Below are 144,179 nucleotides of genomic sequence, written 5' to 3' on the forward strand. Positions count from 1 at the left end.
CACCAGGGGATCGAACCGCGGTCCATCCTACGCTAGCGCTTGCAAGGCAGACACCTTACCTCTAGCGCCACCTTCCCGGCCCCAAGACCACTCTTGAACTAAGAGATTAGATACAACCATTTCTCAGTATTAAATTATTAACCAAACTTGAGAAAATCTACTTAACTGCTTTAAAAATTGAGAAGATGAATAGGGTTGAGTATGAGTGACCTCTATAACATATTATTAAGTGGTGCATGAATATGAATAGTTACACAATTTCCTCTAAAACACACCAAAAACTAGTTAGAAGTTCCCTCAGAGGAGAGGAACTAGCAGTCAGCAGAGGGGAAAGAAAAAAAAGAAACTTGCTTTGCATTTTAATCCCTTTGCACAGTTTAAATATGCATGAGCCTATTAATCTAAACATGTATATATTGAATATATATGTATATTATATATATTTAAAAATCTCTCTGTTAGATCCTATCTTGTATAACTAAGTCCAGTGTCCTGAATATTTTTAGTCAGTCTGGTCACTGAAAATTCATTTCAAAGAATACAATTTAGGGGCAGGAGAGATAGCACAGCGGTGTTTGCCTTGTAAGCAGCCAATTCAGGATCTAAGGTGGTTGGTTCGAATCCCAGCGTTCCATATGGTCCCCCGTGCCTACCAGGAGCTATTTCTGAGCAGATAACCAGGAATAACCCCTGAGCACCGCTGAGTGTGACCCAAAAACAAACAAAAAAAAGAATACAATTTAAAAAAAATCAATAAATGCCATATCTGCTTTTAATCCTTCCATTTTCTTCTCAATAAGAATGTTTATTTCTATCCTTTTAGAAAAGAGAAAAGAATGAGTACTGATAAATAACCAATATCTGATTATGGTTCAGGATCATCTTAAAATACAAAAGCCAATGTACCCTGCTAATGATTTTCTTAGATTAATTTATTAGCAATGGAATTTATTACAAGACCCCATAGAGTTCTAAGACGTAGCTGGAGCTTAGAGTACACACACCTTACCTGGCCTTGAGCAACCTCAGAAAAAGAAGGAGAGTGATACTGAGTCAGAAGGAATGACCCTTTTCAAGTTTTCTGTTACTGATTCACAGTATCTTTGACGATAAATTATAATAAATGATATAATAGTACACTCCACAGTGAGGGTGACATGAACTTCAATACAACATGATTGGTATTTGGCTCCTGTCCTTTGTTGCCAAATCAGGTCTCATTTTGTCATCATTGTAATGACGTGACTGAGTCCTTATAGCGTATCAAATTGCACACTTCAAAGGGAAAGAAAGCTAATGAGGGAACACCGAATAATTTCGAGAGTCTGAGTGGTCATATTTGGTAAATGAGCAAAATAAATTGAGGTTTCAATTCTGGCTCATGTTCTTTGATGTTCTAATCTTTAGGTTTTTCCTTTTTTTTTTTTTTTTTCAGCAAAGTTTTCCTGTAAATTAGCAAGAAAAAAGAAACCTTATAGAAATGGACTCCAGCCCAGAGTTCCCTGATAAAGATACTCAAATTTGGTCAGGATAAGAATGGGTCCTCTCTGACCATACTTGGACTTGACGCTTTCCAGGAAAAACAAACAAACAAACAAACAAACTCAAGAAGCAATTATTTGTTTTAGCTGGAAGGGCCTGAAGACCTAGAGATTTCACTGCCTCATTCACCATGGCCTGCGGAGACTATAAACTCTCACTTTCTTCATTTATGTTCAGATATAAGAATCATTTTCCTGGGCCGGAGAGATAGCGTGGAGGTGGGTCATTTGCCTTTCATGCAGAAGGTCATTGGTTCAAATCCCGGTATCCCATATAGTCCCCTGTGCCTGCCAGGAACGATTTCTGAGTGTGGAGCCAGGAGTAACCCCTGAGCACTGCCAGGTGTGACCCAAAAACCAAAAAAAGAATCATTTTCCTGAATGTCGAGGCTACAGATCACATCCTCAACAGCTTAGGAAAGTCTAGACTAAAAATTCTTCCTTCCTACCAAGTTCAATGGCTCCAAGTATTTCCTGGAAGGGAAAGAATGTAACTTCAAACCCAAAAGCTACCACACATACTGACTGACATGATTAAAAAGCTTCACTCTCTGGGATCCCCACTAAAACAGGCCTAAAAAATGCCTTGGTGGCTCTGAGTGTTTTCCCAAAAAGGACAAGGTTGAGCTGAGGTGATCTTAATAGCACTGCTATTAATGTCCCCTAGAAAATATAGGCTCCAAAGATGGCCTTTTGACTTAGAAATCATTCATGCACACCCTGAAGACCTGGTAACAGCAAAAACTTAATTTCAAGGCAAGGCTCCCTGCATTGCCATCTAAATGGTGAGACACAGAAGACTCTCCGTGTCACCCTGACTTGGAGATAAGATCAGGTTTCAGCTTTTACTAGGACCACAGAAAAGGACTTTGGGGTTAAACAATTTAGTATGCCTGTAGTTGATCTTATGCCAGAATACTTCATGGGTATGGTCTCCCTGTTTTTAGGTCAAAGGTTTTTCCTTTCTATTTCCCCCATAATTTGCCGTGCCTATGCAAAACAAACAAACAAACAAAAACCTCCCACCATATACCTTTTTATTTTAATTAGATGTTTTAAATCTCTCGTCTTTTAAATTGAGGCTCCCACCTTTTCACAGAACCTTGGGACACGGAATACTTTATTTTACCACATATTCCTGCATTTTTCTATAAAACTAAAAAGAAAGGATCAAAAAAGGCTGGGGCCAGAGACCACGTAGTCTCAGATGCATTGGCAGGGAAATAAATACGGACAGAACTAAATATCCAAGCCAGAGTCAATGATAATAAAATCAAGGGACCTAACCTTTAACCATCCAAACTTAAAGGGACCTGTTACATGGCCAGGCCAGGGTGAAAAGGGTGGTGGTATAGAATGAACCCTGGGGCATTGGTGGAGGGAGGTTGACACTGGTGGGGGAAAGGGCCCCTCGAATTCAACTATGAAGGATTCTGTTGGTCACAATTATTTGGATAAAATAAAATTTAAAAAATAAAGAGATCATTCAGGCAGGCAGAGGTTCTAAACTTAATCCCTGGTGTTGCTGGTAGAGGTCTAGATGATTCTGAGAGTGCCAAGTTCTAGGATCCTGGTGAGGGGGGAAGAAATTTACTTCCTGACGGGCAAACTGACCTTAGTAAAGAACAATGTCCTTGCAGTTGGTTCCCTCACAGTAATCGGGGCCTCATGAGCTGATCTCTCAGGTGCAGCAACAGTTAGAGGAGAAGGAACCAGAGTTGTTAGCTCACTTGGCTTCCTGACAGGGAAAGAAGAAGTGGATCTGGAATCAGTGAATGGCACTGACTGAGAACCCTGTCAGCTTTGTCTCCGAGGGACTGCATTGGATGACACCCAAGAGTACTTCATATTTATACCTCAGGAATTGAGTTCTCTCACTATCCAGACTTTACTACTCCATTCAATTATTCGAGAGCTTCTCTCCCCACTCCCTCCTCCCTGTCTATTCTCTCTCTCTCTCTCTCTCTCTCTCTCTCTCTCTCTCTCTCTCTCTCTCTCTCTCTCTCTCTCTCTCTCTCTCTGTTTTCTCTCTCATATATTTTTACCATATCTCCAGGGTGATTAGGGGTTACTCCTGGCTCTGAAGTCAGGAATCATTTCTGGCAGTGCTTGGGGGACCATATGGGAGGCCTGGATCGAACCTGGGTGAAACATATGCAAGGCAAAGACCCTATTTGCTGTACTGTCTCACTGGCCCCTACTTAAGCACTTCTAAGATCTTGAAATCTAGACCCTGATGCAATTTACTTCAGTTTACAAAAGATCTGTTAACTTCTGTTTAACTCTCCTGGTTTTCTCAGTTATATTCAAATTTAAAAATCATTCCCCCTGTCCAGGGCCCACAGCAACTAGACCTTGCTGCCTTCAGCAGCCTAGAGAATGGCAGAAAACCTCTGAAATCAGAGAAAAATACTGAGGGCTACCCATGGTCCAGAGATGAGCAGATGTTTCAGAGACATGGGCAAGACCCTGCCTCTTGGTTGTATCAGTAACTGTCAAAAAGTGAAAGTGAGGGGCCTAAGTGGTAACACAGTTGGTAGGGCATTTGCCTTGCCAACCTGGTTTGATCCCTGGCACCCCATATGGTCCACTGAGCCTGCCAGGAGTGATATCTGAGTGCAGAGCCAGGAGTGACCCCTGAGTACCACTAGGTGTGGCCCAAAAACCAAATGGCAAAAACCAAAAAAAAAAAAAAAAACAAGAAATGGAAACGTTTTCTTGATATCACAGAGGAAGAAACAATCAACTTTTTCTTTTCACAAATTAGATATATGTGTTCAGAAAGTAGAATCTTATATCTTACAGTTAAAAGAATTAAGTGAGGGCTGGAGTGGTGGTGCAAGTGGTAGGTCATTTGCCTTGCACATGCTAACGTAGAATGGGCAACTGTTCAATCTCCTGGCGTCCAATATGGTCCCCTAACCCTGGAGCTATTTTTGAACGCATAGCTAGGAGTAACCCCTGAGTGTCACCAGGTGTGGCCCAAAAAAAGCAAATTAATAAATAAAAATAAAAAGAGGATTAAGTGAGTAGTCAGAAGTGCTTCTTCCAGGGATAAACATAGAATAATCTCATTCATTTATGGGATATAAGAAAAGTAAAAGAAAGTGTGGCAATTATATCCAGAGACAGTAGAAAAGAAAGCCAGAGGGCCAGTACATGGTAGGAAGCTTGCCACAAATAGTAAAGTCATGCAGGACCACTATGACGGTGATAATCGGAAATGATCAATCGGGACAATAACTGGGTACCGGATGGACATAAAAATTATATGCACAGTACATCTTTGTTAATAATAGTGCAAACCACAATGTCTAAAAAAGGGGGGAAGAGAAAGAGAAAGAGAGAGGAGAGAGAGCAAGAGAACAGGAGAACGAGAGAGAGAGAGAGAGAGAGAGAGAGAGAGAGAGGGAGAGAGAGGGAGAAAGAGAGGGAGAGAGGGAGAGAGAGAGAGAAGCAAAATTTGGCCCTAGAGGCAAACTGGGGGAGGAAGGGTGAGAGGAAAAATGGGGACATTGATGGTGGAAAATGTTCATGAGTGAAGAAAGGTGGGTGGGGTTCACTTTAAAACTGAAACTCAACTTTGAACAACTTTGTAATCATGGTGTTTAAATTAAAAAAAAAAGTGCCTCTTCTGCTATTGAGAAAAAAGCAATGGTACCACCATAATAAACAATACCTAAGCCCTTCATTACCACGTGATTCTGGCCCAGAAATCACGGGTCTATGACCAGTTCCTGTGCAGGGCTGGCTCAGTAAGGTTCAGGAAGGAAGGGACCTCACCTTTTCCATTTGCATTCCCAGTATCTTCTGCCAATCACAAATGAAACTTTTCTGCCAATCATAGAGCAAAAGCAACCCTGCAGAAATGGCTCTGAAACAGAGTTCCTTGGGAGGACAGGTAGCTAACCAGCATGAAGTAGGTTCAAACTCATTTGAAATGAGATGAAAAACAAAGTTGGAACCAGTCAAGGACTGGTGGGAATGAAAATCCCTCTTAAAACAAAACAAAACAAAACAAAACAAAAATACCTAAAATACCAAAAATACCTAAAAATACCTAAAAAACGCAAAGGTATGGGGTACTTTAATAGTAGTGCTGAGTAGTAGTCTTGAGTGCTAGAACTGTGTCAGTACAGTTGTGAACAATTTTTATCTGCTTAAACCCACACAGCCATGCCATTCCGCTCAGTGGTAGCAATCCCCTTTTCAGAAGCAGTGGCAGAGATATGATTTAGTTTTCTGGGCTGCAGAGATAAAACTGTACATCACTATCACTAACCCTCCCCCCCAATACAGTTTGCAAATAAAGACCCCAGTTCTGAGATACAGATTTTTGCAACAAGGCAGGCAGAGGATATGGGGCTTAGTGGGTTTAGAACAAGGGTTTGGGGGCTAGAGATCTTTTGCTGGGATGGGGAGAAAGGCACTTAGTGCTTACTCTTGGCACAGTGCTCAGGAATCACTCCTGGTTGTGCTGAGGCAGGGAGGGGTGCAATTTGGGGTGTCTGGGATTGAAAATGATCGGCTGCTGACAAGGCAAAAAACGCCCTACTCGCTGCACTAGGCTTAAGCTCCCCAACTGGGCTTGGAGATCTTAAAGATGTCCTCAACTCGCTTCCCAGGTGCTCCTAGCACAACAAGACAGAAGTTTTCTGGGAAAATGACATCTCAAAGTCCTGTCGGATGTCCCTGCTGGTCCAGCCCCGCCTAAGAGGCAGCCGGGAAGTAGAGAACAGGAACCGGCAGCTGCATATCTGAGACTTTCGGGGAGTTTCTGGAAGTTTGGAGATGCCAGATCCGAGCCGTCCCCCAGCGCTCCGACCTGACAGATCCAAGCTGTGCCCCCAAACTGCCCAGAAACGTGGTGTCCCCAAGTCGCCTCTGCCCCCGACACTCACCTGCTCCAGCCCGTCCGGGCCACATGCCAGTCACTGGACCCCGAGGCCGGGACCCTGCGGTGCCGGGACGCCCGGGCCGTGCGCTCTTCTGGTCGGTTTGCGCTCCCAGGAAAAGGCCCAGGCGCGGGCCGGGGCGGAGCGCGGGGGACCGAGACGCCTCCAGGAAGCGTTTTCTTTTACTTTCGCTCCCTGCACCCCGCCACCCTCCCCGGCCGGCCCGTTTCCTGCTTCTCGGGCCTCGGGGACCATTGGCTGGGGAGCGCCACCGCGGCCCTTTCAAACCTGCCCCAGAGACCCGCAGAGCCGGGAGCCCGGAACGCAGCAGCAGGGCGCGCGCGGCGGCTCCAGCGAGGACAAAGAAAGGAAGGGGGAGAAGGGCCCAAAGCCCACTCGCTGCAGAAAGAGCCTCTCAGCCCGACTCCCTCTAAAGTGCTCCCCTCTAAAGGAGCCCCTCACAGCTCGCCCTTCCGAGGGGTGCGACTGGGGACTCTTCTCCGCCACCCAGGGGCCGCGCGCCTCCGCAGCGCACAGACCCCCGTGCTGTTATATTCATCGCCTCTGTCAGCCTTTTTACCTTTTTTAATGAAAAATTAATTAATTAAAATTAATTTAAACCTTGTTGCTGGTCAAAGGGAAAAACAAAAGGATTGGCTGATAACAAGGAGATGAGGGAGATGAAGTTGCCATTAAATAAGACAGTCTAGGACTAGCGCTTCCTTCCCTCCAGGGGAGTTGGAAGAACCACTTTATTATAATATTAGTCCTTTCCAAAGCACTTCAGAGTCTTCAGCAAGTTCTTATTTCAAGAGTAATGAAAATTTGGCAAGGCTGGCCTTTCTGGGAAGAGCCTCCAGAACAATATTTTAGAGCATCTAAACTCAGAAGATGATGGGTGTTCGCAGGTGTCAGCCTTTTTATTTAAAAAAATTTTTAATTGAACCATTGTGATTGTGATTTACAAAGTTATTGATAGTTGGGTTTTAGACATGCAATGCATCAGCACCAATCCTGCCGGTAGTGTCAATCTCCTTCCAACCAATGTTCCCAGAATCCATCGCATGCCACCACCTCTCATCCCAGCCTGCCAGCGTAACAGACACCCTTTTAAGTTTGGTTGTTAAATTTTGGGTCTCATGATTTCATTATTGTTGACTCTGGCTTGGATAATTAGTTCTGTCCTTTCTTAACACCACCAATGCACCTGGACCCCTTAGTCCTCTCTTTCCCATCTTTTCATATGTGTCTTTCTCCTCAATTTCTTTCCTCTCCTTACCGGGGTCTATTGTATTCTAGACCCCTCTTTAAACCATTGCTTTTTCTCATGCAGTTATTCTAAATACCACACAGAGTGACATTATCTTGTATTCATCCTTCTCCTCTGGCTTACTTCATTTAACATAATATCTTACAGTTCCATCCATGTTGCAGCGAATTGCATGCTTGCATCATTCCTTATAACTAGTATTAAAAAAAAGTTAGTATTCCATCTTTTTTCGTTGTTGTTGTTTTTGGGCCACACCCGGTGATGCTCAGGGATTAATTCTAGCTATGTGCTCAGAAATCGCTCCTGGCTTGGGGGACCATCTGGGATACCAGGGATTGAACTCAGGTCCTTCCTGGGTCAGCCCCATTCAAGACAAACACCTAACCGCTCCATCTACTTTTTTTTAAATTGAATCACCACCAATTACAAAGTTATAAAGGTCCATGATTGAATTTCAGGTGTCCGGTGCTGCAATCCAATCCCTTCATCAGTGTCCACTACCCTCCACAAATATCCCCGGTTTCTCTCCCAGGCCCTTTTTCCATTGTTCAATGTTCTCATCCCTTACTTAGACCCCTACCTCCTGGCCCCCACCGAACCCCATAACCTCTTCCATTTGAAAACTGTGGAAAGCAAAGCCCTTCACCCTTAAAAGAAAAAGGAGAGCCAGAGTGATTGCACAATGGGCAAGGCATTTGCCCTGCACATAGTTGACCTGGCTTTGATTCTGGGCATCCCATATGGTCCCTTGAGCCTGTCAAGAGTGATTTCTTTTTTTTGTTTTGTTTTGTTTTTTGTTTTTTGTTTTTTGGGTCACACCCGGTAGTGCTCATGGGTTACCCCTGGCTCCACGCTCAGAAATCGCTCCTGGCAGGCACAGGGGGCCATATGGGACGCCAGGATTCAAACACTGACCTTCTGCATGAAAGGCAAACACCTTACCTCGATGCTATCTCTCCAGCCCCAAGAGTGATTTCTGAACTCAAAATCCAGAGCAATCTCTGAGCACTGCCAGGTGTGGCTCCAAAACAAATAAACAAAAATTCTATTGAAGAATATTCAAAAGTACAAGTAGATGAAAGGTTTAGGCCAGGTATCCTCAATCTTTTTAAATAGGGGGCCAGTTCACTGTCCTTTAGACCATTGGAGGGTTGGACTACAGTTTAAACAAAAAAGCAAATTATGAACATAGTTCAAAGACCCCTGCCTGAGATCGAGAGGAGTGGGAGACAGAGAGCAGGAGGGGGCAGTCAGGGAGTATGGTACATATCCCACACATGCACATTTGGGGCCAGGGATGAGTCAGCTGCTAAGCAGGACAGGCACCGGAGGCAAAAACACCAGGTAGGTTGGATAAATGTTCTCAATGGACCACATCACCCCTGGGCCATAGTTTGAGAACCTCTGATATAGACAAAGATGAGCAGAATGAAACTTAGTCATAACCTGTTCTCAAATGCTTCTGTATCCCTAGGAAGTTGGGGAAATCGCTTTCTCCAAGTTCTTACATTCTTTTTTAACTAAAACCATTTGCTGGCTTTTGGCTGGAACTTATGCTGAGTCTTTGGACTTCAGTCTTGTCCACCAAATAAAGCTAATATTTCCACAAAAAACAAACAAACAAACAAAAAACATTTGCTAAGAATACTTTTTTTTTTTTACTAAGAACACTACCAGGTCCAATAGATCAAATGTCAGTTCAGCTAGATCTAATATGAAATTACTTCATTTCCCCCTAAATTTTCATCTATGACTGAATGACCAGGTGTGTCCTTCCAGTGGTGGATCAGGGAATGATGACATAGCCTTGCATTAACAAAACAATAACATGGGCCTGTTGAAAACTGTATTATCTCCATAAAATAAAGGTATACTGTTAGAATTTACATTCTAAAACTTAAAAATGGCACTTAATCGTTCTTTTTTTGTTTGTTTATTTGTTTTGAAGTGTCCACACCTAGTTGTACTCAGGGATCACTCCTGGCTCTGTGCTCAAAGGTTACTCCATGCAGGCCTGGGGAACCACATAGGGTGCTGGAGATTAGATGTAGGTCAATCATATGTAAGGTAAGCACTCTATCAACTAATAGTTACTTACTCTTTTAGTCAGTATATTCAAATGTTGACTCACAATGATGCATTCATTGTGAAACTTATGTGATGTTGAGCACAATTTTACTTGCTCCTTTAGTTAGTATATTCAGATGTTGACTCACAATGATTCATTCATTGTGAAACTTATGTGATGTTTGTAGCATTAATTAATTAAAGATGGTGCTGGATGGAGGTGGGTGGCAATGGATGGAGGAATCTTTCTCTGCCATCCCAGGCCACGTGGCTCTGCAACCCCCATCAACTGGCAGGTCTGGGGTCCAGGAAAGCGACGGGTATAGAACTCACTCACAGGCAGGTTTCAGGGAGCATCAGTTTTATTCATCCCTATTCACCACATGTGTGGCCCATATCATAACCAATTAAGCATTCAGCCATTCTAGGCTACCCTGCATCTAAACTCCTTTCAGCCATCTCCCTTTGGCCTCCATTCTGGTCAAAGACCAAAAGAGGCAGAGACCCCAGAAGCCAGAGAGCTTAGCAGGGCCCACCCTAATCCCCTGGCTCCAGGGTTTATCTACCTATTCCAAGACAACCTCCCAGGAATGGGCGGGGTCTTGCAGGTAAGGTCACACCTAATATTCAGTTCCCAAGACCCCTCCCAGAAATGGGCGGGTCTCAGATAGGTACACCTAAATCCAGGGTGGAGTTACATTTCCCCCCTTTCTGAATTATAAAGACCCTTTTGTAATTCTGACTCCACCTTTATCCAAAGGTAGGTTAATATTTTTATGCACCAACGTAATAAAGTGAAAATTAATATACCAGCCCTTTTCAAAAACATAACATTTTTGCAAAATACACTATACACCTGTAACTTAAAATGTTCTTAATGCTTTTTACCAAGACTATTCCAGAACTTTTATGTTCCTATACTTTTAAACTATATTGGGGGAACTTTCTGTTCCTATTAACCTTCCCTACACACAAGTACTACAGCATAAATGCATAACATACATTTTAAAAACAGGCTAAGTACATTAAAATACACACAGTAAAACATTTTGCAACTGAAAATATTAACTAGAAATCAGATCTTCAAATGGGCTAAGCTATTATTACTGCCCTTTATTTTTTTTAAACCACTAACTAACTAAAACTTATCCCATCACCAACTATGAGTAAAATATATGACTACCCGCTTAGTCCCTACACCTAAAGTTCAGATGCTGGTTTGTCCCATGCTGATCTCACTACGTGGCTTCCTTCCATAGTTTCAGGCCCCGCAGATGGTTTGCTTACGCTGCTGTTGACCATGTGGTTACAGGTTCCGCTGCCAGTTCGCTCGCTGGTTCACCTTTTTGATCTGGAGGGTGGATTCCAGGCTTGCCGCTTTTCTGGAGCAGAGAAGAGCTGAGCTGAGCTGAGCTGAGCTGAGCAGAGCCGAGCCGTTGCCGCTTCTGGGCTGATTTTTTTTGCCACTTTTTAGCTGCTGGACGGGCTTCACCGCTGCCTTTCCGCTGCCTTTTCTCCCCTCCGGGCGGCAAAGATGCTGCAACACAACTTGTTTGCAGCTTCCCCCCCCCCCCCGCAGGGCATGTTTGGATGTTGAGTTCAAACTAAAAGTCCAGTCCGATTTTTGCAAAGTCAAAATCCAAATTCAATCCGAAGGTTGTTCTCAGAAAATTAGTCCACTTTAAATACAGTCTTTTTTCTCCTCCGTTTCCAATCTAGGCTTTTAATCAGTTTTTGAGGAGGCGAGGTTTTTGTTTATTGTAACAAAGTCTCAGTCCTGGGCCTGGGCCTGGGATGGAGGTGATGCAAGCTTCCATCACCTTTGTTTCAATGGCCTTTGAGCCCCCAGATGGGGTGTTGGCCATCTTTGAAAATTGTGGCATGTGGCCCAGGGATTTGGGCTCAGTGCATCCGAAAAGAGCCAAAAATGAAACTGAAAAGCAGAAATCTCACCATCATTGCTGTTTTCTTGGGCCCAGGTTTCAGGTCAGAGTTCGGAGCGCCAGTTGTAGCATTAATTAATTAAAGATGGTTCTGGGTGGAGGTGGATGGCAATGGATGGAGGAATCTTTCTCTGCCATCCCAGGCCACGTGGCTCTGCAACCCCCATCAACCGGCGGGTCTGGGGTCCAGGAAAGCGACAGGTATAGAACTCACTCACAGGCAGGTTTCAGGAAGCATCAGCTTTATTCATCCCTATTCACCACATGTGTGGCCCATATCATAACCAATTAAGCATTCAGCCATTCTAGGCTACCCTGCATCTAAACTCCTTTCAGCCATCTCTCTTTGGCCTCCATTCTAGTCAAAGACCAAAAGAGGCAGAGACCCAGAAGCCAGAGCTTAGCAGGGCCCACCCTAATCCCCTGGCTCCAGGGTTGATCTACCTATTCCAAGACCCCTCCTAGGAATGGGCGGGGTCTTGCAGGTAAGGTCACACCTAATATTCAGTTCCCAAGACCCCTCCCAGAAATGTGCGGGTCTCAGATAGGTACACCTAAATCCAGGGTGGATTCTACAATGTTGAGCTACAATTTTGCTCTAATAGAATATTTTTTAAAAGAAGATAAATTAAAATACCAAATCTTTAAAGCTCAAAACTCTGGGCCAGATAGTGTAATAGAGTAGAGGGTAAGATGCTTCCTTTGCATGAATCCTACCCAGGTTCAATCACCAGTACCTCATATGGTCCTTGGAGCTCCAAAAGTAGTGATCCCTGAATGCAGAGTCAAGAGGAAGCCATGAACACCATTGAGTGTTACTTTAAAACAAAACAAACCCCCACAAAACTGATTAGGACTGTCTTGGGAATAGTTGGCAATCCTCAACATATCCGGGTATGACATGCAGAACTCAGATGCTTGCCACACAGTGCCCAGCTGCCACAGGTGAGCTACAACTATGCAGACAGACCTTGGCAGGATTTTTGTCTTTTCTCATAGCAGAGTAGTATCTTATTATGTATATGACTCAGTAATGTAAGTCTCAAACTCACAATTCTAAAACTTAGCACAAAGGAAAACCTCTAGTGTCCAAAGAGGCATCGGGCACACAACTGCCCTGCTTGAACACTAGGCTGTTGGCCTGGTATAGCTGACCAAGGACTTCTAGGAGCATCTCCTGAAAATTCAAGCATTTTTATAAAGCAATTTATTAGTACAATGTGACAGAAAGGCTAAATTAAATAATATTTTACTGAGTCATCACTAAGTATGCTAAGTGTGAAGTAATGTGCTGCAAAACACTGTACTAGAATGATAAAGCAGGCAGACAAAGTAGTGTGGCACTAGGAGTTACATGACATGTTTACATCCCATCACCTCCAATGTTCTACATCATCTCCAAAGTGGAAATCCCTTGATAATTTTCTGTTTTGAAGAGTGTGAATAGCGGCCTTCCCAGACAGTGCCCAGGCATCTCTGGACTTCCCCTCTCAGAGATTCTTGGCCAAACAAGCCAGCTGTCTAATGTGAGGGTCTGGCGGTGTACCAAACTTGGTACCACAATGACTCTGTGGTTCATGTGCTGGAGTCCTCCAGGAGACTGCCCAGTGAGGCTCCAGGAACATGTTATGCAGGGGATCCAATAGGAGCCAGCAACATGCAAGGCCTACGTCTTCACATCTTTGTCACCTTGCTTGCCCTGCGCTTGAAAATTAGTAATTGAAAGGCTTATTTGGGCTAAAAAGACGAAGAGTTGATGTTGCCACATTGTTACACCCCACTCAGGAAGGGCACACATCAGAAGTGTTTTTTAACCTTAGGTGTAGTACACTCCTGAAAAAGAATTATCTGCCAAAAAGGCCTGCTTAGAGTAGTCAAATCAGTTGACCCTTTGCGTGGATTGTTTGGCTATAATTCTAAATGTGGCTGTAACTATCTCTCTCTTTATTTTTGACCATTATTAGAAACCAGGCCTCAGTATTTCTAACAAAGAAAATACAGTATGGAAAAAGCCCGCCAAAAGTATCCTGCTGGCTCTCTTTGTGATCCTCTCTTTTCCTTAAAGGTATCTGGTTTCTTTTTACCTGTCTCTTCACATGCTAATTCTAGCTCTGATCTCATTGGTTTATCCCCTTTTCCTTTCTCCCTGGCTACGCCCCAAATATCCGTCTATTTAAGGCCCAATAAAGCCTCTGCCTCTCTGGCCTCACCTCTTGTTTTCACCATGTAATTCTGTGTGGTCTCATTTATTTCATATTTCATAATTCATATTTCATATTCACCGCTTCGTACTTCTGCTTGATTCCCAGTGGGAAAAAGAACACACTAAGGTTTGCTTAGGGACTTTTTATCTCATTAGGATAAAAGGTCCGCAGCACCACATGATACCTTCAGCATGGTTGCTTCAGTCAACGATCTCCCCTGCACATTCAGGGGTCTAGTCCTGCAGTCCAGCACCAGCCCCTTTAAGTAAGATACCACCCTTTAAATAAGACCCTAATTGTGTTTGGCTGTTAAGTCTATAAAACCTCTCCAGGGTTGGCTGTTGGAAGAAACAGTTGGATGGTTCCAAACCCAGCTTTCTCCCTCTTTATCTCTTTCCTGTCATAGGTCCCTTGGCTTCTCTATTAAACAGGACTGAGATATTTGTCAGAGTCTTGCCTGCAAGACCCTCTAGACTGCAGCAGTGTGGGCCCATCTCTGGCAGTTCAGATCTGACATGGGTTTGTTCATTCAGTTGGATGCACCTCTGGCCTCTTCTTACAGCAATCCTTTCTTAGCTATGCCTGCATTTAGCTAATCAGTTAGGTCAGATACCCCATGATTTTCCTCTACCTTTCCAACCATATTGTTTTAGTTTCCTTAAGTGAGTGAGGAGCTACTAGATTTAAATCTAGATTGCCCTTTATTGTACAAAAAAAAACTGTATTGGTACTGTCAGAAAGTGTTGGAATTCTCCGACATATCCGGATATGATGAAAAGAACTTGGATGCTTGCCCCACAGTGTGAGCAAGCCCACTAAAAATAAATAAAGAGATACAATCTTCCCCAAAAAACAATGATTAAAACCCAACTTTGGAATATGAATTCCTATGCCTGGGACAGAAATCAAACTATCTCTAGTCTTGTTTCCAGTTGAAGACCAGGAGGTCTGGCTGTAACTTCTAAACTCTAATTTAGGTTTCTGTTCTTCAGGAGGATGGGAGAGAAGAGCCCTGAAATGAATCACCCTGGTAGTGATGCTTATCTCAATAGCCCACCTGTGACTGGTATCCGGTTCCTTAATAAGAATTCCTCTATCTTCTCCACTGAGACCCAACTCAGTCTTACTTTACCTGACTTTAAACTGTATTACAAAGCAATATTTATCAAAACAGCATTGTATTGGAATAAAGACAGATCCTCAGATCAGTGGAATAGAATTGAGTACTCAGAGAATGTTCTCCAGACATACAATCACATAATTTTTGACAAAGGAGCAAGATATCCTAAGTGGAGCAGGGAAAACCTCTTCAACAAGTGGTGTTGGCAGAACTGGTTAACCACTTGCAAAAAAGCAAACATAGATATTTAAATAAAGATATTAAAAAATAAAAAAGGGGCCGGAGAGATAGCATGGAGGTAAGGCCTTTCATGCAGGAGGTCATCGGTTCGAATCCCGGCGTTCCATATGGTCCCCCGTGCCTGCCAGGAACAATTTCTGAGCCTGGAGCCAGGAATAATCTCTGAGCACTGCCGGGTGTGACCCAAAAACCACACAAAAAAAAATAATAATAATAATAAAAATAAAATAAATTAAAAAAATCTATGTGGAAGGATTTGAAAGATCGTTTTCACTTAACTCTCTGATCAATCTATACAGCATTGGCAGGAACCACTTTATCCATTAATAAAAATATCTCTGACCTGCTGAAGCTGACCCCATGAAGGAGGTTTTGGTCAGTTTGATAACCAGCAGAAAATCATCCACAAAGCTAGAATTCTTTGTCTAGTTTATAATCTCATTGGCCACTGTTGGCATTTTCTCATTTGGACCCTGAGGGCAGCTGGTGTTACTCTGATTTTTGGTGTGAAGTTTGGGTCTTCCGTTAATCCTGTTGACATAGCAACTGCCCAGATGTCTGAGTCCCACAGGGCCCTGCCTGCATGTTCATCTGGTTTCCTCCCTACCAGTTCACATCCCAGAGAGCTTTTCTAGTTTTTTTGTTCTTTAGTTATACTTAATGTGTGTCTGCTGGCACTTCAGGCCACTTTTGTTCTCTCTCTGGATGTCTAGGGTCAACGAAGGCCACAGTGACTCACAGGATGTTCTTTTCAGGGACCCTTCTCTCCCCAGTATGACAGCTTTCATTCCTAAAGAGTCACTGAGTGGGTTTTTTTCCCCTCTCTTTTAAGAGGAAGAACAGGGAGTTGCTGAGTATGACACTAACTCAGAACTGGAAGTTCCACCTTATTTTAATAACAGAAAAAGCAAACTCAACCATTACATGAGGTTTAGTATTTTTCTGTTTCTCACTTTATTTAAAACAGTGACTGTCTGGACATAGGATGTGTATATATACACACTTATTGATGTATGTTTTGAATATTAGTTTTATAGGCATCATCATCCCCCCACAGTGATTCAGGACTTATTCCTGGTTCTGTACTCAGGGATCACTCCTGGCAGGGCTGTATTATCTCCCCAGTCCACACCCTTTTTTTAAATTAATGAATGATATAAAATAATTAAAGTAAAAACAATGTAGCCCTCATTTTTTCAAATCACAAAACCTAAACAAAAATTTGAAAACATTCTCTGACCTTTTAGAAAAATATTTAACAAGAACCCCTGCAGAGGATTATTTACCCTTGTCAAGTGCATTTCTTACTATATCTCTAATTCTGTTTATATTCACTGACTCATTCTGATTCACTGACTCAGGGCTCTACAGTTGTCATGATTCAAAACATGGCATAGAATCTTATTTTTTCTTCATACCTCCTACTAATAAAGTCTAAGATACAAAGAATTCTGGCCAGAAATTCCTCATTGTGGTTTTTTGAGATATTTCTCTTTTTTTTTATTTTTCTTTTTTTTTACTCCCACCCCCTTGAGATATTTCTTGGCAATATCTTCCTGAAGAAGAAGCAACTGCACTTCTCTTCTAGTAAAAGTAAAATAAAATTTGTTTTTATTTTGTTTCTGTTTTTTTTTTTTGGGGGGGGGGTTTATACCCAGGTGTTACTCCTGACTCTGCATTCAGAAATTGCTCTTGGAAGGCACAGGGGACTATATGGGATGCTAGGATTCGAACCACCATCGGTCCTGGGTGGGCCACTTGCAAGGCAAACGCCCTACTGCTGTGCTATCTCTCTGGCTCCTAGTAAAAATTATTTGTTACTTTAAAAAAAGAAACCAATTTTAGAATAGATTGGCCTGTGGTCCCTAAGATGTCTAGGTATACTCTTCTTTGAACTGATATGAAATTATCACTGAGCACCCAGTGGTTTGGGAGTCACCACTGAATATGCTCAGGGAACCATATGTAGTTCCTAGGATCAACCCAAAGTTGGCTGCTTACAAGGCATGCACCTTACTTCCTATTTATTCTCTCTTTCCCCTTACTTCACTTCTGAATTAGTTCTTTGCCTGCTCTTATATTTTTTCCAGGTCTTGCTGCAGTTCTAAAAATTCCATTAGTTAAATCAATTAATGAATATCAAATTTCATTTTTAAAATTTAGTTTAATTTTCAGTTTTTTAAATTAAAAAAAATTTTTTTGTGTGGTTTTTGGGTCACACCCGGCAGTGCTCAGGGTTTTTTCCTGGCTCCGTGCTCAGAAATTGCCCCTGGCAGGCACGGGGGACGATATGGGATGCTGGGATTAGAACTGATGACCTTCTGCATGAAAGGTAAACGCCTTACCTCCATGCTATCTCTCCGGTCCCAAATTAAAATTTTTTAATTACAACTTTTTAAATTTTAGTTTTAATTTTTTTCAAATTTAGTTTTGTTCGAAATAACATGGGTTTACAAAGTTTCAGTTCATTTCCTAACCTTGGTAACCTGAGTTCTGTTACCAGAATATAAAGGTTTCCTTGGACAACATCTTTTTTTTTTTTTTCCCTTGCTTTGTTCCTGTAGACATCACAGATGAGTGAGATGATTTGTATTTATCTCTTTCTTTCTGGGTTATTTTATTGTATAACCCTCTCTGACTTCATCTCTGTTATGGGTGGGGGGAGTCAAAATTGTATTTTCTTGTAGCTCTATTTACACCACATCTTTTATATCCACTCTTCTGTCTTTGGGCACCTGGGTTGTATCCAAATTTGGACTATTGTAAATAGTTATGAAATAAATATAGCTGTATATATTCCTCTTTGAGTATTTTTCATTTATGTTATAGATACCTAGGATGAACTGCTGATCATATTTTTAATTTTCTCTATGCTGTTTTCCATATGCATATAAGAGATTATTCCTGCTTCATATGAGCTTCAAGTGACAAAGGTCATTGACCCTTTTAATAGACAACTAAAATGCATGCTTAAAGATCTACTGGGGTGGGACACAAAACTTTAGGCTGAACTATATATCTCATATTAATGTATGAGATTCAGTATACAAATCCCTGAAAAGGCCAGTTCTATTTCCACCATATATGTGATCAAGTTGTTTTCCCAAATTTCTCTCTACATAATACCTTTAGTTTCTGTGAGGAATATGACAAGGTCCTTCTATTCCCTTCATGCTCTTTCTGAAAACAAAAGAATAAAATTCTCTTCATCAGCAAATGCAGGAGGGGATGGCTGGGAGGTAGATTCCTCTCTTCTTTATGTAGCCTCTGGAACTACATAAAAATTTAAGAGTTTGAATGTTTGCCTACAGGGAATTCAAAGATAATCATGTGGAAGTTTCTAATTTAATGCTTTCCTACAGTTGGCCTGGCCTACTGGCCCATCACCCTGTGGATGGATATAAATGTGTGTGTGTGTGTGTGTGTGTGTGTGTGTGTGTGTGTGTGTACACATATAAAATAGATAGATAGGTAGGTAGATAAATAGATTAGATAGATGGGTGGGTGGATAGATAGACAGATGGATGGACAGATGGATGGAAGAACAGATGGATGGACAGATAGATGGATGATTGATAGATTGATGATAGATAGATGATAGATAGATAGATAGATAGATAGATAGATAGATTGATAGATAGATAGATAGATAGATAGATAGAAAAAAAGAAAGAAAGAAATATTCAAGTATCCCAGACTCACTGCTTTGGACAGTGGGCTCTGATGCAGTAGTGTCAACTAGCTCCTCTTGACTCAGGGACAACTAGAACATCTGAGCAAAAAGTCTTGTATTCCACTCTCAGACTTATTTCTACCATAGTGAGAAGCAGACAAGAGTCTGAGAAAGGGGTTGGGGAACTAATATAGTATTGTCAAGGTGTAGGTCTTGCATCCCCAGCATTCCATATGATTCTCAGAGCAGTGCCAGGAATGACTCCTGAATGCATGGGTAAAGCTGGGATAACCGGTTTTGGGGTGTGTCCCCTCAAAAGAAAACAATATACAAACCCAAGAGTGGGAAACCAAAGTCAGCCCCTGTGGGTTGGCTCCTTTCCTGACCCCTGCTCTTGGTCTCTAGATAAGCTCAAATGTGGTTGACTGGCCACCCCTGGCAACCTTTCAGTCACAGGCAACTAGAGCCAGCATTATACCTAGAAAACAGGCTGTGGTAGACCAAGCTTATTTGGTGGGCAGAGACAGATCTAGGTTCAAATGTGGATGTCTTCCTTAGCTTCACTGAGCCTCCATCTTTGCATGTGGAAAATAAGGAGAATGGAGCGGTGTTAAATAAAACCATATATGCCGCCATAGCACATATCTTGCAGAAGATAGATAGGTGCTCCTGAAATGCTGGTCCCCACACGCACAGGCTTCCTTAAAGCAGCCCCAATTCTTAAAGATTCTTCCCTCCTGAAGGTAGAAAGCTCAATAGGACACACCAGGCCCTCACCAGAAAAGACCAGACCCATAGCAATCTAGAAATAGACCTTGAAAGAGAGCAATATGCCATACCTTAAATGTGTGATACATGATTCAAAGTTTAATTTCTTTTTACTTATCAAGATACAATGGGCGAGTGCTTACCCTGGCTCTGTGGCTAATGGACTCTCTTGACAGATCTTGTGATACCATAATCAATGCTAGAAATAGAACATTAACCTATGTACAGAATTGGAGATTTTCCCTGGAATTTATCTCCTAAGGGTCATCTGTGAATTAACTAGGATAATATTGGCACTGCTAACTGTGGAATTCTACATTCAAGGAAGCAGAAAATGTCCCACTTGGGTTTCCTGCTTTGTTCCCTGCTTGGTTTCCTGCTTTGCCCCCTGCCTGGTTCCCTGGTTCCCTGCTTTGCTCTCTGACTGGGCCAGAGAGATAGCATGGAGGTAGGGCATTTGCCTTTCATCAGAAGGATGGTGGTTTGAATCCTGGCATCCCATGTTGTCCCCTGTGCCTGCCAGGGGCGATTTCTGAGCCCAGAGCCAGGAGTAACTGCCATGCCTCCATAAATTTTTAGGGGAATTATTTTTAGGGGAATTCAGCCCACCAAATGCATCCTCAGATTTTCTTGGTAGGGCGAACTGAAATAACCCCCACGGGATTCCTCAAAAGGCCCACTGTGGACACCTTTTTTCCCCTGCGTGGATGGTTCAGGAATTTTGTTAGAGAAGCTTGGCATTGCATTTTCAGTTATTTTACTATCTCTCCTTTATAAATCTTAAGGAAAAAATGTGGTCTCTATTAAATAATTTGGCTAAAGAAATTCCAGCACCAAAGATTACAAGAGAACCTTTTTTTTTTTTTTTTTTTTGAACTTATAAGTTAAAACAATGTTTTTTTCTTTCTTATGTTCTTGCAGCTGAAGTTCTGGGACAATTTGAGGTTAATTGATAAAAACTGTTTTGAGTAACTGTACTTTGTTATGGTAATTCAGATAGGGAGTTTAGAGTAGAAATATGGAGGATGTTTGTATAACTCAAAAAAGCATAGATCGAGCTGAACAGACTACAAAGATATAAATCAAAAAACTCCAAACTGAAATAACAGGACTGAAAAACTCAGTAGATGAAATGAAAACTTCAATAGAAAGCCTCTCCAACAGAGTAACAGCAGCTGAGGACAGAACAGTGAGCTGGAAGATGAGATGCAAAACAATTCCATATAGCAGAAGAGAATGAAAAAGAACCATAAAGCAAATGATCAGACAATGGAAAAATTAGTTAAAGAATTGAACAGATGAAGAAAGAAGTCTTTCATAAACTCAACAGAAACAACATAAGAATCATTGGAGTCCCAGAGACCCAAGAAGATAATCCTTAGGAATAATCAACACTTAAGGACAACATTACAGAGAAATTACCAGAGCTAAAGACTAAATTCTGAATGTCAGAAGAATACCAGCTAAAAGAGATACAAAGAAAAGAACCCCAAGACACATCCTAGTCACAATGACAAATCCTACAGATAGGGATACAATACTGAAAGCAGCAAGATCAAAAAGCGAAATTACATTCAAAGGAGCATCCTTAAGATTTACAGCAGACCTGTCACAAGAAACTCTCAGGCCAGAAGGCAGTGATGGGATATAATGACAAAACTCAACAAAATGAATGCTTTGACTGGAATACTGAACCCAACCAGACTCACTTTCAGGTTTGAAGGAAGTATACATAGCTTCATGGATAAACAACAGCTCAGAAACTTTAAAGACTCAAATCCAGCCTTAAAAGATAAACTGAAAAAAAAAAAAGATAAACTGAAAGGTCTACTTTAAGACAAGACAGACCAAACTTCTACATAAAGATGACACTAAATCCCATGACAATTATCTCTCTTAATGTCAATGGGCTAAATGCACCTGTTAAGAAATACAGAGAGGCAAAATGGATCAAAAAAAGTTGAATCCAACATTTTTCTGCCTACAAGAAACACATCTGAATAGTCAGAACAAACATAGAATAAAAACAAAGGCTGGAAGAAAATCATTCAAGCAAACTACTCTGTTAAAAAAAGCTGGAGTGGCCATATTAATATTAGATGACACAAACTTTAAACTCAGAAAAGTTATAAGGAACAAAGATGGACCTTTTGTACTAATCAAAGAACATATATGCACCCAATGAAGGACCAGCAAATTATTTAATACAATTGTTGTCAAATCTGAAAAAAAGACATCAATAGCAACACAATAATAGAAGAAGGAGATTCTGAACACTGCCCTGTCACTTCTTGATAGGTCAACCATGGTTAAACTCAACAAGAATATACTAGCTCTGAAAAGAGAAATGAAAGAAAGTGGACTTATATATATATATATATATATATGTATATATAGTGTACTAGTGTATATATACATATATGTATAAGAGAGAGAGAGAATGAGAGAGAGCACTTCATCCCCATAAAACTGGATACACATGCTTCTCCAATGCACATGGGTCATTCTCCAGGATAGACCACATGCTGGCCCATGAAACATATCTCCATAAAATCTAGAGAATAGAAATTGTACAGACTATCTTCTCAGATCACAAGGCATTGAAATTAGAAGTGAAATACAAAGGGGCACAGAAGAAAAACTTTAACATCTGGAAGTTAAGTAGCTCACTACTGAACAACCAGTGAGTCAGAGATGAAATCAAAGAGGAAATCAAAACATTCCTAGAAACAAATGACAATGAAGACACAAATTACCAGAATTTATGGACACAGCAAATGTGGTACTAAGAGGAAATTTTACTGCTTTGCAAGCATACATCAGAAAGATAGAAGGTGCATATATAAAAAGCCTAATGACACAGCTTATGAAATTAGAAAATGATCAACAAAAGGAACCAAAAATTGGTAGGTAGAAGGAAAGAACAAAGCTTAGAGCAGAAATCAATGAAGTGGAAATCCAAAACACAATCTGAAATATCAACCAAAGGAAAAAATTGTTCTTTGAAAAAATCAGCAAGATTGATAAACCACTAGCAAAACTCACAAAGAAATGGAGAGAGAGAAACTTAATAAATCGAATTAGAAATGAAAAGGGGAGATCACTACAGATACTGCAGAGATTCAAAGGATAATCAGAGACTACTTCGAGAAACTCTGCCACAAAACATGAGAACCTTGAAGAAATAGATAAATTCTTGGACTCTTATAATCTTCCACGGTTAAAGCAGGATGATCTAGCATATCTCAACAGACCCATCTCTACTGAGGAAACTAAAATGGAATCAAAAGTCTTCTCAAAAATAAAAGCCCAGGCCCAGATGGATTCACAAAAGAATTCTTTCAAACCTTTCAAGAGGAAGTACCCCCAATCCTTTTCAGGCTCTTTCATGAAATTGAAGAATCAGGAACACTTTCAAATAATTTTTATTAAGATAACACCACGTTGCTACCAAAACCCGACAGAGATGCTGCAAAAAAAAGAAAAGTATAGACCAATAACCCTGATGAACACAGATGCAAAGATCCTCAACAAAATTCTAGAAAATAGGATCCAACGCCTCATCAAGATCATCCAGCATGACCAAGTAGGTTTTATTCCAGGAATGCAAGGATGGATTAACATACATAAATCAATCAACACATAATATCACAAACACACAATACACAATATCAACAAAAAGAAAAATGAAACCATATTATCATATCAACAGATGCAGAGAAAGCATTTGATAAGGTCCAACACGCTGGAGGCAGCTTCTGTCCTACAGCCATCAGTGGGATTTCAATGAATCCACTTTAGGGAGAATGGGTTGCACGGGTGGCAAAATATGAAATATGAAATAATGAAACCACACAAAATACATTGTATGGGGACCCTCGTCTTCAATAGACATGAGACCACTTTACTCTCCCATGTTGGTAAACATATACAAGTCTCTGGTATGAAAGGCATTTCTGTGTTGACAAAAGGCAGGTCCTAAAATATACATATCAAAGCTAGCCAATATAGGTGAAAAGAATCCCAAGCTAAAACACTAGGAAGAAACATAAGGAGAAGGGGGTGTTCTAGTTTAGAAAGGAGATTCTTAGGACAAAGAATGAGAAACTTGTTTTGCTACAACTTGGGGACTAGCCCATAGAAACTAGCAAAAAAGATAAGAATTGTTTGTTTACCAATTAGCAGGTTTGCATTTACTCTGACCACTGTGCTTTTAGAAATGCAGATATATTTGGCCTGGGGGTGAAACTAGCAGAGTTTTGGTGCTGAGAATTTCCCTGAGTCATAGACTGAGGCCTATAATTTTGGCCTGTATTTTTGCAAGGGAAGGAATGTGGCAGATAGTAAGAAAGATATTGTAATGTTGCTATCATGTCATGAATATCAGATATATTGCCAGTAACCCATGCAGGGGGTATAATTAACATCCACCAACGGACCTGCTAACTAAAATATTTCTTGGGGAAAATATCAGCTCACTGCACCAGGAAAGTCAATAGACACATCTGGTGGGCTTGCTTCCCCTATAATGGAGACATCTATGCAGCATGTCGTTGAAAAGGAAAGTCATTACCCGCCCCCACCAACCTTGGCGGATGTCCTGCCCTTAAGGAAGTCATCACTACCGCCCCCACCAATAACTCATATTACCTTGGTGGATGTCCTGCCCTTAAGGAAGTCGTCACTACCCCTTCCTTCCCCTCCCCCTTCTTATGCTATATAAGAAGGAACGTAGAATGCCACGAGGTCTTTTGCCTCTGCCCTGTTATGGGCACACATTTGACCCTGACTGGCCAGAAATAAAGGACTTACTGGAGCATTTGCTGGGGCCTCAGTCTCTTCATTTCTCTGCATCAGGCAGCTAGATTAGGACATCCGGACCTTTCATTGTGACACCAACACCAATTATTGATATAAAAAAAGACTTTCATTAAGATGGAATGGAAGGAATTTTTCTCAGTATAGTTAAGAACATCTACAACAAACCAATGGCAAATATTATTCTCATTGAGATAAACTAAAATTCTTTTCTCTAAAATCTGGTACAAGACAATGCTGCTCTCTCTTACCACTCCTATTCAATATAGTGCTAAAAGTTCTTGCCATAGCTATTAGGCAAGATAAAGATATCAAGGGCATCCAGATAAAAAGAAAGAAATCAATCTCTGTTTGCAGATGGCATGATAATACATCTAGAAAACCCTAAAGACTCTACCAAAAAGCTTCTAGAAACAATAGATTCATATAGCAATGTGGCAGACTACAAAATTAACACGCAAAATTCAATGGCCTTCTTATACATCAATAATGATAGAGAATAATGAACATAAAAAAAAACAATCCTATTCACACTAGTGCCACACAAACTCAAATATCTTGGAGTCAACTAAAGATGTGAAGGACCTATACAAAGAAAACTACAAAACACTGCTTCAAGAAATAAAAGAGAACACAAGGAAATGAAGACACATACCCTGCTCAGATTGGGAGGATTGACATTATTAAAATGGCAATACTCCCCAAAGCATTGTACAGATTTAATGCAATTCCTCTAAGGATACCCATGACACTTTTCAAAGAAGTGGCTCAAACACTGCTGAAATTCATTTTGAACAATAAATACACACCAATATCTAGAGCAACCCTTGGGAAAAGAAATATGGGAGGCATCACTTTCTCCAACTTTAAATTGTATTATGAAGCTATAATCATTTGAAACAGCATGGTATTGGAATAAAGACAGACCCTTAAATTAGTGAAATAGACTTGAGTATTCAGAGAATGTTCCCCAGACACACGATCAATTAATTTTTGATAAAGGGGCAATAAATACAAAATGGAGCAAAGAAAGCCTCTTCAACAGTGGTTTTAGCACAACTGGTTAGCCACCTGCTAAACAGCGAACTCAAACCCCCATCTAACACCGGGCACAAAGGTGAAATGCAAATGGACTAAAGACCCTAATATCAGTATATAGAACAACACGTAGGTAAAACTCCATGACATTGAGACTAAAGGCATTTTCAAGGATGAAACAGCACTCTCCAAACAAGTGGAAGCAGATATAAACAGATGGGAATATATTATGCTGAGATGCTTCTGCACCTCAAAGGAAATAGTGCCTAGTATACAAAAGTCTCTCACAGAATGGGAGAAACTATTCACCCAACACCCATCAGATAAGGGGCTAATATCAAAAACATGCAAGGTACTGACAGACCTTAACAAGGAAAAACATCTAACCTCATCAAAAAATGGGGAGAATAAATGAACAGACACTTCCTCAAAGAAGAAATACACAATGGCCAAAAAGCACATTAAAAATTGCACCACATCACTAATCATCAGGGAGATGCAAATTAAAACAACTATGAGGTACTATCTCATGCCACAGAGACTGGCACACATCACAAGGAACAAAAACAATCAGTGCTGTTGGGGATGTGGAGAGAAAGGAACTCTTGGGGCTGGGTAGGTGGCGCTGGAGGTAAGGTGTCTGCCTTGCAAGCGCTAGCCAAGGAAGGACCGAGGTTCGATCCCCTGGCGTCCCATATGGTCCCCCCAAGCCAGGGGTGATTTCTAAGCACATAGCCAGGAGTAACCCCTGAGCGTCAAACGGGTGTGGCCTAAAAACCAAAAAAAAAAAAAAAAAAAGAAAGGAACTCTTATTTACTGCTGGTGGGAATGCCATCTAGTCCAGCCTTTATGGAAAGCAATATGGATATTCCTCAAAAAACTGTAAATTGAACTTCCATATAATCCAGCTATATCATTCCTAGGAATATAACCTAGGAATACAAAAATCCAATTTAAAAAATCCCTTCCTCACACCTGTATTCACTGCAACACTATTTATAATAGCCAGACTCTGGAAACAACCATGATCCCTTTCAACAGATGAATGGCTAAAGAAACTGTGGTACATATACACAATGGAATATTGTGCAGTCACCAGGAGAGATGAAGTCATGAAATTTTCCTATATGAGGGTGTACATGAAATTTATTATGCTGAGTGAAATAAGTAAGAGGAAGTGGGATAGACACAGAATAGTCTAACTTATCTATGGGTTTTAAGAAAAATAAAAGACATTATTGTAATAATGCCCAGAGACAATAGAGATGAGGACTGGAATGGCTGGCTCAAGAGTGGTGAGTGCAATTAGAGAAATAATTACATTAACAACTATGGTGACAATGTTAATAAGTGAGAGAAGTAGAATATCTGTCTCTGTGAGAATAAAAATTTCCCTTTAGCATTCCATCTGATTATGATTTAAGAGAGTTCATTTGTTTTTAAGGAAGGAATTCCTTTTTGTTTAAGCGATTTCTTAGCAGTTAGGTTAATCATGCTTTTAGCTTCTGTTCCTGCTTGCTCATAGGAAATTGTATGATGGAAAATTACAACCCCTCCACATGCGCACAGAACAAGGCGTAGCCGCCTCATAAAGATAAGCAGACCCTTTTCACAGACCCTCTTCACGGGTCTCCTAGTTATGCCACAGCCCCATGTGTATTCCCAGCGATAAGCAAATACCTCTTTCCCGCCACGGCCCTAGCTGTCTGTAACCTCCTCCTAAGCTTGTTAAGGTTTCTCTATATAAACCCTATTGAAACCTTCAAGGGGGGTCAAACCTCCTCTGCTCATGCTTGGAGTATGAGGTTTGGCCTCAGCATGCTGATGTGTGACTTCGTGCTCTAATAAACCCTCCTGTGATTGCATCAAGTCGGTCTCCGAGTCTCCTTGGGTGTCCGTGATTCCTGAGGTTTGAGGAAGAGTCTCTCTTTGTGAGTTCCTTCATTTGGGGGCTTGTTTGGGATTGGCGCGACCACCCAGAGACCCCAGACCCACTTGGAGGTGAGCATCCGTGTTTTTTGTTTGCCCGGTTAGTCTCGTCTTGTTTGATCTCTGCTGGCGTGGTTTCGGGTTCACTTTCTGGTCTGCGCCGAGCTGACTTTTGTAACTGGTTTGCAACTACAGAAGCTGGTTGTTGATGTTGCCTGTAAGTTAAGAACTATTCTGTAAGAATTTAAAGTTGTACCTCTAAGTCATTCTTTGATTCCTCCCTTACTGCCTCCTTTGTATGTCTGTCTCCTTGACAATTCTAAGTCCAACTCACAAATAACCCCCCGGGCACAGGTACCTCAATTAAGAGCCAGAGGGCGAGGTCCAGTATCGAAAACCTTGTGAAAGGATAAGGGGGTCTCAGCCAAGCCTCTCCAGATAAAGGCTTGTCCCCCGCAGAAGAAAAAAACTGAGCATCGATTAAGAACATATTGGTTTAAGCAAAACACAAGCCCCTTATAGCTGTCGGACACTTGCTTTTTGATCTACACTTTGCCTCTTAACAAATCCGGTTTCTGGATCTTGGTAGGTTATGACTTTGTTTTCCTATGTTTTATGTGTCATCCTGGAAACCTGTTGAAATTCTGTCATCTCTTTAGCTATTCGCCTATACTTTTGATTTTCTGGGACAAGCGATCGCAGTGTTGGGTTATGGACACTAGATACTTTCGGGCTTGGTGGATAAGGACAGACGTGTCCAGGGATCCACATTGTCCGTCCACCCTGGGAGACGTCCCGGGGGACAGGAGGGAGGACCAGGGATGCCTGGTGGACCCTCATTCGAAAAGCCGTGAGGAGATTCTTCTCCTCATCGGCCAAAGCCGCCGACAAAAGGGTCAGCCATCTGATTCACTTCGGTGCCTCTGGGCAACGCATGAACGGCGCCTTTTCTGGTTTATTCTCCTTCTGATTATTGTATCTGTGTCAGTTTTTCTTGAGATCAGGTCCAAAATGGGACAGACTGTGACGACTCCCCTGACTTTGACTTTAACCCACTGGACTGATGTTAGGACTAGGGCCCGCAATTTGTCTGTTGAAATACGGAAGGGGCCTTGGCAGACTTTCTGCTCATCTGAATGGCCCACCTTTGGGGTCGGCTGGCCCCCGGAAGGTGTTTTTAACCTGCCCCTTATTTCTGCAGTTAAGAAGGTTGTTTTCCAGACTGAAGGAGGACACCCGGACCAAGTCCCCTATGTCCTCGTCTGGCTGGACCTCGTCCTAAACCCACCACCATGGGTCAAGCCTTGGGTTCTCGAACCCCCTGAGGCAGCCCCACAACAGTGGCGGTCGTCTCAGACCCAAAACCAGAGGCTACTACCCCTCCACGGCCCTCAGCTCCCCCACCTCTTTATCCTGAGATAGACAGCAACCTCCTTCTTGATCTCCCTCTCCCTCCCCCTTATGCCCAGCCCTGGCTTCCTCCCCAGCCAGCCCAGCCAGCACTGCCAGGAGAGCATTTCGACATGAGACAGTCCTCTGTTGCAGGTTCATCAGCACCAGGACCGACAGGGGGAACTCGAAGCTGAAAAGGCCGTAGCCCAGAAGCTGAAACTATCACCCTCCCCCTCCAGACAATCGGCCTCCCACCAGAGGAAGACCGGCTCCCTCCTCTACAATATTGGCCCTTTTCCTCAGCCAATCTCTATAATTGGAAAACTAACCATCCTTCCTTTTCAGACAATCCCTCAGCCCTCACAGGACTTCTAGAATCCCTAATGTTTTCTCACCAACCCACCTGGGATGATTGTCAGCAGTTCTTCCAAGTCCTCTTTACAACAGAAGAAAGAGAGAGAATCCTTTTGGAAGCCCGAAAAAATGTCCCTGGTGCTGACGGGACACCAACTAACCTCCCCAATCTTATAGATGAAGGGTTTCCCCTGACCAGACCTGACTGGGACTTCAACACCGTGGAAGGTAGGGAGCGTCTCACAGTCTACCGCCGGGCTCTGATAGCAGGTCTCAGAGGAGTCGCAAGACAGCCCACCAATCTGGCTAAAGTAAGGGAGGTTCTTCAGGGTCCTACTGAGCAGCCCTCCGTCTTTCTGGAGCGTTTAATGGAGGCCTATAGATGGTATACCCATTTCGATCCGACTTCACTAAGGCAGCAGGCAGCAGTAGCAATGGCTTTTATCGGGCAATCTGCCCCAGACATAAAACGAAAGTTACAGAGGCTAGACGGACTTCAGGATTACTCCCTACCTGATCTAGTGAAGGAGGCTGAGAAAGTGTTTCACAAGAGGGAGACAGAGGAAGAAAAGAGAGAAAAAGAGAGGAGAGAGGTAGAAGAAAGGGAGAATCGGCGAGACCGCCGACAGGAAAGAAACTTGACTAGGATATTGGCCGCAGTAATAGGAGACAGTAAAATTAACAGAGAGAGGAAAGGACAGGCAGGGTACCTGGGCGACAGGACAAAAAGACCCCCAAGGAAGCAAGGACCACCGCTGGATAAGGATCAGTGTGCCCACTACAAAGAAAGGGGACATTGGGCAAGAGAAAGCCCCAAGAAACTCTCAAAAAGACCTAAAGTTCTGGCTTTGGATGAGGACTAGGGGAGACGGGGCTCGGGCTCCCTTCCCGAGCCTAGGGTAACGCTCTTAGTAGAGGGGACTCCTGTTAATTTCCTAGTGGACACCGGTGCTGAGCACTCAGTACTCACCAGGTCCTTGGGCCAGCTAGGACAGAAAAGAACTATGGTGATAGGAGCTACCGGCAGCAAATTATACCCCTGGACAACTAGAAGAAAATTAGACATTGGAAGAGGCCAAGTGACCCACTCCTTCCTGGTCATTCCCGAGTGCCCTGAACCCCTCTTAGGAAGAGACTTGTTAACCAAACTTAAGGCTCAGGTCCAGTTCACCCCTAGTGGGCCAGAAATTACTTGGGGAGAAACTCCTGTAACTTGTTTAACAGTCCAGTTGGAAGAAGAATATCGCCTCCACAAGCCTAAGCTCAGTCAAACAGTCGCCCCAGAATGGCTCGACAAATACCCTAAGGTATGGGCCGAACAGACTGGAGTAGGCATGGCAAAAAGAGTGCCTCCAGTAGTGGTGGAGCTCAAGGGGGGCGCCTCGCCCATCTCAGTTAGGCAATACCCCATGAGCAGGGAAGCGAAGGAAGGAATTCGACCCCACATTAAGAAACTTTTGCAGCAAGGCATCTTGGTGCCCTGCCAGTCTCCTTGGAACACCCCTCTCCTACCAGTACGGAAACCCGGCACCAGTGATTATCACCCAATGCAGGACTTGAGGGAAGTCAACCGGAGGGTCCAGGACTTACACCCTACTGTACCAAATCCTTACAACTTGCTCAGCTCCCTCCCACCAGATTGGGTGTGGTATACCGTGCTAGACTTGAAAGATGCCTTCTTCTGTCTCCGGCTCCACCCTAACAGTCAATTGCTGTTTGCCTTTGAATGGAGAGACCCGGAAGGGGGACATACAGGCCAGCTGACATGGATCAGACTGCCTCAGGGATTTAAAAACTCCCCAACGCTATTTGACGATGCGCTCCACAGGGACTTGGCCACCTTCAGGGCTCAAAATCCTCAAGTCTCGCTCTTGCAGTACGTGGACGACTTGCTCTTAGCTGCAGCCACTAAGGAGGTATGTGAGCAGGGAACCGGTAGGCTCCTCAAGGGACTGGGTGAGTTGGGATACCGGGTATCAGCAAAAAAAGGGCAGCTGTGTCGCACTGAAGTGACCTATCTAGGATATATACTGAAAGACGGAAAGAGGTGGCTAACGAAGGCAAGAAAAAGGACAGTGATCACTATCCCAGTGCCTACAACTCCACGGCAGGTACGAGAATTCCTGGGGACGGCAGGTTTCTGTAGGCTCTGGATACCTGGTTTAGCGACCTTGGCCGCCCCCCTGTACCCACTCACTCGAGATCAAGCCACTTTTGTCTGGACTCCAGAGCACCAGAGAGCTTTTGAAGGGATAAAAACTGCCCTGCTCACAGCCCCGGCCCTAGCTCTCCCAGACTTGACAAAACCATTCACTTTATATGTAGATGAATGAGCGGGTGTGGCTCAGGGAGTATTGACGCAAACCCTAAGGCCATGGAAAAGACCCATAGCCTACCTCTCAAAGAAATTGGACCCTGTGGCGAGCGGATGGCCGTTGTGCCTAAAGGCTATAGCTGCAGTTGCTCTCCTGGTGAAAGATGCCAACAAGCTCACTTTGGGACAACATGTAACTATTATTGCCCCTCATGCCTTGGAAAGCATCATCAGGCAGCCCCCCGATCGATGGATGACCAATGCCCGGATGACGCATTACCAGAGCCTCCTGTTAAACGACCGCATCGCCTTCGCTCCTCCCGCCACTCTCAACCCGGCAACCCTTCTCCCCAAAACTAATGAATCTTCCCCAGTACACTCGTGTGTCGACCTGCTGGCCGAAGAAATCGGAATTCGGAAGGACCTGACAGACTTGCCCTGGCCAGGAACACCGACTTGGTACACAGATGGGAGCTGTTTTATGGTTAATGGAAAGAGAAGGGCCGGCGCGGCTGTGGTAGACGGGAAAAAAGTAATCTGGGCCAGCAGTCTGCCAGAGGGAACTTCGGCACAGAAGGCAGAGCTCCAAGCCTTAACAAAGGCTCTCAAGCTGGCAGAGGGAAAAGCCATAAACATCTACACTGACAGTAGGTACGCATTCGCCACCGCCCACTTTCATGGGGCTATCTATAAACAAAGGGGGCTCCTGACGTCTGCTGGTAAAGAAGTTAAGAATAAAAAAGAAATTCTGGCTCTCTTAGAAGCTGTGCGTTTTCCCAAAAAGGTAGCTATTATCCACTGCCCCGGGCATCAAAAAGGAAAAGACTCAGTAGCAGTGGGAAACAGAATGGCTGACCAGACCGCAAAGTTGGCGCACAAGGGGCAGTCTCCCTTACTCTGAACGTACCACAAGGAGAAAAAGAAGAAGGCCCCCCAGAGGATGACACCCCTGGCTTAAAGTACACTTTAGAGGATTGGAATGAAATCAAAAGCTTAACGGAAAAAGGAATTACTGATGGCCTGTGCAGCCATGGAACTATCATCACCAAGGAAGGGAAAATAATCTTACCCCATCAAGAGGGAGAGGCCTACGTAAGAGCTATCCACCGTATGACTCATTTAGGGGCAAGAAAACTGTGCGACTTAATTAAAACCTCAAGCTATCATGTCCTCAAATTACAGTCTATAACTGAACAAATAACCAAGTCCTGCAGAGCTTGCACCCTAACAAATGCTAGCCGCTCATCTTTTGAATCAGGGAAGCGACTACGGGGAGACAGACCTGGAGTCTATTGGGAGGTAGACTTCACAGAAGTCGTTCCTGGCAGATATGGTAACAAATACCTCTTAGTTTTCATAGATACTTTTTCAGGCTGGGTTGAAGCCTTTCCTACTAAGAGCGAAACCACCCAAATAGTGACGAAAAAAATCTTAGAAGAAATCCTGCCCCGGTTCGGAATTCCAAAGGTAATTGGTTCAGACAATGGGCCTGCATTCGTAGCCCAGGTAAGTCAGGGATTGGCCAAGCAATTGGGGACTGATTGGAAATTACATTGTACATATAGACCCCAAAGCTCAGGACAGGTAGAAAGAATGAATAGAACTCTAAAAGAGACCCTCACGAAATTGGCTGTAGAGACCAGTGGGAAAGACTGGGTGACCCTCCTTTCCTTTGCACTCCTCAGGGTTCGAAACACCCCGGGCGTTTTGGACTTTCCCCTTTTGAAATCCTCTATGTGGAACCGCCCCCTTTAGCCGGGCCAGGCGGAGTATTGGACCCCGCCCTGGATCCTCATTCACCTTCTGCTCTGTTTGTTCATCTCAAGGCTCTGGAAGCTGTCCGCACCCAGATCTGGAGCCGGATCAAAAAGGCCTATGCACCTGGAACTCCTGTAATACCCCATGGGATTCAAATAGGTGATCTAATCTTGATCAGGAGACATCGGGCGAGTAACCTCGAACCCAGGTGGAAGGGACCCTATCTGGTACTGTTGACCACCCCGACGGCTGTCAAGGTGGATGGAATTGCAGTCTGGATTCACGCTTCTCACGTGAAGAAAATCCCCGTTGAACAGAGTGATGAGTGGAGAGTGGAAAAGACCGATAACCCTCTTAAGCTTCGTTTGCACCGCCTTACTTGCTCGGAGCAGTAATCCACACGCTCCTATGACTCTGACTTGGGAAGTTTTATCTCAGACCGCAGAAGTTATATGGAGTACTTCAGAGGTGAGGCCCCCGTTCACTTGGTGGCCCCCCTTGCTCCCGGACATTTGTGCTTTAATCGCAGGGGTAGAGGCCTGGGATATCCCTGACAAGTCACCTGAGACAGTCCCTCACAGTAAAGTGGTCTATCAGAAGCGAGCCTTAATACAAGGAGTGAGCTCACAAGGACAACATGTAGCAGACCTACCGGGATGCAGTAGCCTGGCTAAACAGAGGAAGCTAGGTCAAGAACCCTTTTATGTGTGTCCCAGAAAAAAACAAAAGAAAGGCTGTGGAGGAATAGAAAGCTTCTTCTGTAAAGCATGGGGGTGCGAAACTACTGGCACCACCTATTGGAAACCCACCTCCAGTTAGGGTGTCTAAAAGTAGCAAAGGCTTTAACGTCCTAAACATCACGTTTACAGAACCAGGAAAACGGGAGAAGGAAGGGTGGTTAAAAGGAAAACAGTGGGGCCTTCGATACTACGTGGGTGGAAGGGACCCTGGGTTCTCGTTCTGGCTCAGGTTAAAGGTGCAAAGCCCTCCCACCAGGTCAGTCGGACCAAACTTCGTTCTGGCCGGCTCCCAACTGTTATGGCCCAGAACCCCTACTCCTAGACCTAACTTAAGGAGAGATTCCACTCAGCCCCCCCCAACCGAAAGTATAACTTTAGCCAACGGGGTGGCAACTATAGCCCCCCCCCCCCCCAGAATGGAGGAACGTCTTTTAGGCCTAATTGAGGGACCCTTCCTAGTACTCAACCGAACCAACCCAACCATTACTCAATCGTGCTGGCTGTGCTATGCTGTGTCCCCCCCTTATTATGAGGGAATTGCTCCGAATAGAACTTACAATACAACCCGAAGTCCTACAAGTGCCCTTGGGCAGAAAACAAAAAGCTGACTCTAGAGGCCGTTTCGGGGAAGGGTCTGTGTCTGGGCCGGGTCCCCCTTAACAAACAACACCTCTGTAACCACACTCTCAGACCCAAGTCCAACAATGAGGGCCAGTATCTTGTCCCTCTGCCAGACACTGTGTGGGCTTGCAACACTGGGCTTACTCCCTGCATATCCACCGCTGTTTTTAACACGTCTGCAGATTTTTGTGTTTTAGTCCAGTTAGTTCCCTGGCTTTTGTACCATGATCGTGATTCTTTTTTTAATGAGTTTGAAGGAAAATACCGCCGGAAAAGAGAGCCAGTAACTATTACTCTGGCAGTCCTTCTAGGGTTAGGAGTAGCAGCTGGTATTGGAACAGGAACCACTGCCCTCATACAGATACCCCATTTTTATGATGAGCTATGAGCTGCCATGGACACAGATTTGGGTATAATAGAACAATCCATTACCAAACTCGAAGAGTCTCTCACTTCCTTGTTAGAAGTAGTCCTACAAAACAGGAGCAGATTAGACATTTTGTTCCTAAAAGAAGGAGGGTTGTGTGCTGCCCTAAAAGAAGAATGTTGTTTTTATGCCGACCATTCCGGAGTAGTAAAAGACTATGGCAAAGCTAAGAGAAAGGTTAGACATGCGCCAGAAAGAAAGAGACTCTCGTCAAGGGTGGTTCGAAGGATGGTTTAATCAGTCCCCTTGGTTAACTGCCTTAATTTCTACCCTAGCTGGTGTTGTGTATGTAAATACATTGGGGGATTACTATGTTGCTCACCCTAATCTGTGCCCTACCCTAGGGTGTGACCTGGCATTCTGCCCCCACCCTAGGGTAGGACCTGATTCTGCTTTCACCATTGGTTGGTATCTGATCCCACCATTGGGTGGGACCTGACTCTGGAGTATAAGAGCAAGGGTCTGTGGAAGGCGGGGGCTTTTTGCTGGCTGGAACTGAATCTGAGTCTTTGGACTTCAGTTTTGTCCATCCGAATAAAGCAAATATTTCCACGAGCCTGATTGTCTGCAAGCTGTTTACCCGCAGTTTCACCTCAGAACCATGGGCTAGACAGGGTGGCAGACGCGTGCTCCGAGCTGGAAGAAAAGGGCCTCATTCTCCATCCCACCATCAGTCAACCTCTTCAGGGGCTGACCTGCTACATAATGGCGCCTGGACAGGGACCTGAACCCTGGACCCTCAGAACTGTAAGTGAAATACTTCATTGGAAATTTCCTATGCTGACCATCAAATGGTTTCTGTGGTTAGTCATGTGGATTTTACCACCCTTAGTCTTACGCATTGGTGCTCTAGTATACAAGTGGATCATTCCATTTTGTTTAAAACTAATTGGTTTTGATCTAAGGACAATCACTGCAGTTGAATGGTTGTGGTCTATATTTCAAATGAAAAGTGTAGTGTCTCTAGCCATCATAGTTTGTGGAATTTCTGTGTTGACTAACGTTATTATTATGAGCATAGTTATTTGCTGTTATTTCTATTTAGGAAATAGAAAGTGTAGAAATGGTGAGGCTAAAACCAGTATAGATAATAAGGAAATTTATCTGACGAAAACTCAGACCAAAGTGCAGGCTGACGAATCCAGCCCCACCATCAACAATATAGAAATTTTTGCTGGAAGAAAAACAACTCAGAATGTTAAGCCTGATTCTAGTGAATTGCTTGACAGTAGTGACTCAGATAATGATCTACCTCCAGTGCTAACTCCACGAGGGATGCCTCCTTCTAGTCACAAAATTGAATCGCAGAGCAGAGCAGATTCAAACGATGAACCACATGCTCGGTCTCAGAGCTCTATTCAGAGTAATTTTGCTAATCAGGCCTTATCCCCTATAGACGGGGTAAATGTTTCTAACTATGTACCCTATCAGATGGAAGAATTAGATCGGTTTAAAAGAGCATGCAAAGAAAATGGGCCAAAATCGCCATACAGTGTGGAGTTATTAAGACTTTGGAGTCATAACTCATCTTGGACTTTGTATGATTTTAAAAGAATTGCTGAAATATGCCTGTCGTCTAAACAGCAAACTGAATGGGAAATGTACTATTCAGAAGGCGTAAAAGCTAAATTATATAGTCCGGATGGTATGAAAAAGCAAGTGGCAGGTGTTACTCTATCGTATAAATTATTGATGGCAGAAAATCAATTTGCAAATATTCAGACACAAGCAGCTTTACCTAAGGAAATCTTAAATTTAATCAGGGAGATTGCATTGTCATCATGGGAAAAAATTGATTCTAACAGCATTGGTAGAGGAAACTTTTTAAAAATTACCCAAGGCCCTTATGAGTCATTTGCAGAGTTTGTAGGTAAGATTAAAGATGCTCTGAAGTTACAGGTGGAAGATGAGATTAGAAACTTCCTAGTAAAATCTTTGGCCTATCATAATGCAAATTCAGCCTGTAGATTAGTATTGAATACATTAAATGAAAAGTCAGATCTGAATGATTACCTTTATGCCTGCCGGAATGTCTATGTGGAACCCCAACCCCCACCCCATTTAGACTCAGTACAAACCTTCCCAGTTACCAAGGGAACAATGCCTTACTCCCCTCGGGGACAGAACACTTTCCGGAAACCAGGTCTTTGCCCAAAATGCAAAAGGGGTCGCCACTGGGCGAAAGATTGCAGATCCAGAAACCTCATTAATAATAACCTAAGTAGAGGTTTCAACACAGTCCCCAGGAGGCAAATCGCCTGCTACCATTGTGGAAAACAGGGACATATCAAAAGAAATTGTTGTCTCCTTATAAATTCAGCTCCCCAAGAACACACATACAAGATGCAGGGAAACGCCCACAGGGCCTCCCCCCAGGCCCTTCCAAATCAGGGGCAAAGTTCACAGACAATAATCCTTCCAAGCCCAGCCCAAGAAAATTCATCACGATAAGGGAATTAATCCACTCCACTTCAGGGAGTGCCGGATTAGACATATTATGCCCAGAGGACATTACAATTTACCCAGGAGCATGCCCTTACATGTTAGAAACTGGCATTGTAGGCCCGCCACCCCCAGATAGTATGGGTTTGATTCTTGGCAGAAGTTCCCTCAACATAAAGGGTATATCAGTAATCACTGGTGTCATTGACTCAGATTCCATGGGAGAAATCATTGTAGTTATTACTGTACCAGTTACATGGACCTTTAAAAAAGGAGAAGCGATTGCCCAGATAGTAATAGTGCCTTATGTCAAATTTGGGACTTCAGATAAGACTAGAATTGGAGGTTTTGGAAGCACAGATCCGGGTGCTGCTCAAAACCCAATCGTGGCTCTGGTTACTAAATGTAAAGATGAACACCCAATGATCAAACTTCACTTGGAAGGCAAACCCTTTGATGGAATGATAGATACGGGTGCTCAGGTTACCGTAATTTCTGATAAAGAATGGCCAGAAAATTGGCCTCTTCAGGAAATCCCGTATTCCCTAGAAGGAATAGGAGGCCTGAGTTCCTGTCTGTTGAGTACGAGGACTATGCTATTTTACGGCCCAGAAAATCAAAAAGCAATAATCAGACCTCACGTGGGCCCATTTTCACCATCCCTGTGGGGCCGTGACCTACACAAACAGTGGAAAGCACAATTCCACATCCCATTAGCTCCAGAAGAGCCCGAACCTTCTTTTGATTTAAAAACCAAAAATTTTTAGTGGGGGCCACTACCGTAAAAACACCAGCACCAATAAAAATAAAATGGAAATCTGATGAACCAATTTGGACAGGTCAGTGGCCCCTTAAAACTGATAAATTAAAGGTGCTGACAGAATTAGTGGAGGAACAGCTAAGTTTAGGACATATTGAACCATCTTTTTCTCAATGGAATTCACCTATATTCACTATAAAAAAGAAATCCGGTAAATGGAGACTTTTGATGGATCTTAGAGCTATAAATTTATCCATGATACCTATGGGCAAATTGCAGACTGGTTTACCATCACCTGTAGTTATTCCAAAGGAATGGCCACTAATTATAATTGATCTGAAAGACTGCTTCTACCATATTCCTATCCACCCAGATGATAAAAAACGTTTTGCATTCTCAGTTCCTTCTCTCAATAATACCCATCCCTGCAGACGTTTCCAATGGACTGTTCTCCCCCAAGGCATGCTGAATTCCCCAACCATGTGTCAGTTTTTTGTAGATAAGGTTTTGAGCCCTGCTCGTGAAAAATTCCTCAAGCCATGATATTTCATTATACAGATGATATCTTGCTCACAATGAACAACGAAACAGATTTACAGGAATTATACTCTTATGTTACTGACTGTTTACAAACATCAGGACTAAAAATAGCTTTAGAAAAAATACAGATAATGCCACCGTATCAATATTTGGGTTTTATTTTGGACCGGACGTCTATACGTCCACAAAAATTTTCTATCAAAAAAGAAAACCTCAGAACGCTTAATGATTTTCAGAGACTTTTAGGTGACATAAATTGGCTCCGCCCTGCACTAGGAATCCGAAATGCAGAGTTATCTAATCTGTTTAAAACGTTGGAGGGTGACCCTGCTTTAGATAGCCCGAGAAATTTAACAACAGCTGCCAAAAATGAATTGGACATCTTCTTGAGCAGATTACAAAAATCGTTTCTCTCAAAATTCATCCCAGGAGAAAAGGTATTACTGTTAATCTTCCCTACTATAGAAACCCCCACAAGGGCCTTGATGCAACAGTCAGGACATTTGGAATGGGTGTATTTACATAACAAACAACCTCGCTCAGTAGTCCCCTACTTGCAACTGATTTCAGAGATTATTATCAAGGCAAGACTCAGATCTATATCTTTACTAGGTTTTGACCCAGATATAATAGTTTTGCCAGTACCAAAAAAGGAAATTGAGTCAATATTGCCAATTAATGAATCTCTACAAAGGGCCCCCTCAGATTTCACAGGAGAAATATCCTCCCATTATCCAGCAGGAAAAATTTGAGACTTTTAAAAGAAAACTCAGTTTGTTATTTCTTCAATTGTTCGGGATTCCCCTATTCCCAATGCCAAGGTTTTTTACATTGATGGATCCCAAAATGGAAAAGGAGGAATAACTGGAGACAACATTAATATGACCATAGATACCAAATATAAATCTGCACAGAAAGTTGAATTAGCAACGTTAATTTACCTATTAGAAAATGTATCTGAAGCCATGAATATAGTTTCTGATTCTTCTTTGTATGTGGTAAATTTATGTCATGTGATAGCCACTGCATCCCTTAATGCTAATAACCCGATCATACAGGACTTACTTAAACAATTACAGCAGCTTCTTCAAAAACAAACTGAGCCCATCTTCATCACGCATATTAGAGCCCACTCAGGTCTTCCAGGACCTATGGCTCAAGGAAATAAAACTGCTGACTTGCTAGCAATGCCTATATTTAAATCACCTGTAGAGGAACATTCAGCCCTACACACAAATGCTCGCCGTTTACATGTGAATTACCAAATTCCATGGAGGCAAGCTAGAGAAATCGTAGAAAACTGCAACGTATGTGCACCGTTAACAAAAAAGACTCACATAGCAGGAGCAAACCCAAGAGGCTTACAGTCTAACGAACTTTGGCAAATGGATATAACTCAAACAGATTTATTTCCAAGGAAACCTTATCTTCATGTTGTGGTGGACACTTATTCTCGGTTTATGTGGGCAATTCCCATGTCTTCTCAAAAATCTAAGGCTGCTTGTAGTTTTCTTTTACAATGTTTCTCTGTGATGGGTATTCCATATTCTATAAAAACTGATAATGGGCCAGCCTATGTTAGCAAAACTTTTGAATTTTTTTGTAAGGAATGGCAGATAAGACATCTCAGAGGAATTCCTTACAATTGTAGGGGACAGGCCATTGTAGAAAGGACTCACAGAACCTTAAAAACTCAATTGCAAAAAAATAGAAAAAGAGGTTTACCACCAACGGATTTGCTATCTTTGACTCTTATCACACTAAATTACTTTAACTTACCCCAAGGGGAAAGCTACACTGCAGCGGAAAGACATTTTAAAGAAGATATTCAGAGACAAGAAGCAACCCATAAACCTATTTGGATCAAGGAGGATGAAAAATGGATAGCTGGCTATCTTCTCCTAAGAGGAAGGGGTTATGTCTATGTTTCTATAAATGATGACCCTCCCAAGAAATTTTGGGTTCCATTATGTCTTGTTAGAAATCAGGCTAGCACAAATGATCAGGTTCAGACTACAAACTCCCCTTCAGAGAAAAAACAGAATACTTCAGACACTAACAACAGTAATATTACTAAGGTCTCTGGGGCAGGGAACGATTTAGCTGTCACACACCATACAATGAGTGAGACTGATGGTAGTGATAAACCCTTACACACAGAGATGCAAAAGGAAAGACAGGAACCTGTCTTAACTGGGCTCCAAAATATAGGACACTCTTGCTACATGAACTCAATATTGCAATGCTTGTATAATATTTCAGACTTAACTCAGTATTTTTATAAAGATCATTATAAAAAGGATATTAACAAGAAAAGTCCGATGGGGCATGAAGGTAAATTAGCCGAAGAATTTGGTCGGCTCATCAAAACCATGGGAAATGGATTTCATAGATATATTAACCCTGAAAGCTTCAAAGTAACAATTGGTTTACTTAATGACCAGTTTGCTGGACACAATCAGCAGGATCCTCACGAACTACTGATGTTCCTAATAGAGGGATTACATCAGGACTTGCTTACTGTAAATCTAATGACAGACAAAACTACACATCTCATGGGAAATGAAAATTATGAACAATTTAGTCCAGAACACCAAAAGGCTCATAAATCTATTATTTATGATCTCTTTCAAGGACAATTCAAATTTATACTCCAGTGTCTCACTTGCCACCAAAAGTCTGAGGTTTATGAGACATTTGTTCATTTGTCTTTGGCTGTTACATCTACAGATAAATGTACATTACAGGAATGCCTCTCTGAATTTTTTAAAGAAGAAGAATTAAGAAATGACAACAAAGTTCTGTGCAACAGTTGCAAAAATAGAAGGGATTTTTCAAAGAAAACGTATTTATGGAAACTGCCACCAGTACTTATAATACACTTGAAACGTTTTGCTTTTGATGGCAAACAAATAAAAAAATTGCATACTTATGTAGATTTTCCTTTAGAACACCTCAATTTAGAGGAATTCACTTCAGAGAATAAAAGCAAGATTAAGAAATACAACTTATCATCGGTGTCAAACCATTATGGTAAAGTTCACTATGGACACTGTACTTCATACTGTAAAATTGCTGCAAAACAACACTGGATCAATTTTGATGACAAGAAGATCAAAAAAGTCCCTAATACATTGGTGAAATCCACAGCAGCATACATCCTGTTTTATACTTCTTAGAGATCTACAATGAACACCAGATAATCATTTTACTTCCTTATCAGTTGCTATTAATGCTCTAAGATTCTTTCCACAGGCATGATCAATGAATATAGATTGAAAATCATGAATCCCCAATGTGTTTCCTTGTAGGATGGATTTATGTCTTAATTTCATTATTGCTCTAGGTCTCAGTTAATCATGAAATTTTACAAATTAATTTAGTCAAGGTTCACCTGAAAGAGAAATTTCTCATCATATTAATGTTGTTTTTCTTTCTAGGTATACTCATTTAACGACTTTCACTCTTTTTATTTTAACATCATTGCTTTATTTCCCTCAATTTAGGTTTTAAGACGCTTACATAATGATAATTTTAGGTGGACTTTCTTCACAGTGCTTCTTGCCTATGATTGATTATCATAAAGTTACTGTTATACAATAACTTTGTATATATACTGATATACACGTATAGTAGAATTGTCCATGTTTGTATTACGCATGAAATTCTCTTTCAGATCTGCTAGGCAAAACCATAAAAAAAATTTTTTTTTGTGAATTTGAAATGATTTATCTAAACAATTGCCGGCTATTACATTTTAAGGAGCTTTTAGTTGATTCAGCTGAATTCTCTTTTCTTTTGCTCTATTTTGGATCCTTTCCAACAAATATTTTTTAGTATGAGTGAGTGTTATGGCCATATTTTTTGTGAAGTCTGTGTATGTATGTCTTGTTTAGTGTCTGTCTGTTCTGCATATTTTGTATATAGTTTCCTTTTTCCTAACTTTATCTTCCCCAAATTAGTCTTCCTTATCCTTCCTTCTCTCTTCCTAGTCCTTAACATTTTAATTTTCAGGATTTCACATGTGCAACCCATCTCCTTCACCCACAACTACAAGCTTCCTGATCTCGGCGGGAAGAAGAAATCCATGACTGTTGGAGTTTTACACCATATATGCTGCAAACTTGTTGGAAATGAAGCCACCTGGGATTTGTGTCACAATGTAACACCAGAGAAAAGATCCATGGACAAGACCCACAGTCTCTGGATCCCAGTTAAACTGTGCTATCTGAATTTCTGGTTTTCCATCCACATACACAATGCTATTGTTGACCGTTTCTACAATGGCTACCCCAAGATTGCACCGATCCCAAAGGAAATACAGAAGCCCAACCAACTTATGATGTAATGATGTAACGCTTGGGGATGCCCCAACACATGGATGACTGTACTGGCCTTCCTTCTTCATTCAGCTTGATGTTATCTCCTGTACAAGGCTTCAACCTGCTTTTCCAGACCCATCAAGTGTCTTCTGCCAGTCTTTTTGGAGTTCCAGACCCCTCATATTTACAGATTGGTATTGAACTCTGTAGAAATTACATCTGTTGTTTTTCCTATAACTGTAATCCTTTGAAGTTATATTTGGTACTACACTTCTTTTGACTATCGTAATTAATGTTTTTCTATTTTAGTTTTTAATATTAGGAATCGATGTTGTATTACATTAAGGTTTTGCTTTCTTGACTTTAGGTTTGTGAGTTAGATATTATTGTCTATAATTTCCCAAATGATATTTTTGTCTGTTCTCAGGGTTTTTTGCGTGGGCGCATCATAGGCAAAATACTAGGTTTATAGAAGGTTCCATCCATTTTGGATGGGCCCTCAAGTTCTTTATTTACACAGGGAGGGTCTCTGCCTTAAACATTTTGTTTTGGTTTGTGACTTAAGCTCCCATCTATAAATAGTCGACATCAATTTCAGACATCTTATGGACTTCAGACCGGATTAAGAACTTGGACTAAGTTCAGATACCTATTGATCATCATTGCAGTGGCTCCCCACTGTGCAGAGGGTGTATGTGCCTCTTCTTCCGAAATAAAGGCCTAGTTCAATGCCCTCAAAGATGGGCTTTCTGGTCTACCTGAACTTGAATGAAAATGGAGCTGGAGAGATAGCATGGAGGTGAGGCGTTGGCCTTTCATGCAGAAGGTCATTGGTTCAAATGCCGGTATCTGCCAGGAGCGATTTCTGAACGTGGAGTCAGGAGTAACTCCTGAGCACTGCCAGGTGTGACCCAAAAACGACCACCACCACCAACAACAACAACAATAAATAAAGAAAAGGTGCTTCTTCTTGCCTGCTACACAACCTTTCTGGTGTCTCTTCGAAAGATCTATGTACGTCTTAGATTTATCTTCTCAGGAGCTTGTAGTTGATTCCTTGATACATGTTTCTGGTTTTAGACATCCTGTGCTTAGGTTAGAAGTTTTTCTTTACATTTTTCTGTGATGCGCTTATGCAAACAGCCGCTCTTTTATTATTGACTAATTTTTCTTTTAATAATTGTAGACAATATTGTTCGTTTACTAAAAACAAAAGGGGGAATTGTTGTGTATGTAAATATTTTGGGGGATTACTATGTTGCTCACCCTAATCTGTGCCCTACCCTAGGGTGTGACCTGGCATTCTGCCCCCACCCTAGGGTAGGACCTGATTCTGCTTTCACCATTGGTTGGTATCTGATCCCACCATTGGGTGGGACCTGACTCTGGAGTATAAGAGCAAGGGTCTGTGGAAGGCGGGGGCTTTTTGCTGGCTGGAACTGAATCTGAGTCTTTGGACTTCAGTTTTGTCCATCCGAATAAAGCAAATATTTCCACGAGCCTGATTGTCTGCGAGCTGTTTACCCGCCGTTTCACCTCAGAACCATGGGCTAGACAGGGTGGCAGACGCGTGCTCCGAGCTGGAAGAAAAGGGCCTCATTCTCCATCCCACCATCGTCAACCTCTTCAGGGGCTGACCTGCTACAGCTGGTCCCTTAGTAATCCTGTTCCTTCTACTTACTTTTGGCCCTTGCATCTTTTTTTTTTTTTTTTTTTTTTGTGGTTTTTGGGTCACACCCGGCAGTGCTCAGGGGTTTTTCCTGGCTCCGTGCTCAGAAATTGCTCCTGGCAGGCACGGGGGACCATATGGGATGCCGGGATTTGAACCGATGACCTCCTGCATGAAAGGTAAACGCCTTACCTCCATGCTATCTCTCCGGCCCCGGCCCTTGCATCTTAAATAGGTTTGTTGCCTTTGTAAAAGATAGAATAAACACAACCCAGGTGATAATTCTTAAACAACAGTATCAGAACTTACAAATGGAAGAAGGGTCACTCTAAGATTAGAGCTATTTACAAAAAAAAAAGTGGGGAATGTGAGAATAAAAATTTCCCTTTAGCATTCCATCTGATTATGATTTGAGAGTTCATTTGTTCTTAAGGAAGGAATTCCTTTTTGTTTAAGTGATTTCTTAGCAGTTAGGTTAATCATGCTTTTAGCTTCTGTTCCTGCTTGCTCATAGGAAATTGTATGATGGAAAATTACAACCCCTCCACATGCGCACAGAACAAGGCGTAACCGCCTCATAAAGATAAGCAGACCCTCTTCACAGACCCTCTTCACGGGTCTCCTAGGTATGTCACAGCCCCATGTGTGTTCCCAGCGATAAGCAAATACCTCTTTCCCGCCACGGCCCTAGCTGTCTGTAACCTCCTCCTAAGCTTGTTAAGGTTTCTCTATATAAACCCTGTTGAAACCTTCAAGGGGGGTCAAACCTCCTCTGCTCATGCTTGGAGTATGAGGTTTGGCCTCAGCATGCTGATGTGTGACTTCGTGCTCTAATAAACCCTCCTGTGATTGCATCAAGTCGGTCTCCGAGTCTCCTTAGGTGTCCACGATTCCTGAGGTTTGAGGAAGGGTCTCTCTTTGTGAGTTCCTTCATCTCCAATACAGGCAGGGTGGGGGAGGAGTGTGATTTGGGACATTGGTGATGGGAATGTTGCACTGATGAAGGGTTGTGTTCATTTTGTGACTGAAACCCAACTACAACCATGTTTGTAATCAAGGTGCTTAAGTAAAGATAATTTTAAAAAAAGATACAATGTGCATCTTTTTAAGATCTCTACAGCAGACCTAATTGATTATCCTTGCATAGTTTTTAAATATATATTTATTGATTCCTCTACTTAAAAAATGTGGGTAGGGGCCAAAGAGATAGTATAGTGAACAAAGTTGTTTGCCTTTGGGTCGACCTAGATTTTATCCCTGGCATCCTATTAGTCCCCTGAGCACAGCCAGGAGTGATTCCTTACCACAGAGTGAGGAGTGATACCTAAAAATTTCTAGGAATGGCCAAAAAAACACAAACAAACAAACAAACAAAAAGAACAGAAGAAACTTTGGATAGTAGTACTCGGGGCTGTTGTATACTTGGGTAGTAGTGAACCAGTGTATATATGAACCATATTCTTTATTCTTTATTAATTTTTTAATTTTATTAGTCTCCCTCTGAAACTGGAGAAGTTTCTCAATCATTATTTCTTCTGCTCGTTGTTCTCTTTTATTCATTTTCCTCTCTATCTGATATTCCTATATTTCAGAAATTATTCCTCTTGCTACTATCCTTCATGAATCTTCTTTCTTAAATATTGTAGGCTATATCCAGTGATGCTCAGGGGTAACTTCTGATTCTGCACTCAAAAATTACTCTGGTAGTGCTCAGGGGACCATCTAGGATTCTGGGGATTAAACCCAGGTTGGCTCCAAGCAACCCACTTATCTATTGTTCTGGCCCCAAGAAACTCCTTTTATTTAATTAGTTGTTTTTATTTGGGGGCCACATGTGACAGTGCTCAGAGGATACTCCCAGCTGTCTCAGGGGACCATTGAATCTGGGTCTGGTACCATATAGAATGCTGGAGATTGAACCTCAGTCAGCTGAGTGTAAAGCAAACACCCTATACCTGTGCTATCTTCTTTATTTTTATGGAAAAGTTAAAAATATATATTACTGAAAGATATAAAACTTTACAAAGAGCAATAGCAAACAACCCAATCTAGAAATTCAAATAAAACTAACAATATGGGGCCGGAGCGGTGGCGCTACAGATAAGGTGTCTGCCTCACAAGTCTTAGCCTAGGATGCGGTTCAATCCCCTGGCATCCCATATGGTCCCCCAAAGCCAAGAGTAACCCCTGAACATCACCAGATGTGGCCCAAAAACCAAACCAACAAACAAAAACTAACAATATATATGTATATATGAAGCTAAAGTCATTGCCTTTTATAATTTAACACTGCATACAATATTTTACATAGGATATTCATTCTTTTTTTTTTTTTTTTTGGTTTTTGGGTCCCGGCAGCGCTCAGGCGTTACTCCTGGCTCTATGATCAGAAATCGCTCCTGGCAGGCTCAGGGGACCACAATGGATGCAAGGCAAACACATTACCTCCATGTTATCTCTCCGGCCCCAGGATATTCATTTTTTTGCAAGGTGGGGAGGTAACACCCGGCAGCGCTCAGGGGTTACTCCTGGCTCTACGCTCAGAAATCACTCCTGGCAGGCTCAGGGGACCATATGGGATGCCCGAGTTTGAACCACTGTCCTTCTGTATGCAAGGCAAACACCTTACCTCTATGCTATCTCTCCGGGCCCCAGGATATTCATTCTTTTTTTTTTTTTTTGTCTTTAGGGTTTTCTAAGTAGAGTATCATGTCGTCTGCAAACCATGAGAGCTTGACTTCTTCCTTTCCTATCTGAATTCCCTTTTTTTTTTAAATTTTAATTTAGGATATTCTTTCTTCAGGCAGAAAAATTGAATTCACATGAATGACTTGGCTCTTACATTCAAGGGTTAATTGGCAGTAAGACTTGAGCAGACAGATTCCTTGCTAATGAGGTACAGTGATCTGTGGTGACAATTTTGTTTTTTGAGTTTATTATATAATATTATATATATTATATATATACACTTGAGAAACAGAAAAAATATGTATTTTTGAAACTGAAATATGATTTTTAACAGAGGTCACTAAGATAAGGCTTTCTGGGGGCCAGAGAGATAGTACAGGGGTAGAGTGTTTGCCTTGCATGTGGCCAACCTGGAACAGTCCTAGGTTTGATTCCCAGCATCCCATATGGTCCCCTAAGCCTGCCAGGAGCAACTTCTGAGTGCAGAGCCAGGAGTAATCCCTGAGCACCATTAGGTGTGGCCCAAAAACAAAAACAAACAAAAAAGATAAGGCTTTCTTTTTTATTTATTTTTTTTATTTTGATCATATTGGCTTACATATCTTCAACAGTAGTATTTTAGGTACATATTAACATTGAATCAGGGGAATACCTATCACCAAATTTGTCCTTCCCCATCCCTGTTCCCTTCCTGCAACCCATATCCCTCACCATCACCCCCCGGGCTGCTAGAGTAGGTGATCACCTCTTTGTTTAGCTTACTATTAGTGATCATATATCTGTTTGGGCCTGGTATCCTCCCTTGTTTCCCCCTCTATTTGAGAGGTGGAGCTCAATAATTCAAGTTATGTGGTTTTGTTTGAAGCAAAGAAAAGCAATAGAATGGGGTAAAAAATTTTTTTTAAAAATTAAAAAAATCAGGGGCCGGAGAGATAGCATGGAGGTAAGGCATTTGCCTTTCATGCAGGAGGTCATCGGTTCGAATCCCGGTGCCCCATATGGTCCCCTGTGCCTGCCAGGAGCAATTTCTGAGCCTGGAGCCAGAAATAACCCCTGAGCACTACCGGGTGTGACCCAAAAACCACACAAAAAAAAAATTTAAAAAATCAAATAAACTGAAAATGGGTGGAGTCTTTCAACCTCAGTATGAGAGAGACATGAAAATGGTAATTGAAACACCACAACAATACAGAAATAAACATCAAATTAAATATCCAGGGGCCAGCAAGGTGGCGCTAGAGGTAAGGTGTCTGCCTTGCAAGTGCTAGCCAAGGAAAGGACCACGGTTCGATCCCCCGGCGTCCCATATGGTCCCCCCAAGCCAGGGGCAATTTCTGAGCGCGTAGCCAGGAGTAACCCCTGAGCATCTAACGGGTGTGGCCCGAAAAAAAAAATTAAATATCCAGTGAGCACTAGAGCAATAAAGACAAGCACCACACAATAGTCTCAGTTCTGAAATCAAACCATGCCAGAGTGCAAAAAGGAAGATAAACTAAACTAAACTAAAATACATAAAATAAAATTGGAGACATCAACTTCAATATCTACACAAAAATAAAGAAGTCAAAAAAATTGATCAATCAATAAATATATATCTCCCACCCTGAACATATGTCATGTGGAACCAAGTTAGACCCCAGGGAATTAGGCACCGATCATCCAGCCTTGACTACTGGATCCCAGACACAGAAATGACAGAGTTCTCCACAACAGCTCCAGGAATCAAATCCCCTCTAGGGCATAATGCTGCTCTGACACCAACATGCGCCAGTTCTAAATTGATAACCTGACAACGAGGAAATGGGAACAACTTGATCTAAGAGCAAGCTGTCCTTCCTCACCAGCCAACGATAAGACCAAATCAGAAGACATGTCACCCTTTGATCTGTGCAAAAGCCAAGATCGCTATATACAGACGACTGGTTGTTACAACCAGGACTGGACAGTACACATCCCGGGACCAACAACAACGACAACAAAAAGCTCTGGCCTAACTTTTGGTCTACTATCTGTTCAACAAACAATATCTCCAATTCCAGAGGTCTGACTGAGACAATCGCAACTGTACAGGTCTTCCGGAAACACAATGAAAGACTATCCCAGGCTCCATCCTAGGAGCAGCATAATGACCAAGTCCACCAACTACAGAAGATGGATTAAAATGACACTGAAGAAGCAGAACTGCTAGAACCACAAAAAAAAGCCTTTATCATAAGCTCCATTCCTTAAGCTGCACAGTCACCAAGATCTCTAGATACAGAGGTCTGATTTTACCAGACATGACGAAGCAGAAGCCTTCCATACATCACAAAAGCACTGAGGGGAGAGTAAATGATCATGCAAGGAGTCTATAGTTAATCCCATGACAGTATACTTCAGGGGTGGAGAAACCCTGTATCTCCTAAGCCAAGGGAATTTCCACTATAATATCCCCAATAGTTACTGTGCTTATGCAGGGGGAAAAAGAAAAAAGAAAAAAAAAAAAGCTTTCTTTTATGAGTTGAACCTCACTCCCATAACAAACCACCAAACTTCAACATACTCTTTCTGATATGCTACATAAACTGTTTCAAATATCAAATAATTATCTTTTTGGAATGTGTTAATTAGAGATTCTGGTTTTTGCCATCTAGTAAAAAGGTTAATAAATTGTCAAAAGCACTTGAATGTCAACTCAGACGGCAATGAGAGCTGCTATGTAGGATATTCCTTTACCACAAACCGAATGTGGTGCAAAGAGGATATCAACAGGTACTCAACCAAATAAATTAATAAATAAATAAAGCCCCAACAATATACAAAAACCCTTGTCAGTTACTAGCATGAATCTCTTAAACTTCAACAAATACAATGTGTTAATTACAGACTCCAGAGATATCAAAGCTGGACTGACACTGGACTAGACCACCCTGCGTGGCTGGGCAGATAACTTGCAGGAAAGCAATCATTCCCTCTAACCTTCGGAGGAATTTGCTACTCAGAAGTATCAGAAGAGGAGCTTGCAGGGATCTGGTCACCTCTCAGGCTAATCCAGGTTCCACACACTCAGGGCTATGTGTACATGCTTTCCTCTCTACATCCTGGTTCCAAAATATTAATGAAACTAAATAGACCTAAAAGGCCACTCTTCAGCAGGTAGTGGTGAATATAACAGTGCTAAGTACCTTTGTGTGTGCCTATTACTTATGCCCTAGCCCTGGCAGTTGTCAGAGTGCATAAAGATATAATTTGCCTACTTCCTGAAGACATGAATATTTTCTTTTTTCACTCAGGCAGGAATCCATACAAGATTTGTAAGCAGCAATACTAAATACTGTAAACATAATTTAAATGGAGTTTGTATAAACCAGAAGTAAATCCAAATTTACAAGTGGGTTAAAAAAACAAACAAAAACCAGGGCAGCTTTATACAAAATTTTCCCTCCTGCACTAAGTGATTTTTTTTAAATTACAAATATAATTCTGAGTTGAAAAACTGGGATTGGGGGGGGTTTCAGGTTTTTGTTTTTTTGGTTTTTGTTTTTTTGTTTTTTTTTGGTTTTTGGGCCACACCCATTTGACACTCAGGGGTTACTCCTAGCTATGTGCTCAGAAATTGCTCCTGGCTTGGGGGGACCATATGGGACGCCGGGGGATCGAACTGCGGTCCGTCCTACACTAGTGCTTGCAAGGCAGACACCCTACCTCTAGCGCCACCTTCCCGGTCCCACGGGGTTGCAGTTTTTATGCATCAAATGATCAGCATTGCCTTTGTATTTTTTTTCCCAGTTCTGTCATTTTTTTATTCATCATCTTCAAGGAAGTCAGTGTTCCCTAAAACAACAGCTTCTTTACATTTAAATGTTTCTCCAAGTTCTAAAGCATTAGCTAGGGGGAAATTTAGAATATTCCAGAAAAGGGGTAAGGATGTCCACCCTATGCAAATTCTCTGCCATAAGCTTCAATTCCTGGATGAAAAACTCCAATTCCAATCCATCAAGTGTATTCGTCATTTCAGTACTCTTGAATTGTCTTTTTTTTTTCTTTTTTTCCTTTTTTCTTTTGGTTTTTGGGTCACACCCGGCGGTGCTCAGGGGTTACTCCTGGCTGTCTACTCAGAAATAGCTCCTGGCAGGCACAGGGGACCATATGGGACACCGGGATTCGAACCAACCACCTTTGGTCCTGGATCGGCTGCTTGCAAGGCAAACGCCGCTGTGCTATCTCTCTGGGCCCTCTTGAATTGTCTTTAAATTTTTAAGATTGATTCAATTTTTTTTTCTTTTTTTTTGGGGGGGGGGGTGTCACACACGGCGGTGCTCGGGGGTTACTCCTGGCTCTGCACTCAGGAATTGCTCCTGGCAGGCTCGGGAGATCGTATGGGATGCCAGGAATCCATATCACCATCCATCCTGGGTCGGCCGCATGCAAGACAAACTCTGCTGCTGTGCTACCTCTCCGGCTCCTGATTCAATTCTTTTTCTTTTTCCAATTTGAAAGCAGTTGTTTATTAATTGACCAGCTTACAAAATATGGTAGGTACTGTTTCAATTTTTAATCTGTTCCAGACCCCTAGCCCGTCCCTTCCAATTCTGAGAATACGCAAACCCTCATATATTGCAAGAGGAAGAATCTGGGTAACTCGTCCTGCCTCCTCCAGCCGCTCCATCTCTCGCAGGCAGGACTGGAGCATCTGGGAACCGAACCACTCTGGGGAGCCGCCGATAGGACCTCAGAGCCTACGGGGCAACCCTGTGAATAGTTGCTCGATCCTGCTCTGGTGCCTGCCCAACTAAATCTTCTTTCTTTTAATGACTTTTCCTTAGCAGGTTTTGCTTTCTAGGTTTTGAGGTTACACCCTGTTGTGCTAACGACTTACTCCTGGCTCAATTTCAGGGTCACTCCTGAAAACTATCTAGTTCAGGAAACCCCAGTTAGCTGCATGCAAGACAAACACCTTATGTCCTGTCCTATTGCTCCAGCCTCCTTATAATCAAGAACTTCACATTCTCTTCTGTTCATTTACTTCTTTGTTCTTTTGCCATTTAATTATTGCTGGTGTCTAGTAATTTGTCTCCAATGTTGCTGATTGGGTTCTCTGTATGCTGAACTCTGATTTTTGTTTTTGTTATTTTTACTTGCAATTGTGCTCTTCAACTTCCTCAATTCCATCTGAAAGAACGCTTCCATACTCTTGGAATTTCTCTTCCACAGATTGCTTCATTTGTATTGCCATTGCATGTTAAGTTGATTTGAAGTCCTTGTTACAAATTTGGAGACTTTCATTGAGTTTGAGGGTTTGCTGGACTCCTGTTCCTGGTAGCTAGTGCAGATGGATTCCTTTGTTTTCTCATTGTCCTTAGTTTTATGGATGCTGAACTGTAGATTCCTGGTTATCTGAATGCTGACCTGATTCATTATTTTACACTGTGAAGTCAGTGCTGATGGTCAGTTATTTTAACTATCTTCTTAAGTGATATTTTAAATATCTATCCTTCAGTGGGCAGGCAAATATAGGTCTAGTTTCTGAATACTCCTATTCAGAAACCAGGGTTATTATACAAGTATCTCTGGTCTTTTGTTTTCTTTTTTTATTCTAAACACTTTTTAAAATCTTATTTCCCAGATTAAGGCTGGGGAATGTTGGTCTATGTGTGCATGGTCTGAAGCAGGTAAACATTTTTGTTGTTGTTTTCAGTGTTGCCCACAAATACTCAAAAATTACTCCAGGCATGCTCAAGGACTATGTGGGATGTCAGGGATCGAACCCAGGTCAAACGTGTGCAAGTCAAGTTCTCTATCTTCTGTACTATCGCTCTGGCTCCTGAGGTGTATAAACTTTATTTGCTTGCAGGTGAGAGCCAATTGTACTATTTTTATTACTCAAGGGACACCACTCCCAAAAATGTAATCACTATGTCTGCACCAAGCCAGCTCCATAGACTCACTCTGTTCTTGACAGAGGTGTAATCCAAGCTGTGAAAAATTCTGAGTACACTAGCCATGCAGCTAAAATAGCAATCTCAGAAGATAAGTCAGGCCAAGTCCCCACCCTGCAGAAGCCACGCCTGCTGCACCCATCACCCACAATCACTTCTTGGCCAATATCCCAACTTTATCCCTTTATGACTCTTTGCAGAGACACCTAATATTTAGGCTGATAGCACCATCAGAACTTTTTTAGAGTGAGTTCAGGCATTCTCCCACACACACCCCCACCCGTACTTCTGGAAGACCTGGCAGTTGAAAACATGCCCCACAAAATCACAGTATCGGCAATAGTGCTTGGAATTCATGGACAGCTCCATGAAAAATAATGTATTCCCCATAGGAACACACCAATTTAGATGCTAATGTATATCTGAAGCTACCTAATATCCAGAAACAAAAGGAATAACAGAATGGTCAACTTGCAATAGAGTTTATTAAATCTTCTGATGACATAATGACTTCAATGCAACAAGCAATGATTCTTACAAATCTTCTTGCTGCTATACTTGCTGGGGGATCGAACTACAGTTTGTCCTAGGCTAGTGCAGGCAAAGCAGACGCCTTACTGCTTGCACCACTGCTCCAGTCCTCCATTTTTTTAAATTTTTAAATAATTTCATTCCCACTTACCTAGAAACAAATGTTTTATGATCAACTATGTCAACTATGTGATACATGTTCTTTAAATTAATATATATACATATATATATAGAGAGAGAGAAAGAGAGAGAGAGAAAGAGAGAGAGAGAAAGAGAGAGAGAGATCAAGACCTTCCTAGGCTCAGTCCTTGCCAGAGTGGTAGTTAAGTTGGAATGGGTAAGGCATTTGCCTTGTGTGCTGCCAATCCCTGGCATCTCATATGATCCCCTAGCACTGCCAAGAGTGATCCTTGAGACAGACACCTGGTTTCAATTGCCTTGTGTAGAAAAAGAAAAGAAAACATCTACTGGACCTTTGCTCGCCTCTACACTCTCCAGATCAGATGAAATCTTCAGAATCCACACTTGACCGCTCTATCTCTGAAATACTCATCACCCAAGTTCCTGCCACTCACAGTTCTACTTCTTATCAGTGGGTGTGAATATGTGCAGGGAAGGACAGGAACAATTTCCAGGCTATTCCTCACAGTCCCGAGAGACTTTGGTGACTCACTTTACAGTAACTCATAGTGTAGTTGTCTGAACTAGTCTTAGATTTATCTGAATTCTTGGCTCTGGCACCTATAATCTATATGGGTCAAGCTCGCTCTGTTATGCTTGCTAGTTTTGTTGCTGTTGTTGTTTGTTTGTTTTAATCTAATTTTCAGTAGGAGATTCAATTTTCTGGGAACGAAACTAAAATAAACTCAGTGGTCCAAAAATCACTTAGGGTGTGGAACACAGAGCAGCCTCACTTCCAGGGGCAGGCTCTGTAGCCTGGAGGTTTGATCTCTGGAACACAGCAAGCAGCGTCTTTCAGTATAAACTGTCTCCTCTAGTAAGATGGGAGCAGTGGATTAGTGGCTGTCAGGTCATACCTGTGTCTTTTTGATCTAGTGAACCTGAATTAACTTCTGTCTGCCCCCACCCTTACCCCTGATGATAAGGCCTGATAAGATAGTACCACCTGAGGTCAGAGCAATGGTACAGTGGGTATAACTTGCTTTGTGCACAGTGGACCCTTGTTTGATCCCTGGCATCCCATATGGTCCACAGAGCACCGCCAGACATAGCACCGCCAAGTGCCAAGAATGCACCCCCAAAAAACAACAGACATAATACCACCTGCTTGTAGTGACCATGATTCTATCTTTGATATCACATAGGGAGCTCTTAGTCCTACCAGAATTCCCTGTGTGAGCATAGACCAGAGCTTTGAGCATCACTGGGTATGCCCTGATCCCCCTCCTAAAATTATAAAAAATATTATAGATGAAAGCAGAGGCATGAAGGAAAATGCTAATGAAAGAGAGTTTTGGTCACTGAGTTATAAGGTGAGAGTTAGTGGGGTGAGAGCTAACTGTGGGTGCCAAAAACTGCCACCTGCCAGAAGCTGAAGAGAACCAGGGAAAGGATTCAATCAGATAGAGGACTAGGGAAAAGGGATAGACAGAACAGTTCAGTAAAAGTTTTTCCAGTGAAGCTAGGAAATGCAGCCAGCATCTGGGAGAAACAGCAGCAGCTCTAGTACCAGGAGCACCAACAACCCACCAGCCAACACCCACAGTCAGTGTCAGTTATTGGGAGCCAGTTATTTACAGCCAGTTATTTACCCCTGTTGAACTGTCACTAAATAATAGGGGACCATCTTAAAGGGACAGATCCCTTATATGGCCATTATAAAAGTGTCACCTAACAGTGGGGAGGAATACTAATGAGGAGTACAAACATGATTTATAGTCTAATGCTAAAGATAAGCATCACATACAGGTTTGCTCGGGTGTTCTATATATCATTAGTGTCCGATTATGCTGTGAAGGGGCAAGCATGTTAACATGCATTTGGGGTTTGAGGAATGTAGAATCAGATCTAGAGTCTGTCCTCTGAATGTGTCCTGGTAATAGGCTGGGACTGATTTTCCAAAATCATCTCTTTAATCACAAAGGGGCATCACAGTCCCTTTAATTTTTTTTTTTCATAAATATGACTTCTAGTTTTCCACAAGATCTCTCCAGAAATATGGAATGATGAGATCAGCACCATGGAATGATGAGATCAGCACCAAGTTTCCCCAGGAAATGAAGAAATGCCAGCTCCAAGGTGCAATTCACAGAAAGTGAGTCACTGCCTCTTATCTCTGCCAGGCCAAGATCAACTTTCCTACAACAGAAATAATGTCACCCAAAACGCAGGGATGAGGCTGTAAACACTTAATTTGCCCCAACCAAGAAAGCAAGACCATACAGCACATCTCCTTGGCTGAACACTCAGCAAACAGCAGAAGCCTACCTGCTGGGCAAGTTACACTTACCAGCACCAACTTGCAGAAATTTCATCAGAAAGACAGAACTGGTCGAGAGAAATATAAGGCTCTTGGCAAAGAGTGCTGGACTTGCAAGGGTATAGCCACAAGATCAAATGTCTGGTTCCCACATGCACAGAGCACACATCTGGGCAGCCCTGCTCTCCCTGACACCTCAAACAATGTCAAGGATTTGTAAGCACCACAAAAATGGGAATTTCACAGCAAAAAGGCTGTATGCTTGTATGTGATGCCAGTTATGGCAACTACAACATTCATGACAGTGATAAGGATAATGGTAGTGGGAGCAGAATGATTAGAAATACAACAATGGGCCCAGAGAGATAGCACAGCGGCGTTTGCCTTGCAAGCAGCCGATCCAGGACCTAAGGTGGTTGGTTCGAATCCCGGTGTCCCATATGGTCCCCCGTGCCTGCCAGGAGCTATTTCTGAGCAGACAGCCAGGAGTAACCCCTGAGCACCGCCGGGTGTGGCCCAAAAACAAAAACAAAACAAAACAAAAAAAAGGAAATACAACAATGATTTTTTCCTATCCAGAAAAAGAATGAAGTAAAGCCACAGATCAGGCACCCTGATAAAGAAGTAAAACATGAGCCAGAGGGATAACACAGTGGGTAGAGCATTTGCTTTGCATGCAGTCAACCCAGGTTTGATCCCTAGCATCCCATATGGTTTTCTGAATCTGACAGAGGTGACTTCTGAGAGCAAAGCCAGGAATAACCCCAGAGTTCTGCCAGGAGTACCCTTCCCCCTCAAAAGAAGTAAAACATGACCTGCATGTTAGAACATGTACTCAAAAGTATTGTATCTGATTATATAAACCAGAAGGTTTGGAAATAAGCTTATTCACAGCCCATTAGTTTACTGTTAATTCCTTAAAGTGCAGCTACTAATTGGAATTACTTCTGCCAGAAGACTACCAAAAAAAAAAAAAAATCCCTCGCTGTCCGGCTCAGTGTTATGGTGTAAGAATGGTAAATCTCAATTTTTCTGATCCTTCAATGAGATCATGCAGCATTATTTCAGTTCTGGTCTGCCCCCTATGTAGCAGCCTCTTCTCTTTCTCCAAACCACAGGAACCCCAGCCCAAAAAACCAGAATCCTTCTATGCTTATCTTAGTATTTCTCCAGCAAAAATCTGCATCCAAAACAACAAAGAGGGCTGAGTGTGTCATTTAAACAATGGTATAGATTTATACATATTATCATATTTGTGTATATTATTTTATTGGCTCCAATTGAGTTTCTCTCAATTAGGCTTTGGAGGGGGGCACACCTAATGGTACTCTGGGATTACTCCTGGTTCTGTGTTCAGAAATTACTCCTGGAAGACTCAGAGAACCATCTGGGATGCCAGGGATCGAACCCAGGTTGGCCGCATGTAGGCAAAAGCCCTATCTGGTGTGCTATCATTCTGGTCTCTTAAGTAGATTTTTAATTTTATTTACCTTCTTAATTTTTTTTATTTTATTACTTTCTTCTTTTCTAACTTTTGTTGTTCTTATTGTTGGCTGACCAGAGGCCAAATACTTTGGTTGTGGTGCTCCAATGCTGGGTTGAGGTGGGCCATGTGATGCTGAGGATCCCAACAGATGATGTCGGGCACAAGTAGAGTGGTATCTAGAATCAAACTCACAGCCTCATGTTTATTAAAGTTCAGAGCTCCAGTACGCAGTACTTAATGAAGCATATCTGATTGTTTCTGGCATTAAACAATGTCAATTTCAAATGGTTCTACCACACACTACAAGTGTCTTCAGATCTCTATTTGGTAGTATTGTTTGATGTAATTAACTACCTATGGAGAGATTTTTTTTAAGTTTTTCGATTGCTTTCATTTCCATTATATTTTGCTTCTGTCACAAGCAATGCTACTTTGACAAGTCTCCTCAGTGTTTTCCCATACATATACAAGAAATACTAAACCTGTGCACAACCTCAAAATTAATAGAAGCTTCAACATTCTTTTCTGAAGGGACACAACAATTTACCTTTCTCTAAAAACATAATTGACTTCTCTCCACATTTGCTCCAGTTTTCTTAAACTTTTAAATACTTTCAATCTGGCAGATGTTCACTAGCGTTTCTTCTTTTGTTTGGGGCCACATCCAGCAGTGATCAGACTTATTCTTGATTCTGTGCTCAGGGATCACTTCATAGTGGGGCTTTAGGGATCATATGTGATGCCAAGGATAAAACCTGGATCTGTCATGTGCAAGACAAGCTCCATATTTGCTGCTCCAGCTCCTAAATTAGTATTTTGTTCTGGCTTTATTTATTTTTTATTACAAAGATCAGTTTATCCAATTTTATTGCTCATTTCTTTCTATTATTGGCTGATCAATGTCCCCATCTAATTGGGTTGTTTAATTATTTTGTGACAGTGTCAATGTTCCTCCACCTGCATTTCGAAGTTCCCTCCTGCCTCCCACTTGACATGAACTTGACAAGATAATTTTTATCTAATGTTCATTATAAGACCATGATTTACCAAGTTGTTTATCATATACAGTCATTTCTGACATTGAATATTCAAATACCAACCCCACTACCAATATGACTTCCCTTCACCAGTGTCCCCAAACTCCAACCCACCACCATGGCCTGCCTCCATGCAGGCACAAAATTACTTCATATAATTTGTTACAAAGGTAAATGGAATTATTGAAACTTAGATCAACACAGATCAATTTGAAATTATTGTTATATCTTGCCACGTTTTTACTAAAGTCAGTGTCTAAGGTTTTACTGGGTTGTGGTTGGTTTAGTTGAGCGTTCTGTGTTACTTTTTAGGCTCACTGAGTTTGACAGATTACTATGTAACTTTCCCATCAGATTTCCTGTGCGACTAGTGGGCTGACACTGCTATAACTATAATATGTTGTGGCGTCATGCAGTCCCACAGTTCAGGATTTATAGATCTAAAATTTGGTGGCTTGGAAGTTTGATAAGGTTAAGTTGCTGAGCTGAGTCATTTTTATCTGAAAGTATAGGGAGTGATGTTGGGATGCTGTAGTTTATGCAAAAAGGGGAATTGGGGAATTACTCCTTCCCATTTATGAGGATGCCATGGAGGTATCAGGCAGGACTGGACTACCCAGGAAATATTGGCAGCCTTTATTTTATTTTTGGCAATGGGAATATTTTATTTTATTGTATTGTATTTTGGTTTTGGGGTCACTCCTGGCTGCACTCAGGGGTTACTCCTGGCTCTGCACTCAGAAGTTGTTCCTGGCAGACTCGTGGGGGACCATATGGGATGCTGGGATTCAAACCGGGGTCTGTCCTGTGTTGGCTGCTTACAAGGAAACACCTTACCACTGTGCTATGGCTCCAGCCCCTGGCAATGGAAACATTTTATAATTTAATTGTTGTAGCTTGTCTGGGTTGCTGTTGGGTTGTTGATTCTGGTTTAATACTAATGTGCTAATTAGTACATATTACTAATGTACACATGACCTTTTGACTCCTGCTTCCCTGCTACTTTCATGCTTGATCTTCTTACTCTTTCACCTAAATTTCTTCTTTTTTCCCCTGTGTCCCTTTTCTTTCTACAGTCTGAGTCCGTGCTTTTTAGATAATTCCTCACATTTCAATCCCAAGAGAAAAGGGGGATTGAACACTTGGAGATTGATAGAACATGAATCTGGGGATCTATTCACCACATGAGGAAAGAGAGGTTTGCCTCAACTCCAGTTTTTATTGGGGAGATAGGACCACCCCAATGGGTGGAGAATAGGTTGGGGTAGAGTAACTATCCTGAAATTCTCTTACAGGTGGATTTTTGATATGTAAAAGGGAAACCATAGCGATTATGGGAAATGAAGTATGACAAGATATATGAATTAAAGACTGATCATATTCCAACAATGGATGGTCTAGGTGTATCTCTATTACTACTTTTCATTCCTTCATCTAGTTTCTCTATATACCACAGGTAAGTGAGACATTCTGCATTTGTCCTTCTGACTTTTTCCACTCAGCATAATATTTTTCAGTTCCAATTATGCAATTGTATAATTTCATCATTCCTTGAAGCTACATAGTAGTCTTCATAATCCATTCATCTGTTATTGGACACCTAGAATGATCCTGTGGGACTGGAGTGATAGCATAGCGGTAGGGTATTTGCCTTGCATGCAGATGATCCAGGATGGAGCTGGGTTCAATCCCCAGCATCCCATCTGGTCCCCTAAGCCTGCCAAGGGCAATTTCTGAGTGCAAACCAGTAGTAACCCCTGTGTGCTGCTGGATGTGGCCCCAAAACCAAAATAAATAAATAAATAATTTTTAAAAAGGAATGACTCTGTGTCTTAGCTCTCATACCAAGCTCTATAATGAGTAATGATGTGAAGATGTCATTTTGACTGAATATGTTTGTATCCTTGGGGTAGATATTCCTAAGTGAAATTGCTGGGTAGTATGTTAACTCAGTTCTTAGTTAACTGAAAAATTTCAACATGGTTTTACACAAGGTTGAAGTAGACATTTCCCCAGCACAAGTTTCTTTTCCACTGCAGCACCACCAACAGATTGTTCCCACTATTTTTGATAGATGCCATTCTCAGAGATTATATCTCTTTTGTTATCTTAGTCTGAATTTCCCTAATGTATTGATGAACCTTTTTTCATGTCCCTATTGGTGATTCATTTATCTTTTTTTCCTTTTTTTTGGGGGGGGTGAGGGACACTCGTTGATGCTCAGGGGTTACCCCTGGCTATGCGCTCAGAAATCGCTCCTGGCTTGGGGGTCCATATGGGACTCTGGGGGATCTAACCGCCGTTCGTCCTAGGCTAGCAAGGGCAAGGCAGACGTCATATCCCTTTACGCCACAGCTCTGGCCCCTCATTTGTCTTTCTCAGATACATGCTTGTTTATTTCCTCTATCCATTTTATAGGGTTTTAAATATTTTTGTTGATAATTGTGAGTTCTTTATATTTCCTGAATATCAATTCTTTATCTGATGTATTGAATGCAAATAATTTTTCCCATTTAGTTAGTTGTCTCAACATTTTAGTCAATGTTTCTCTTGCTGTGCAGAAACTCTTGAACTTGATGGTTTTTTTTTTTTTTTATCCTGTTGCCTTTGTCAATCATTAACTACCCCCTTGCGATACAAATCTTGGAAAACTCTTCTATATTTGCCTTAATATACTTTATAGTTTCTAGTAAGGGCTCAAGTTCTTTGACCCACTTTAACTTGACTTTGTGTAAGTTATGAGTATGCCTCCATATTTAATTTTTTTACAGGTGAATATTCAGTTTTCCAAACTGTTCTCTGCTCCTTTATCAAAAGTTAGTTGTCCATAGATATGGGAATTTGTCCTTGAGTATTTGATTTTGACCCTTTGGTGAGAGAGCCTATCTTTATTCCAGAAACATGCTATTTTGATTACTATAATTTTTTATTACAGTTTCAACTTAGAAACAGATAATGAGATACCGCCTAGTTTCTTTATTTTTTAGCTTTCCTTTGGTTGATATGTTATTTTACATTCATTAATTTGTGTATTAAATCATTCTTTTATCCCAGGATAAATCCTACATTGTCATAGTGAAATTTTTATTATTTTTATTATTTTAATTATTATTTTATTTTATTTTTTTATTATTATTGGATTCAATAGATATTATATTTTAAATTACTTGAAACACTGTGGTTACAAGGTTGTTTATAATACAGTTGGTTTTTTTTTCCGTTACAAAGTTTATAATTGAGTTTCAATTTTACAATGCACAACACCCTTCACCAGTGAACATTTCCTGCCACCAATTTCCCCAGTTTCTCTCTGACCCTCCACTCTGCCTATCTCTGGGGCTGCTTCTTCCATCATTATCTTAGAAAGTATGACTTTTAAACTATGAATTTTATAACTTAATTATTTATAATACTGCTAACAGACTTTCAGGCATCCAGTGTTCACCTCTGATCTTACTACCCACACCAAGTTCCCTCACCATATGAGCTAATGCTCCCTCCATCCTTTACCTCCTTATCAATTTCATTTTTTATTGATCTGTTGCTCCTGTTAGGGCCCTGGAGAGTTTGGAAGAGCTGGGAAGGAGCAAGAAAGCACTGACTTAGGGCTACAGCAGACACTTGCACGTGGAAGCTGTCAGTTCCAACCTGGTTTTTCAGATTGTGGCAAAGAGTTGTTAGGAATATTTGTCTATGTGCCTTCCAAGATGGCTTTCATTTTCTGGTTTCACTGTTTCCTAAGATGCTGCAAAATCTGGGACAGGCCTCAGGAGAGGTGGCAAGAAGGAGGATGTGAGGTGACAGGGGTCTAAGAGAGATGGAGTGGGGGATAGCCAAGGGGCAGAGTTATGCCTAAAAGGCATGAATTTTCCATACCAGATCCCCAAAGGGGGAGTGAGGAAGGAGGCTGACTGTACTCCATGATTTCCACAACCTTTCATACCCTCCCCAGTCTCCATTAATGTCCTTCCCTTCCATCTCCTAGCTTGGCAGCTTGTGGAGGATTTTGTTTCAAAATCAGACCTCTTTGTGAGCGAGCTATTTTAGGAGCCATCCTCTCATTTCAGGCAGTTCCTAGACATGTGTTTCCCACTGGGCAGTGCTTAGACAAGGATGGAGGCCCAGCTTTCTTGTGTCTCTCTGGTTAAGAGGAATTGAGGCACGATCCTTTTAGCGCCAGAGCACTTGGGCCAGGAGGGGCAGAGATAATGGGTAAGCCTCAGCTCCACTTTCCTCTCCCTTTTTTCATCCAGTCCCATTTCCCTACAGGTTTATCAAGATAGAATTTCCTAAGCAAGTCACTCACCCAAGATTCTGCCTCTTTGGGTCCGCTTCTGAGCAGCCAATAGAAAAGCAGGCTTTGGGAGAGTGAGTTCTCTGCGGTGCTGTTGATTGTTTCCAAGAAAGGGTAAATGGTAGCATTTGGGGATCTTGTGCGGGAGCTGGGAGGGAAGAGGAAGTTAGAGGGTGACTGTGCGGAGAGAAGGCTGCGGAGGCGGTGGTCTTGCCTTCTCAGCTGGGGATGATGCAAGAGGAAAACTTGTTGACTATGAGGAATGGCACGAAAGCTCAGCTCTGTGTCTGTGTGTGTGTGTGGGGGCAACAAGCAGTTCTGAGGAATGGCAAGAAAGCTCAGCCGTGTGTGTGTGTGTGTGTGTGTGTGTGTGTGTGTGTGTGTGTGTGTGTGTGTGTGTGTGTGTGTGTGTGTGTGTGTGTGTGTGTGTGGTGGGGCAACAAGCAGTTCAAATGCCCCTGGAACATTTTTTCAAGTGCCTTTTGGCCATTTTTATTTCCTCTTTGAGGAAGTTTCTATTAATCTTTTTCCCCATTTTTTGATAGCTAACTGTGCCTACAAGGAAAGAGAGAGAAGTGGCTGCCGTAAAGGCAAGCTGTGGGGGAGGTGAGAGTAAGGGGAACTGGGAACTCTGGTGGCCGGAAATGTGCACGGGTGAAGGGAAGGGTGTTAAACACCATATAATCGAAATTCAAGCATCAGCAACTTTTTAACTCCGTATTTCACAGCTATTCAATTAAAGAATTTTTGAGGAATTGTAAAACTAAAAACCATAGGCTAAGTAGGTTTAGGGGTGGAAGGTCCCTTTAGAAGAGACAGTGACATCATCAAATAAAGGAGATTATAGACATGTGAGGAAAGAAAATACACAATTATCTAAGAGAGCAAAAGGTGAAATAGGGGAAATGGTACCATCAAGTCCCGTTTCTGGTATTGGTTTTCAATAAGACCATTTTGCACCATTGTATATTTTCATACCTGTCACATTTGGGAATTCTGGTGCCATATGGAGTAAAGTAAAGGCCCTATGGCATGAACTAGAATTTGGGTTTTGCTGAATGGTGATATTGAGGGAATAAGTGACCCATGAGCACAGTCAGGTATGGACCCAAATCAAGTAAGTCAAATAAAGGGTATGGGAAACTCAGGAACTAACACAGAGTAAAAGAATGGGAAATTTTTGTCAGAATAAAGCAACAAATATGTTAATTCTCTTCTTTGTACATTGCACTTCCCAGATTTTCTTTAATAAATATACATAAATCATAATAGAAAAATAATTATTAGGTAAAATAAAACATTTCTTTCAAAGGAGAAATGGAAAATATCTCTTTATTATTTAAAAAGTTACTACAAATATCCACTCCACAAAAGTCTTAAAATTATTCCTATTCTAGTTTTATATTCGGCATCTTACAAAACCATTAATGATGAGACTTTATGAGGGTCAAGGAGGTGTTTCCAAGATCTAGAACACATGCTTTGGATGTTGGAGTTTCTGGCTTTGTTCCTGAAACCTCAAGGTACCCAAACACCATCGGAAGCAACCCCACCATCAATACAAAACTGGAAGTTGGCCCTACCTCCAGCACTGTTGGGCATGACATGAAAACAAGAAAAATGAAACTTAGGTATATAAATTCTGAAAGAGGAAATTTAGGTTTTCCTTTGTCACCTGTCAGGGAAAAACTTCATCTTTGTTTCCACCATCTTCAATTCCAGTTCATGCTGTCGTTTCTAAAGGCTTCTTCTTGGGCTGATGCAGTAACTTTCTTAAGTTCTCCTCACCCCAGGAAGTAACTGATTTTCAAGGCCTACTTGGTGAATTTATTCTAAGATAAATGGCTGAATTATGCCTTGGGTCCAACCTCAAGATAACAATATGCTGTAATGCCAGGTGTCAATGGTAACCAGACAGAAAACCTTATATCTAGCAGCACATCTGTAAACAGTTGGTTAGTTTTTTTTTATTAGAAGGACAAATGTCCAATTCCTATACACCTCTTACTTTGGGCATAATAGCATTTTCTTTCTGCTTACTGCTTTTGCCATGGAGCTGTTTTCCTTCTGTTCTAGTTTTGCTAAACTCTGCATTCAAAATGCTCACCCAGGTATTTGATTCCATCATAGAGGCATTTGCTGCATGTAGTTTGTGTCAAGAAATAACTTTTTATAGTTTGTTTGAGAGTCTTTTAAATACTTGTATTGGTTATGTTTAAATTAACCTTTAAAAATCCTAAAGTTATCTATGGAAGAAGAATTGGGAAGTCAGGAAAACAGCAAACAGGATTAGGAGCAAGACCTGAAAATGATCTTTTGCACTTATCTAGAACAAATGTTTTATGATTAACTTTCAATTACGTGATGCATTTTCTTTTAAAAAATAAAATAAATTTAAAAAGATCATTTTGTTTTAATCTTATCTTTGAATAATGTAAAGATGTTCACAAATCAACATTACATTACCTTAAATACTAAAATTAATATAATTTAAAAATAAAATCTCACTCTTAAAAGCCCATATATGTAAACATTTGGACTTAGTTGCATTGCCAAATGAGCTTTTTTGTTTGTTTATAAGACACTGTGCTGTAGCTCCAGCCTACAGTAAAATGTCATTCTCTTAAGAATTTATTTCACTTTCAACATTTTTTATGAAAGTTGCACTTTAAAAAGATAGAACTTTTATCAAGTTAAAGGTTAAAAGGTACAAAAGAGGAGCCGGCAAGGTGGCGCTAGAGGTAAGGTGTCTGCCTTGCAAGCACTAGCCAAGGAAGAACTGCGGTTTGATCCTCTGGCTTCCCATATGGTCCCCCCAAGCTAGGGGCGATTTCTAAGCGCTTAGCCAGGAGTAACCCCTGAGCATCAAATGGGTGTGGCCCAAAATACCAAAAAAACAAAACAAAACAAAACAAAACAAAAGGTACAAAAGAAAACATATGCTTGTTTTGAGACCAGGCAAAAAAAGTACATAACTTATAGCATATAAAATATACTCAAGGGCATAATTGTGTATATTTGGTCTGGTAGGAGAATCCAGAAGGTGAACCAGTTGTTTTAAATAAGTGTTATAGAAGAAGGTTCAAGTGCAACAAGAGATAAACAATGAAACTCTCTGAGGATGGCCTTTCCTCACCAACAGTGGAAAAATTTCTCCAAGTCCTTTAACACACTGCAGACTATACCATGATCACTGGAGTCCTCTTCAACAACTGAATAGAATTTTCTATGACAATTATTTCCTCTTCCCACCAGAGAAATTAAGTCAAGGAGAGATGTGGTGGAGTCTCTTGTTGGATGAGGCAGTAGGCTGGAGTAAATGTCAAGTAGATTAACCATTTGATTGACGATATATCTAAGACTCTAACCACAAAATCTCATGTATGTAACATGTCAAGTTCTGTGTAAAGTTGATTACATTTGATAAGCACCTGGGAGTTGTGTGGCAGTGGTAGAATATTAAGTGGTCAAACAGAAGAACCAAGATGCACTCTTGATTTAATAAGGCTTGCTATCAGAAAGGAATGACATTTATACATGAATGAAGAAGTCACATAGTCTCAGAGACTCTCCAAATACCATCAATTTCCACACAAGAACAGCTTAAATACACAAGAATATGGCTTCAAAGAGAAATAAATTCTGAACTTGATTCACCCAATGAAGAATGCATTGTTGATAAAAGACATTGATGAATTCCACAGCATTCACCATTATGTATGTCAGTGTTTTGCTGGTCAAAATCCATAATGTACTAGTTGTTTATCTATTGAAATTCCCTGAGTATTAGAATAAATAGAATCTGTTGATAAAGAAAATTCACATGATATCAGCCCTGCCTACCTCCACATTGAATTTCTAAAACATAATGCTGAGATGATAGGTCATCAATTGTATTAAATAAAAATAATTGACATCTGTGTGACACATCACCAATGTCTTTATGCTTTTATTTATTAGAAACTATATTTTAAATAATTTAAATTTCATTTAAACACAAAGTTGTTTATACCTGAGTTTCAATCATAGATTGTATACCAACCTTCACCAGTGAACTTTTCCCACCACTAATAGTCCCTGCCTCCCTCCCACCCACCCTCACATTTCTCCACTTGTCTCTGGGATAGGCATTTTGCTTCTCTCTGTGTCTATCTCTTCTTTTTTGACACTGTGGTTCACATGTTGTTAATGAAAGAGTACATTGCATGTCACTTTATGGCTTTTCAGCACCTACTTTTTGTCTAGAGTAATCAGTTCCAAATATCACTGTCATAGTAGATCCTTCTCTACTCTAACAGTTCTTTGTGGTAAGTAGAAGCTAACTTGGTTGTATGTGTGTGTGTGTGTATGTGTGTGTGTGTGTGTGTGTGTTGTGTGTGTGTTTTGCTTTTGGGCCACATCCAGCAGTGTTCAGGACTTACTACTGACTCTGCTCAGGAATCACTCCTGGTGTGATCAGGGGACCATACGGGATGCCAAGGATCAAACCTGGGTTGGCTGCATGCAAGGCAAATGCCCACTACTGTGCTCTGGCCCCAGAAGCTAAATTTTTGATGAGAGAAAAGAAAGAAAGAAAGTAACTAAAACTCTTGTAGTTGGGCAAAACTTGACAAAATACATAGAAAATTCAACCTGTCTTTCCCTGATATTTATATTTAGATAATTACTGGAGCTACTGCCAAATTCTAAGACCAAGTCATTTCCTGCCATTTCTAGATTCTATCGTAAGTATAGCTGTTTCACTCTGTCACTATCTTTCTGTCTCTCTCTCTCTCACACACACACATACACATAACACAAACACACTTATCATAATCTTCCCTAAAAATGAAAATGTTTTACTAGTTTACAGAAGATGCTCCATGTCACTCTGACTTCGACATAGGATCTGTACAAAAACCAGGATCTCTAACTACAAAAACCTGATCATGACAACTGTGATTGTGAAGATCTTTTATTGGGGCCACAGAGAAAGACTTTGGGTTTAGACAACTTAGTATGCATAGAGCTTATATTTGGTCTTATGTCAGGATGCTTCAAGGGTAGGGTCTCCCTGTTTTTAGACCGAAGGTTTTTTCTTTATATTTTTTCTTCATATTTTGCAAAAAAACGGACACACACCTTTTTACTGTATTTTTATCTCTTAAATTGGGGCTCTCACCTTTTTCATAGAACCTTGGGACATGGATTACTTATTTTACCACATATTCCAGCATTTTATTTTTATAAAACTAAGAGGAAATGACAAAAAAGACTGGGAGTCAAGTAGTCTTAGATGCATTGGCAGAGAAATAAATAAGGACAGAACTAAATATCCAAGTTAGCATCACACAAACTCCAATACCTTGGAGTGAACTTAACCAAAGAGGTAAAGGACCTATGCAAAGAAAACTACAAAACACACTGTTTTGCCAGCATGGTGGTGCTAGAGGTAAAATGTCTGCCTTGCCAGTGCTAGCCTAGGACAGACCACGGTTCATCCCCCCAGCGTCCCATATGGTCCCCCAAGCCAGTAGTGACTTCTGAGTTCATAGCCAAGAGTAACCCCTGAGCATTAATGGGTGTGACCCAAAAACCAAAAACCAAAAAAAAAAAAAAAAACAAAAAAAACTGTTTCAAGAAATAAAAGAGGACACAGGATATAGAGACACACACCCTGCTCATGGATTGGGAGAATTAACATCATTAAAATGGCAACACTCCCCAAAGCATTGTACAGATTTAATGCAATCCCTCTAAGGAAACCCATGACATTCTTCAAAGAAGTGGATCAAACACTCTACAATTCATTTGGAACAATAAATACCCACGAATAGCTAGAGCAACCCTTAGAAAAAGGTATATGGGAGGCATCACTTTACCCAACTTCAAATTGCACTACAAAGCAACACTCATTAAAACAGCATGATCTTGGAACAAAGACAGATCAGTGGAATAGACTTGAGTATTCAGAGAATGTTCCCCAGACATAAAATCAATTAATCTTTGATAAAGGAGCAATAAATGCAAATTTTGCAAGGAAAGCCTCTTCAACAAGTGGTGTTGGAACAACTGGTGAGCCACATGCAAAAATAGCCAACTCGGACCTCCATTTAATACCATGCATAAAGGTCAAATTCAAATGGATTAGATACCTTGGTATCAAAACCTAAAACCATAAGGTATATAGAACAACACATAGGTAAAACACTCCATGACATTGAGACCAAAGGCATACCCAAGGAGGAAACACCTCTATCCAAGCAAGTGGAAGCAGAGATAAACAGATGGAACTATATTAAACTGAAAAGCTTCTGCATCTCAAAGGAAATAGTGACTAAAATACAAAGGCCACTCAGGATGGAAGAGACTATTCCCCCTATACCCTTCAGATAAGAGACTAATATTAAGATATACAAGGTACTGACAGAACTTAACAAGAAAAAAAAATCTAACCCCATCAAAAATAGGGAGAAGAAATAAAGAGTCACTCAAAGAAAAAATACAAATGGCAAGAGGCACATGAAAAAGTGCTACACACCACTAATCATCAGGGAGATAGATGCAAATCAAAATGACAATGAGGTACCATCTCATGCCACAGAGACTTGCATACATCACCAAGAACAATCAGTTCTGGTGGGGTTGTGGGAAGAAAAAAACTCTAATTTACTGCTGGTGGGAATGCCATCTAGTCCAGCCTTTATAGAAAACAATATGGAGATGCCTCAAAAAACTGGAAATTGATCTCCCATATGATCCTGCTATACCACTCCTAGCAATTCACACTCTTAGGGATATACTCCTAGGAACACAAAAACACAATAAAAATGCCTTCTGCACATCAATATTCATTGCAGCTCTATTTACAATAGCCAGAATCTGGAATCATCCAAGATGCCCTTCAATGAATAAATGGCTGAAGAAACTGTGATACATACACAATGGAATATTGTGCTGCCATCAGGAGAGATGAAGTCATGAAATTTTCCTATCCAATGGTGGACATGGAAACTATAATGCTGAATGAAATAAGTCAGAGGGAAAGAGATAGAATAGTATTTCTATAGTATTTCTCTATTCTATCTAGATAGAGACACAGACTAGTCTCACTCATCCATTGGTTTTAATAATAATAAAAGAAACATTTCTAATAATATCCAGAGACAATAGAGATAGGGCTGGAAGGACCGCCTCATGATATGAAGCTCACCACAAGAGTAATAAGTGCATTTCAAGAAATAACTATACTAATAACTGTCACGACAATGTTAATAAGTGAGAGAAGTAGAATGCCTGCTTGAATATAGACAGGGGGTGGGGGAGCAGGGAGATGGGGGCATTGGTGTTGGGAATGTTGCACTGTGAAGGGGCGGGGGGTGAACCGACTGAACCGAACGCAAACATGCTTGTAATCATGGTGCTTAAATAAAGATATTTTTTTAAAAAAGAATTTCTTCCAAGAAAAAATAAAAATAAAAACCTTGACCACAATCCAAGAAAATGATAATGAAGGTGAGATAGAGTTGGAGAGTTAGTACAATAGGCCAAAGAATAGGCTTTGCATGGCACTATGCAAGCCTGGTACTATGTGCTCCCCTGAGCACTTAAGTTGTTCAAGTTGTTGCCAGAAACAACTTCCAAGCACTAAGCTGTAGTTCATGAGCACTCCCAGGTGTGACCAATAAAAAAAGAAAAATGTTTACGACATTTACATTCCTCCAAAAAATTATAACACATTACTTAGGGACTAGAGCTAGATATTGTGAATAGGCTAGTTGCCTTGCAAGTGCTCATCCAGAGTTTAATTTCTGGCATCCTATATGGTTCCCCGAACCTACATAGAGTAATTTCTGAATGCAGAGTTAGGAGAAACCCCTCAGACCCACCAGGTGTGGCACCCCCTCAAAAAGCTACACATCATTTGGTATATCATAAAATAGGACATTTACTACTATCAAAAAAACAGAGACCCACTACATATCACTGGTTCATATGCCGAATAGGAGATTGGAGGATGACTTTGAAGTTGGAGAGTTTATGGAAACTCTCTAGTCTGAGGCACCATTTTCTTTGACACTGGAAATGTTACCGCTTTACATAGTGTGGAAGAAATCAGAGGCATTTGTTTCAAAGTTCCTGTTTTGTCCGTTTTTGAACCCACATCCTTGTTGACAGCAGTAAGGATCGTTAAGATATCGGCTCTAGAAGCAGGGAAAAAAAAAACATTTTCAATCAAGAAACAGAAATCATCTGAAAATGGTTCCATCCTATTCCTGCATACCAAGACTCTAGTTGTACTAAAGCAAACTATAGAGAAATAGTCCTGATATTTTTAAATACTGTTACATAAAAATATTTAATTTTACATTCAGTATTTAAGAATATTATGATAAACATGCCTGCATTTGGTGCACAAAGAAATTTTTCATTTAATATTTTTATAATTGTTCATATAGCTAGTGGATAGGTAAATGACAGACCATTAGATAAATACATACATGTGTTTATTTACTGACTAAAGAGAGAGATAGGAGGTGATAGGAAGGGAATGCAGAGGGATAGAATTTACAATGAATTGTGAATAAGATGCAAAGATCAATTGGAAATGATTTGTGCCAATGAAGCTTATTTACAAGATTTACAAAGCGAAAAAGGTTGTGATAAATATCATATGAAAAGTAGGTCAGATCTATGTGCAGAGAAGACAGCATGTTTAACTGGGAATGAGGAGAGGAGACGCTAGAGAGGAGGTAGCATTTTGAATCTAGATTTTTCAGGAAAGGAAGGATTTACCAAAATGTTCAAAGGATGGACCGAGGATATCATTAGAACTAAAGTATAAACTCTAGAGATAAAAATCAAGTTTGAAACGGTGATAAATGACTCACTTTATGTGGTCTTAAACTGGTTACTAACTTCTTTATTACTTCTACTAGAGCAACATCAGGTTTTTTTCTTAAGGGGGAAGTTAGGCCTTCCCGGTACTGAGTCCTGGCATTTTGTTTTACATTAACTGTTCTCCTAGTCTTCAGAGATTCCTGAGGCAGATTCCACATCACTTTCACTCAAAATTCCACTTTTTTTTTTTTTTTTTTTTTTTGGTTTTTGTTTTTTGGGTCATGCCCGGCAGTGCTCAGGGGTTACTCCTGTCTCTATGCTCCTGACAGGCTCAGGGAACCGTACGGGACGCTGGGATTCGAACCACCGACCTTCGCATGCAAGGCAAACGCCTTACCTCCATGCTGTTCTCTCCAGCCCCCAAAATGCCACTTCTAACAAGCAACCTTGTCATGTAGCTGCCTGATCTATCTTCTGCTTGCTCCATAGCCTGTGCTACTTGCTGAAATTAACTCACCAATTTAAATATTTATTTATACATTTACTTATAATCTGCCTTCCACTCACTGTGCCATAAGCTCCATGGAGAAGCCTACTTGATCCTAGCTAACTCTCCCCACTAATGATACCTAGTGATACTAATGATATCTAATGATACTAATGATACTCGGTGAAATTTGACATATTAATGAAGCCATCAAACATTGGTCTCAGGTGACTCTGGTGGAGATGACTCTGGGTTAGTAGAAAGGGAAAAGGAAGATGACTCAAGACTCCAATTCTGAAATCCCTTATTAGCACAATTACCATTCCTGGAAGTAGGAATTCAGGATGAAGAGAGTTGAGAAGATTATGCCTATTGAACAGAAGAACCCAAGGACAGCTGGCAAAGCTGGCAATGATGGGAAATTAAACTGAAGGAAGAGATTTAACTAAATGAAGAGATCAACTCAATCAGTCATTGATCCAGCAAATTGTTATCCAGTTCCACAATCTATCTGAAATGATGTCAGGTGCTGGGAATAAAAACTTTAATGCAACCATTCTGTTATCAGAAACCCAGAGGTGAGTGGATTCAAGATGTCAAATTTAGGGGGCTATTTCATGGAGGTATCAGTGGTCTCCTGACATAGCTAAAGCTTTTAAGAGAACCAATAAGGGGCAAAAGTACAGAGAGGAGTACAGAACAGAATATCTGTGAAGGTTCGTTTCCAGGATACCCAGTAAGAAGTATATGTCAGTGATATGTAAGTAAAAAAAGGAAGCTTTTAGGTCAATACATATCACTCAGAAAATGATAATATCAAAGGAATCACTTAATAAAATGAGTGATTAATATACAAATAATAAAGAAAATAATGCAAGGCCTCCCTGTCTTTATTCATGCTCAGAGAGATCTGCCCAGGTGGAGTTTCATTTTGGTCAATTATCTTATATCTGTTTGTCAGTCCCAGAACCTTCCCTTGACTCTGAATTTGGGTGAAATCCAATGTGTTCCCATAACATATATGCTTTACAACCTATTTCCCACAAGGGAATAGTATTCTCCCATCCAATGCCTTTATATCTCCAGACTGGGACTACCTTTAAGATAGTGTCTTGAAGATTGTATCTTTTTTTATTCTTTATCTGGCATTTTGGGTTACTTACTGATGCACAGTACAAGTTTATCAATGAATGAACTAGGTAAACAATCAGATAGATAGTTGAATGAGTGAATGGTTGGGTGTATGCAGCAATACTTCCATGTGCCATGTGAGTGAAGAGATGAATGAACAAGTAGGTGAATAAAAATTTCAAGTCTTACCCTGAAACCATCTTCTTTAGATTTTTACACAGTGATTGAATGAACCAGCTGCCTTTCTCTTTATTCCGAAAGGATCCATAACCAGGAACAGTTGACAAGCTAAGAAGGAAATGTGCCCAATCAGGAACAGTCTCCTCAGACGGTGGGAGGATGGGATCAGTTTTACCATCAGTTTTAATGGATATGGAAGGTTGTATTTTAGATCCTTGACAGGCCTGGATGAAAAAGAGTTTGGGTTTTTGAGCCAGAGCAGTGCATTTCTGAGCTGTGAAGTGGGATAAGATCTTCTTAATGGAAAAGGCTTTATCATCTGAAGTGATGATACTTCCAAAGTCCCCATGGGACAGGATACAGAACACAAAGCAGTCGGCAGCCTTATGGCCTGGATTCTTCTGGTACTCTTTCAGAATCACCTCCAGTCCTTTTTTTGTCACATTCGTATGTATATAAGTAGTGAAATCAAGCCACTCAAACACACTCTTCAAGGTTTCTAAAAAATAAACCAATAGAGGGGAAGTAATAAAACAATGCTGATTAAAATCAAAGAAAGAGAGTCATAGGAATAGCTATTAAAGTTGTACAAAAAGTGGCCTGAAACTTGAATATCAGGCTTTTATCATGATCACTTTGACATAAATACCATTTTACAATGAACATGCCTTCTTTTAGAATACACAGGGCTACCTTTATGATCCTGGAGCACATCATCTCCTTTAGCCTACCTGGTGTTAGAGCCAAAGCTCAAAGTCTGGTTATCTTGGGCAGTTCCACTATGTGTCCTCCAAGCAATAGAGTTGTGAATGGTCTGGAAATCTTATTATTCTTGAAGCCAATTGATGATACAGCAGTGAATGCTTGTAACTTCTGAATTTCCAATGTTGTATTACTAACTTTCAAGTTGAGAGCATCAAAGTTGAGAGCATCAAAGAAGCAGATCCTCTGCGGTGATAAGGTCATGAGGGTGACATCATCATGAGTGGCATTAATGCTCTTATCATTAAAGCTCTAGAGAGCTTTCTCTTGTCCCTCTTTCTAGTAACTGAAATGATGTGGGGGGGAAAGGACTCCTCCAAGAGCCTTGAACTTGTACTTCCCTGCTTCCAGAATGATGAGACATGAAAGTCTGCAGCTTGTAGTCTAGCCAGTTGATAGTATTTGTTGTTCTTGTTACTGTTATGTTTGTTTTGTTTGGTTTTGGTTTGGTTTGGTTGTGGGGGTCACACCTGGAGGCACTCAAGGGTTACTACTGTCTCTGGGCTCTGAAATTGATGCTGGCAGGCTTGGATCATATGGATGCCATATGGACCATATAGACCATATGAATGCCGGAAATTGAACTGGGGTTCATTCGGGGTTGAACACATGCAAGGCAAATGCCCTACAGCTGTGCTATTGCTCTGGACCCTAGTTGATGGAATTATTTAACAAGCCAAATGGACTAAGACTTGAAAACTATACAAGAGGCTTAGAAACATAGTGATAATTTTATTACATTTATTTTAATAATATTTTTATTTAAGAACCATGATTACAAAGATTTTTGTAGTTAGATTTCAGTCATAAAAAGTGCACCCCATTACACCAGTGCAAAGTTCTCACCATCAATGGACCCTATTTCTCCTCCCCTCTTCCCCTGCCTTTCTTTGAGACAGGCATTCTATTTCTCTCACTAATTACCATTGTCATGACAGCTCCTATTGTATAACTTCTCTACTTGCACTCACTATTATTTGTAGTAAGATTCATATAGTGGGTTAGCTTTTCTAGCTCTCATTTCTATTGCTCAGGGTATTATTACAATAATGCATTTTTTGTATTATATACCACAGATGAGTGAGACTATTCTATGTCTATCTCTCTCCCTCTGACTTATTTCACTCAGCATAATAGTTTCCATGTCCATCATTGTATAGGAAAATTTCATGACTTCATTTTTCTGATGGCTACATAATATTCCATTGTGTATATGTATCACAGTTTCTTTAGTGATTTGTCTGTTGAAGGGCATCTTGGTTGTTTCAAGATGCTAGCTACTGTAAATAGAGCTGCAATGAACATAGGTGTGCAGAAGGCATTTTTTTTATTATGTTTTGTGTTCCTAGGGCATGTCCCTAGGAGTGGTATAGCTGGATCATATGGGAGCTCGATTTCCAGTTTATTGAGGAATTTCCGTATTGTTTTTTATAAAGGCTAGATTAGATGGCATTTCCACCAGCAGTGAATGAGAGTTCTGTTCTCCCCACAATCCCACCAGAACTGATTGTTCTTGTTCTTGGTGATGTATGCCTGTCTCTGTGGCATGAGATGGTACCTCAATGTCATTTTGATTTGCATGTCTCTGATGATTAGTGATGTTTAGCACTTTATCATGTGCCTCTGGCCATTTATATTTCTTCTTAGACTAAGTGTGTTCTTTTCTTCTCCCCATATTTTGAAGGGATTAGATGTTTTTTCTTGTTAAGTTCTGTCAGTACCTTGTGTGTCTTAGATATTAACCTCTTATCTAATGGGTATTGGGTGAAGAGTTTTTCCATTCTGTGGGTGGCCTTTGTTTTTTAATTATTAATTTCTTTGAGATGCAGAAGCTTCTCAGTTTAATATAGTTCCATCTGCTTCCACTTGTTTGGATAGAGGTGTTTCCTCCTTGAGCATGCCTTTGGTCTCAATGTCATGGATTTGACTTTTATTAATGGTATTAGATGGAGGTCTGAGTTGACTTTTTTGCACGTGGCTCACCAGTTGTTCCAACACCACTTCTTGAAGAGGCTTTTCTTGCAAAAAATTTGCATTTATTGTTCCTTTATCAAAGATTGATTTTATGTCTGGGGAACATTCTCTGAGTACTTAAGTCTATTCCACTGATCTTTCTTTATTCCAAGATCATGCTGTTTTAATGATTATTGCTTTGTAGTACAATTTAAAGTTGGGTAAAGTAATGCCTCCCATATTTCTTTTCCTAAGAGTTGCTCTAGCCATTCGTGGGTGTTTATTGTTCCAAATGAATTGTAGAGTAATTATGTTAATCCTTCTAATCCATGAGCAGGGTATGTGTCTCCATTTCCTTGTGTCCTCTTTTATTTATTTCCTTTTTTTTTTTTTTTTCATTTTTGGGCCATGCCCAGTGACAGTCAGGGGTTACTCCTGGCTATGCACTCAGAAATCGCTCCCTATTTGGGGAACCATATGGGACGCCGGGGAATCAAACCAGGGGATCAAACCTTCTTAGGCTAGTGTGTGCAAGGCAGATGCCTTATGCCCTGCACCGCTGCTCCAACCCTCTCTTTTATATCTTGAAACAGTGTTTTGTAGTTTTCTTTGCATAGGTTCTTTACCTCTTTAGTTAAGTTGACTCTAAGGTATTGGAGTTTGTGTGACACTAATGGGAATGGGATTGTTTTTAATGTCCATATCTTCTCTATCGTTATTTGTGTATAAGATGGCCATTGATTTTGTATGTAAATTTTGTAGCCTGCCACTTTTCTATATGAACCTAGTGTTCCTAGTAGTTTTTGATAGAGTCTTTAGGATTTTCTACATATAGTACCATGTCATCTGCAAACAGTAAGAACTTGATTTCTTCCTTTCTTATATGGACAACTTGATATCTTTTTCTTCCTAACTTCTATTGCAAGTACTTCCAGTAGTATACTGAATAGGAGTGGTGAAAGGGGACAGCCTTGCCTTGTGCCAGATTCTAAAGAAAGGCTTTCAGTTTTTGCCCATTGAGTATAATATTTGCCATTGGCTTGTGGCAAATGCTTTCACTATTCTGAGAAAGTTCTTTAGATTCCCATCTTGTTGACAGTTCTTTTTTTTTTTTTATCAAGAATGGGTGTTGGACCTTATCATATATTTTCTCTGTATCTATTGATACGATCATATGGTTTTTATTTTTTCTTTTGTTTATGGGGCATAGTATGTTGATTGATTTGTGGATGTTAAAACCATCCTTGCATCTCTGGAATGATCATGAGGTATAACCTTCTTGGTGAGGTATTGGATTCTATTTGCTAGGATTTTGTTGAGGGTCTCTGCATCTGTGTTTATCAAGGATATTGGTCTGTAGTTTACTTTTTTGCTTTTTTGTTTGTTTTGTTTTCATTTTTTGGGGTTACACCTGGCAGCACTCAGGGGTTACTCCTGGTTCTATGCTCAGAGATTGCTCCTGGCAGGCTTGGGGAACAATATCTGATACTGGGATTTGAACCACCATCCTTCTACATGCAAGGCAAATGCCTTACTTCCATACTATCTCTCTGTCCCTGTAGTTTACTTTTTGCAGCATCTCTGTCTAGTTTTGGTATCAGGATAATATTAGCTTTTAAAAACTATTTGGGAATGTTTCTGTTTCTTCAATTTTATAAAGAAATGGAAAAGTATTTGTAGTGGGTCCTCTTGAATGGTTTGAAAGAATTCGTTTGTGAATCCATCTGGGCCTGGGCTTTTGTTTTGGGAAAGACTTTTGATCACCATTTTAATTTCCTCAATAGTGATGGGTCTCTTTAGATATGCCAAATCATCCTGGTTCAACTATGGGAATATGAGTACAAGAATTTATCCATTTCTTCCAGGTTCTCTTGTTTTGTGGCATAGTTTCTCAAAGTGGTCTCTGATCACCCTTTGAATCTTTGAAGTATCTTAGTGATCTACCCCTTTTCATTTCTAATTATCTTTATTAATTATCTCTCTCCTTTTCTTTGTGAGTTTTGCTAGTGGTTAATCAATCTTGTTGCATTTTCCAAAGAACCAACTTTTGCTTTTGTTGATCTTTTGGATTGTTTTTTGTATTTTCACCTCATTGATTTTTGTTCTAAGATTTGTTGTTTCCTTCTGCCTACCTATTTTTGGTTCCTTTTGTTGATCATTTTCTAAAATTTTAAGTTGTGTCATTAAGTTATTTATGCAGGCCCCCTTCTTCCTTCCTGATATGTGCTTATAATGCAGTAAATTTTCCTCTTAGTACTGCTTTTGCTGTGTCCCATAAATTCTAGTAATTGTGTCATCATTGTCATCTATTTCAGGAATGTTTTGTTTTCCTCTTTGATTTCATCTCTGGCCCACTGATTGTTCAGTAGTTTAATTTCAGCTGTTTAATTTCCAGGTGTTAAAGTTTTTCTTCTATGTCTGTATGCAGTTTACTTCTAATTTCAGTGCATTATGATCTGAGAAGGTAGTTAGTATGATTTCTATCCTCTTGATTTTATGGAGATATGTTTTATATGGGTCAGTATGTGATCTATCCTAAAGAATGAGCCATGTGCACTGGATAAGAAGTGTATCCAGTATTCTGGGGTTGTATTTATATACTAATCCACTGTCTTCCATTTCTTGTTTCAGAGCTAGTATAGTCTTATTAGGTTTTACTTTGTTTGCTCTTTCAAAGGGTGACAGGGTAGTATTGAGGTCTTCCACTATTATTTTGTTGCTATTGATGTCTTTGTTCAGAATTGTCAACATTTGTATTAAATATTTTGCTGTTCCCTCATTGGGTGTATATATGTTTAGGAATGGGATTTTTCCCTTTTGTTCTTATCCCTTGATTATTACAAAATGTTCATTTGTCCCTTATAACTTTTCTGAGTCTAAAGTTTGTGTCATCTAATATTAATATGGCCACTCCAGTGCCTTTTTTTTTTTTTTTTGATTTTTGGTTTTTGGGCCTCACCCTGTGATGCTCAGGGGTTACTGTTGGAGGCTGTTAGAGCTAGAAAGCAAAATGGAGTCTCTGATGCCTGAAACCTAAGGCCTGTGTACCTGACAGGTGGCCACTGTGGCATTTACCCCCTGGACCTAAAAGAAATGTTAACCAAACAAGTCAGATGTCCCAGTAAACCGCCTGAGTTGCTAAGATAAGATCACATCCTGTTAAGCTACCATTGTGAAAAAATGTCTGTGCGATATAAGTCTATGCGATATAAGGGTATATTGTAAAACTGGAAAGTCCATCCTTTACGACCCCCTCTACTTTTCTATACCATGGAAAAGTACTGAAAGCTACTTCCTTATGCTGTAGAACTATATAAGCTTGTCTTGCCTTAATAAATTCAGCTCTTGATCAGCCAGCTTGACTTGAGCTCATTTCTTTCTCAGCTTCTTTCCTCCTTTTAGGTCAGATCCCGCTCATGACCCACGAATTACTACGTGATCCTCAGTCCACCCTGCGGGCAGGGTCCTAGGGGGTCGCAGGTTACCCCTGTCAATGTGCTCAGAAATTGCTCCTGGCTTGGGGGACTATATGGGACCACATTCCATCCTAGGTCAGACATGTACAAGGCAATTGCCTTTCCACTGTGCTGCCACTCCAGCCTCAACACTCCAGCTTTTTTAAATATAATTTTTATTTTAATCATAGTGGCTTACATATCTTTTACAGTAATATTTTAGGTACATATTAACATTGAATCAAGGGAATTCCCATCACCGAATTGTCCTCCCTCCATCCCCATTCCAGTTCTGCCTCCCATATTCCCCACCCTCACCCCCCCGGGCTGCTAGAATGAGTGATCCCCTCTGTGTCTAGTTACTACTTAGTGATCATACAGCAGTTTGGTCTTGGAACCCTCCATTATTTCCCCCTCTATTTGGGAGTCGGGACTAGATAATTCAAGTTATGTGGTTTTGTTTGAAGAAGAGATAAGCAATAAAATGGAGTAAAAATCAAATATGCCGAAAATGTGTGAAGTCCTTCTAGAGGCTCTCATCCTCGGTTTGAGAGACAAAAGAGAAAAAGAAAGTGAAATACCACAACAATACAAAAAGAAATACCAAATAAAATATCCAGTGGGCACTGCAGCAATAAAGATAAGCACCACATAACAGCCATGGTCTTGAAATAAAAAACACGACAGAGCGCAAAAAGGAAGAAGAAAAGAAAAGAAGAAAGAAAAAATAAAAAATGAAGACGACAACTTCAATATCCACACCAAAACAAAGAATTCAACAAAAAAAATAGATAAATAAATAAAAAAATTATTTTGTGCTCTTTTCTCCCCTCCTGCATAGGCACAGTAAATATTGGGGTCATTACAAAAGGAATTACCTTGGCCTCAGAGATATATGGTTTCTCCACTCTTGAAGTATACTGTCATTGGATTAACTATAGACTCCTTTCATGTTTATTTACTCTCCCCTTGGTGCTTTTGTGGTGTATGGAAGACTTCTGTTCCATCCTAAGTGATAAAATCAGACCTCTGTATCTAGAGATCTCGGTATCTACACAGATCAGGGAGTGGAACTTATGATGAAGTCTTTCTTTGTGGTTCTAAAAGTTCTGTTCCCTCAGTGTCATTTTAGTACATCTTCTGTAGTTGGTGGTGTTGGTCATTGCACTGATCCTAGGATGAAGCCTGGGATAGTCTTTTGTTATGTTTCCAGAAGCCCCGTTCAGTTGTAATTGTCTCAGTCAGACCTCTGGAATTAGAGATTATGGTTGTTGTCTAGGTCATAGATCAAACCCTAGACTAGGGCTTTTTTATTGGTCCCAGGATACATACTGCCCGGTCATGGTTGTATCAGCCAGTCATCTGTAGATTGCGATCTTGGCTTTTGCATAGACCAAAGGGTGACAAGTCTTCTGATTTTGTCTTATCATTAGCTGGTGAGGTAGGACAACCTGCTCTTAGATCAAATTGTTCCCATTTTCTCATTGTCAGGATATCATATTAGAGCTGGCACATGTTGGTGGCCGAGCAGTATTAAGGATGCCCCAGATGGGATTTGGTTCCTGTAGCTGTTGTGAAGAACTGTGTCATTTCTATGTCTGGGATCCAGGGTTTAAGGCTGGATGGTCGGTGTCTAATCACCTAGGGTCTAAGTTGGGTCCACATGACATATTTTCAAGATACTCCAGCTTTTTTAAGGGAGTTGTTTGTTTGCATGATTGTCCTCCAACCTGCAATGATGTCCTTAACTGTTGATTCTTCCTGGAGATTTTCTTCCTGGGTCTCCAATGATTCTTATGTTGTTTCTGTTGAGTTTATCAAAGACTTCTATTTTCATCTGTTCACATTATTTTAGGATTCTTTTCCATTTCCAAATTGATTTAAGACTTTTACAATCTCTTCTGTTGTGTTGGGTTATGCATCTCATCTTTCAGATTACTGATTCTATCCTCAGCTGCTGTCATTCTGTTAAAGAATCTTTCCAGTGAGGTTTTCATTTTGCCTACCAAGTTTTTCAGTCCTGTTATTTCAGTTTCGAGTTTTCTGATTTCTATTTTCATATCCTCTTGATTCTTATATATAGTTAATTTAGCTCAATGCATGCTTTCTTTGAGTTCTATGAACATCATCCGTATTTCTTTTTTGTTTTAAAAATACTTTTTGTTTTTCTTTTGTTTGCTTTTTTTTTGTTTTTGTTTTTGGGCCATACCTGTTTACACTCAGGGGTTACTCCTGGCTATGCACTCAGAAATCGCGCCTGGCTATGGGGGATCATATGGGACGCTGGGAGATTGAACCATGGTCCATCCTAGGCTAGCGCTTGAAAGGCAGATGCCTTACCACTAGCACCACCGCTCCGATCCCTTCTTTAAACTTCTTATCTGAGAGGCTGACTAGGTTGTTGGCACTTTTCAGGTCATCAGAGCTGCCACCTTCAATCTCTATGCATTGTGTTGGCCTGTGTTGTTTTGCCTGTGTTGTGATGTTTTCTGTGATGTATTGTGCTAGAGTTCATTTCACTAGGAGATGTGTGAGGCTGCATAGTGAAGTAGATCTGCCAGGCTTCTTGGCTCCTCCCTCTTTGTTGGGGCCGGCTCACCTCCAATCACATGGCTTCTACAGACACTTCTGGGCGAGTTGGCTCCAAATCCTGCTAAGTGTATGAGCAGCCTGCACATTGAAAGGCATGTAGCTGCGATCAACCTTTCTTACATTTTATTAGGAAATAAAAGTGTGGAAATACAAATGATTTTAAGATTCCCAACTTGCACTTGACATAATGTTCTAAACTTCCTTACCAGCATCTTTTGTACTTCCTTCTCTCTTTTCCTGTTTGCCGAATTCCACATTGTTGACAATGACACAGAGGCCTCGATTTTCTCCATTCATTTTATAACAGTCTAGAGTCTTGAAAGAAGAAACAGACTCACTATTAGGGAATTTTCATTTTAGCAATTTCATATTTCTTGCCTATCATCCTATTTAATAACCCCAGAAAGTTTCCAACATGCTGGCTTTGGTTGATAACTACTTAGTTTCAAAATGTAATGCCAGAGGCTGGTGTGAAAATACAGCTGGTAGGTCGCTTGCCTTGCATGTGACCAACCCAGGTTCAATACTCCACTCCCATATGCCCCAAAATCCTACTAGTAATGATGTCTCAGCACAGAGTCGAGTAAATCCTGAGGGCAGCCAGGTATAAACCCCATACAAAATAAAATAATTAAAAATTAAAAGACCTGGGGCTGGAGAGATAGCATGGAGGTAGGGCATTTGCCTTGCATGCAGAAGGATGGTGATTTGAATCCTGGCATCTCATGGTCCCCTGAGCCTGCCAGGAGCGAATTCTGAGCATAGAGGCAGGAGTAACCCCTGGGCGTTGCCAGGTGTGACCCAAAAGCCAAAAAAAAAAATTAAAAAATTAAAAGACCTGTGAGGCAGGTTAAATGATTTAACATGGTCTTTCATTCAGGCAGCTCAAATTCAATCTTCTAGCACCACATATTCCCGCAGAAAACAACCCCAAGCGCAGAGCAGAGAGTAGTGCTTGAGCACTGCCAGGGGTGGCTCAAAGAAAAAGCTAACCAAAACATCTCTTCTGATTATTATAGAAATAGGTGAGAAGGATCTAGAAAATCACACAGAGGGCATAAGACTGAACATAAGGTTAACACTCCGGAATTTCCAACATCATTAAGGACCATCTCCTAGTTAATGGGAAGCTGAAGAATCAATCCAAACCGTTTTGCTGGGATTAGCCATTGCTTCCAATGGATTCGAGGGAGGCAGATTTGCTGGGTCACCTAGAAAGAGAAGGGCTCAGTTATTCAAATAGATTTTTCTTCAAAAGACTTCCTTCTAGTATTCCACCAGGGTTGGGTGCACATGAACCTACATATGTGCCCCTGGTTAAAGCTTACACTGATTAAGAAAACAGTTATCTGACATTCGATAGAAAGAGTCACAGTGGCTACCAAAGAAAAGAAAGGCCCCGTTTGAGCAGGAAAAAAAAATTTGGCTCAAAGCCTTTAATATTCGCTGAGCAGAGCATACTCTGGTGTATTCTCAGATTTCCTTGTTCCTCTGAGGATAAACCCAGCAGAGAGCAGAAGTTGTTGGGAAGGTGGTTTGTAGAACTAGTCAGTGCTCTCTGAGTTGCTGATTAACTATAGAGAACGGGTAAGGCCAGGTCATTAACTCAGGCTGCACAAAGTGAGCGTTGCCAAACTTACAGGGACCCAGGTAGAGTCCAACTGAGCAGTTCTCCTCCTCACCCTAGAATGGAGAACCAGGAGAAACTCAGGAGCAGCAGAAATAGAAAACTTAGAGGAATCCCCATCACTCTTCAATGAGAGAATCTTATGCCTGATGATCTATGGAGTTACAGTGGTAGGGTGAGGCATCAGAGATTGAGAGCTGCATTCAGCCCCAGACTTGAATTCAATCCCACAGCCTTTGTACCTTCAGCAAAGAAGGTACTAGAACTTGGGGGGGTCTTGGTTTCCTCATTGAGAGGATTCAGTAAGACAAGGCATAGCCCTGGAAAGCACTTAGAACCTGGTACACAATAGTGGTCAGTAATAGTAACTTTTATTACCAGCAAGTGATTCAGCTTCCTGGTTAGGCAGTAAGACAAAGATCCCTAAGAATGTGGGGTCTGTTGGACCATGAAATTCCAATTTGTGGGGTGATCTGTTGTACATGTCAAAGAGCTCTCCAAAATTCTGTGTTTTGTAAGCAGTGAAGTCCAAGAGAAGTCCAGAAATATTTTCCTATAATCACTTCTAGACAATAAGCACTGCCAAGCTCCTCACTCTGGCCCTTTAGAATCTCAGAAATGGGGACAACATCTGATGCACACCGCTCAGTAGAAGATGATAGAATATTTTCCTGTGGTCACTTCTGAGCAGAGACCTAGGGAACTAAGCACTTCCAAGTCCCTCCCTTTGGCATTTCCCAGACTCAGAAATGGAAGCAGTATTTGGAACCCACCACTCAATAGAAGATTATCCCTGCCTTTTCACTCTTTGTTCCATTTTGTCACTGTTTCCTTGGGACCCACAGTTCCATAGAGGGTGAATCAAACACTGAGCGCAGAGCAAAAGCAGCTGCCTGCCTTGCTCCTAGCTGTTTGCTAAGAGTAAAAACTGCTCCATTAGCTTCACTGCCACACCACCTCCCAAACTCTATTACCCCTACATTCAGTGCTTTTCCCACACTAAAGAGAAGAAATAAACTAACAATTTACCAATATCCTAAATCACCTTGAATTATTTGACATATAGCAAAATTGTCTACTACCACTACCTAGATCCAAAGTTTATTCAAAGCACCTACCATTATTGTTCACATGCTCATCATTACTGGAATATATCTGCAGAGAAAACATAAATGCATGAAATGTAAGAATGCACAGAGAAGATGAGGTTGCTATATATAAACTTGTTAAGAAAGGCAGACAAGTGGCTGGAGAAATAGAACAGTGATCGGGTGTTTGCCTTACGTGCAGCAGACCCAGGAGGGACCTAGATCGATTTCTGGCATCTCTTATGGTTCCCCCAGCTGGCCAGGAGCAATTTCTGAGTGTAGAGTTGAGTAACCCCTGATCGCCACTGGGTGTGGTGCCAAAACCAATCAATCAAAAAAGAAGAAGAAGAAGAAGAAGAAGAAGAAGAAGAAGAAGAAGAAGAAGAAGAAGAAGAAGAAGAAGAAGAAGAAGAAGAAGAAGAAGAAGAAGAAGAAGAAGAAGGGCAGACAAACATGTTACAATCAACTCATCCTAATAAACTCACTCTTGGGGCTGGAGAGATAGTATGGAGGTAAGGCATTTGCCTTTCATGCAGAAGGATGGTGGTTCGAATCCAGGCATCCCATATAGTCCCCTGTGCCTGCCAGGGGCGATTTCTGAGCATAGAGCCAGGAGTAACCCCTGAGCACTGCTGGATGTGACCCAAAAAAAAAATAAACTCACTCTATCAAAAGAGATATAAACCAAGCCATGAAAATAATCATGGTGACACCAGCCACACAGCTGAAAGCTGGAAATCTTAGGAGGAAAGGGCGGGCCAAGTCCCCATCATGCCAAAGCCATGCCTGCTGCATTAAATCATAATTGCTGTACTATCTATAGCCCTGCCTCACCATTCCTCTACAATTCTCTGCATAGAATCCTATCTGACTAAATTTCAGGGTATGCAGGTATTTGTGCTGATGTCACCAGGGCTTTTTTGAAGTAAGTATAGGCACCATTCCCCCCAACTCATTTTCTTACTTTTGGATGACCTGGCAGCTAAGAAAACACCCCACAAAAGCTGCAGTATCAATAATAGTGCTTTTAATTCCTGGACAGCTTCATTTGTTTAATGCTGTCATCCCCATAGGAGCACAGCAATGTAGATACCAATGTGTAGCTGTGCTCATTTAATATTTAGAAACAAATGAAATAACAGTATGGTGAATTTAAAATTAGAGTCTTTTACCAATGTCTTATTAACCTTATTGGAGTGGCCTGAAAGATAGCCTGAAGCTAGGGTGTTTGTCTTGCATGCAGAAGAATGGTTCGAATCCCGGCATCCGATATGGTCCCCCAAGCCTGTCAGGAGTGATTTCTGAGCATAGAGTCAGGAGTAACCCCTGAGCGCTGCTGGGTGTGACCCCAAAACCAAAAATAAATAAATAAATAAATAAATAAATAAATAAATAATAACCTCATTGGAGATACAATAATTTTCACAAATTTGTTTGACACTCTACTTATTTGTTTTTAATTTTCTTTCTTTTTTCATTTCTATTTTTTAAAATAACTTTGCTCTCACTTATCTGAAAAAAATATATTATACTTAACTATGTCAACTATGTGGTGTATGCTTTAAATTTATTTATTTTGTTTTATGAGCCACACCTGGAAGCACTCAGTGGTAACTCCTGGTTCTGCATTCAGAAATTACTCCTGGCAGACACAGAGGACAATATGGGGTACTGGGGATAGAAACCTGATCAGCCGTATGAAAGGCAAACACTATCTCCACTGTACTATTGCTCATGCTATCACACATCAGCTCTAATGCATAGTCATTAAATAAAGTAAAAAAATATAAAAAGGGCAGCACTCAATCGTCAGTCATAAAAATGGATTCTTGTCAAAAATTATAAGAGAACCAACTTCCTCCACTCCAAAGGGAAAACTCTTCGAGACACACACACACACACACACACACACACACACACACACACACACACACGTAATCAGGGTATTTTTTTTTTATCACATTCATTATCTGAGTAACTAACATTGGGAAACACCTTAATGTCCACCAATAGCACATTTTTGAGAAAAATAATAGTTTATCCAGAGTGACATACAGCACAGAACACAATCTCTGTGCAAGACATAGTCATGTGAAAGCAACAAAACTAAAATTTTCATTAAATATTGACCCCCTTTTATACTAAAAGGGGGAAGATAGGTGGAATTTTTCTTAAACACAATAAGAAAAATGTGAAAAGTATGATGAAAATGTTGGCCTGTAAACAACAGAGGAGGGACAGGGAAGCAAAGCAGCAGTCCTGGCAAATATTCACAGTTTTTACTCTGGGCTTCATTCGTGTCTCATAGAACTGAATTCAAAACAAGAACAGAGTCTTGGGCTCTGGTTTGGGGGTCATTGACCTCTTCATTCACTCCTCACAACCTTTAGCCCCACTGGGGGCGATCGTTCTTGGGGAGAGACTGATAATGTCAACAGTTCTGGGGTGGGAAGAGGCACAGGGAGCTCAGGAGTTTTCTGGAGAAGAAAGCAGATTCCCCTGCTCCAGACCCAGCATCCCTGCCTGACTCCCAGACTGCACAACACTGGAAACCCCTGCTTGCTAGAGATTTAGTTTCCAAAAATTCTCCTTTTCCTTTTCCTCTTTGTTTCTAAATTTTCTTTTGGGTCACACCCACCTATTTCCAGGGCTTACTCCTTACTCTGTGCTCAGAAACCAGTCCTGACAATGTTTAGGTGGTGCCAGGGGTATACAATTGGGGTCACCTACATGCCAGGCAAGTGGCTGACTCGCTGTATTATCTCTCCAGCCTGACTCACCTTTTCTTTTCAAAAGCCACATTTCCCTTTCTTCAGAATCATAGAAGTATTTTCTGTCAGCATGGGCCAAGCAATCTGGAGTTTGTGTCCTTGGTTTTGACAGTAATGGAGTAGGTTTTCTGAGGTTAAAGGACATCACAGAGATATGTGGTCAAGGCCTCATACTGTGTTGTTTTGTCTCCTTCCTTTTGCTATAAAGCTACAAAGTCAGTCAGAACATGGTGTAAGAATAAACCTTAAGGTCTGGATGGCTCTCTCTCATACATATATACAATATATATACATTTTCTGTTGACACCTCCAAATTTTTGGGTTTTGTTTGTTTTTTGAGGGGAACACACCTGGTGATGCTCAGAGGCTATTCCTGGATATGCCCTCAGAAATCCTGGCTTGGGGGCCATATGGGACACTGGAGGTTCGAACAGAGGATCCGTCCTAGGTTAGCACATGCAAGGCAAACACCCTACTGCTTGGGCCACCACTCTGCCCCCTTCACCTCCAAAGTTTTGAAAGGAAGAAATGAATGAATGCATGATTGAACAACTGGCTTCCTGGTCATGTTCAGTATTTCATTCAACTGTTTTCTAAAGGGAATCCCATGAGACTCTTACAAACCTGCTGTTACATTTCTTCAATAAAGAGGCAAGCCTTTGTTTCCGAAAAAAACTAAACAGTACTAAAAAACACTGATTTAATTTGTCAAATAAATTAGGGGCTGTTACATCCAGTTTATTTTCAAGAAATTCAAACTCTGAGATGCATTTGAAATAGATCATCTGCTCGTTTTTCTTTAATTTTCAGGAGAGCAGAGTTGTCTAGATAACTTTAAAGACAATGTGCAGTGCTAAGTTTCAGAGGATGGGTCCCCAAGTTACTCTCCTTCCAGAAAGACCAGGCAACTACCAATTTTCACCTGGTCATGCCACAGTTGAACCATGTAAGCTTTCTCCAAGCCCTTCCACATACTACCACATCACCAGACCTACCGGTAAGGCATCATTGACAGCACTCATGCTTAAGGAAGGTGATTCTCCCATTTGCTGCACTGGCTCATTTTCAGGAGGCGCTTCTGCCTGAGCATCTGGAAATGGATCCACAGAGAAGTGAATTACGAATCTTTCACAGTAATATTTAAGGTACACAGAAACAATGAATCAGGGGCATTCCCACCACCAGTGTTGTCCTCCCTCCACCCTTGTTCCCAGCATGCAGCCCATATCCTCCTTTGTCCCCCAGACTGCTAGTGTAACTGATCCCTTCTGTGTATAGCTTGTTGTAGATTGTGTATCCATTCTGTTGTCGTTGACTTTGGGGTTAGTGTTTAAGCCTGATCATTTTTTATTGAATATGAACTCAATGTTCATACTACTATTTGGTCCTGGAACCATCCCCCCACCATCAATTTATGAGGCAGAAAAGATGATCCAGGTTATGTGGTTCTGTTTGAAAAAAGAAAAAGAAAAAAACTGAGAGAAGTCCATCTAGAGGTTTAAAATACCAATTTAAAAGAAGAAAGGTAAAAAAGATGGAAAAATGTAACAAAAAAAAAAGCCCAAACCAGCAACTACAAAAAGCACAAAAACAACAACAAAAACAACAGCAAAACAACCAAATAATAACCAGGAAAATGGAAAGAAAAAAAAGGAAGGAGGGGTGATGTGGCAGGCACAGTAAATATTGGGGAAATTAGAAAGGGAATTCCCAAGGAACCTGTATGTTCACAGAGGCCTCCACACATACCCCACACACAGGAGGACCTGACCAACACCACATTACCAGCTTGAGCATAGAGCCATCAGACTCTTTGCCCACATGAGTGTTCATGGAGTGGACCTAGGGCCACAGAACACACTGGGGAGGCCCTTGTTTAAAAGAAGGAAGAAGAAAGGAGAGGAGAGGAGACAGGACAAGATGAGACAGATGAGAGGAGAAGGGGATAACAGAAAAGAGAGGAGGAGAAGAGAGGAGAGGAGAGAAAAGAGAAAAGGAGGGGGTAGGTAGGGAAAAGCAGAAGAGATCTCTGCCTACTCTGTTGAGTACTTACAAGAAATTTGCATTTGAGATTGACTTACTAAATTAAAACAGGTATTTGGATCAAATAACTGACACTACTACCCACCCCCAGAAATAAAACCCCATATGATTAGGACTATAATTTAATGGTAGAGCACTTGTCTTGCCTGGGTTAACTCCTGGCACCACCAAAAATAATCATGAGAAATAAAACAGGCACGTGGTAAGCCTCCCAAATGTATTCATACATAGAAGGAAATGGCAGCATAAGTCCCATGTCTCACACTTGAACCCCTTGACAGAGTAACTAAGGATCACCAGTAGGAGTGTGAGTGTCCTGCACACTGATGGAGGTTGCGTCCCTCCCACCAAATCAACACAAATATTGGACATTTGGCACATAGTGAAGCCACAGTTTTTATTCCTGCCCCATCCTGCTAGCTCTATACAATACCACAAAAATACTACCTGTGAAAGACAGAAGAAAAGTAAAAGCTGTTTTCTTTAAAACCAATATTTTTGTGAGTGCACACCCAGAGGTCTTTTGGGTTTAATCCTGGCTCTGTGCTCAGGGCATTCTATATATGTTGCTGCTATCAGTTGCATGCAACGCAAGTTCCTAATGGGATCAGCCTCATACAAGACAAGTTCCTTAACTCCTGTACTATATCTCAGCTCTAGAAATGCTTTTTAAACATTTTTGGCGGGTTTTTTTTTTGGGGGGGGTCACGCCTGGTGATGCTCAGGGTTACTCCTGGCAATGCACTCAGAAATCGCTCCTGGCTTGGGGGACCCTATGGGATGCCGGGGGATCAAACTGCAGTCTCTCCTAGGTTAGCACTTGCAAGGCAGATGCCCTACCGCTAGTGCCACTACTTTGGCTCTGTTTATTTTAAACATTTTAATAATGTTTCTTTTAAAACTCAAAAATCTACAAGTGGTATTGGAAAACTGGTCAGCCACATGCAAAAAGGGGAACTTGGACCTCCATCTAACACCATGCACAAAGGTAAAATCAAAATAGATTACATACCTTAATATCAAACCCAAAACCATAAGGTATATAGAAGAAAACGTAGGTAAAACACTCCATGACATTGACACAAAGGACATCTACAAGAAGGAAACACAACTGTCCAAACAAGTGGAAGCAGAGATAAATACATGGGACTACAAAAAACTGAGAAGCTTCTGTACCTCAAAGGAAACAGTGACAAGGAAGGACATTAAGGTCACCCACAGAATGGGAAAAACTACTCACCCAATAATACTCATCAGATAAGAGGCTAATATTTAAGATATACAAGGTCCTACAGAACTTAAAAAGAAAAAAATCTAACATCATCAAAAAATGGGGAGAAGAAATGAACAGACACTTCCTCAAAGAAGAAATACAAATGGCCAAAAGGCACATGAAAAAATGCCCCACATCACTAATCATCAGGGAGATGCAGATCAAAATAACAATTAGGTACCATCTTACTCCACAGAGACTGGCACACATCACAAAGAACGAGAACAATCAGTGCTGGCACGAATGTTGGTAATAAAGAACTCTTATTCACTGCTGGTGGAAATGCTGTCTAATCTAGCCTTTCTGGAAAACAATAAGGATTAACCTCAAAAATATGGAAATTGGGGGTCGGCGAGGTGGCGCTAGAGGTAAGGTGTCTGCTTTGCAAGCACTAGCCAAGGAAGGACCGCAGTTCGATCCCCCGGGGTCCCATATGGTCCCCCCAAACAATTTCTGAGCGCTGAGCCAGGAGTAACCCCTGAGCATCAAATGGGTGTGGCCCAAAAAACAAAAAAAATATGGAAATTGAGCTTCCCTATATGATCCATCAATATCATTCCTAGGGATATACCGTAGTAATACAAAAACACAATACAGAAATGCCGTCTGCATACCTATGTTCATTGCAGCACTATTTACAATAACCAGAATCTGGAAACAACCCAGATGCCTGACAACAGATGAGTCACTAAAGAAACTGTGATAAATGTACAAAATAGAATATTATGCAGCCATCAGGAGAGATGAAGTTATAAAATTTTCCTATACATGAATGTACATGGAATTTATTATGCTGAGTAAAATAAGTCAGAGGAATAGAGATAGACACAGAATAGTCTCACTCATCTGTAGGATTTAAGAAAAATAGGAACTGGAGAGATAGCATGGAGGTAAGGCTTTTGCCTTTTATGCAGAAGGACGGTGGTTCAAATCCCGGCATCTCATATGGTCCCCTGTGCCTGCCAGAGGCAAATTTCTGAGCCTAGAGCCAGGACTGATCCCTGAGCACTGCCAGGTGTGACCCAAAAACCAAAAAAGAAAGGAAGGAAGGAAGGAAGGAAGGAAGGAAGGAAGGAAGGAAGGAAGGAAGGAAGGAAGGAAGGAAGGAAGGAAGGAAGGAAGGAAGAAGGAAAGAAAGAAGAAAGAAAGAAAGAAAGAAAGAAAGAAAGAAAGAAAGAAAGAAAGAAAGAAAGAAAGAAAGAAAGAAAGAAAGAAAGAAAGAAAGAAAGAAAGAAAACAGACAGAATAATAATAAGAAGAAGAATATCCAGACAATAGAGATGAGGACCAGAAAGACAGGCCTAGGACATGAAGCTTAACACAAAGAGAGTAGTGAGCACAGTTAGAGAAATAACTACATTAACAACTATCATGACAATGGCAGTGAGTGTGAGAAATAGAATACCTGTCTACAAGCCAGGCACGGGATTGGGGAGGAAGAATATGGGGGAGGGGGCTTTGGTGGCAGAAAGATTGTACTGGTAAAGGGGGGGTGTATATTTTATAACTAGAACCCAACTACAAACATGTTTGTATCATGGTGCTTAAATAAAGATATTGCTAGGAAAAAAATCTAGGGCTGGAGAAATTGAACAGTGGGTAGGGCATTTGCCTAGCATGTGACTGACCCAGGTTAGATCCCAGCACCTCATATGGTCCCTTTCATATGGTCATTCCCTCCAGGAATGACCCTTGAGCACAGAGCCAAAAGTAACTACTGAGGTCACCAAGAACAGCTCAAATTCAAAAATAAAATAAATACAAATATTTCGATCTTTTTGATGGTAATTTTTAAGATGGTAAAAATTTTCATGAACTGCCTCCCTCTGACATTCATGTTTTTATTCAGTTTCAGGCATGCGTTTTATAAGGGTTTCCTCATTTAATCCTAAAAACAAACAAAATACTCGAAGTATGATTATTTCCCTCAGATAAGAGATATAGCAATGGTATATATATATATGCTATATATATATGTATATATATATATATATATATATATATATATATATATATATATATATATAGCATGGAGTCCTGACAGCCTGGGCCATCTAACACTGCCCAATGTCAGGAACCAACCCAACTCCTTCTCAACGTTATTCTATTCAAACTCATTTCCTGTACTCTCCACCCCAGCTCAGAACCAGAAGACATGTGTGAGAGTGTAGTTTCCCCAATACGAGTGAAGTCTGGCATCTGCCTCAAAAAGTACATTCAATACCAAGAGAGAAATAATAAGTCTGAGAGGCAAAACAAAGAATAAATTTTATAGATTATCAAGTGGTCTAAACGTTCATGTTCGGATATAAGAAAGAATGAAGGATTTACTTCTCTCTTTTTTGTAATCATTAATATATGCCAAAAGGCTCCGTTTGGTTAGTTCAAAGATTTCCTCCAGGTATTCCAGGCTTGTTTCACTTATTTTATCTTCTTCCTCCAGACGTGTCAGCCAATCCAAAGGGCTCTGTAAGAGACTCAGTGATGTTACATTAACCTGAGTACTGGTGATTCATTCATTCATTACATATTACTTACATGACCACTGTATGAGGGCTTGCAGTTAGGGCTACAGTATAGCTCTTACACATAAGAAGTGAATATGGGAATGAAGGCTGTAGAAGTTAATCTCTATTTAATTTATTCTCATATTATATCACAAATTATATACAATTATCTCTATTATAGGCAGTTTCTGCTATATGCAATTTCTAAAACAATACATTAGATAAATACTTTTATAATTCCCCATTTAAAAGATGAAATAACAAAAAATAAGACGAAATAACTGAGGCACAGAGAGGATCTATAACTTATCAAAACTAGAATATAATGTTATTTGAACTCAGACTGTCGTTATTAACCATTAGATGGTAATGATTTTAACATAGAGCTGTAAGTGAATATGAGCAGAAACAAAGCAAGATACTAAAGAAATGTTGGATAAGTGTTTTTGAAAGAAGGGGCAAGAGCCAAAATACAGCAGATAGGGTGCTTGCCTTGCATACAACCAACATAGGTTTGATCCCTGGCATCCCATATGGTTCCCCAGGCCCAACAGTATTGATTCTTGAGTGGAGTTCCAGTAGTAACTCCCGAACACCACTTGGTTTGGCCCCTTCCAAAAAAGTTATTTTATCTTACTCTATTTTTAGTTGTTAGGGCTATCCCCAGTAGTTCTCAGTCACTCCTGATAGCTCTTCAGGGACTCTCTACAGTCCTGGATGTTAGTTGACATCCAGCTACTACCCAAGACAAAGGTGTTTCCCCAAATTCCTCATTCCTTTTCACCTAGCCTTTTGATACGTAAAAGTTCACCTGTATCTCACTCTACCCTCAGCCACCTGGTTGGATTTATACTTGGAAAATAAGGAAAAGAAAATCTGGCTTAACATGCAGAGAGATCATGAAGCAAGAAGACACCGACTCGATGGCTCTCTCCTAACTGGCTTGGTCTATTAATTCTTCACGGCTACCCTTCTTCAGACTCATCTGCATGTTGAAATGACTCACAACTGACACCTGAACTCCTACCACTGGTGCCCAAATAGTGACCATGATGACCTCTTTGAATTGGACTGAGTATGCAGGCCCCTTCAGTGAAACATTGATGCATATGGCCCCTGTTCTGAACATGGCAGAGGACCCCTAAGTCAAGATAAAAATAGGTAGTGAAGGCAAAGAGTTGAAGCCTCTGAACAGAGTTCCAGAGGCTGATGACCACTGCCTTTCTTCTACCAAAGGTTTTTTGTGCATTAATCTTGTACCCCAAACCTGCAACAGCTTATTGAGGTCACTGATGTGGTAGATGCCAAAGAAAAAACCCCATTGGAGGGGGACCAAGAGCAGGGAGATATGAGAGTCTGCCCATCCAGATTCTGGCCCAAGTACTAAAAGACTTCCCATCCTAGGAAAGCTCAACAGCCTACCACAGAAGGTGGAGATGGAGAAGAGTAGAATCTAAACCCAGCCAAAGCCCAACTGAGGAGAAGCAACTTTCAAAACTTTCTGCATCTTTTTTTCTAGGTTGATCTCTCCATCCTATTTGTATCAGTCACTACATTGCTAGTTAAACTGTGTGCCTACCTGTATAGATATTAATAGCTACTCTTGTTCTATGCCCCACTGCAAACAGAAATTTTGTGTCTAACTCTAGTGGTTTAATATTAGTTTCCACAGTTCTGGGGAAATGCATAGGGGCCAGAGAGATAGCACGGAGGTAAGGTGTTTGCCTTTCATGCAGAAGGTCGGTGGTTTGAATACTGGCAGGCTCGAAGGACCACATGGATGCATTTTATTTTCAAATTATGTCTGCAAAAATGTTCTAATGTCTTTGTCCAGAGAAGTTGATGGAAAATAAACTTGGATACTATAGAGTATAGACTTTTATTATAGTGCTCATTGTAAAAATGTTTTATCAAACTTATTTTTAAACTATATATATATGTAGAATTTTTATGATTTTGTTTAGAGAAGTTTATTAAAAGGAACTTGGATGTTCTAGAGTCTGAAGAAGCAGAAATGGCATAATTTAAACTTGTATGGCCAATAATTCAATGGACTAAAAAGGCCACCAAATAGACTTAGATCTAAGTCTGTTTGTTTGTTTGTTTGTTTGTTTGTTTGTTTTGAGCCACACCTGGTGACGCTCAGGAATTACTCCTGGATATGCACTCAGAAATCGCTCCTGGCTTGGGGAACCATATGTAACACTGGGGGATTGAACCGTCCTAGGTCAGCATGTAGCAAGGCAAACATCCTACAGCTCGCACCACTGCTCTGGCCCAAGATCTACGTCTTTAAAATATATGAATCTTTTTTTTTATAGCCAGTCACTTTCAGAAATAACCAAAAAGAAAAAAATAAAATAAACCCTAATCATGATCTAAAAAACACCAAAGATGTATATTACAGCTTATTAATATTATAATAATTAAGTAGGTTATCATAGCCTTTATATCTATATTATCCAGGAACCAAAACATCAATAAATATTTAATCCACTGTGGAATCAGGGCCTTAATACAAGATGGAGAAATTGAATCAATACTACCACTCAGTGAGGTTCTTCAAGAGCGTTGGCTGACTTCTCTGGAGAACTTTCCTCACACTATGCAGCAGGAATAAATTGGAACATTTTTAGAAGATCACCTTTTGTAATGTCTTCTATTATTCACATCTCTTCTATTCAAGATGTTCCTGTGTTTTATATTGATGACTCGTCTTCAGGGAAAGATGGGATTATTGGCCCATCCCTGACCACAACAGTGTGCACCAATTACAACTCTGCACAACAAGTAGAATTTGCCACCTTAATTTACCTGCTATCACATGTGTCAAGTCCTTGTAATATAGTAAGTCATTCAGCATGAGTAGTTAGCCTCTTTCCAGGAATTGTTACTGCATTCATAAATGTTCACAACCTTGTGGTATAACATCTACTTCAACAACTGCAAGCCATGTTACAAAAGCATTCAGAACCTATTTAAATCATGCACATAAGATCTCATTCTGGTCTCCCTGGTTCAATGACTCTAGAAAATGAATTAGCTGATCATTTGGCAATGCCAATATTTACATCACCAGTGGATGAACATAATGCTCTAGACACAAATGCCAATTGCCTTCACGTACAATACTGCATTCTGCTAAGATAAGCCAGACATATTCTTTGAAGTTTCTCATTTTGTGCTCCCCTGCACTGCAAAAGTCATGTGGCAGGAGCGAACCTTCCTGGTCTGATGACAAATGAACTATGGCAAATGGATGTGATCCATGTTCATTTCTTCTCAAATAAACCCACATTTACATGTGGTTATTGACACTTATTCTCACTTCATAAGGGCAGTCTCTACATCATCAGAGAGAGGTAAAGCAGTCTGCTCCTTTTTATTATAATGCATTTAAGTTATGGGAATTCCTAACTCAATCAAGAGAGATAATGAAACAGCATACATTATCAAAACTTTTCAAGCCTTTGAACAAATGGCAGACAAAGTACCTAACAGGAATAGCAAACAATCTGAAAGGACAGTATATAGTTGAAAGAGGACACTTTAAGGACATTTAGAACACAATTAATGAAAAGTAAAAAAATGGAATGTCTCCAATTGACTTTCTATCAATATCATTATTTTCTCTAAAATTTCTAAGTCTACCACAAGGAGAACCATACATAGCTACTAAAAACCATTTCATGATGATCGAAGAACCCAAAGGACAATAAACTCACCTATTTGGGTGAAAACTGACAAAGAGTGAGTTGCACGCGATATCTGATCAGCAGAGAAAGAGGATATACATACGGAGAATGCTCCCAAGAAGAAACTATGGATTTCACTGCAGCCTTATACAACCTTGTTAACTTTAAATCCCAGGAAGACTTTTGGATTTTCATCATTTTAAAAGACTATGAAAAAAACTATCTTTTTTCCAAGCGGTTTAGCTGCATTTACACATTCATTTAAATTTATTTAGGAATTTAAATAATCAGTTGTTTTATTTTATTTACTTTCTTGAACAAATAAAATCCCAGCTATATGTTATTTATATTATTTAGTGATAAAGTAGAAAAACTGACATTACAATGCCATCAGCATGAAGTAGCAAAAGAAAAAGATCACATCATCCCTAATCCCTGACAATAGAGCACTGCTGGGTGTGTTATCAAAAACAATTTTAAAAAAGCAAAAAATGTTATATTTCTTTACATATTAACATCTTCATGAATTAGTTCTTCCTGTTCAACCCCCACTGTTAAACTGTATATTTGGGGAGGGATTAGAGCATTTTTACGTAAGAAAAAAGGAGATTATGTCATTCAATGTATACTTTCCTTTGAAGCACGTTCTTGTAAAAGATTCAGCAAGATTCAAAAGGCTATAATGATGTGTAATACTGAATTCCAGGAGCCAGAGCAATAGCACAGTAGTGCACATGGCCAACCACAGTTTGATCCATGACATTCCATATGATCCCCTGAGCCTGCAAGGAGTGATTCCTGAGTGAAGAGCCAGAAGTGATCCCTAAACACCATGGGATGTTACTCAAACCCCCCCCAAAATTCCACCCCCAAAGAACATGCATCCAACCTTTAAGAGAAAGAGAACTAAAGAGATAAATGATCAGGATAAATAAAGATACAGTGTGGGCCAAGGAAATAGTACAGCAGGGAAGGGATTTACTTTGCACTAGCCTAACCTAGTTTGATCCCCAAGGCATATTGAGATCTGAACACAGAGCCAGGGGTAAACCCTCAAAACTACTAAATTTTTGGTTTCCAAAATTTAAACAAAAATAAAGAATATGATATATGTATGTGCACAATGAATTACCTCTAAGATATATATTTATTTTTTGTAGGTGATTGGTCACACTTGGTTGTGCTCAGGGCTTACTCCTGGCTCTGTACTCAGGTGACCACATAGGATGCTAGGGATTGAGCCCCTGACCAGCCCTGTGCAAGGTGAGCTCCTTACTTGCTTACTATCTTGCTAACTCTCATCTATTAATGATGATGATAATGAAAAGGAGGAGGAGAAGGAGGAGGTTGCTAAATCTTGCCATTTATGACAATATATATAAAAAGGGATGGGGACTCATTCTCAATGAAAAATAGGTTGGAAGGAAAAGACAATTTAAAGTCAGATGGGGGATAGAAAATAATAAAGCAAAGAAACAAATTAACAAAACAAAAACACCATCTTAGAATTTGACAGAAGAAGTGTGGTTACCAGGAGGTCATCCTCAGTTCAACCCCCAGATTATCCTCACATAAGTCTCACAAGCCCGACAAAAAGTAACCCCTGATCACAAAAACAGGAGTAAGCCCTTAGCCAGGAGTAACCCCTGAGCATCAAACGGGTGTGGAAAAAAAAAAAAAAAGAATGATTCTGATGCACATAATTCTAACACACACCTATCAACAATATATCTCCTCTGTCTTTTCAGGACCCCAAGACCTCTCCCCCCAAGACTCCCCAACTCAATTGTGTGGACTTGTTGCTGCCTAGTTGTATATTTTTCAATTCTACATATGAGAGATTATTCTGTATCTGTCCCTTCCCTCTGACAGACTTGGCTCTGCATAAAACCCTCTAGTTCCATCCATGTTGCTGCAAACTGCATGATGTTCTTTCTTAGAGATGCAAAGTATTCTATTGTGTATATGTTCCACAACTTCAGTTTCTATTTGTGTTTAGGTGTTTGTGTTATTTGCTTTTCTTGGCTAATGTATTAAGTGTGAGGATGAATATATGTGTACATAGCACCTTTTGAATTGATGTTCTGTTTTTATTTGATTTGGGGGCCACACCCGGTGATGCTCAGGGGTTACTCCTGGCTATGCGCTCCAAAATTGCCCCTGGCTTTGAGGGACCATATGGGAACCAGGGATCAAACCGAGGTCCATCCTAGGTCAGCCATGCAAGGCAAACACACGACAGCTGCGCTACCAATCCGGCCCAAATTGATATTTTTATACTTTGGAGATAGGCGCTATAAATGGTATCACTAGATTATATTGTTCTTCCATTCCCATTTTTTTTGATGGATCTCTATATGGCTTTTCATAAAGGTTAGACCAGAGAATATTCCTACCAACAATGAATGGGAGTTCCTTTTTCTTTTTCTTTAATTTTTTAAAAACTTTCTAGGATGCCTGGTAGGCTCGGCAGGAGGGAGTCCCTTTCTTACCACAACACTACTAACACTAACTGTTTCCAGACTTTTGGTAATGTGCCATGCTCATTGGCATGTTCCTTGTTGCTTTTATTTGCATTTCCTGATCATGAAATGCTGATGAGCACCTTTTCATATGCCTTTTGGCTATCCATACGTTTTCTTTGGGGAAGAGTTTATTCATGGAAATGGTTATTTTTAATCATCAATGGGTATGTGCAAAGGCCCAAGGCTGCAGAGCTGCAGGACTTCAGGCTGCAGAGGCCCAAGGCTGCCAGCACCCAATGTTGCAAGGCTTGAAGGGGCCTGTGGAGCCCAGCTGCTGGTTGAGGTCAAGAGCCCACTCAAGCATGCCAAAATGTAGTGACTTCCTGCTCAGTACTGAGAGAGAAAAGAGAGAAATTGAAACCAAGTACACTTTGATGAAAATTCACCAGCAGAGATGGCCAGGGAAGGCCCTGCTACAAAGAAAAAAATATATAAAATAGGCAGCATTTCTCTGATGCATTATCTCTGCCCGCCCCCCACACTACAAAAATCAAATCAAAATGGATAAAAGGTTTGAAGTCAGGAGTTATATTGAGGAAAACATAGTCAGAACAATTCATAACATTGAAGCTGGAGTTTCTTCAAGTATTCAACATCATTAGCAAAGCAAACAGAAGCAACACTTTGTTTAAATGGATTATACCAAATTATAAATCAACAAATGGAATCACACAAAATATAAAGTTTCTTCACTTCAAAAAATAAAAAAAATTCTAGAGTCTAGGAGAATATATTTTCCCACCACTCATCTGATAATGAATTCATATCAGAGATATAGAAAGCACTACTAGAACTTTACAAGGTGAAAGAATCCAATCCCATCACCCCCCTCCAAATGGGGTAGAAAGATGAATAGAAACATCCTCAAAGATCACATACAAATATCTAAAAGGTAGTGAAAATGTGCTACACACTTTATGACCAGGGAAATGCAAATCAAAAGAATACCCAGTGAAACTAGCACAGATCAGATAAAACTAAAATAATCAGTGCTGACATGGATGTGAACACAATGGGACCCTCATTTATTGCTAGTGGGAAAGCTGACTGGCCCAGTTCTTCTGAAAATAGTATGGACACTTGTCAAAAAACTTAGAATCAAGCCTAAACATGACCTAGCAAATCCATTTCTTGTTATCTACTCCCAAAGTTCTCATAAACTCTATTCAAAAAAAGACAGTTACACTCTTATATTCATTGCAGCTCTATACAAGGTAGACAAAAATCTATACATGGTAGACAAAATTTTCCCAAAAACATATGGCTTCATAGAGAAACTCTGGTACATATATACCATGGAATACTATGATATTTTAAGAAAAAATAAAATAATGCAATTTTCTTTTTCATGAGTGGATTTAAAATGTATGTAGAGTGACATTCATCAGAAGGAGAGGGACAGACACAAATGACCTCTCTCAAAAGTGGGATAATAAAGAAACTGTAGGAAATAGCAAATATCCATAACACAGAACTGAAAAATGGTCTTTACTATAAAACTAACCATAGGGGAGGGAAGAGAAGGGAAATAGGGGAAGGGGACAGTGATAGAGGGACATGAACACTTTCCTGAAGGGTTTGGTGTGGGAATATGTTATGCATGAAACCCTCATCAGTAACAGTAAACAGAGTGCCTTAAACATATATATTTATATATAAATATATATTATCAAAGATTATATTTATATATAATTATATATAATACTCATATAATTTTATATTTATCAAATATTATATTATCAAAAATATTTAGCAAAGATTAGCTCCCAATATACCAGAGAAGTTATTTATATATTCTTAATTTTATTATATATATTTATATCTAGATATATATATTTTAATTATGAGCTGTGGGCTGGAGAGATAGTACAGTCAATCAATTCAGTTGATCTCAAGAAAGTACGGCATAGAAAGCTGTACTACAGGCTTGAATGTATTGAGGAAATGAGCTGTTTGTTCAGTTCTACAATTCATCATTTCCATATAATTTTTGTTTTTGTTTTTGTTTTTAGCAATGCTGAGGGTTTATTCCTAACTCTGCACCCAGGGATTATTATGGTGGTGCTCTCAGGACTGTGCAGGCTACTGGTGTTGAACTCAGGTTGGCCCATACAAGGCAAGGGCCCTGTTCACTTTACTACCTCTCTCTCACCCACTTCCATCCATGTGAGTTTTTTTTTTCTATGTATCTGAAACCCTCAGAGGAATGAAACAAGAATAGTGGTATAAGATAATCACTGGTGGGCTGGAGCGATAACACAGTGGAAGGGTGTTTGCCTTACTTGTGGCTAACTGGGTTCAATCCCCAGCATCCAAAAGGATCCTCAGAGCCTGCCAGGAGTAATTTCTGAGTATAGAGCCAGGAGTAACTCTGAGCACAGCCTTTCACATCTGAAAGGGGAAATGCTCCTTAGCACCCTCTTGCCATACTAAGACCAACATAGTGACTATATTAGCTGACCATAAGGATACTCAACTGACACTCCCTTTCCAGAGCACAACTTTAACATTTATCACATTTGATATTCTCAGAAATCCTACCTGGAAGATACTGCATCATTGACTGAAAGGGGCACACAGCTGCCTCAGAAACCCTATTGTGTGTTGGCACTGAAGGACTGGTTTTCAGTAGCTACCTCGTTCCTTCCCTGGCTACATCCCACACACATCTATATACTAAAGCACTAGGGGACCTCAGCAGTTAGTCAGTCCTGCCTCGTTTCCAGGCTCCAAACGTAGACCCACGTTGGTGAATACATTCGTACATGATTTCCCCCAGTGCACGCAACAGTTCTGGATGGAAGTGGTATAATGGTACCCAGAAAATAGCACAAATGAGAACAGGAAGACTCAGAAAGTTTTCACCATTTGCTCTACTCTAGGATTTAGTGACAGAATCAAGATGAGCATCCAAATTCGTCAGCCACCAAGGTCCATGTTTCCTTTTTTTTGTTTGTTTGGTTTTTGTTTGTTTGGTTTTGGGTCACACCCGGCAGCGTTCAGGGGTTACTTCTGGCTATAAACTCAGAAATCTTTCTGGCAGGCTCGGGGGACCATATGGGATGTTGGGATTCAAACCACCATCCTTCCACATGGAAGGCAAACGCCCTACCTCCATGTTATCTCTTTGGGCCAAGGTCCCTGTTTCTAATCAAGGTCAGATATTCTCTTTTGGGTGCTAGAGTGATAGCATAGCAGGGAGGGCATTTGCCATGCACACGGCTTACCAGGGTACTATACCTGGCATCCCATATGGTCCCCAAGCCTGTCAAGACTGATTCCTGAGCACAGAGCAGGACGTAACCCCAGATTACAACTGGGTATGCCCCCCAAATAAAAGGTATTTTCTCCTGCAAAAATATAAGTTATCTTGAAAAATCCTTTTTAACATCTTCCTAAGCACCAATAAAGTCAACCATCTTTTCTCTGTCACCCACTTACCTCCCATGTTCCAGAGATGTCATTTTTCACAAGGAAGCCCATCGGTTTTAAGTCCTCTTGGGTAATATTTGTTGACAGTTTGTAGAGCAATTGTCTAAAACAGAACAAAAATTACAATCGCAGTGTATGCAAAACATCAGAATAGGGGCCGGCGAGGTGGCGCTAGAGGTAAGGAGTCTGCCTTGCAAGCACTAGCCAAGGAAGGACAGCAGTTCAATCCTCCAGTGTCCCATGTGGTCCCCCCAAGCCAGGGGCAATTTCTGAGTGCTTAGCCAGGAGTAACCCCTGAGCATCAAACGGGTTTGGCCCGAAAAACAAAAACAAAAACAAAAAAAAAAACAAAACATCAGAATAAATCAAGTGGTTCTACAAACATTACCTCCATTGAAAGATAATGATAAATAATCACAATTCCTTTTTTTTTTTTTTTTTTTGCCTATTATGAGGGTGAGGTTTGGGGAGTGAGCCTTAAACTTTTTATGTGTGCTAGGTGGGTCCTGGGATCTCCTCCTTGTGTTCAAAAGTTCAATTTGATCCCTGAAGTTGTGCAGTGTTGGGGGCCACTAGGGTGATCCTGATGGTGTTTAGTAACTGCCATAGCCAAATCAGACAGTGTAGACAGTGTAGAGGCCCCAAGTTCCGTGATTTTGGGGAGTGGCATGTGGTACCAGGGTCTTTGCTTGTGCCCCTAATACTTATGCTATTTCCTGGCTCTAAGCAATGAGGTGTGTGTGTGTGTGTGTGTGGAGAGAGAGAGAGAGAGAGAGAGAGAGAGAGAGAGAGAGAGAGAGAGAGAGAATATATTGGGGACAGAGTCTCTCAAGCTTCTCAAGCAGTACTCAGGAAGCCAAGGGACTCTCCCAGCAATACTCAGTAAACTGGGTCTGTGATTACATGCAAGAGCCAAGGATGCATTTCTGGGTAATACCAGACCACATAGCTATGCTTGGATGTCTCAAAGGTCCTACCTCGTGGTGCTAGGGGCCGTGTAATTCCTGATATTGAATTTGCCTGAGTGTTATGAGCTGATACCATGCACTGTCTCCCTGAAACTCTGAATCAGAAGACAATAATTTTTTTGATTTTTAGTCCACACTCGACAGTGTCAGGGGTTACTTCTGGCTCTGCCTGCAGAAATTATTTCTGGCAGATTCAGGATGCTATGGATCAAACCATTTAGGTCATGTGCAAGGCCAATGTTCTGCCCACTATGCTTAAGACTCAGGAGACAACTTTTATTTCCACTTTATAAATTCAAAAACAAAATTTCTAGTCCTTGCTTCGGCAGCACATATACTAAAATTGGAATGGTACAGAGAAGATTAGCATGGCCCCTGTGCAACGATGACACGCAAATTTAAAAACTAAATTTCTGAGCTTCAAAGAGACCTAGTCCATCATGATATCTAGTAAACCATGTGAGTGGGTCTTCTGATCCAGTGTTCTTGCTTACAACTAAAAGACAGGATGCTGTTTTGGCAAGCCCCCAAGATCCTGATTCACCCCAGATCTTTGTGTTTCCTTCCAAGTCACTGATAGGCTATAAAATAACATCTCTCTGGGAGCTAAAGACATAGTAAAATAGATAGAATGTTTTGCGCATGGCCAAACCAGATTTGATCTTTGGTACCCTTTATGGTCCCCTAAGCACCACCAGGAGAGGCTGTTGAATGTAGAAATAGGAGTAATCTATAAAAAACAGTCAGATGTGCCTCTCCACTACCAAATAAAATAATGTCTCAAACACTGTTTCTTGTGTAGTTGATTGAGGTTAGTGATTTACCAGTGAAATTTCAGAAGCTGAACTGTCTTGATCTTGAACAATGGTAAGTCCATTATCTATGTATTTCCTTCTCTATTTTACCTCTGTATGTATTCGATCCCACAACTGAATGTGGCATAAATTACATGCCCCTATTGCAGGTCACATCTTTCTTATCCTATTTGTCCTATGAATGCTCATTTTTTTCTCTTTTCAAATCCTGCATAAGAATGAACACACCAGCTACTCATTCCCAAGTCAAGAGGGTAGGTGAGCTCAGTCCAAGGCCTGGAGCACAGGCTGGCCTCTGGGAGTCAGGCTCCTTAGTAAGATGGGGGGACACCCCATTATGCCCTGCCTGCAACTTTCTACACTGCCAGGTCAACGCTAAGCTTTCACCACCACATTTGTCATTCTACTTTTTATGTCCTTAGCTCTTGAAGCTCATCATCTCATACTATAGAAATGATCCCTGAAAGTATAGTCTTAGAAGCTCATCATCTCAAAGATAAGATCAACTGCCATCCTGTCTCAATAAAAGACCTCTTCACCTGAACAATGAGATCTTCCCTTGTCTCTCCACATCTTCTATCTTGTAGCTGAGTGTCTGCAGGAGTGACTTCTTGACCATGGTGAGAAGTTCTACCAGTACAATATGGTCTTTCTCAGTCATTTCCTTCTCTGTCAGCAGCAGATGGAAAACATCCAAGGCTCTTGTGCATCTCTTCAGCTTTCCATGACTCACCAAATCTCGACATAGAAATTTCAGAGCTGCCACATTGTCATCGCCCAGTTGGGAATCAATATTCACAAGGGTTTTTAGGAAGTTGTATTTCTCTCTGAGAAGTGCAAAGGAAGAGCAGCACGTTAGCAAGGAGTGCAAGTAGCAAGTAGTGGAAGTGCACTGACTCCCACACAGCCTCTGGATCCGGCCTTCTCAGTCACTGAATTGCAGGGAAATAACTCTTGGGTCTGAGCGTTCACTCAGCTCAACTGAGCACATGATCTCCATGAAGAGGCCAGTTAGACCTCCAGCATCACAGGGTCTCCTGGGCATGAGCAGGAGTGACCCCTGAGGGCCTAGCCCAGAGTAGCCCTTAGGCAGCCTTAGGTGTGCCCTCCCAGAAACCAAAACCAAAACCAAAGACAAGTAGCTGTTGCAGACCCGGAGTAAGATTTTGCAGCTTTCCTCACCTCCCTATCTCTCATTTCCTGATTTCCTGAAGTTTACCATCTCTTGGTTAGAATTGCTGGACCACCCTATGATTATAAGGTTGTTCATAATACAGTTTGGCTTAGTTTTTTTTTCACAGTTACAAAGTTGTTTATGATTGAGTTTCAGTCTTATAATTTCCAACACCCATAACTATTGCACATTTCCTGCCACCAATGTCCCCAGTTTCCTTCCAGCCCTCCTTCCTTGCTTGCCTCTGTGGTAGACCTTTCTCTTTCTCTTTCTCTCTCTCTCTCCTTCTCTCCCTCTTCCTTTTTTAATTTTAGACACTTTATTTTGTACTATTTTTATGGAAAGGGTATCATGCCTATCACCTTATCTCTTTTCAGCACACAGTTCTTGTCTCAAGGGAATATTTCCCATTTTAATCGTCATTACTGTCCATTCTCTGCCCCAGCTGAACTCCTTAACTATCTTTTAAATAGCTTTATTAAAGCACAATGATTACAAACATGTTTGTAGATGGGTTTTAGTTATAAAAAAAAAAAGAACACACACACACACACACACACCCTTCAACTCCCTCCACCCCCACTCCTTACCTGTATTTAAGACAGGCATTCTATTTCTCTCACTCACTACCATTGTCATGGTAGTTGTCAGTGTAGATATTTCTCTAATTGGACTCACCACTCTTCGCAGTAAGCTTCATAGTGTGAGCCTGTCCTTCCAGCCCTCATCTCTATTGTCTTTGTGCATTATTACAATAGTGTCTTATTTTTCTTAAATCCCACAGATGAGTGAGACTATTCTATGTCTATCTCCCTCTGATTTATTTCACTCAGCATTATAGTTTCCATGTCCATTCATGTTTAAGAAAAATTCATGATTTCATTTTTTCTGATGCTGCATAGTATTCCGTTATGTACATGTACCAGTTTCTTTAGCCACTCATCTGTCGTTGGGCATCTGGATTGTTTCCAGATTCTGGTTATTGTAAATAGTGTCCCCCACTATTTGTGACAAGCTTCCTACCATGAACTGGTCCTCCTGGTCCTTGTCTATATTGTCTAGACCATCCTATGTTGATCACAGATTTATCCTCACCTGAACACCAAGATGTTCTTTCTGGAAGACAAATACTCCTCAGATAGGTTTTGGAAGTCTTTCAAGTGCTCTAACAGTGGCTTCTTGATCACATAGAGGATTTCTCCTAGGAGAATGGTGTTGTCCTTACTCAAATGACCATATTGCTGGAAAAGAACAAAAATTTCCAAGGCACTTTTGCATTCTTCCATTTTTCTCTGAGTCACTAATTCTAGGTGGGTAACTAGAAACTTTATACACTCCACATCCTCAGACCCCAGTTGAGAATCAATATACAAAAGCTTTCTTCGAAAATGATTGTCTAAGTTTTGATCTTCTGAGGCCATGATTATCTGAAAATGGCAGAGAAAACGAGCATATTAGAGACCAAAAATGTGCAGCGAGCAACCTCTCACACCAGCATACAGATCAAATCATTACCCTTCCTGCTAGAAGTTCTAGATATTCCAAAAAATAAACTATTGTCCAAGAGACAACCTAACAGGCATAGAGAGCATGCTTTGCACACAGGTGGTCAATTTTGATCCCATGTACTCCACAGTCCCCTGGAATCTCTGGGAGTGATGCTTTTGGCATTGAGCTGGAGTTAGCACTTGTGCAGTGCCAGGAGAGAGACAAAGACCATCTCACTGGAAATAACTCCTGAGTACCATTAAGTAGGACCAAAAAAGCAAAAACTAGACATAAGGAAAGTTCAAATAATAAGAATGTGATTCAAAATAGTCCAGAAAGGTTGGCTTTTGTTTTCTTTCCTTTGGGTGCTTAAGGAGGGAGGCAGGATGAAGGAAATGGCCTCCCAAGAGCTTCGCAGTCTGAGCTATACCTAGTACTCCAGTCTCTACCCAGGAAGCCTGACTCTGAACCTGCATGTGGACTCTAGCAGAGATGTATTGAAATTAGTTTATTCTGATTCTTCCAAATCAAAAGTGGGAGCTCATGAAACAGAAGTTCTGATGGCTATGCTATGTTCATCTCCATCTATGGCAGAAATAATACTTTAATTTATGTCATTTGTTGCTTTGATATTGCTGCACCAAGAAATATTCCTGAAACTGTGCTGAGGAATTACTCCTGGTGGTGCTCAGGGAACTATATGAGATGCTGGAATTGAACCTGGTCATCTGAGCATAAGGCAAGCACACCTTACCCACTGAACTATCACTGCAGCCCACAATTTAGGCTTTATATTTTACTAATAAATTCGCCCGCTAGTTTTATGTTGCCACAGAACAACCAGGTACTATGAGGTTACACTGCAAACCACGGTGCCAGGCCCTTCTCTCACAAATAGACTCTCTGGTTGGTGCCTGAGTCAAAGTAGGGTGGGTAGGGAATGTTTGTCTTGCATATGGCCTACCCAGGTTCAATCCTCCACATTCCATATGGTCTATGAGTCCACAACAACTGATTCCTAAGCAAAAGTCCAGGAGTGAGCCCTGAGTACTGCCAGGCATGGCCCAAAACAAGAAAGAGAGAAAAAAGAAGGAAAGAAAAAAAAGAAGAAAGAAAGAACAAAAGAAAGGAAAAAAGGAAATAGAGAAAGAAAGAGAGAGAGAAATAAAGGAAGGAAGAAGAGAGAGACAGAAAGGAAGGAAGGAAAGAAGGAAGGAAGGAAAGAAAACAGAGAAAGAAAGACCGAAAGGAAGGAAGGAAAGAAGGAAGGAAGGAAAGAGAGAGGAAAGAAAAAGAAAGGAAGGAAGGAAGGAAAGAAAACATAAAGAAAGATTGAAAGGAAGGAAGAAAAGAGGAAAGAAAGAAAGAAAGAAAGAAAGAAAGAAAGAAAGAAAGAAAGAAAGAAACAAAAAGAAAGAAAGAAAGAAAGAGAGAGAGAGAGAGAAACGAAGAAATAAAGAGAGAAAAAGAAAGAAAGAAACAGAAATAGAAAGAAAGAAAGAAAGAAAAAAGAAAGAAAGAAGGAAGAAGGAAAGAAAGAAAGAAAGAAGAAAGAAAGAAAGAAAGAAAGAAGAGAGAAAGAAAGAAGAAAGAAAGAAAGAAAGATAAGAAAGAAAGAAAGAAAGAAAGAAAGAAAGAGAAAGAAAGAAAGAAGAAAGAAAGAAAGAAAGGAAGGAGGAAGGAAAGAAGGAGGAAGGAGGAAGAAGAAGAAAAGAAAGAAAGAAAGAAAGAAAGAAAAAGAAAGAAAGAAAGAAAGAAAGAAAGAAAGAAAGAAGAAAAGAAAGAAAGAAAGAAAGAAAGAAAGAAGAAGAAGGAAGAAAGAAGGAAGGAAGGAGGAAGAAGGAAAGAAGAAGAAAGAAAGAAAGAAAGAAAGAAAGAAGAAGAAAGAAAGAAAGAAAGAAGAAAGAAAGAAAAGAAAGAAAGAAGAAAGAAAGAAAGAAAGAAAGAAAGAAAGAAGAAAGAAGAAAGGAAGGAAGGAAGAAGGAAGGAAGGAAGGAAAGAAAGAAAGAAAAAGAAAAGAAAGAAAAGAAAGAAAGAAAGAAAGAAAGAAAGAAAGAAAAGAAAGAAAGAAAGAAGGAAGGAAGGAAGGAAGGAAGGAAGGAAGAAAGAAAGAAAAAGAAAGAAAGAAAGAAAGAAAGAAAGAAAGAAAGAAAGAAAGAAAGAAAGAAAGAAAGAAAGAAAAGAAAGAAAGAAAGAAAGAAAGAAATGAAAGAAAGAAAGAAAGAAAGAAGAAGAAAGGAAGGGAAGAAGGAAGGAAGGAAGAAGAAAGAAAGAAAGAAAGAAAGAAAGAAAGAAAGAAAGAAAGAAAGAAAGAAAGAAAGAAAGAAAGAAAGAGAAAGAAAACCACAGTACCCAGAAAGAAAAAGTGATGTTTGATAGGAGTTTCTCAATAATGTAGAAAATCACAAATTGCCTTATCAGAATTACACCCAACTTAGATCATGAATGATGCTCTTTCTTCAGTAAATTCAGTCCTTTTAATAAATTATTTTTTTATTTTCTTCTTATTTTTATTAATATCTTTATTTAAACACCTTGATTACAAATATGATTGTTGTTGGGTTTCAGTCATGTAAAGAACAATCCTCTTCATTAGTGCACCATTCCTATCACTGATGTCCCAAATCTCCCTCCTCCCCACCTCCTCCCCACCTGTACTCTAGACAGGCTTTCCACCTCCCTCATTCATTCATAATGTCATGATAGTTCTCAGTGTAGTTATTTCTCTAACTGCACTCAACACTTTAAGTGTTGAGCTTCATGTCCTGAGCTGGATCTTCCATCCCTCCCCTTTGTCTTTGAGGATTATTGCAAAAATGTCTTTTGTTTTTCTTTTTTTTTTTAATTTTTTTCTCTTTATTTGAATATCTTGATTACATAAATGATTGTGATAAGGTTTCAGTCATATAAAGATCACCCCTCTTCACCAGTGCAACATTCCCGCCACCAAAGTCCCAAATCTCCCTCCATCCCACCCCACCCCCACCTGTACTCCAGACAGGCTTTCCAGTTCCCTCATTCATTCACTTGATTATGGTAGTTCTCAGTGTAGTTATTTCTATAACTGTGCTCACCACTCTTGTGGTGAGCTTCATGGAGTGAGCTGGTGTTCCAGCTCTCCTCTAATTGTCTCTGAGGATTGTTACAAAAATGACTTTTATTTTTCTTAAAACCCATAGATGAGTGAGACTATTCTACGTCTCTCTCTCTCCCTCTGACTTATTTCACTGAGCATGATAGATTCCATGTACATCCATGTATAGGAAAATTTCATGACTTCATCTCTCCTGACGGCTGCATAATATTCCATTGTGTATATGTACCACAGTTTCTTTAGCCATTCGTCTGTTGAAGGGCATCTTGGTTGTTTCCAGAGCCTGGCTATTGTGAATAGTGCTGCAATAAATATAGGTGTGAGGAAGGGGTTTTTGTATTGTATTCTTGTGCTCCTAGGGTATATCCCTAGGAGTGGAATAGCTGGATCGAATGGGAGCTCAATTTCCAGTTTTTGAAGAAACCTCCATATCGCTTTCCATAGAGGCTGTACTAGACGGCATTCCCACCAGCAGTGGATAAGAGTTCCTTTCTCTCCACATCCCCGCCAGCACTGATTGTTCTCATTCTTTGTGATGTGCGCCAATCTCTGTGGTGTGAGGTGGTATCTCATCGTTGTTTTGATTTGCATCTCTCTGATGATTAGTGACGAGGAGCATTTTTTCATGTGTCTTTTGGCCATTTGTATTTCTTTTTTATCAAAGTGTCTGTTCATTTCTTCTCCCCATTTTTTGATGGGATTAGATTTTTTTTTTGTAAAGTTCTGTCAGTGCCCTGTATATTTTGGATATTAGCACCTTATCTGAAGGATGTTGGGTGAATAGTTTCTCCCTCTCAGTGGGTGACTCTTGTATCCTGGGCACTATTTCTTTTGAGGTGCAGAAGCTTCTCAGTTTGATGTATTCCCATCTGTTAATCTCTGCTTCCACTTGTTTGGAAAGTGCAGTTTCCTCCTTGAAGATACCTTTAGTCTCAATGTCATGGAGTGTTCTACCGACGTGTTGTTCTATATACCTTATGGTATCTGGTCTGATATCAAGGTCTTTAATCCATTTGGATTTTACCTTCGTACATGATGTTAACTGGGGGTCTATGTTCGCTTTTTTGCAAGTCACTAACCAGTTCTGCCAGCAGAACTTGTTGAAGAGATTTTTCTTGCTCCACTTAGGATTTCTTGCTCCTTTGTCAAAAATTAGGTAATTGTATGCCTGGGGAATGTTCTCTGAGAACTCAAGCCTATTCCACTGATCTGAGGGTCTGTCTTTATTCCAATACCATGCTGTTTTAATAACTATTGCTTTGTAGTACAGTTTAAAGTTGGGGAAAGTAATGCCTCCCATTTTCCTTTTCCCTAGGAGTGCTTTAGCTATTCGAGGATGTTGATTGTTCCAGATGAACTTCATAAGTGTTTGATCCACTTCTTTGAAGAATGTCATGGGTATTTTTAAGGGGATCGCATTAAATTTGTATAATGCTTTGGGGAGTATTGCCATTTTAATGATATTAATCCTGCCAATCCATGAGCAGGGTGTTTCCATTTCCGTGTGTCCTCTCTTATTTCTTGGAGCAGGGCTTTATAGTTTTCTTTGTATAGGTCCTTCACGTCTTTGGTCAAGTTGACTCCAAGATATTTGAGTTTGTGTGGCACTATTGTGAATGGGATTGCCTTCCTGACTTCCATCTCTTCACTATTATTATTGGTGTATAAAAAGGCCATTGATTTCTGTAGGTTGATTTTGTAGCCTGCCACCTTGCTATATGAATCTATTGTTTCTAGAAGCTTTTTGGTAGAGTCTTTAGGGTTTTCTAAGTAGAGTATCATGTCATCTGCAAACAATGAGAGCTTGACTTCTTCCTTTCCTATCTGAATTCCCTTGATATCTTTTTCTTGCCTGATCGCTATAGCAAGAACTTCCAGTACTATGTTGAAGAGGAGTGGTGAGAGCGGACAGCCTTGTCTTGTACCCGAATTTAGAGGAAAGGCTTTTAGTTTTTCTTCATTGAGGATAATATTTGCCATTGGCTTGTGGTAGATGGCTTCAACTAGATTGAGAAAGGTTCCTTCCATTCCCATCTTGCTGAGAGTTTTGATCAAGAATGGGTGTTGGACCTTATCAAATGCTTTCTCTGCATCTATTGATATGATCATGTGATTTTTATTTTTCTTGTTGTTGATATTGTGTATGATGTTAATAGATTTACGGATGTTAAACCATCCTTGCATTCCTGGAATGAAGCCTACTTGGTCGTAGTGTATGATCTTCTTGATGATGCATTGGATCCTATTTGCCAGGATTTTGTTGAAGATCTTTGCATCAGCATTCATCAGGGATATTGGTCTGTAATTTTCTTTTTTGGCAGCGTCTCTGTCTGGTTTTGGTATCAAGGTAATGTTGGCTTCATAAAAGCTGTTTGGGAGAGTTCCCTTTTTTCCATTTCATGGAAGAGTCTGGCTAGGATTGGTAGTAGCTCCTCTTGAAATATTTGAAAATATTCTTTAGGAAAACCATCTGGGCCTGGGCTTTTCTTTTTTGGTAGATGTTTGATTACAGCTTCAATTTCCTCAGTAGTGATGGGGGTGTTTAGATATGCTACATCCTCCTTACTTAAATGTGGAAGGTTATAAGTGTCCAAGAATTTTTCCATTTCTTCTAGGTTCTCATGTTTTGTAGCATAAAGTTTCTCAAAGTAGCCTCTGATTATCCTTTGGATCTCTGCAATTTCTGTTGTGATCTCCCCCTTTTCATTTCTAATACGGGTTATCAGATTTCTCTTTCTCTCTTTCTTAGTGAGTTTTGCCAATGGTCTATCAATCTTGTTTATTTTTTCAAAGAACCAGCTTCTGCTTTCGTTGATCTTTCGGATTGCTTTTTGGTTTTCCACTTCATTGAGTTCCGCTTTCAGCTTTATTATTTCCTTTTGTCTCCCTATTTTTGGTTCCTTTTGTTGGTCATTTTCTAATTGTTTAAGCTGCGCCATTAAGTTATTCAGGTATGCTCCTTCTTCCTTCCTGATGTGTGCTTGTAGAGCTATAAATTTTCCTCTCAGGACTGCTTTTGCTGTGTCCCATAGATTCTGGCAGTTTGTGTCTTCATTATCATTTGTTTCCAGGAAAGTTTTGATTTCCTTTTAGATTTCATCTCGGACCCACTGGTTGTTCAGTAGCAGGGTGTTTAGTTTCCAATTATTAAAGTTTTTCTTCTGTGTGGCTTTGTAGTTCACATCTAATTTCAGAGCCTTGTGGTTAGCAAAGGTAGCCTGCAAGATTTCTATCCTCTTGATTTTATGGAGGTATGTTTTATGTGTCAGCATGTAGTCTATTCTGGAGAATAACCCATGTACATTGGAAAAGAATGTGTATCCAGGTTTTTTGGGATGGAGTGTCCTGTATATATCTACTAGTCCTCTTTCTTCCATAACTCTTTTCAGGGCTGTATGTTTTTGTTGGGTTTCAGTCTGGTTGACCTATCAAGTGTTGATAGGGCTGTGTTGAAGTCTCCCACAATGATTGTGTTATTATTGATTTCTTCTTTCAGATTTGTCAGTAATTGTATTAGATAATTTGCTGATCTCTCATTGGGTGCATATATGTTTAATAGTCTGATTTCTTCCTGTTGCACATATCCCTTGATTAGTACATAGTGTCCATCTTTGTCCCTTACCACTTTTCTGAGTATAAAGTTGGTGTCATCTGATATTAATATGGCCACCCCAGCTTTTTTCAGGGTGTTGTTTGCTTGGATAATTTTCTTCCAACCTTTGATTTTGAGTCTATGTTTGTTCTGACTATTCAGATGTGTTTCTTGTAGGCAGCAGAAGGTTGGATTCATCTTTTTGACCCATTTTGCCACTCTGTGTCTTTTAATTGGTGAATTTAGTCCATTGACATTGAGGGAGATGATTGTCATAGGATTTAATGTCATCTTTGTAGATAAGTTTGCTGTGTTTGTTGGTCTCTCTTGTCTTAGAGTAGACCTGTCAGTTTTTCCTTTAAGGCTGGTTTATCATCTGTGAAGTTTCTGAGCTGTTGTTTATCCGTGAAGCTGTGTATTCTTCCTCCAAACCTGAATGTGAGTCGGGCTGGGTGCAGTATTCTTGGGGAGGCACTCATTTCATTCAATCTTGTCACAATATCCAACCACTGTCTTCTGGCCTTGAGAGTTTCTTGTGACATGTCCGCTGTAAGTCTTAGGGATGCTCCTTTGAATGTAATTTCCCTTTTCGATCTTGCTGCTTTCAGTATTCTATCCCTATCTATGGGATTTGTCATTGTAACGAGGATATGTCTTGGGGTGTTTTTCTTTGGGTCTTTTTTAGCTGGTATTCTTCGGGCATGCAGTATTTGATTGCATGTAGTCTTTAACTCTGGGAGTATCTCTTTGATGATGTCTTTGACAGTTGATTCTTCTTGGAGATCTCCTTCCTGGGTTTCTGGGACTCCCATGATTCTTATGTTGTTTCTGTTGAGTTTATCAAAGACTTCTATTTTCATCTGTTCGCATGCCTTGAGTACATTTTCCATTGCCTGTTCGTTTGTCTTAAGGTTCTTTTCCAATTTCTTCTGTTGTGTTGAGCTTTTCTGCATCTCATCTTCCAGTACTCCGATTCTCTCCTCAGCTGCTGATATCCTGTTGGCGAGGCTATCCATTGTGGTTTTCAGTTGAGTAACCGTATTTTTCAGATCTGTTATTTCAGTTTGGAGTTTTCTGATTTCTGTTTTTGTGTTCTCTTCAGATCAATTTATGCTCTTTTTGAGTTCTGCAAACATATTCCGTATTTCTATTCTAAACTCCTTATCTGAAAGGTTAATCAGGTGGTTGTAATTTATTAGATCAACCGAGCTTTCATCTTCATTCTCTATGGATGGTGTTTGCCTGCGAGTTTTCCCCATTGTCACGCTTGTAGTGTGGTTTTTCCTGCGTGTTGTGGTGGGGTTCATTGATTAGGAAGAGTTCTAGGCTGCAAAGGGATGCGAAGCGGCTGAGCGCTTCTGCTGCCTCTAGTTGAAAGTCCTCAGAGTGAACAAAGGCAGGGCAGGGCAGAGCGATCCCGCAGTCCCAGAATGCAGGCACTCACCAGCTTCAAAATGCAGATTTTTGGGGGTGTGCTCCCTAGGTCCCTGAGGAAACCTTCGGAAGTTCAGAAGCACAGTTTCAGGCAGACAGAGATAGGAGTTTCCTGAAGTCCTCAGAGTGAACAAAGGCAGGGCAGGGCAAAGCTATCCCGCAGCCCCAGAATGCAGGCACTCACCAGCTTCAAAATGCAGTTTTTCTGGGGGTGCGCTCCCTAGGTCCCTGAGGAAACCTTCGGAAGTTCAGAAGCACAGTTTCAGGCAGACAGAGATAGGAGTTTCCCTGAAGTCCTCAGAGTGAACAAAGGCAGGGCAGGGCAGAGCGATCCCGTAGCCCCAGAATGCAGGCACTCACCAGCTTCAAAATGCAGTTTTTTTGGGGGTGCGCTCCCTAGGTCCCTGAGGAAACCTTCGGAAGTTCAGAAGCACAGTTTCAGGCAGACAGAGATAGGAGTTTCCTGAAGTCCTCAGAGTGAACAAAGGCAGGGCAGGGCAGAGCGATCCCGCAGCCCCAGAATGCAGGCACTCACCAGCTTCAAAATGCAGTTTTTTGGGGGTGCACTCCCTAGGCCCCTGAGGATACCTTCAGAAGTTCAGAAGTACAGTTTCAGGCAGACAGAGATAGGAGTTTTCCCCGAAGTCCTCAGAGTGAACAAAGGCAAGGCAGGGCAGAGCGATCCCGCAGCCCCAGAATGCAGGCACTCACCAGCTTCAAAATGCAGATTTTTGGGGGTGCGCTCCCTAGACTCCTTAGGAAACCTTCGGAAGTTCAGAAGCACAGTTTCAGGCAGACAGAGATAGGAGTTTCCTGAAGTCCTCTCTTTTGTTTTTCTTAAAACCCATAGATGAGTGAGACTATTCTGCGTCTATCTCTCTCCCTCTGACTTATTTCACTCAGTATAATGAATTCCATGTACATCCATGTATAGGAAATTTTCATGACTTCATCTCTCTTGACAGCTGCATAATATTCCATTGTGTATATGTACCACAGTTTCTTTAGCCATTCATCTGTTATAGGACATCTTGGTTGTTTCCAGAGTCTGGCTATTGCAAATAGTGCTGCAAGGAATATAAGTGTAAGGAAGGGATTTTTGTATTGTGTTTTTGTGTTCCTAGGGTATATTCCTAGGAGTGGTATAGCTGGATCGTATGGGAGCTCAATTTCCAGGTTTTGGAGGAATCTCCATATCGCTTTCCATAAAGGTTGGACTAGATGGCTTTCCTAACAGCAGTGGATAAGAGTTTCTTTCACTCCATATCCCCACCAGCTTTTCATTCTTTGTGATGTGCGCCAATCTCTGTAACGTGAGATGGTATACCTCATAGTTGTTTTAATTTGCATCTCCCTGATAATTAGTTATGTGGAGCATTTTTTCATTTGTTGTATGGCCATTTGTATTTCTTCTTTATCAATGTGTCTGTTCATTTTTTCTCCCCATTTTTGATGGGATTATATGTTTTTATCTTGTAAATTTTTGTCAGTGCCTTGTATATATTGAATATTAGCCCCTTATCTGATGGGTAATGGGTGAATAGTTTCTCCCACTCAATAGCTGGCTCTTGTATTCGGGCACTATTTCCTTTGAGGTGCAGAAGCTTCTCAACTTAATATAGTCCCATCTGTTTATCTCTGCTTCCACTTGTTTGGAGAGTGCTGTTTTCTTCTGCCTTTAGTCTCAATATCATGGAATGTTTTACCTACGTGTTGTTCTATATACCTTATGGTTTCAGGTCTGATATCAAGGTCTTTAATCCATTTGGATTTTACTTTCGTACATGGTGTTAGCTGGGGTCTAATTCTCTTTTTTGCAGTGGCTTGCCAGTTGTGCCAACACCACCTGTTAAAGAAGCTATCCTTGCTCCATTTATGATTTCTTGCTCCTTTATAAAAAAAAAAGTAGGTGATTGTATGTCTGGGGAACATTCTCTGAGTACTCAAGCCTATTCCACTAATCTGAGGGTCTGTCTTTATTCCAATACCATGCTGCTTTGATAACTATTGTTTTGTAATACAGTTTAAAGTTGGGGAAAGTAATGCCTCCCATATTTATTTGCCCAAGGAGCACTTTAGCTATTCGAGGGTGTTTACTGTTCCAAATGAATTTCAGAAGTTTTTGATGCACTTCTTTGAAGAATATCATGGGTATATTTAGAGGAATCATATTAAATCTGTACAATGCTTTGGGGAGAATTGCCATTTTAATTATGTTAATTCTTCCAATCTATGAGCAGGATATGTGTTTCCATTTCCTGGTGTCCACTTTTATTTCTTGACGCAGGGTTTTATAGTTTTCATTGTATAAGTCCTTCACGTCTTTAGTCAAGTTGACTTTAAGATATTTGAATTTGTATGGCACTACTGTGAATGGGGTTGTTTTCTTTTTTTCTCTTTTTTTTTTTTTTTTGGTTTTTGGGTCACACCCAACAGGTCTCAGAGGTTTTGCCTGGCTCTATGCTCAGAAATCATTCTTGCAGTCTTGGGGGACCATATGAGATGCCAGGATTCAAACCACCAACCTTCTGCATGCAAGGCAAATGCCTTACTTCCATGCTATCTCTCCGGTCCCAGGGGGTTGTTTTCTTAATGTCCATTTCTTCCCTATCAATATTTGTGTATAATAAGGCCATTGATTTTTGTGTGTTAATTTTGTAGCCAGCCACATTGCTAAATAAGTATTGTTTCTAGCTTTTTCCTTGTCTTTAGGGTTTTCTAAGTAGAGTATCATGTCATCTGCAAACAGTGAGAGCTTGACAGACAAACATACACGCAAAACTTATACACAAAAATGACAATAAATCCCATGACAATCATCTTCCTCAATGTCAATGGACTAAATGAACCAATTAAGAGACACAGAGTGGCGAAATGGATCAAAAAGATGAATCCAACCTTCTTCTGCCTACAAGAAACACACCTGAATACTCAGAACAACCATAGACTCAAAATCAAAGGCTGGAGGAAAATCATCCAAGCAAACAACACCCTTAAAACAGCAAGGTTGGTCATATTAATATGACAACACAAACTTTAGACTCAGAAAAGTTGTAAGGGACAAAGATGGACAATTCGTACTAATCAAGGGATATGTGCAACAGAAGAAATCACCCTACTAAACATATATGCACCTAATGAGAGACCAGCAAATTATCTAATATAATTATTGACAAATTTAAAAGAAGACATCAATAATAACACAGTAGTTGTGTGAGACCTCAATACAGCCCTGTCAACACTTGAGAGGTCAACCAGACTGAAACCCAACAAAAATATACTAACCCTGAAAAGAGAAATGATAGAAAGAGTACTAGTAGACATATATAGGACTCTGCATCCACAGAAACCTGGATATACATTCTTCTCCAATATACATGGGTCATTCTTCAGGATAGACCACATGCTGGCACATAAAACATACCTCCATAAAATCATGAGGATAGAAATTTTTTAGGCTACCTTCACTGACCACAAGGCTCTTAAATTAGATGTGAACTACAAAGGGACACAGAAGAAGAATGTGTTAATAACTGCAAATTATACAGCCTGCTACTGAACAACCAGTGGATCCATGATAAAATCAAAGAGGAAATCTAAACTTTCCTGGAAACAAATGACAATGAAAACACAAACTATCAGAACCTATGGGACACAGCAAAAGTGGTATTGAGAGGAAAATTTATAGCTTTGCAAGCACACATCAGGAAGGAAGAAGGGGCATACCTCAATAGCCTAATGACACAGCTCATAAAATTAGAAAATGATCAACAAAAGGATACAGAGGAAATAATAAAGCTGAGAGCAGATATCAATGAAGTGGAAACCCAAAAATCAATCCAAAAGATCAACAAAAGCAGATGTTGGTTCTTCAAAAAAAAATAAACAAGATTGATAAACTATTGCCAAAACTCACAAAGAAAGAGAGAAACTTGATAACTCATATTATAAATGAAAATGGGGAGATCACTACAGATATTGCAGAAATTAAAAGAATACTCAGAGACTACTTTGAGAAACTCAATGCCACCAAATATGAGAATCTGGAAGAAATGGATGCATTCTTGGACTCATAACTTTCCATGGTTGAATAAGGAAGATGTAGCATATCTAAACACCCCCATCACCATTAAGGAAATTAAAATGGTAATCAAATGTCTGCAAAAACAAAAGCCCAGGCCCAGATGGATTAACTAATGAATTCTTTCAATCCTTTCAAGAGGAACTACTACCAATCCTGGCCAGGCTCTTTCATGAAATTGAAAAAAAAAACGGGAACACTTCCAAATAGCTTTTATGAAGCCAACATCACCTTGATATCAAAACCAGCATTTCATAAGGCTCAACACCCATTCTTGATAAAAAAAAAACTCTCAGCAAGATGGGAATGAAAGGAATCTTTCTCAATCTAGTTAAGGCCATATACCACAAGCCAATGGCAAATATCCTCAATGGAGGAAGACTAAAAGCCTTTCCTCTAAATTCTGGAACAAGACAGGGCTGTCCTCTTTCACCACTGCTAATCCACATAGTACTGGAAGTACTTGCTATAGCAATTAAGCAAGAAAAAGATATCAAGGGAATCCAGATAGGAAAGGAAGAGATCTTGTTACTTTTTGTTGAGTGTTCAAGTCTAACACTGAAACTCTGGCCACTGTTAACAAGAGTCAACAAGAAATGAATGAACATTCTCTGCCCTGGCCTTCCTCAACTGCATCACTGCCTGGCAGCTGGACTCCCAGAGTCTCTTTGTGTGGGACTTAGTATAGGAGACCTCCTGTGACTGGGATAGCAAACACTGCACCATCTATTGTCTTTCCATGTCTCTAAAATGTTTCTCAACTGGTTTGCCTACATGGCTCAGTGCACTTCCCTCTTTTACTCCCCAGGTTTCCACTTGACTATGGAGGCATAATAACATCTTCTTCCAATGCCTTTTTTTTTTTTTACATTTCTAGTCTTTGATGATTTTGATCATCATGTAGAGAGCTGCTGGCTCTCTAGAGAGAGCCCACAGTTTACTGTGTCAATCTGGCTCACTATCTCCTAGGACCTTCTGTTTTGCTGTCATGTTTACCCAGAATTCTAGGGGAGGAATATATGTTTTTGGTTATTAATAATTCCCACTTCTATCACTTCTCGGCATTTTGGCTAAGATCAAGCGTAATAATTCCCACTTCTAAAACATCCTGTAAATTTTCAAGCAAGACAACATAGCTGAACTTTCCACTGGATGGGTGTCTTTTGAGAGATGCCATATCCAGGAATGCTCAGGGGGCACTCCTGATCTGCAGTCAGGATTAACTCCTGGCATTGCTCTGAGACAATTTTGTATGCTGGAGATCTAACTTGAGTTTGCTACATGCAAGGCAAATGCCCTGCCTGCTGTGCTGTCACTCCAGCCCCTGAGGGACATTTTTATTTACTTTTAATTTTTTATTAATATATTTAATTAAGCACCATGATTACAACCATGTTTGTAATTGAGTTTCGGTCATAAAAAACATGCCCCACCTCACCAGTGCAACTTTCTCACAACCAATGCCCCCCAGCTCCCTCCTCCCCCACCCCTACCTGTCTTCAAGACAGGCATTCTATTTCTCTCACTCACTACCATTATCATGATAGTTGTTGGTGTAATTATTTCTCAAACAGCACTTGCCAATATTTGTGGTAAGTTTCATATCATGGACTGGTCCTTTCAAACCTCATCTCTATTGTCTCTGGGTATTATTACCATACTATCTTTTATTCTTCTCAAATCCCACAGATGAATGAGACAATTATGTGTCTACCTCTCTCCCTCTGACTGAAGGACATTTTAAGGCTAGCAGTAGAAGCAACCCCTTAGATTTGTAACTACTGAATCTAACACATTCCTCATTGAATTAAATTCTAATCAGTGGGAAACAAATGTGATATCACCAGTCTAGAGGAATTGAAATATGTATTCACTGTACCAGAGTTGGATACTTAGGAGCAAGAAACCATTTTCTCAAGAACAACAAATGTTAAAATGATAATAATCATGGTTATAATCAGTAGAATTATAGTCAATATATACTTCTCCTGGACTTATTTCTGAAATTCTCAAATTTTGTAAGAACAATAAACATTATTTTTCATTGCTACTTGAGAAAGAAAACAATGATCTTGGAGAGAATTCTGTGGGCTGCAGTACACACTCTGCCCCTGAAAACCTACCTCCACCATGGCACCTCAAAGTCCAAGAACCTAGCTGGAGTAGCCCCTGAGCACTGCCAGGAGTGGTCTCCAAAATGGGGGAAATCATTTGACTATAACCATCATGGTTCCTCTTCAAGTGGCCCTGTGATATCAGAAACCAAATGACTCATTTTCCTGTTTCATTTTGTTGAGTTCTTTAAAGGGGGGAAGTGTGTGAAAAAGGTTGTGAGACCTTTCACTTGGCTATAGATCACTGAAATGACCTGAAACTTCAGTGTTCTAGGGAACGGTGGTGCCCAGGATCACCCAGGACATCCTTGAGCTGCTCAGGACCATTCAGGGCCACAACTACAGTGCTCAGGGTCCCAGTATTACACTGAATGACCAGGAAGTACTGGGGACCCAAATGAGTCAGCTGTATGTAGCGAAGCCCTGAACCTGCCAGCCCAAACATGACAAGCTAAACAGCGTTCATTTACTTTGCAGACTTTGCTCAATTTATAAACCCATAAATCATATCCACTGAAAAATTATACAGGGACCCTTTACCTACCAACTCTCCCTCTATTTCTTCTTTCTTTCCCTCTCTACTCTACCCTCTCTCCTCTCTCTCACACTCTCTCCCCATTTCTCACTCACCTCTTCCTTTTTCTCCCTTCTCTTTCTTCTGTTCAGTCTCCCTCTCTCCTCTCTCCCTCTCCCTGCCTTTCCCACCCTCTTCCTCTCTTCACCGTCCTCTCTCTACCTTTTTTTCCTCTCTCCCTCTCACCATGTCTTTCTTTCTTTCTTTCTTTCTTTCTTTCTTTCTTTTTCTTTCTTTCTTTTTTTTTCTTTCTTTCTTTCTTTCTTTCTTTCTTTCTTTTTCTTTTCTTTCTTCTTCTTTCTTTCTTTCTTTCCTCTTCCTCTTCCTCTTTCCTCTCTTTCTTTCCTCTTCCTCTCTTCACCGTCCTCTCTCTACCTTTTTTTCCTCTCTCCCTCTCACCATGTCTCTTTCTTCTTTCTTTCTTTCTTTCTTTCTTTCTTTCTTTCTTTCTTTCTTTCTTTCTTTCTTTCTTTCTTTCTTTCTTTCTTTCTTTCTTTCTTTCTTTCTTTCTTTCTTTCTTTCTTCATTCTTTCTTTCTTTCTTTCTTTCCTCTTCCTCTTCCTCTTTCCTCTCTTTCTACCTCTCTCCTTCCTGTCCCCCATTCTCTCCTCCTCCCTAACTCTCCTCTCTCTAACCTTCTCTCTTCCCTCTTTCTCTCTTTGTCTCTCTCCCTCGTTCTCCTAAAAAAAGTTATATAGTGGCCTGGAGATAATACAGCTGTCTCCTATGCACCCTTCACGGCTCAATCCTGACCCTCCATGGTCCATCCACTGAGTATAGCATGATGCTTCCTTGGAGGTCACTTAACTATGAAGAATTATATCAATCACAGTACCTTAATATATTTTAAAATGTTATGCAAAGAATTTAAAATGAAGTGTTACATACCTGCAGATTATAATCCACTGATCCTCCAGAAATAAAAGTTCCTCTAGGAAACTTGCTGAAATCAATGCTTTAAAGAAAGGAGCCTCCTTGGTGCGGTCTAAGTTCCAAACGAGACTTGTCTGATCTGAACGCAGGACCCGTGGCCTATGCAAAATAAAGTAAAAGTGCTACTCCCACAAACTATATATGGACATGACATGACATCAGCAGCAAGGGGTTCTGTCGCCCCTCCTCTGGGTATATGAAATTCCTGGCCAACAGTGCCACCTTAAGGCAGGTTCAGAAGTTTCACCCTCAAGTTAGAAACTTTTCTATTTGTTATTTTTTTTATATAATATCTTTAGTTAAACACCTTGATTACAAACATGATTGTAGTTGGGTTTCAGTCATGTAAATAACATCCCCCTTCACCAGTGCTATTTGTTAAATATTAGTTAATATGATGAATATGAAAGTTCATTAAAATTTGGAACTGGAGGGCCAGAGCAGTGGCAGAAGCGGTAGGGAGTTTGCCTTGCATGAGGCTGACCTAGAATGTGGCAAAAAGAAAAAAAGAAAAAGAAAATGAAACCATTTTCTTTTTTTTTCTTTTTTTGGTTTTTGGGCCACACCCGGCAGTGCTCAGGGGTTACTCCTGACTGTCTACTCAGAAATAGTTCCTGGCAGGCACGGGGGACCATATGGGACACCGGGATTCGAACCAACCACCTTTGGTCCTGGATCGGCTGCTTGCAAGGCAAACACCGCTGTGCTATCTCTCCGGGCCCGAAACCATTTTCTTTTCTTCAATACTATTAAATATATATTCTAATGTATAACGAATTGAATTAGGGACACAATTGGAAAGCCAAAAGAAATAAAAGTGTTTCCCTTTCCCTGGCATAATAATTAGGAGCACTGCCTGCTCGCTTTCTTTTCTTTCTTTCTTTGTTTCTTTGTTTCTTTCTTCTTTCTTTCTTTGTTTCTTTCTTTCTTTCTTCTTTCTTTCCTTCTTTTTCTTTTTCTTTTTTCTTTCTTTCTTCTTTCTTTCTTTCTTTCTTTTCTTTCTTCTTCCTTTCTCTCTCTTCTCTTTCTGTTTTTGTTTATATTTTGCTTTCTTTCTCTCTCTCTTACCTTCTCTCTTTCTTTCTTCTCTTCTTTTTCTTTTAGCTTTACAAAGTATTTATGTCACTGCATAAAACTTTTAGAAAGTGAAGCCAATGGGACCTAAGCCATAGCACAGAGGGTAAGGTATTTGCCTTGCACATGGCTGACCTGTGTTCATTCCCAAGTCAATATCAGGTTCAATCTTCCAGCATCTATCTGATCCCTGATCCAACCTGGAGTGGAAAACCAGGAGTAACTCCTGAGCATGAGCGAGTCTGACCCAAAAATCAAAAAAAGAAAAAAGAAAGAGAAGCCAATATAGTTTGTAAACTACTAGCCTATCCTGAGGACTTCAGACTCTCTTGGATTCCAGATACCGCTTTTCTTGGCCCAACTCAGAACATCTTCCTCTCACGTCTCCTGAGCCAGATGAGTGTAATAAAATTTGCACAGGACTAGTGTAATAAAATATGCAATAAAACAGAGATATGATGATCAAGGTAATATGGTATTATCATAATAGACATATTTATTTGGACCTGGACATGCCCTTGGGATATGCCCCCTTAATGGACATCAGTCTGGCTATCAAAAGAAAAGTTTGGCGTTGAGCAGGGGCCCAGAGTAGAGTCTGGTGCAGAGCCCATCGACCCAGAGATAATGCATAGATGAAATGCTGCCTGCTTTGCAGATAATAGCAGCTTTGTAACAAATTGCAAATATTTACAGATTAACCCTGAACAGGGGAACACAATTGAACCCTGGAATCTGCAAGAAGTTCAAGAAGAAAAGATATAAACAAAAAGGTGAATGAAAAATAAGATAAAAATGAAGGAGTAAGAAATGTAGAAATGAAAGAGAGGAAAATGAGTGAGAAAGAAATGAATAAAAGAGAAATTGAGCAAAAGAGATTTGGAGAGAGAAAATAAGCAAAAGTACAGTTTAAAGTTAGGGAAAGTAATGCCTCCCATTTTCCTTTTCCCTAGGAGTGCTTTAGCTATTCGAGGGTGTTTATTGTTCCAGATGAACTTCATAAGTGTTTGATCCACTTCTTTGAAGAATGTCATGGGTATTTTTAAGGGGATCGCATTAAATCTGTATAATGCTTTGGGGAGTATTGCCATTTTAATGATATTAATCCTGCCAATCCATGAGCAGGGTATGTGTTTCCATTTCCGTGTGTCCTCTCTTATTTCTTGGATAAGGGCTTAATAGTTTCTTTGTATAGGTCCTTCACATCTTTGGTCAAATTGACTCTAAGATATTTCAATTTGTGTGGCACTATAGTGAATGGAATTGCCTTCCATCTCTTCCCTATCATTATTGGTGTATAAAAAGGCCATTGATTTCTGTAGGTTGATTTTGTAGCCTGCCACCTTGCTATATGAATATATTGTTTCCAGAAGCTTTTTGGTAGCGTCTTTAGGGTTTTCTAAGTAGAGTATCATGTCGTCTACAAACAATGAGAGCTTGACTTCTTCCTTTCCTATCTGGATTCCCTTGATATCTTTTTCTTGCCTGATCACTATAGCAAAAACTTCCAGTACTATGTTGAAGAGGAGTGGTGAGAGCGGACAGCCTTGTCTTGTACCAGATTTAGAGGAAAGGCTTTTAGTTTTTCTCCATTGAGGATAATATTTGCCATTGGCTTGTGATAGATAGCTTCAACTAGATTGAGAAAGGTTTCTTCCATTCCCATCTTGCTGAGAGTTTTTTATCAAGAATGGGTGTTGGACCTTATCAAATGCTTTCTCTTCAACTATTGATATGATCATTGCAGACCCTCAGATCAGTGGAATGGCTTGAGTTCTCAGAGAACGTTCCCCAGACATACAATTACCTAATTTTTGACAAAGGAGCAAGAAATCCTAAGTGGAGCAAGAAAAATCTCTTCAACAAGTGGTGCAGGCAGAACTGGTTAGCCACTTGCAAAAAAGCGAACATAGACCCCCCCAGTTAACATCATGTACGAAGGTAAAATCCAAATGGATTAAAGACCTTGATATCAGACCGAATACCATAAGGTATATAGAACAACACATCAGTAGAACACTCCATGACATTGAGACTAAAGGCATCTTCAAGGAGGAACCTGCACTTTCCAAACAAGTGGAAGCAGAGATCAACAGATGGGAATACATTAAACTGAGAAGCTTCTGCGCCTCAAAAGAAATAGTGCCCAGGATACAAGAGTCACCCACTGAGTGGGAGAAACTATTCACCCAACAGCCTTCAGATAAGGGGCTAATATCCAAAATATACAGGGCACTGACAGAACTTTACCAGAAAAAAAAACATCTAATCCCATCAAAAAATGGGGAGAAAAAAATGAACAGACACTTTGATAAAAAAGAAATAGAAATGGCCAAAAGGCACATGAAAAAATGCTCCTCATCACTAATCATCAGGGAGATGCAAATCAAAACAACGATGAGATACCACCTCACACCGCAGAGATTGGTGCACATCACAAAGAATGAGAACAATCAGTGCTGGCAGGGATGTGGAGAGAAAGGAACTCTTATCCACTGCTGGTGGGAATGTCGCCTAGTACAGCCTCTATGGAAAGCGATATGGAGATTCCTTCAAAATCTGGAAATTGAGCTCCCATTCGACCCAACTATTCCACTCCTAGGGATATACTCTAAGAACACAAGAATACAATGCAAAAACCCTATATTTATTGCAGCACTATTCACAATAGCCAGGCTCTGGAAACAACCAAGATGCCCTTCAACAGACAAATGGCTAAAGAAACTGTGGTTCATATACACAATGGAATATTATGCAGCCATCAGGAGAAATGAAGTCATGAAATTTTCCTATACATGGATGTACATGGAATCTATCATGCTGAGTGAAATAAGTCACAGGGAGAGAGAGAAAGATGCAGAATAGTCTCACTCATCTATGGGTTTTAAGAAAAATAAAAGCCATTTTTGTAACAATCATCAGAGACAATGAGAGGAGGGCTGGAACACCAGCTCACACCATGAAGCTCACCACAAAGAGTGGTGAGTACAGCTATAGAAATAACTACACAGAGAACTACCATAATCAAGTGAATGAATGAGGGAACTGGAAAGCCTGTCTGAAGCACAGGTGGGGGTGGAGTGGGATGGAGGGAGATTGGGGACATTGGTGGTGGGAATGTTGCACTGGTGAAGGGGGTGTTCTTTACATGACTGAAACCTGATCACAATCATTTATGTAATCAAGATATTCAAATAAAGAAGGAAAAAAAGAAAAGAAGCAAAAGAAATTTAAAGAGAAAATGAATAAAAAGAGAAAGAGAAAATAAGCAAAAGATTTTTATATAGAGAAAATATGAAAAAAACAAAGTGAGCAAAAAAAGAGAAAATGAGCAAAAGAATATTTTTTTAAAATACAGAATATTTGCTCCTTAGATAGATAGAAAATAGAAGGTGAAAATTTTTGCTAGCCTCATATTGTCCCTTATCAGCATGAAGCAACTAGAAAGAATTTGTCACCCCATTAGCCAAAAGGATCAGAGTTTTTCACTTTCTTAGGCTAGGCCTAGGTTTCATAGAAATTTACTGTTCATGACCGTAAAATATTGTTATATTATTTCCCTCTTATACGTTTTTCTATCTAGGCTTTGTTGTTTTTAAATCAACTTTTTTTTAATATAAATCTTTATTTAAGCACCATGATTACAAGCATGTTTGTAGTTTGCGTTTCATTTATAAACAGAACACCCCCATCACCAGTGCAACATTCCCACCACCATTGCCCCCCTCCTCGCCCACCCTTGCCTGTATTTGCAACAGGCATTCTACTTCTCTCATTCTTTAACATTATCATGTTAGTTGTTAGTGTAGTTATTTCCCTAACAGAGTTCACCACTCGTTGTGGTGAGCTTCAAATTGTGAGCTGGTCCTTCTGGTCATTCCAGCCCTTATCTCAATTGTTTCTGGGCCTTATTACAGTAATGTATTTAATTTTTCCTAAAACCCATGGATGAGTGAGACTATTCTGTGTCTATCGCTCTCCCTCTGACATACTTCACTTAACATACCATATTTTCTGGTGTATGAGATGAATTTTGAAATGAAAAAATGTCAACGGAAAATTGGGGGTCGTCTTATATGCTGAGTATATCCTGAAAATGTTTTGATATGCCACTAAATAAAAATCTTATAGATATTGCCACGAAACGAATTTTCCAACTCAATCTTGCACCAATCACTGTAAGGCTGCTTGGACCGCCTCTCTAACTCAGCCAATCCAAGCAGGCTTTTTATGCATACAAATTATACAATGTTTTGTACCCGAATCTACACTGTAAAAAGCCTGCTCAGATTGGCCAGAGTCAGAGAGGAATTCAATAACAGTATAACCTTTGAACTTCTGCTTGTTGTGATTGGCTCACTGTGGTCCATACAGTTCCAGCACAGGAACTTTCTGTCTTATACAGCAAATATAGGCCTAAACCTATATATATTCTTTTTTATTTAAACACCATGATTACATACATGATTGTGTTTGGGTTTCAGTCATGTAAAGAACACCACCCATCACCAGTGCAACATTCCCATCACCAATGTCCCAAGTCTCCCTCATCCCCACCCGACCCCTGCCTGTACTCTGAACAGGCTCTCTATTTCCCTCATACATTCTCATTATTAGGACAGTTCAAAATGTAGTTATTTCTCTAACTAAACTCATCACTCTTTGTGGTGAGCTTCCTGAGGTGAGCTGGAACTTCCAGCTCTTTTCTCTTTTGTGTCTGAAAATTATTATTGCAAGAATGTCTTTCATTTTCTTAAAACCCATAGATGAGTGAGACCATTTTGCGTTTTTCTCTCTCTCTCTCTCTCTGACTTATTTCACTCAGCATAATAGATTCCGTGTGCATCCATGTATAGGAAAATTACATGACTTCATCTCTCCTGACAGCTGCATAATATTCCATTGTGTATATGTACCACAGTTTCTTTAGCCATTCGTCTATTGAAGGGCATCTTGGTTGTTTCCAGAGTCTTGCTATGGTAAATAGTGCTGCAATGAATATAGGTGTAAGGAAGGGGTTTTTGTATTGTATTTTTGTGTTCCTAGGGTATATTCCTAGGAGTGGTATAGCTGGATCGTATGGGAGCTCGATTTCCAGTTTTTGGAGGAATCTCCATATCGCTTTCCATAAAGGTTGAACTAGACGGCATTCCCACCAGCAGTGGATAAGAGTTCCTTTCTCTCCACATCCCCGCCAACACTGTTTATTTTCATTCTTTGTGATGTGTGCCATTCTCTGGAGTGTGAGGTGGTATCTCATCATTGTTTTGATTTGCATCTCCCTGATGATTAGTGATGTGGAGCACTTTTTCATGTGTCTTTTGACCATTTGTATTTCTTCTTTGTCAAAGTGTCTGTTTATTTCTTCTCCCCATTTTTTGATGGGATGAGATGTTTTTTTCTTGTAAAGTTCTGTCAGTGCCTTGTATATTTTGGAGATTAGCCCCTTATCTGATGGGTATTGGGTGAATAGTTTCTCCCACTCAGTGGGTGGCTCTTGTATCCTGGGCACTATTTCTTTTCAGGTGCAGAAGCTTCTCAGCTTAATATATTCCCATCTGTTAATCTCTGCTTTCACTTGCTTGGAGAGTGCAGTTTCCTCCTTGAAGATGCCTGTAATGTCCTGGAGTGTTTTGCCTATGTGCTGTTCTATATATCTTATGGTTTTGGGGCTGATATCGAGGTCTTTAATCCATTTGGATTTTACCTTCGTACATGATGTTAGCTGGGGGTCTAAGTTCAATTTTTTGCAAGTGGCTATCCAATTGTGCCAACACCACTTGTTGAAGAGGCTTTTCCTGCTCCATTTAGGATTTCCTGCTCCTTTATCAAAAATTAGGTGATTGCATGTCTGGAGAACATTTTCTGAGTATTCAAGCCTATTCCACTGATCTGAGGGCCTGTCCTTATTCCAATACCATGCTGTTTTGATAACTATTGCTTTGTAGTACAGTTTAAAGTTGGGGAAAGTAATTCCTCCCATATTCTTTTTCCCAATGATTGCTTTAGCTATTCGAGGGTGTTTATTGTTCCAAATGAATTTCAAAAGTACCTGATCCACTTCTTTGAAGAATGTCATGGGTATCTTTAGAGGGATAGCATTAAATCTGTATAATGCCTTGGGGAGTATTGCCATTTTGATGATGTTAATCCTGCCAATCCATGAGCAGGGTATTCGTTTCCATTTCCGTGTGTCCTCTCTTATTTCTTGGAGCAGAGTTTTATAGTTTTCTTTGTATAGGTCCTTCACATTTTTAGTCAAGTTGATTCCAAGATATTTGAGTTTGTGTGGCACTATTGTGAATGGGGTTGTTTTCTTAATGTCCATTTCATCCTTATTACTATTGGTGTATAGAAAGGCCATTGATTTTTGTGTGTTAATTTTGTAGCCTGCCACCTTGCTCTATGAGTCTATTGTTTCTAGAAGCTTTTTGGTAAAGTCTTTAGGGTTTTCTAAGTAGAGTATCATGTCATCTGCAAACAGTGAGAGCTTGACTTCTTCCTTTCCTATCTGGATTCCCTTGATATCTTTTTCTTGCCTAATCGCTATAGCAAGTACTTCCAGTGCTATATTGAATAGGAGTGGTGAGAGAGGACAGCCTTGTCTTGTGCCAGAATTTAGAGGGAAGGCTTTTAGTTTTTCTCCATTGAGTATAATATTTGCCACTGGCTTGTGGTAGATGGCCTTAACTATATTGAGAAAGGTTTCTTCCATTCCCATCTTGCTGAGAGTTTTGATCAAGAATGGGTGTTGGACCTTATCAAATGCTTTCTCTACATCTATTGATATGATCATGTGGTTTTTATTTTTCTTGTTGTTGATGTTGTGTATTATGTTGATAGATTTACGGATGTTAAACCAGCCTTGCATTCCTGGGATGAAACCTACTTGATTGTAGTGGATGATCTTCTTAATGAGGCATTGAATCCTATTTTCCAGGATTTTGTTGAGGATCTTTGCATCTGCATTCATCAGCGATATTGGTCTGTAATTTTCTTTTTTTGTAGCGTCTTTGTCTGGTTTAGGTATCAAGGTGATGTTGACTTCATAAAAGCTATTTGGAAGTGTTTCCGTTTGTTCAATTTTATGAAAGAGTCTTGCCAGGATTGGTAGTAGTTCCTCTTGGAAAGTTTGAAAGAATTCATTAGTGAATCCATCTGGGCCTGGGCTTTTGTTTTTCGGCAGACATTTAATTACCATTTTAATTTCATCAATGGTGATAGGGGTGCTTAGATATGCTACATCCTCTTCCTACAACCGTGGAAGATTATAAGAGTCCAAGAATTTATCCATTTCTTCCAGGTTCTCATTTTTAGTGGCGTAGAGTTTCTCAAAGTAGTTTCTGATTACCCTTTGAATCTCTCTCATATCAGTAGTGATCTCTCCTTTTTCATTCCTAGTACGAGTTATCAAGTCTCTCTCTCTCTCTCTCTCTCTCTTTCTCTGTTAAGTTTGCCAGTGGTCTATCAATCTTGTTTATTTTTTCAAAGAACCAACTTCTGCTTTCATTGATCTTTCGGATTTTTTTGGGTTTTCACTTCATTGATTTCTGCTCTCAGCTTTGTTATTTCCTTCTGTCTTCCTATTTTTGGGTCCTTTTGTTGAGCACTTTCTAGTTCTATTAGCTGTGTCATTAAGCTACTCAGGTAAGCTCCTTCTTCCTTCCTGATGTGTGCTTGCAAAGCTATAAATTTTCCTCTCACTACTGCTTTTGTTGTGTCCCATAAGTTCTGATAGTTTGTGTCTTTATTGTTATTTGTTTACAGGAACCTTTTGATTTCCTCCTTGATTTCATCTCGGACCCACTGGTTATTGAGTATGAGGCTGTTTAACTTCCAGGTGTTAAAGTTTTTCTTCTGAGTCCCTTTGGAATTCACAAGTAATTTCAGAGCCTTGTGGTCAGCGAAGGTAGTCTGCAAAATTTCTATCCTCTTGATATTATGGAGGTATGTTTTATGTGTCAGCATGTAGTCTATCCTGGAGAATGTCCCATGTACATTGGAGAAGAATGTGTATCCAGGTTTCTGGGGATGGAGTGTCCTATATATCTCTACTAGGCCTCTTTCTTCCATTTCTCTCCTTAGGTCTAGTATATTCTTTTGTGTGTGTGTGTGTGTGTGTGTGTGTGTGTGTGTGTGTGTGTGTGGTTTTTGGGTCACACCCGGCAGTGCTCAGAGGTTATTCCTGGCTTCACACTCAGAAATTGCTCCTGGCAGGCACGGGTGACCAGATGGGATGCCGGGATTCGAACTGATGACCACCTGCATGAAAGGCAAACACCTTACCTCCATGCTATGTCTCCGGCCCCTGGTCTAGTATATTCTTGTTGGGTTTCATTCTGGTTGACCTATCCAGTGTTGACAAAGCCGTGTTAAGGTCCCCCACAATTATTGTGTTGTTATTGATATTATTTTTCAGATTTGTCAACAGTTGTATTAAATATTTTGCTGGCCCCTCATTCAGTGCATGTATGTTTAGGAGAGTTATTTCTTCCTGCTCTACATACCCCTTGACTAATATAAAATGTCCATCTTTGTCCCTTACAACCTTCCTGAGTATAAAGTTTGCATTATCTGATATTAGTATAGCCACTCCAGCTTTTTTATGGGTGTTGTTTGCTTGGATAATTTTTCTCCAGCATTTTATTTTGAGTCTATGTTTGTTCTGACTATTCAGGTGCGTTTCTTGTAGGCAGCAGAAGGTTGGATTGAGTTTTTTGATCCATTTAGCCACTCTGTGTCTCTTGACTGGTGCATTTAGTCCATTGACGTTGAAAGAAAGAATTGTCCTGGGATTTAATGCCATCTTTATCGAAATTTGGTGTGTCTTTTGGTTAGTCTTGTCTTAAATTAGGTCTTTCAGTTTTTCTCTTAAGGCTGGTTTTGTGTCTGTAAAGTTTCTGAGCTGTTTTTTGTCTGTGAAACCATGTATTCTTCCGTCAAACCAGAAAGTGAGTTTTGCTGGGTATAGTATTCTGGGTGAAGCATTCCTTTCATTCAGTCTTGTCACAATATCCCACCACTGCTTTCTGGCATTGAGTGTTTCTGGTGACAGGTCTGCTGTAAATCTCAAGGATGCTTTCTTGAACGTAATTTCCCCTTTTGATCTTGCTGTTTTCAGAATTCTGTCTCTATCTGTGGGATTTGTCATTGTGACTAGGATGTGTCTTGGGGTGGTTTTTCTGGGGTCTCTTTTGGTTGGTACTCTTCGAGCATGCATGATTTGATCACATATATTCTTTAGCTCTGGGAGTTTCTCTTTAATGATGTTCTTGACCATTGATTCTTCCTGGAAATTTTCTTCCTGGGTCTCTGGGACTCCAATGATTCTTAAGTTGTTTCTGTTGAGCTTATCATAGACTTCTATTTTCATCTGTTCCCATTCTTTGACTAATTTTTCCATTGTCTGCTCATTTGCTTTAAGTTTTTTTTCCAATCTCTCCTGCTGTATGGAATTGTTATGTATCTCATTTTCCACAGCACCAAGTCTATTCTCAGCTTCTGATACCCTGTCCCAGAGCTTATCCATTTTGTCATTCACTTCGTTTACTGAGTTTTTCAGGCCTGTTAGTTGACATGTTATTTCAGTTTGGAGTTTTGTGATTTCTGTCTTCATATTTTCTTGGTTCTTATTAGTGTTCTGTTCAACTCTATCCATGGTTTCTTTGAGTCCGTTGAGCATCTTCCATATTGCTAGTCTAAAGTCCTTATCTGAGAGGTTGATTAGTTGGTTGGTCATTATCTGGCCATCAGAATTGTGATCTTCATTCTCTATGTCTGATGCTGGCCTGCGTTGTTTCCCCATTGTCACACTTGTATTGTGGGTTTTTCTACGTGTTGTGGTGGTATTCATTGTCTATATGATGCAGGCAGCACACTCCTATTGCTCCGCCCTTTCTGGATGGGCTGACTTGCCTCTAAGGGAGGGGAGTCCTCTGTGGATGAAGCCTCTCACTGGATCAAATCTTAGGCCCGAGCATGCAACAGAGAAGACAGTCCGGAGAGAAATGCTTGCTTCTGTGATATAGCACAGTTCTTAGTGTGATTTTTTCTTCTTGTTGCGATGGTGTTCTTTTCTTAGAAAGAGTGCATGGCCGTGTAGTGAAGCAAAGTGGCCATGCTCTGCTGGAGCCTCTTTTCAGCCCACTCCCAAGAGTTTCGCGCAAGAGGACAGTAGACAGACATACACAGGTAGCACTCACAGTTTTTCACAGTTGGGCCCCACTGGGCAGGCATAGTTTCGTGGATTTTCCCAGCCTGATGTCATAAACAGGGGACCAGGCTTCTGCAAAAGCTAGCCGGTTTTTATGTTCTGGAGTCCTGCCCTGAAAATAGCCTCTGGGAGAGCGAGTTTTCTGGAGCCTCTTTTCGGCCCACTCCCAAGAATTTCATGCAAGAGGACAGTAGACAGACATACACATGTAGCACTCACAGTTTTTCACAGTTGGGCCCACTGGGCAGGCGTAGTTTCATGGATTTTCCCAGCCTGATGTCACAAACAGTGGACCCCGCTTCTGCAAAAGCTAGCCGGTTTTTATGTTCTGTAAACCTATATTTTAACTGTAAAATTAGGGGGTCGTCTTATACGTCCAGTCGTCTTACACGTCTGAAAATACGGTAACAGATTCCATGTACATCCATGTATAGAAAAATTTCATGACTTCATCTCTCCTGATGGCTGCATAATATTCCATTGTGTATATGTACTATAGTTTCTTTAGCCATTCATTTGTTGAAGTGCATCTTGGTTGTTTCCAGAGTCTAGCTATTGTAAATAATGCTGCAATGAATATAGGTGCAAGGAAGGGATTTTTGTATTGTATTTTTGTGTTCCTAGGGTATATTCCTAGAAGTGGTATAGCTGTATCATATGGGAGTTCAATTCCAGTTTTTTAAGGAATCTTCATACTGTTTTCCATAAAGGCTGGACTACACAGCATTCCCACCAGCAGTGAATAAGAATTTCTTTCTCTCCACATCCCCGCCAGCACTAATTTTTCTTGTTCTTTGTGATGTTTGTCAGTCTCTGTGGTGTGAGATGGTACCTCATTGTAGTTTTAATTTGCATGTCCCTGATGATTACTGATGTGGAGCATTTTTTTCATGTGTCTTTTGGCCATTTGTATTTCCCCTTTGAGGAAGTGTCTGTTCATTTCTTCTCCCCATTTTTGATGGGGTTATAAGTTTTGTCAGTACCTTATATATTTTGGAGATTAGCCCCTTATCCAATGGATATTGGGTGAATAGTTTCTCCCATTCTGTAGGTGGCTTTTGTATCTTAGGCACTATTTCCTTTGAGGTGCAGAAGTTTCTCAGCTTAATGTATTCCCATCTGTTTATTTTTGCTTCCACTTGTTTGAAGAATGCTGTTTTCTCCTTGAAGATACCTTTAGTCTCAATGTCATATAGTGTTTTACCTATATGTTGTTCTATCTACCTTATGGTTTCAGGTCTGATATCAAGGTCTTTAATCTATTTGGATTTGATCTTTGTGCATGATGTTAGATGGGGGTCTGAGTTTGCTTTTTTGCAATTAGGTAACCATTTATGCCAACTATTGTTGAAGAGGCTTTCCTTGCTCCAGTTTACATTTATTGTTCCTTTATCAAAGATTAATTGTATGTCTGAGGAATATTCTCTGAATACTCAAGTCTATTCCACTGATCTGAGGATCTGTCTTTATTCCAATACCATGCTGTTTTGATAACTATTGCTTTGTAATACTGTTTAAAGTTGGGGAAAGTAGGATTCCCCTTTTGAATGACCCCAATATTTACTGTGCCTATGCAGGAGGGGAAAAAAAAGAAAGAGACAAAAAACACAAAATAATATTTTTATCTAGTTTTTGTCGATTTCTTTGTTTTGGTGTGGATATTGAAGTAGTTGTCCACTTTTTTATTTATATATTTATTTTTTCTTTCATCTTTTCTCTTCCTTTTTGTGCTCTGTCATGTTTTTTATCTCAAGACTATGGCAATTATGTGGTGCATATCTTTATTGCTGCAGTGCTCACTGGATATCTTATTTGATACTTCTTTTTGAACTGTTGTGGTGTTTCACCTTCTTTTTTCCCCTTTGTCTCTCAAACCAAAGATGAGAGCCTCTAGAAGTACTCTGCTCAGTTTCAGCATAGTTGATTTTTACCCCATTTTATTACTTTTCTCTTCTTCAAACAAAACCACATAACTTGAACTATCTAGTCCCGCCTTCCAATTAGAGGGGGAAGTAATGGAGGTACCAAGACCAAACAGTTATAAGATCACTAAGTAATAAACTAGACACAGAGGGGACCACTCATTCTAGCAGCCCCTGGGGTGAGGGTGGAGGATATGGGAGGCAGGATGGGAACGGAGGTGCAGGGAGGACAATTTGGTGATGGGAATTCCCCTGATTCAATGTTAATATGTACCTGGAATATTACTGTGAACGATATGTAAGCCACTATGATTAAAATAAAATTATATTTAAAAAAAGTTGGGGAAAGTAGTGCCTCCCATATTTCTTTTCCCAAGGATTGCTTTAGGTATCCATGGCTGTTTATTGTTTTAAATGAATTTCAGGAGTGTTTGATCCACTTCTTTGAACAATGTCATGAGTATCTTTAGAGGGATTGCATTAAATTTATACAATGCTTTGGGGAGTATTGCCATTTTAATGACATTAATCCTGCAAATTCATAAGCAGGGTATGTGTCTCCATTTCCTTGTGTCCTCTCTTATTTCTTGAAGTAGGGTTTTGTAGTTATCTTTGTATAGGTCCTTAACCTATTAAGTTAAGTTGACCCCAACAGACACATGAAAAACTTGAGTTTGTGGGGCACTAATGTGAATGGGATTTTTTTCTTAATGTCCATTTCTTTTCTATCATTTTTGTGTATAAGAAGGCCATTAAATTTTGAGTGTTAATTTTGTAGCCTACCACTTTGCTATATGATTTATGGTTTTTAGAAGCTTTTTGGCAGTCTTCAGGGTTTTCTAAATATATTATCATGTCATCTGCAAACAGTGAGAGCTTGACTTCTTCCTTACCTATCTGGATGCCCTTGATATATTTTTCCTTCCTAATCGCTATGGCAAGTACTTCCAGCACTATGTTGATTAGGAGTGGTGAGAGAGTGCAATCTTGTCTTGTACCAGAATTTATGAAAAATGATTTTAGTTTATATCCATTGATAATAATATTTGCCATTGGCTTGTGGTAGATGGCCTTGACTATATTGAGAAAAGTTCCTTTCATTCCCATCTTGCTAAGAGTTTTTATCAAGAATGGGTTTGGACCTTATTGAATGCTTTTTCTGCATATATTGATATGATCATATGATTTTTTTCTTTTTATTGATATGGTGTATTATGTTGATTGATTTATGGATGTTAAACCATCCTTGCATTCCTGAGATGAAACCTACTTGGTCGTGGTGAATGACCTTCTTGATGATGAATTGAATTCTTTTTGCCTGAATTCTGTTGAGGATCTTTCCATCTGTGTTCATCAGGGATATTTGTCTGTAATTTTCTTTTTTGGTTGCATCTCTGTCTGGTTTTGATATCAAGATGATGTTAGCTTCATAGAAACTATTTGGAAGTGTTCCTGTTTCTTCAATTTTGTGAAAGAGCCTGAAAAGAATTGGTAGAAGTTCCTCTTAAAAGGTTTAAAGAATTCGGGCCCGGAAAGATAGCACAGTGGCATTTGCCTTGCAAGCAGCCAATCCAGGACCAAAGGTGGTTGGTGTCCCATATGGTCCCCTGTGCCTGCCAAGAGCTATTTCTGAGCAGACATCCAGGAGTAACCCCTGAGCAATGCTGGGTGTGGCCCAAAAACAAAAACAAAAAGGTTTAAAGAATTCATTAATGAATTCATCTGGGCCTGGGCTTTTGTTTTTTGGAAGATTTTTGATCATGATTTTAATTTCCTCAATAGTGATAGGGCTGTTCAGATATGCTACCTCATCCTTATTTAAATGTGGGAGGTTATAAGAGTCCAAGAATTCGTCCATTTCTGCCAGGTTCTCATGTTTTGTGACATAGTTTCTCAATGTAATCTCTGATTCTCTGCAACATCTGTCGTGATATCCCCCTTTTCATTTCTAATCTGGTTTATCAAGATTCTCTCTCAAAAAAAATATTCTCTCTTGATTTATTTGTGAGTTTTGCCAGAGGTTTATCAATCTTGTTTATTTTTTCAAAGAACCAACTTTTGCTTTCATTGATCTTTCGGATTGTTTTCTGGGTTTCCACTTCATTGATTTCTTTTCTAAGCTTCGTTACTTATTTTTGGTTCCATTTGTTGATCTTTTTTTTTTTTTTTTTTTTTTTTTGGTTTTTCAGACCACACCCATTTGATGCTCAGCAGTTACTCCTGGCTAAGCGCTCAGAAATTGCCCCTGGCTTGGGGGGACCATATGGGATGCCGGGGGATCGAACCGTGGTCCTTCCTTGGCTAGCGCTTGCAAGGTGCGACACCTTACCTCTAGCGCCACCTTGCCGGCCCCTTGTTGATCATTTTCTAATTTTATAAGCTGTGGCATTAAGCTATTCATGTAGGGCCCTTCTTCCTTCTTGATGTGTGCTTGCGAAACTATAAATTTTTCTCTTATTACTGCCTTTGCTGTGTTCCATAAATTCTGATAATTTGTGTCTTTATTGTCATTTGTCATTTCTTTGATTTCATCTCTGATCCACTGGTTGTTCAGTAATAAACTGTTTAATTTCCAGGTGTTAAAGTTTTTCTCCTGTGTCTCTTTGTAATTTTCGTCTAATTTCAGTGCCTTGTGATCAGCAAAGGTAGTCTGCACTATTTCTATCCTCTTGATTTTATGGAGATATGTGTTATGGGCTAGCATGTGATCTATCCTAGAAAATTACCCATGTGCATTGGAGAAGAATGTGAATCCAGGTTTCTGGGGATGGAGTGCCCTCTATATATCTACTAGTGCACTTTCTTTCATTTCTCTTTTTAGAGCTAGTATATTTTTGTTGTATTTAAGTCTGCTTGACCTATCAAGGGGTGACAGGGCAGTGTTGAGGTCTCCCACAATTATTGTGTTGTTATTGATATCTTTTTTCAGATTTGTTAACAAGTGCATTATATATTTTGCTGGTTCTTCATTGGGTGTGTATATGTTTGGGAGTGTGATTTCTTCCTGTTGTACATATCCTTTGATTAGTATAAAATGTCCATCTTTGTCCCTTTCAACTTTTCTGAGTCTAAAGTTTGTATCATCTGATATTAGTATGGCCACTCAAGCTTTTTTAAGGGTGTTATTTGCTTGGATGATTTTCCTACAGCCCTTGATTTTGAGCCTATGTTTGTTCTGAGTATTCAGGTATGTTTCTTGTAGGCAGCAGATGGTTGGATTAATTTTTTGATCCATTTAGCCACTCTGTGTCTTTTAACTGGTGCATTTAGTCTATTGACATCGAGAGAGATAATTGTCATGGGATTTAATGCCATATCTGTGTAGAAGTTTGGTGTGTTTGTTGGTCAGTCTTGTCTTAAAGTAGACCTTTCAGTTTTTCTTTTAAGGCTGATTTTGAGTCTGAAAAGTTTCTGAGTTTTTTGTTTATTTTATTTATTTATTTATTTATTTATTTTAGTTATGTGAACAATGATGTAAAGGAAGAGGACAAGGTAAAGTTACAGTGGAAGGACAATCACCCAAAAACAGAGTTCTCAGAAGAAATCCCCCTGCTGACACCTTAATTTTAAACTTACAATCAAAGAAAGATAAAACAGAACCCATGTACAATTACTTTGTCCCTCAAGACCCCAGATTGTAGTACATTATAAATTTTCTTAGCAGTACACAAAGCAATCTAAAGCCATAAAATATATGTAACTCCTTAATCTTGAAGACATAGTAGTTTTTTACATTTCCATGCACATGCATATTAGTTTAAGTTAATCTCAAAAGTTTAAGAGGGTTTTTTTTAAGGTTTAGAGTCAAAGGAGCATAGTAAAAACGGTGTTGCTGAGTTGCTTTTTATCCTTGAAGCTATGTATACTTCCTTCAAACCTGAAAGTGAGTCTGGCTGGGTGCACTATTCTAGGTGAAGCATTTATTTCATTGAGTTTTGTCACTATGTCCCACCATTGCCTTCTGACCTTGAGGGTTTCTTGTGACAAGTCTGCTGTAATCTCAAGGATGCTCCCTTGAATGTAATTTCTCTTTTTGATCTTGCTGCTTTTAGTATTCTAACCCTATCTGTGGGATTTGTCATTGTGACTAGGATGTGTCTTATGGTGATTTTCCTTGGGTCTCTTTTAGCTGGTACTCTTTGGGCATGCAGGATTTGGTTGCAAGTAGTCTTTAGCTCTGGTAGTTTCTCTGTAATGATGTCCTTGACTGTTAATTCTTCCTGGGGATTTTCTTCCTGGGTCTCTGGACTTCAATGATTCTTAAGCTGTTCCTTATCAAAGACTTCTATTTTCATCTGTTCACATTCTTTGAGTAATTTTTTTCATTGTCTGATCATTTGTTTTAAGGGGGTTTTTTTTTCCAGTCTCTTCTACTGTATGGAGTTGTTATGCATCTCATCTTCCAGCTCACTAATTCTATCCTCAGCTGCTGTTACCCTATTGGAGAGGCTTTCTATTGAGATTTTCAATTCATCTACTGAGTTTTTCATACCTGTTATTTCAGTTTGGAGTTTTCTGATTTCTATCTTTATATCCTCTTGGTTCTTATTAGTGTTCTGTTCAACTCGATTTATACTTTGAGTTCTGTGAACATCATCCATATTTCTTCTCTAAAATGCATATCTAAGCGACTAACTAGATAGTTGGCTGTTTTGGGGATATCAGAGTTGCCATCTTCATTCTCTATGCCTGATGTTGGCATGCGTTGTTTTTCCATTTTCACACTTGTATTGTGAATTTTTTCTGTATTGTGGTGGTATCCATCAGCTAGGTGGAGTGTACAGTGTAGACTCACCAGTTCTGCTTCTTCTTACTTCCTAGATGTCTCCTTCCCTCAAGCAGTGAGGACCCTTTACCATGAGACCCTACCATGTCCTCAACATTTTTCTCCCATGGAGTCGGAGCAATAGCACAGTGGATAGGACTTTGCCTTACATAAAGCCAATCCTATTTCAATCCCCAACATTCCATATGATCTCCCAAGCCCTCTAATAGATATTCCTAAGAGCAGAGCCAGGAGTGAGCCCTGAGTATCACTGGGTGTAACCCAAAAACAAAACAAAACAAAAAACCCTGAAAAACGAATAAGATATACATATATATATTTAAAAAAAATATATATATATACATACACATAGGATATAAAGCAAATACAGTACTTTGGGCACTTGTCTTGTTTCTAGTTGTCCTACATTCAATCCCTGGCATCCCATATTGCTCCCTTGAGTATCTCCAGGTGTGATTCCTAAGTGAAAGCTAGAAGTAAACCTTGAGCACTGCCAAGTGTGGTCTACAAACATATATATGCATATGTGTATGTGCACATGTATACAGGTGTCTTTTCAAGATGGTAGTATTCTACAATACCAGATTCATGATAAATAGGTAAATATCTTTTGTGCTTTATTAATAAAAATAAAAATATAAGCAATCACAATATGAATTTATAAATATATGTAATTTATTTTGAAGTCAATAATAAGCAGTATATGCTTCACATTAGCTGAATTGCCTTCAGTTGAACTCCTGAAAACATGGAAAATCTTGATCCAAGCAAAAAACAATATTAACAAAAAAAAGAAATTATTGTCTCTGTAAATCAGGCAGTTTGAATACTTCACTGAATGGAAAATAAAGCATGTCTATCACCAAAGGCCAATACATTCTTGAGGGGCCAAGGAGCTTACCAGAAGGATTAGTATTTTGGTTCTTCATACAGAAGAACCAAGTTTCAAGCCCAGCAATGCATATTCCTGTCATACCACCAAAAGTGAACACTGAACACCAAATCAAAAGTAGCCCCTGAAGGCAGTAAGTATAAGTTTCACAAAATATAAAATAAAATAATTAATTAAAAAAAACAGAGAGGGGCCAGAGTGGTTGCACAAGTGGTCAGGCATCTACCTTGCATGAGCTAAGCTAGGATGAACCCTGCAGTTTAATCCCCCAGCATCCCATATGGTCCCCCAAGCCAGAAGTCATTTTTGAGTGCATAGCCAGGAGTAAACCCTGAGCATCACCGGGTGTGGCCCAAAAAATAAAAATAAATAAAAAAGAAACAGAGAAGCAATTTAAAGGACTGAATGTTTTCTGTCAATCAGGAAGCTCAGATCCAATCTCTCAGCACCACATGTTCCCTCCATAAATAATCCCTAAACACAGAGCAGAGATTAGTGCTTAAGCACTGCCAGGGGTGGCTCAAAGAAAAAGAAAAAGAAAAGACATCTCTTCTGATATTTATAGAAATAGGTGAGAAGAATCTAGAACATTACATAGAGAAGAAGACTGAAGATAAAGTTAACATTTTAGAATTTCCAACGTTGTTAAGGACCATCTCCTAGTTGGTGAGAAGTCGATCCAAACATTTTCACTGGGATTAGCCAATGCTTCCAATGGGTTGGACGATGCCAGAGTTACTGGGTCACCTAGAAAGAGAAGGACTCAGTTTTCAAATAGATTTTTTCCACCGGAAAACTCTTTTCTAGATTTCCACCAGCGAATGGGTTGAGTGCACATGAATCTACACATGTGTCCCTGGCTAGAGCTTACCAGGGATTTAGAGAGCATTTATCAGACATTAAATAGAGAGAAGCAGAGCAGCTACCTATAAAATAAAAAAGGCCCCATTTGAGCAGGACAAAAACCAATCTAAAGCCTTCAAGTTTCACTAAGCAGAACACACTCTGGTGTATTCTCAGACTTCCAGTTCCTCTGGGAATAAACCCAGAAGAGAGTGGAAATTGTCAGGAAAGTTATTGGTAGAATCAGCCAGTGGTCTTTGGGTGGCTGATTAATCATAGAGAAAGGGTCAGGCCAGGTCATTGGCTCAGGCTTCACAGAGAGTGTTGCCAAATGAAAAGGTGCCCAGAGAGGGTCCAACAGAACACATTCTCCTCTTCACCTAAGGAGCACTCCAGGGAGAGTCAGTACTGTTCACTACTAAAAATAAAACATTGATTTAAAATGTTTCAAACAAATTAGAGGCTGTTGCATCTGTTTCTTTTCATGAAATCTAAACTCTGGGATGCATTTGATATAGATCATCTGCTAATTTTTCTTCAGCTGCATAATATTCCATTGTGTATATGTACCACAGTTTTTTTAGCCATTCATTTGTTGAAGG

General features: G+C 40.3%; 2 protein-coding genes and 1 non-coding gene across 3 annotated transcripts; 2 read left to right on the top strand and 1 right to left on the bottom strand.

Moving 5' to 3' along the window:
• The first annotated feature begins 28,517 nt into the window (after positions 1-28,517).
• On the top strand, positions 28,518-33,719 carry LOC126008675 (uncharacterized). The gene is given in 4 exon segments (XM_049772913.1): positions 28,518-28,844; positions 28,847-32,503; positions 32,506-33,268; positions 33,271-33,719. Coding segments are annotated over 4 exon segments (5,196 nt in total).
• A 17,595-nt stretch (positions 33,720-51,314) lies between these two features.
• Positions 51,315-107,958, bottom strand: LOC126008676 (caspase-10-like). Its single transcript, XM_049772915.1, has 12 exons — positions 107,871-107,958; positions 105,903-106,122; positions 103,590-103,683; positions 93,753-93,888; positions 89,101-89,195; positions 85,365-85,401; positions 83,769-83,830; positions 82,826-82,934; positions 73,867-74,356; positions 71,311-71,422; positions 63,252-63,387; positions 51,315-51,400 (listed from the first exon to the last, which is right to left on the bottom strand). Exons 1-12 carry the CDS (start codon positions 107,956-107,958, stop codon positions 51,315-51,317), a joined length of 1,665 nt encoding a protein of 554 aa, XP_049628872.1.
• LOC126009767 (U6 spliceosomal RNA) lies at positions 104,862-104,963 on the top strand. The gene has a single exon (XR_007495978.1). It is a non-coding gene; the product is annotated as a U6 spliceosomal RNA (small nuclear RNA).
• Positions 107,959-144,179: the final 36,221 nt, after the last annotated feature.

Source organism: Suncus etruscus, chromosome 5 (assembly GCF_024139225.1).
Source record: "Suncus etruscus isolate mSunEtr1 chromosome 5, mSunEtr1.pri.cur, whole genome shotgun sequence".
Lineage (NCBI taxonomy): Eukaryota > Metazoa > Chordata > Mammalia > Eulipotyphla > Soricidae > Suncus > Suncus etruscus.

Coding starts and splice junctions, on each gene's coding strand:
- LOC126008676 (XM_049772915.1), bottom strand. CDS start 107,958: ATGGCCTCAGAAGATCAAAACTTAGACAATCATTTTCGAAGAAAGCTT. Junction 103,684..105,902: donor GGGAAGATCTCATTGTTCAG/GTGAAGAGGTCT, acceptor GTTCTGTTTTAG/ACAATTGCTCTACAAACTGT. Junction 71,423..73,866: donor CTAAAGAAGATGGTTTCAGG/GTAAGACTTGAA, acceptor CCCTGCTTCTAG/AGCCGATATCTTAACGATCC.